The sequence below is a fragment of the Thalia democratica genome, chromosome 5, assembly GCF_965202585.1.
Source record: "Thalia democratica chromosome 5, ktThaDemo2.hap1.1, whole genome shotgun sequence".
NCBI lineage: Eukaryota > Metazoa > Chordata > Thaliacea > Salpida > Salpidae > Thalia > Thalia democratica.
Genome location: NC_139169.1, coordinates 18060209 through 18204387, shown reverse-complemented (window position 1 = coordinate 18204387; position 144179 = coordinate 18060209). Strand labels below are relative to the sequence as shown.

At 26.5% G+C, this 144179-nt stretch overlaps 1 protein-coding gene across 1 annotated transcript in view; it reads right to left on the bottom strand.

Moving 5' to 3' along the window:
- Nucleotides 1–140401: 140401 nt before the first annotated feature.
- The window catches only part of LOC145836302 (kelch-like protein 36), a 5151-nt gene continuing 1373 nt past the window's right edge, over nt 140402–144179 (bottom strand). Inside the window, exons 2-3 of the mRNA XM_082944116.1 lie at nt 141096–141161; nt 140402–140503 (exon numbers count right to left, since the gene is read on the bottom strand). Of these exons, the coding sequence (XP_082800242.1) occupies nt 140402–140503; nt 141096–141161 (168 nt within the window). The remainder of the gene's footprint in view (nt 140504–141095; nt 141162–144179) is intronic.

The window sequence follows — 144179 nt, the reverse complement described above, 5'->3', positions numbered from 1 at the left end:
AATAACCTCTCTGAGCAAACCAGAGTTTTAAAAACAAATTTAAAACTTATTCAGTTATCCTGTGTCATACTGAGATTTTAAAAAGTTACAAAGTATCCAGGATTATTCTTAATTTGTGGCAACCTTTTTAGTTACCTGAAATATCATAATTATAACAGAAAGGTTATTTGAAACATTTATTTTATGGCAAAAAAGGTTCTTAATGAAAATTATAAAATAGCCTTAAATTCAAAATAAAATACTTTTAAATTAACATGAACATTTTTTAAAATCCATATGTGTTTAAGTTTTAATAAGAATATCAAAATACCTTTAAGTACCTATATTTTTGCAAGTACAAAATAAAAAGTTTGGGAAACCCTGGTTTACATAAAGTATTTTTACTCTTGAAAAACTTTTTTTTGTGAACCATTGCATAATTAATTTTCTTATAGGCTTAAATTTACAATGAATTTGTTACAATTTAGTTGTTATAACTATAAAAGTAATCTATTTTTTAGAATAAGAGCTCTAAAGGTTAAGAGCAGGTAAGTATAACAAGACATTTTTATTCCAGAGTTAACTGTTTTATACTGCTAACAGTTTATAAATTTTATGTTTAAAGTTGTCTTATTATGGTTTAAAATAGTTGCTCCTACCACAAGGTTGCCATTTTTAAGGCATAATATAATATTTGATTTATGAAAACTAAATTAAGTGGTATTAATTTAGCCTGAGGTGTTTTCAATATGTACAATAATTAAAACAACTAAATAAATAAAAAGTTGAATATCTACTTCTGATCAAGTATGAACACCAAATAATTCAAAAAAGTAACCAAATTGTTACAATAAAAATATAAGAACTATGGAAACATAAATTTGAAGAAAAACATTTAAATCATAAAATAAAGCCTAATGCTTAAAAATTTTCCAAATTATCTTAAGTTTTGCAACAAATTATTAAAACAACTTGAGTTAGCCTGAGTTATTAAAAAATTTAATAATTTTAGACTTAAAGGACTTTATTTAAAGTTGTTATTAGAATATCTTATTTTTTAACAAAAAAAAACTCTACTTGATTAAAAAAACTAGACAGTAGAACAGCTTCTTGGTTTAATAAAATTTAAACATTTAAAATCTCAAAGGTAAAAAAAAACAAAGAAAAAAGTACAACATGTTAAAACAATTTTAAAAATCTGTTTTGGCTAACCACTATACAAACTTAAATTATATTCTGCAATTTAGTTTAAGTTTTCCTTTAAATAACTTTTAATAATTTATAAATTAACTGCAACAACATAGTTACCAAAGAACAAATAAAATTGTACTTTTAATGTGCTCCTAATACAGGGTTGCAATTTTTTAAATAGAAAACCAGCCAGCATTAATAACCAAAGCTTAGAACGAGTTACATTAATCTAGTAAGAGTTAGCTTGAACTTATGAAAAAGTTTGAATAAATATATTATAAGTCTTATACTTAAAAACTTCTGTTCATGAAGTATAAAGAAAACTAAATTGTAATTAAAGTTCACAAGGTCAAGGATCTTAGAAGAAACATAATGTTCAAGGAAAACAAATACTTAAAGTTATAAAACACAAATTTCATATAAAAATATCCAAACCAGCCTGAGTTTTTCAAAAATTTATCAAAAAATCCTGAGTTTTTCTAAACAAGCCTAAGTTACCTAAGATTTAAAAAAAATTGAATTATTCAAAGTAACTTAAAAGTAAGACAGTCTTTTTATCATTTATATGATTCTTTTTACCTTGTTTACATTTTTAAAGTCATTAATTAAAAAATAAATACTAGTAAATAAGCACAAGCTTTAACAAGTGTAAAAGTTAAAAGACAGTCAAGTATGTAGAGTATTTATTTCTCTCCTTTTTTAAGGGCGGTACATACATCAGTAAACAGTTCTATAGTGGCTCATACTACATGCATAAAAAGTAAAACATAAGTGAGACTAAAAGTACACTAACACAAAAATCTAAATATTAATATAATTTCTCTATTATTGAAGTTTATGTTATAAACTAGAAATGTGTAAAAACAACTTTTAAAAATATATTACCTTTAAGTTAATTGGCCCCAACAAAATATTTAAAAGTATTTTATTAAAAGCTAGTACAAAATTATTTTGTTATCTAAAGATATTTAGGATGTACTACCCCAGTTAAAGACTCAGACTTGAGACTCGCCTCTACTTTTAGTGATTTAAATGAACAAAATTTTAAAGTAAAAATAAAAACAGGGCAGAAAAAATAACATAACATGCTAAAAAATGTGAAAACCCTATTTAATACAGCTTATTTATAAATTCTATGTAATAAAAAAAATTTTCTACATATAAATTAAATATAAACAATAAATTAAGTAACGTGATACAACTTAAAGATAGATTAATCATAACTGAAACAAAACTAAATATCAAGATAGTGAATAGTTTACATCTTTAAATATTTGCTAATAGTGTTGTTTTTTATAGAAACCTTCTTTTATTAATTTTCACAGGTTTGATTTTCATTTAGGCTTTGATTTACTAAACATTTATTAAATTTTTATTGTTATAAAATTTAAGGAAAGTTATTTTTAAAAACAGTGCTCTACAGGTTAGGTGCAAGTAAGTTTAATATTTTTTATATCTAGAATCAATTGTTTTACTTTTTTAATAATTATAAGCTTTTGGTTAGAAATTGACTTGTTCTTATTTAAAACAAACGTTCATACTAGACTGTTGCCATTCTTTGAGGCAAAACAGAATACTTGATTTACTAAAACTAGACTGATGTTTATCAATCTAGCTTAAGTTGTCTTCAGTTTGTAAAATAATTTAAACAACTACACTGTCAAAAAGCTTTGAAAACTACTTTTTTTTAAGTAAAATTACTTATAAATACAAAACAATAAGCTAAGGTTTAAATAAAAACATAGCTCTAAGCAAAAGTGTCATAAAATAACTCAAGTGATTAATAAAAACATGTCTAAACTAATCTAAGATTTGAAATAAATATCAAATTGATATGTTCTTGAAAAAAAACTGTTACATATATTAAAGCTTTTGCTTTCTTACCACATTTTATCTGTTGAATGTTGAACTTATAGAAATTAATCATTATATGAGAAGTACTATTTCAATAATGACACTTTTGTCTCAACACAAGCTAGCTATTTAACATTTAAGTTTTATTTAATAATATTTTTCATAGGTTTACTATTGTGAATATTTTTCTTACATCTAAGACTTTATAACTAAAGTGGTTTTTTTTACATAATGTTTCCAAAGTCGTTTTTTACTATTTTAATATTTTTAAGTATTTATAATTTAAAATGACAATTTTTCAATTTTTTTTCTCATACTATTTTGATTAAGTTTATTACAAGTCTAAGCCTACTGAGTCTAGCTAAATTCTCAATTAAGCTTTAAGTCAATAATTGTAGCTATTTATATTGACATATGAAATTTTTATATGGAAACTATTAAAAATAAATAACTTGGAAACACTTATTTTTGTATACTAAGTAACAATGTTCTAAAAATAAACTTTTAAATGATGATAACTGAAATGAAAAAGAAATTGAATTAATTTTGCAAACTTTTTTCCAAATTGGCATTATCAAATTAGGTTTCAATTTTTTTGAGCGTGTTGTATTGATTTTACATTTAATTTATTTTTTTTTTAATTTTTTATTCTTTTAGTACACTAAAAACCAGATGTATTTCTACCAGGGGCGTGTTTTGACTGGATTCCTGTTTCCTGTGAACCCCCTGTAAAAAACAGAAAAGAAAAAAAAACATTCTTAAAATATCAGCAATATCGTTTATTGACTTTGTTTTGGTTATTTGATAAACTTTGAGTAATGAATGTTTAATTTATAACAATGACAGATTAAAAAGTTCCAGTAACAAAATTCTCGTTTTTGACCTGCTGAAATAGATTTTAAATAAAATTTTAATTACGACGTCATAATAGGAAAAAGTGTAAAAGTAGCTATTTTTCTAGGAAACTTTTTACTAAGATGCTCTAAGTTCCCATTATAACTTTTAATTAGGGTAAATAACTTTTGATTAAGTTTAGCTTTTGAACTAGTTATTACAATTTAACTTAAAAAATGTCCAATATAATCACTAAATTTTTATTTTACTTAGTTTGTTGTGTATAAGAATGTTGTGTGAATATTTTGTGTAGTGTTGTATAATAAAGTTGTGTTTGTACTAAAATATTTATATTATTTGTTTTTGTGTCAACCAACTGGGTTTAAACATTGAAAAGTTCAATTCAGAGAGTTTGAAAATTGTCATTAGACAACTACACCACCTGGAAATGTATTCTTTTATTATTTAATGGTACTTTAATATTTTTATTAAAGTTGTTTTATTTTTGTATATCTGTTGGCCACAAATTTTATCTTGATTTTAAAAAATTTTAACTCAATAAGACTTCAAAAATCATCATTAGAATCCCTGCACCATCAGGAAAATATTTAAATAAAATTTAAAGAGCATCCACCACTTTCGCGTCTAATCCTCGCTTCTTGATAAAGAAGTTTGGAGAAAGTATTCTCACCATTTCATCAATATGCTCTACGTGGGCTGAGGACTTAGCTGCCACGCACGGCTATGCTACCGGCTGTTTGAAAGTTAAAACCTCCGCACGAAACTGTGCACCAAATTATCAAACTGGACACTTTTCGACTGGCTGCAAGCCACCGGACTGCCCGAGTCGCCTTTGCAGAAGCTCTGGAACTCGCTCTCTGGAGTTTGTGTCGACAGACAATTTTTTTTTGTAATTGTCGTCGTTGAACGAGTTGTGCACAGAGGCGACCATCGACCAAAATAGTTTCTTCCCCTGCAAACCATTCATCTGCTGCGCTCTTCCATTCACCATCTCAACCCAAATTCCTGCAGCTCCAACCGATTATCGCTTTCAAAGTGGTTCAAAACGGCCGATTAGTTCTAATCACGCTACTTCCCTGTCGAGGTCTTCCACCTAATTTGTTCCCTGTAACCTTCGTAAAACCCCTTAGAATAAGCAAGTTTTCTGTGAGTGTCGTTGTTTTGTTTGTGGGCATACATGCTTCCCGCTATGATCTTGTACACGTCCACGAAACAGTTTTCAATTCCCAAGCAGTAGACGACGCTCGATACCAGCGCGTAATTGTCAGCTAAGCCAAATATTCCGTTTTGAACTCGGTTTCCCCAGACTTCGGCCCGCGTGGCGCTTCAGGTACGTGTGGCGTTCCTGGTTGAAATTTTTCTTTTCTCGTTCGTCCTTTCCCGACTTCTGAGTGAACATAAGTTGATAGTATATCAAAAGATATCAAAAGTAAAAAGCAGATTAGTTTGTACTTCCAACTGTTGTTAATCATGATGCTAAACAAATTTTTAGTTATTTTTTATTTCTAAATTATTATTTGACGTACAAACGATTTGTTTTTAACTTATAAAAATAGTGTGATTAAAAATAAAAAAATAAAAGCTATTACTTATAAGGCAAGTTTTTAAAATATTGTACACTTTTCTATTTAGACACATATATCAAAAAAACTGTTTTGTTTTAGTAACAACAATGTAAGACATAAGACAAGTATAGTAAAATTTCTAAAGTAGTGATTCGTAATTAGTGATGTACCGGACCCGGATCCGGAATTTTTTTTAAAATTAGAATCCGGCCGAAACCGGATCCGGACGTTTTTTTTTAAATTTGAGTCCGGCCGGATCCGGATATTAGACAAATATGGCAATATCCGGCCGGACCCGGATAGTGAGTCCGGTACATCACTAGTATAAACTAGCCTGAGTCAGAATGAGGTTTTTAAAAACTGAAAAAAAAGAACTTTAATCAAATAATAAGTAGAACAGCTAGTCACAAAGTTTACAAATTTAGGTGTTATTTACAATTAAAAATCTGAAATCAAGTTCTGAACAAAATACACTAGAAAGTTACAAAATATTGAAAACTGGATCAGCTCAAACTCGTTCAAAATCTAAAAGAAAAATAGCCTGAGTTTTAATAAAAAACTAAACTAGCATGAGGCAGTCTAAGATTTTCTAAAATCCCAAAAAATTTCAAACTAGCAGGGTTGCCACTGTTTACGTCATTAAAACTATCTAGAGTGAGTATAAACAAGCCTGAGTCAGAATGATATTTTAAAAACTGAAAAAATTACTTTAATCTTATAATCAGTGGAACAGCTAGCAAAGGTTGACAATTTGGTTGTAAAGTTGTGGACTGATTGTGGTACGCTTAACTTATTAGTACTACCAATCATATTTAAATTCTACCTTATTTAATTAATATCTAACAAATACTAAATTCTAACTGAGACTATTTTCTATAATCAGACACGACAGTTTTGAGTGATGAATCTTTTATATAAAACACAACAAGAAATACTAGCATATACAAAATTATTAATTACTTTGGTAACACTTTAAAAACTGGAAGCTCTTTAAATCTATATCAAAAGACTTAAAACAATAAACTAAAAATTAAATAAAACTTTTAGTAAACAGGAAACTGTAAAACTTTTAAAAATCTATTTAACTATAAACCTGGCTTAAATATTTAAACAATTAAACACCAGTTAAAGTATTCACTTTCAAAACAAAACACTACTTAAAATAAGCATTCACAAAAAATTTCAAGATATTTGTTGCTTCAAGCTGCACAACAAACTAACTAACTGCTTACATATAAACTGCCTGTCATGTTCTGATGTTTTGTTGCATCAGTATTTAGTTTGAAACATTTCGTCATATGATTTTTATTGGCTCGTACATTCAACCGAATTAACTCTAAATATTCTCTGAGCTCTACTTTAAACAATAAATAATGCAAGTATTCATTCCAAAGTTTTCAATTTTACAACATATGTAAAAAGTTGTATTTCTGAAATGTTTAAATCATAATTTTAATGTAAACAAATGTAAATTAGTCACGTGAACAAAATGAGCCAATCACGGTAGGTGTTTAGTTTTAACTGACGAAAATGACTCTTATTAATTTATGCAGGGCTTGATTTAGAAAAAATACTTTTCAGTATGCTCTTTTTTACTAACTAGATCCGGACATTTTTTTCAAATTAGAATCCGGCCGGATCCGGATATCAGACAAAAATGGCAATATCAAGCCGGACTCGGACCCGGATAGTGAGTCCGGTACATCACTATTCGTAATACGGTTTGGCTGCAAAAGCTGTATATGTGTGTACTTTTGTTCGGAACAAAGTACATAACAATACAATTCTAACAACCAAACCATGTTACGAAACTAAATAATAGCTAAGCAGAAACATTTGCACATTTAGAAATATATTTTCTAATATTGACAAAGTACGAAATGAGCAGTATTGACAAAGTACGCGAAAATTTTGTTTTTTATTTCTTTTTCCAAAGAGTCTGTCCGTGTGGCGCTTCAGGTAAACCTGGTAAGGAATTTCCCTTTCTATTGCGTCTTTTCTTGACTTGTGAGTGAACTTAATTGAAATTATTAGCAGAAAGAAGCAGCTTAGTTTCTACTTCCATGCCATGAGTGTTATTGATCGTTGGGCTAAATGAATTTTTAGACATTTCTTGAACTAAAATTACTATTTGACGTGACAAAAAAATTGTTTAAACTTATAAAAATTGTGTGATTAAAAATGAAACTATAACAGTTATTACTTTTTAGTCAGTTAAGAAAATTGTACACGTTAAAACTTACACACATAAATCAAAGTAACAAAAAGATTGGTCATTTATTTCGATCATTAGGCCACAAGCCTTTAGTAGACTAAGACCTATGTCTGATGATCGAATTGGTATGATATTACTTTTTGATAACTTGAGCTAGTCTCACGACATACAAAAGTCCAAGCTTCGGCTCTGTAGACTGTCTTTATTTCAAAAGACTGTTTGATGTCACTGTTTTCAAAAATAAAAGTTTAGATAAACCAGGAGATGGCGCAAACTCTAGATTCCCCCCTTGGAACCTCGTGTAAGAACACATAAATTCTCTGAACGGGTAATTGTATAAATTTAAAGTTTGTAATGACATTAGTGAAAATAATGTAATGAAAATTTTGTTCAAGATTTTATCAGCATATAAAGTAAACTTCGTAAAGGTTTAAACAGACAGGGAGCTAATTTTTCTTTATCTCACCCCACATATGAATGGACCAGAAAGACTCGTGAGGCCCGTTGGTTTGTAAAATTAACTTAGAGTTAATTTTTTATAAAGTTTATAAAAGTAGACTATTAAGAAGAACAAACGAAATAAACACGGCCGACTAGTTATAGTATTATTGAAGGAATAATTTGTTTTTATTGGCCTCTTTTGAATTTATCATTGCCTACGCATAAACTATATTTGCACAGAAGCTAAAATCATTGTTCAACTTAAATTTTTCAATTTATATTGGTAATAGTTTGGTATGATTTTAAACTAATTATTTTTTTATTTTAAAACAAATCGTGAAACAAACTACAATCTAGAACTTTTATAGTAAAAAAAGTTTTATTAATTTCTACAAGTTATTTGTATTTGTTATTAAATTTCAGTAATTATACTAAAGTTTGTTGATAAAATTTGAATAATTTGTTTTGAGTTTAAACATAAATTGTTTAGTGAAATATAAACTTCAAAAACAATTGGCATGCCGTTTACTTAAAAAAATTCAAATGGAAAAAAAAATAAATTGGTGCTAATCTAAAAAAAAATTTTCTTGTCAGTAAAATGCTGCCTAAATAATATTTTTTTAATGAATTATTCGTCATTTTATTTACTACTTATTTTAAAATTAAAACTTTTCAAAACATCGTGGCCCGATAATAGTCTTTTATAGTGAATTTGGTTGTTCCTCATAAGATATCGACGACACTGCTCTGTATAGACAAGAGAGTGATAAATAACTACTGCACTTGTCTTTTTATTTGTAAACATCAAATAGAAAAATATAATTGAATTCTAATAACAGCTAAAAATATGCAGACAAAACAGTAACCGCCATTGGTTAATTAAATTGAAAAGTTCTTATCAAACATACTGGATCTTATTGCCAGTTTTTTTGTATGATTAGATTCATTACGTTACGAATTAAGTTATTTGTAACTTTAGTTTAAATAATTTATTTTCTCTAAAGTGGTTTTCACTAGTTTCTTGATTTTATGGTATATTTTTATTGTTGAATAAAAAGAATATCAATATAAATAAATCCAATTTAGGGATAATTTCTAGTATAAGTTTGCAACGATGATGGCTATAGCTAATGTAATGCAGAGTAAAAATTAGCAACCCGCCAACATAAAGAATATTTAAACAGGGTCTAGCTTGAAAGAAATATAACCTGCAAGCTTTTAAACCTGGCCTGCTAACTAAACTTTGAAACTTATTTTTAAAATTATAAAAGTTTGAATAAAGATAAAAAAACAAGCTTAAGTAAAACTTGTAAGAAATTTAAAGTTTATGTTAAATATAAAAGGAATGGTCACCTAAAATTATAATTTGTTGCAGAACAATTAAGTAATTTTTGTGAATGCAACTTAAAAGCTTTAGAATATACACAAATTAATTTTTTCACACCTGGCTCGCCGACTAAAATCGTTGCCTATCCCTTATTTACAGCATAGTTTTAATATTGTCGCAATTTGTACTATTAATATCAATTATTACGTCCCTTTTCAAGAAGTTACTTATTTATTTAAATTAACTTACTTTCTATAGATCAAGTTTTAAAGATGTATATTAAAATTAAGATAAAAATAAAAACTTAATCTATAGAAAATAATTTATTTTAATATAAAAAAAGTAAATTCTTGAATAGCAAGCTATATACTAAAATTAACAAAAAAATGTTTACTACTAAATGAAAAGTTAACTATACTAAACGATACACTAGAGTTTTACAAAAGCTTATATTTCTAAGCGCCAAGAGTAATAGAAACAATTGACGTTAAGACACAACTAAAAATTACTTATTTTAGAAATGTATTATTAATCTATTTTAACACTCTAGAAACTCTGGTGCTATTATTTCTTTATACTATTTTTATAATAATATGGGCATTTTTTCAGGTTGGAATTTGAAGGACTATAAAAAATTACTTTTCTTATAGTAAATTCGATGGCTAGTTTATTTTTTTATAAGTTTGAGGATTATTTACACACACTTAGATACAATTAAAAAAGTAATTTTTTTCAATTTTATATAGAAAAAACAAACGAAACAAAAAAAAAGAAAGTAAAGGAAAATACACATAGTAAATTAAAACAATATGTGTAGGATATAGTAATAAAATAAAATTTAAGGTGTTCATTTTAACTATTAAATTTATATTTTTTAGATAAAAGTTTTTTTTATAGATAAAGCCTATTAAAACAAAATTAGTTGAGTTTTACACTAACAACTTTATTGAAAACAAGAAAAATATTGTTAGTCAATCGCTTAAGTTTGTATATAGTTAACAAAGATATTAAACTTGTTAAAACTGTACAAGCTTTTGTTTAGAGCTAGAAAAATTTAAACTTTTTTATTAACAACATGGAACTAAAAATATTATCAGATAACATATAACTAGCAGATTCTTATAATAAAAGCAGAAATTATAAAGTTTCCGAGCAAGAAAAAATTACAAAGTTGTAAAATGAGAACTGGTCATTAAATGTTTGAGCAAGCAAGTTCAGCCAGTTTTAAAGGCAAACTCGGACCTCTTCTTCATTCATCTTTTTCAATGTCGTATATCTCAACTTCATCTGTTAGAGTGTCGTAATCTAAACTACCTCCAATCACATACAAACTTGAATTTACAACGCAGCATCCGAAATTACATCGTGGAATATTCATTAAAGAAACAAAACTAAACTGATTGGTTTCGCTTGAATAAACTTCAACCGACGACAAAATACGCTCTCTTTTAACGCAACCAACAATTAAGAGTTTTTTGTCGTAAGCAACAGTGCTATGTCCAGATCCTTCAGTTAGGAGCCTCAAATTGCTTGTTTTCCATTTGTTTTGTATAATATCGAATGTTTCTAAAGTGTCCAGCCATGTATCTGTGTCATTAAAACCGCCAATAGCCCAGATTTTTCCTTGAAAATAAGTCAATGTGAATTCGCATCTTTTAGTGTTCATACTTGAAACTTCAGTCCATTCACAAGTTTCAAAACTGTAGACTTCGCATTTGTCTAAGGTTTCGCTTTCTTCTCGATACCCTCCGCCGACAAAAACACATTCTGCAAAAGAACACATTCCAAAGCTTAGCCGTTTGTTGTGCATGAAAGGAAACGTTTTAGTAGCTAACTCCTCGTTAAGAGATACGGTCTCATTTTCAACTGATTCAACGTAGTCTGATCCATTGTATCCGCCTATCAAATACAATTGATCTCCTTTTATTAAGGACTGATGTTCACTTCTACGTGTACCCATAGTTTTAAATTGATCCCATTTACCAATGTTTGTGTCCATTTTCAAAACACAGTTTTCGTGAGTTGTTTCATCTGATTTTCCTCCGCTACTGTATATATAATTTTTAACTTCATTGTTTTCTGCACCTAAAAAATAAAAATAAGTACACAACAGTTAAGCAAGTTTTTATAACGTTATTACAATAAAAAGAAAACGTCGACAATAGTAATCAGTGCAGGGTTTGATTTGTCGTAAAATAAACTATAAATTAGTAAAATATTAAGCAAAATCTTTTTGCAATGAAAACGAAATCTGCGTCTACTGAGAGATTTGGTTTTATGATTAAAGCTTTAAATTGCTTTAAAATAACTACGTATACAATATATAAGTAAAGTAATATAAAGATGTAAAACGTGTAGTAATAATAAAAAAAAGTACCTTTAATTAAATAGCAGTTTGTTCTTTGAACATCATTAATGTTATCATTTTCCTTTTTGCTTGCATTTCTTGATAAACTTTTAATATTACTTTTTATCCGTTTTGTTGTTTTTAGATCAGCAATTAGATCATTGTTTTCAGACTTCAACTTTTCGTAATCTTTTTTCAAGCACTCCGCTTTGTTCTGAGCCTGTCTTAGCAAATTTTCCAAAAATTCAAGGCATTTAGTTATTTCTTTGTTGTTTTCTTGCAATGCCTTGTTTTCAACTTCAAGTTTGACAGACTTCCTCAATATTAAATCACTCATTTTTTCATCGATTACGTGTAGTTCTTTCATATTGTTTTCAACTTTATTTAATGACTCTTCATGAAGTAAATTTTTATTTAAACATATATTTATGTTGTAATCTAAAGCTTTCTTATTTCCACTAAAAACCTCATTTATTTTTTCATTGTCAATCCCTTCAAAATATTTCGATTTCAAAGATAAAATTAATACATAAAAAAAAAGTAAGAATTCTATGTTGAGAACTATTTCTAATTGACACAATTCGAAACTTAGATTTTTATAAAAGTTTTAAAACAAAAACTACTAATCTACAGGACACGCTAGTTAATAAAGAATTTGAATTTTATTATTCATAATCCTCTGTTTTCAGAAGTTCTTTAATTAAATTGCAATAGGTTATAAACAATAAGATATTTCAAAGTAACTTCGGCTAAATTTCGGTTAAATGAGTATTTAAAGTATAAAATTTTAGTTTAATTATTGTAAAAATATACTTTAATTATCATTAATAATAATACATATGAGACATAAATAAAGATATATTAATGATACATTTAGGGTTATGCGATCAAGTTTACTTTTAATTTTGATTAATTAGTTTTTAAAGCTATTACAAAATAAAAATGTTTACAAAATTGTCAGTTTATTAGTAAAAGTGTTTAAAACTGTAGATTTAAGTGCTTAATAGTTTTTTTTAAGCTTATGTATCATCAGTGGTTGTTTTGCTATGAATTTAATGATAATATCTTTTTAAAAAGACTTAACATTTTAATAATTTCAAATTTTCATCTGGACTTTATTACAATTTGAAGATCAGTCTGGATCCTGATTCTATTTAAAACTGTAAGTTCAACATTAACAATCAAATTATTTAAACAATAGCAAATAAACAAACCTTTACTAATTACTGCTTCAATATTGTTAATAGCATCTTCACAAATATTTACATCAATTTCATTTTCTTTAACCTCTAAACTATCCTCTTCAATAATTTCTTCTTTTTCATTAAACAATCTTCTTATATCAGCAATCAACTCACCCTTTGTTAATTTTAGCTTACTGATTTTTTCATGCAAGTTTTTAATTTCTTTCTGGAAACCTCTTAATAACACCTTACACAAGCTGTAGCCTTTACAGTTGATTTTGTAAGTTTCCTTTAGACGGGTATTTTCTTTATCTAACTTCCTAATGATTTTTACCATGGTCATTCTTTTGTTTCTTTCATACTCAACAACTTTATCAAAGAAGCTCAAAGTATCATTTGAACAATCACTGTGGTCAAGTTCTTTATTCACATTATAATGAACTTTAACTATATTTTCTTCCTGTAAATCTTGTCTACAAATTGGACATGTCTTATTCTCACCTTTTATTACGTTTGATATGCAGCCTTTGTGAAAGATATGACCACACGGTGTGACAGATACTTCTGTGTCTACTTTGAATAATCTATCCATGCATATACAGCATTCGTACTCCATTATTACTTTTAATTTTAATATTATAAAACTTTAAAATCTGTTTGAAATGATAAATAGAGACTTTTAAGTTTACATTTTAAGTTTTAATAATACTAAAATGAAAGAACCGTGTGAAAATTTTGACAATTTTATAAAAAAAAATAAAACAAATTAGTTTCGTTAAATATTATAAAAAAAACTTCCAATATCATATTTGTCGTCAAAACCTTAAGTATAGTTTGCTTCATAGTTTAAAGCTCCTTTGAAGTAATGTAAAAAAATGCCTAGTTTTTTAAAAATATTATAAACTCTGTTTATGTCCTTAGATGTTTAATGGTAAAATGCTCTGCAAGATGGTTGTTAGACTAGTATGCATATAATGTATTTTATTGTGCAAAGAAGTTTTTAATAATTTTTGTTTATCTTATTCTACTATAAAACAGAAATCAGAACAAATATTAAATATGTAATTAGCTAGTAATTTATACATTAAGCCAGTGATCTTTAAGCTAATCAGAATCTGTGTACACCAAACAGCAAACCATATATTTGGTCCCCAATATACTATTTTAAAAAGCGCCGCAAGTGGTAGGACTACGTAAACACTTTTATTAATATATTTCATTTTAAAAAGATATTTTTGAAGCTTTATGTTAATGAGACATTTTTTCATGGAACCCACTAGCGGCGCTAATATATCATTACTAAGTTTATATTTACATGAAAACCTTTTGATAACACAAGCTGAAATTTAATATTTCATTTTAAATTTAATGAACCTTTTTATTTGGTTTACCTTAATTTCACAATGATTTTTTAGTTACATGGCTTAGTCTACATACTTATTAATTGAGCACATGTCCGCAATCGCCACAAATTCCCGAGTACAGTATTCTTAAAATATTTTATTTAATATTAACTACATACGTAAACTAATTCTTTATCTTTTACTTTGTGAGTATTATCTTCTTTACAAATGATATTAAACAAATATAAAAATTAGAACAAAAAAAAACGAATTCAAAACAGCTAAATTCAAAATAATGTATATCTTTATATCTCTGTACAGTTGATGCTGAAAATTTTCTTTCATAAGCTGAACTTTTGCATTTCAAAATAAGTTCAGGGTTGTAACTGATTGTCACTTTTTTCTGGTAAAAAATAAAAACTGAGATTTTAACTATAATTTCTTATGAAGTTTGTTAAAAATAAGTATGTACTGTCTTTAAGATTTTAACTTGGCTTAGTAATTTAGTTTAGAGTTTGTCACTCTTTTAAGTGAAAAATCAATCCTGATTGACCAAAAACAAGTTTGTAAATCTTTAAGTTAATTTGAACTAGAAAAATATAAACATGTTGCCCATTAACTTAATAAAAAATTAACAAAGGTTAAATTAATCTAAAATTAATTAACTCAACAAATAATTAATAGAAAAATAGTCTAACATTCAGAAAAATATCAACCTAGTCTAAATTTTTCAATAATATTCGAACAAATATGTGTCAGCATAAGATTTTCAAAAAAAAATTCCTGTGCTTAAGTCTCTAAACCTTTGAAATAGCATTAAAGTTTTTCTGAGTAGTTGGAGTGTGTGAAAACTCTGTTTTTCAAATAACTAAGTTGCATTATTGCTTTCTAGTCTAGTTTATTTAATATCAATAATTATGCTGACTTTTAAGATTGGTACTGTAAAAGTAAACTGAGAGATCTAGTAATTAACGAATGTAAAATACAAAAAAAAAGTTAAATAGACTACTAATAGTTTGAAATAAAGATAAATCAAGTATGCACCAAACAATTTTTTATTATCATTTAGTTAAACATTTAAAGTAAAAATTGTTAATAAAGTTTGACAGGGTTGTAATTATTTTAGTCAAAACTGTTCTGATTGATTAGAAACTGTCTTGAATGACTTTCAACTGACCTGTAGTCAATCAGGGATCTATTTATTTCTTTAATTTAAAACTTTCCAAAGGCAACAAAAATCAAGATTTTCAACAAAAGTTATCAATAAGTAATAAACAATTCAATTTTTATCAACTATATCTCAAATAAAAGGTAGAGAAAAACCGATCTGTAATCTCAAAACTATATTAAGATAAAAAACTATCTGAGCCAGCGGAGTTTAGAAAAAAAAACAATTCTTGAGTCATCCTGTGTCACAATGAGATTTTGAAAAGTTACAAATTATCCAGGATTATTCTAAGTTTGTGGCAACATTTTTAGTTACCTGAAAAATCATAGTTATAATTATCAGATTATTTGAAATATTTATTTTAAGGCAAAAAGGGTTGTTAACTAAAATTAAAAAAAACCTTAAGTTCAGTATAAAAATTGTAAACTAACATGAACATTAAAAAAAAATTTGTTTAAGTCTTTATTACAATATCAAAATACCTTTTAACTACCTTTTTTTGTAATTACATAATGAAAACACTGAAAAAGATATTAATTAACAGTTTTTTTAAAGCTTAAGTAATGTGAAACAACTGAGGAACTGTAATATATTTTAAAACATTTAAAACGTTAAATTAATATTTTAGTTTGGAATAATTTAGGGATGGGCAACGTTTTTCTATCAACAGGCCAAATCCGGAAAAATTTAGTCTTTTGCGGGGCGGAGCACTTTGAATTAGTGATTTACTAGATCCAGTATCTGGATCTAGCCGAATAATGACTATTTAGATCGAAATCCGACTGAAAACTAACTTTAAGTCGAGATACGGATCCCGTCGGATTCTAATATAAATAAAAATTTCGGATCCAGCCGTAATCTAATTTTATAGAGACAGTTGATCACTTTTTGAAAGCCTTCAAATTCAAAAAAAAACTGAAACCTAACAATATAAGATGTAGATCAAGATATGTCAGATGTTTCAATAATGTCTATAATTAGAATTGACATTGTAATTGACAAAGGTACGTATGTAGAATATCGTACTTAAAAAAATATTTTACTCGGGGTAATTTTACAACAAGATATTCTTTTTAAGTTAGAACAACAACAAAGTATTAGGACAAAATGGTGTATTTATTAGTACACATTAACTTATTAAAATATTTTTGAAGTCAAATTCTTACAGTCTTGCTTTGTTGTAATATTAACCCTTTGCGGGCCTGTAGATTCGCTTGCGGGCCGATCATTTTTATTTGCGTGCCGGATCACATAAAAGTTTGAAAATCGGTCGGGGGCCGGTCATTTTCACTCTGCGTGCCGGATCCGGCCAGCGGGCTGTACGTTGCTCACCCCTAGTCTAATAAAAACAGAAAGAAATAACTTAATGTTTCACTAACACTAGATTTTTAATTCTTAATGAAAAATTATATATTAATAAAACACAAAAATGACTTTTTATCTTTTTTAAAAGTTTTTGTGAAACATGAAGTTACATCATCTTTTAAATCTTTTAAATTTATAAATATTAAATTAAAATTATTAAAATTGCTGCCTTTATATATTTCATAAATAAAAGAACTTAGATCTCTAGTTGGCAGTTCAATTATAATTGTTAAGTTTGCTTTTCTTAAAACTAAAACAAAATCAGCCTGAGTAACAAGTATAAGCAGGGTTGTTACTCTTTAAGTCAAAACACTATCCTGCGCCTTAAATTTTTAATTATTTATAAAAAATATTTGAAATAAATGATCTTTAAAATAAGAAATTTTAGTTATTCAACAAAATTGAAATTTAAGAAAAAACATATAATTGAAGCTACAACAAATATATTACATTCAATGAAATAAAAAGCATTAAAATAAGGTTCAAAATTTTTTAAACTATCCTGAGAATTTAAAATGATATATACTGTCCTGAGTTATACTAAGTGTGTGTGACTCTGCATGATTTTCATTACGATTAAAAAAAAAAATCAAAAAAAAAATCATACTTTAAAAAAAAAATGTTGACCTAATGTATTAAGAAATTTAAAAGAAATTCCAAAACTAGACTACTTTTTGCAAGAAAAAAAACTTAGTAAAACTGTATTTTTAAGAAAAGTTTAACTAGGCTGAGTGTGTGACAACTCTAAATCATACTAATACCTTAAACTGGTATCTAAAAGGTTTTCAACATTTTAGAGCGAAAATCTTTGTTGAGAGTAAAAAAAATCTATCCGAGTTACATCAAATTATTCTAGTCATCCTAATCAATGAGAGAAAATTAAAAAAATAATTATAAGACAAATTAAAACGCGAAAATAAACAGTAGTCTTTTTTTGCTAGAACAACAGATTAAAATAAGTAAAAAATAAAGATAATTTTCAAGAACAAAGTTTTAAAAATTTAAAAATAATAAACTTAAGTAGCTAAAAATCTATTAAAAAGCATACCTCATTAGCCTGAGATTTACAAAAGAACCCAAGAATATGATGAGCCAGCCTGATTTTTTCGAAAAACCTTTACAAAACACAAACTAGCCTCAGTATGTGGCAACTCTGTATTAACTAAAACCTATTATTTCTATATACTTTATATGCACTATTTAATCATATGAAAGCTTTAAATATAAACTATAAGTTTAATAAAAAAAATAATTAAATTAACTTGAGAGGTTTTTTTGTAAAAAATTTTTTATACAAAAACAAAGAGCACAAATTTTTTTGTCATTTTTCTCTCAAAAAAAAATATTCTTTAAATAGTTTAAAATATTTTTTGTTTTAAAATTTAAAATATAATGGAAAATAAAAATAGTTTAAAAACAAAGTAAAAGGTTTCTTTTCACAAATGCAAAAAAAATTGAATCTTCTGGTAGCTTCATTAAGTAAAAAACATAACTTAAATGAATCTTTGACCATAAAAGCTTGGATTTAAATACAGACCTTTCTTAACAATAAAGATCACTTACAATTGAATACAAAAAAACATTTTGCATTGCTACTAATTTATATTTTTGTTGTAGTGGAAGTGGTCACTAGTTTTGTACAAATTTCTTCCAGGTTTTAATTTGAGGTGTAGATAAATGTATTCTGTAGTGTAAAAAATACTACTAAACTTCTTTAAAGATTTTAAAAATAAATAAATCTCTCATAATATAAAACTTAACATATAGAATTGTGTAAAAAATCCATATTTTATGATGTTTTTCATCTAATATTTCAAAAATTTTATGTTTTTCAACAAATATTTAGATTTAAGATTTTCCAAGTAACATGGCTCTCTTGTTTAAAGACAAATGAATTTAAGTATAAGCTTGTCTAAATAGTTTAATAGCTTAAGTTTAAATATAATTTTAGTTTATTTTCTGTGATATTGGTATAAAATTAACTGTTAAAAAACTTTAGTTCAGTTTTTAGAGTATGTTTTGTAACTATTTCTGAAAATATTATTATGTGCAATATTTAGACAGAAAAAAAACATTCAACTTTTACATGTAGTTTAAGTTATATGTAGTGTATCTAAGAGACATACACTAGCATAGTTACTATTTTTAATCTAATTACCTTAAAAAATTACCAAAGATCAATCACTTGTTTAATATATTTATCTTGATTTGTAACGTTTCCGCTAAGCTAGAAGTTCATTTATAAGGGTTTTGAAATTTAAACTAGTTTCTGAGATAAAGTCAGTTGAAGCCAAAGAGTACAATAGGTTTCCTATGGGAGGCGCAAACTAAAAGGCAAAAAAAACTATATCACTAAAGTCTCTCTCCTTCTACGTTTTTTAAATACTTACTTAAAACTTAAGGAAATGTCCTTGCAACTAAAACTTCAAATTACAATTTTCCAGATAAAAAGACCATCCTGTTGTTTGTAAAATGTCAAAATTTTAACAAACAAAAATTTTAGCTGTTCAGTATTTATGTATCGTTTTAATATTATCTAAAACTAAAAAATATTTAAATCAACTTAGAATGTTCTCTAAAAATTAAAGTTTCATAGCCATTTAAATACAAAAACTTTTCTTAAACATTTAACTTTACTTAAAAAACAAACATATAACCTGTTTTAGAAAAGTCCATGTTGTAATACTGAAATATGTAATGAATGTATAAATATAGTTATAATTTTGGGTCACAAAAATAATAATCAAATTAATTGAATTTAATAATTTTTATAGACAAAAATGTAGTCTTTATAATAATGAAAACATTTAGATTTTAAATAAAGTTTCTAAAGTTGAACTTTAATGTATTTTACCTCATTTTTAGCTATTTAAAAACATTTAGCTTTGTTTCAACGCAAATTTGCAAAATTTTAAATACTGATAAGTTTTATGTAAAAATTTACAAAAAACTGCGTATTTTTATTTAATTTTATTTTAATTGATATTTGTAATACGATATTTTAAAATAGTTCAGAACCTTAAACTGTTAAGAAAAATAATTTAAACAAGAAGATTATACTATATATTTAACATAACTGTATGTTACTATATAACAAAATATAAAATGTGAGCAGAAATCTGTTTAAATATAACCCAATTGATTATTTATGATATTATAAAGCAAAATTTAAATCATGAGAAAAAAGTTCTTAATAATATTTTGATGCATCTCAAAATGTTGTATTACTAAGGTTTAGTACTTTACACAGGGTTGCTACTCTTTGGGCCAAAAAACTGTCCTGAGTGACCATAAACTGTCTTGAGACATACAGAGTCTTTTTAAATCCTCATTTTTTTATCAAAATCAATAAAATCAAGTTGCAAAAAAAATGTTTATGAACTAACCAAACAATGAAACTAAATTTCATTAAAAACTAGTAAAAAACTGTTCTGAGATGTTGAGAAATCTTAAAACTGTCATAAGTGTTTTATTTAAAAAAACTAACTTGGGTCATTCTGATTTTAAAAAAATATTAAACTATTTTAATTTATAATTATATTTCAAAAATTTCAAATTTTCTTTATTTTTCCTAAGCGTGTGGCAGCCCTGTATAAAGACAACAACAATTTTTAATTATTAATGAAATCATTAATTATTATACAGACTTTTATTTAATACATTAACTAATAGTAAAAATATATACATAGTTGTTTTATCCTAATCAATACAGAATAATTTTAGCTGTTTAACTTTTAAAGGAAAGAAACATGTTGTTTTACAACTACTGAAAATGAATGATAAAATGATAAACCTTTGATAAAATAACCTTATTTCCCCTTAGTTTTGTCCTTCCATAATGGACCTATTGAACTCTCCAAATCTGTGCTCTAATTTATCAAACTAATTTTAAACTTTGTATTTTTAAGCCAACTACTAGCTATGTAAAAGTATTGAAAGCAGATAAACTTGTGAAGAAAAGAACCTTAACCTTTTGATTAATCATTTTAAGAGTTAGTAGTGTTAACAAAGTTTTGATAGATGTAGTTTAATTAAAAAACATTTTTCTATTAAATGGTTTTTGCAAACTATAGACTTTTGCTTATGTTAGTTTATATCAAAGCAAAATAGTGTTGCCTGATGGCCTAGGGGTCTTAATGACGGCTTTAAATACTCTCTGAGTTGAACTTAGCAAGATTGAAACCATTGGCTGAAATATAAAAAAAATGTAGTATTTAAATTAACTGTAAAAGAAAATTTTCAAAAGTGTTTATTTATGAATTGAAACAGAAATGTACAAATATGTGTGCTGATAATATATATTATGAAAGAGAGAAAAAACTGTGAAACCTCACACTTATGGTCAATGGATGGGTGAGGGAAAAACCTTTGAGTCATTGAGCCTCACATTGAGGGATGCAATTCTAAGACTGCTTCTAATTGGCTAATATTTTACTTATTTTTATTAAGTTTTAGGTAATGGATCTTTTTTATTTGGTTTATTTTTATATACTTGGGTAAAGAGGGTTAGGGATAAGGGTGAAAATTAAAAAAAAAAATGGTGAGATGGGTTAAAGGTAAGGGTATAGATGTTCTTAATGTTCTGCTGATTTATCATTTGATCATGGTTGCCACTGATCAAGCTTAGAAAAATTTCTTGACTTTTCCTGACTTTTTACCAAAATTTTCCTGACTTTTCTAAATCAGTTTTACTTATATAAATTGTTCACTTAGTTTAAAAAAACACTACCTAATTTATTTAATATAAAATCTTAAATTGAAAATCAATTCAAAAAGAATATATTTAAGTAACTGTAAAAAAAAGACATAAAAAAGTAAACTATATGTCTGTTGTTTAAAATATTTCATATCATTTAGTACAAAATTTGTAACAAATAAATATACTCTTATTTACTTTAAAAACTTAAGTTACTCTACAAAAATACAAACAATAAGTAAACTTAATCTCGGCATATACCTCTCTTATAACTTAATTTATAAATTTAAACAGCTCTGAAAAAATTATAAAGAGGTAAAGTATTCACATTAACTTGTTACATAAAATACTAAACTAACTGCCTAGTTATAAAGAACACAATTATTTAAACAAAAACACTTTGATTCTAAAACTATGCTAGATAAACTTTTGTGTATATATCACAGTTTCACTATGGAAGTGTCCTTGCTACAGATCATAAATACTAAAATGCTTACAAAACCTGCTTGTTCAAGTAGGGTACTTGTTCAATATGTTAATAGAAAATTTTTGCAGTTTTATAAAGGATATTTTACTAACTTAGACCAGGTAAAGGCATGGAAAAAAAAGTAAATATTTTTGTAAGTTTCTAGGAAAATTTTGGAAATTTTTTCTGATTTTAAACGACTTTTAATTAATTTTTACCATTTGAAGGCTTTGAAAAACAAGGAATTTTGTAAATTTAAACTGACAAAATGTGAGTTTTTTAAAATTTTATCAAATTTCCTGACTTTTTTTCAAAACCCCCCATTTTTCCTCACTTTTGTCATTTTTTAAAATTTTTCCTGATCATCTGACTTTTCCTGACCGAGTGGCAACCCTGTTTGATTTGAGCTTTAGGATTTTTCTACACTATGTGGTTTTAAATGTTGAGATTTTAACCTTGTGGGTGTTTGCAAAAAAACGTGTTACCAGTGGTTTTTTCAATAAAGGATTAGGATTATTTTTTTATTTTTAATTTGGTTAGTTAATAGCTCTACTTTTTTTCTTTATAGATAGATTTAATTTTAATTTTTTTAATTAAAATGTAAAATTTTTAATTGATAAGTTAAAAGATAAGGCAGGTGGGATAATGCGTGATGAGCTCAAACTCACTTGATCTTCAGAAAACTTCTATAGTTGCAGAGGGGAGAGTGAGTTCTTCTTATGTTATTCTACCTTTAAAAAAAATACCTCATTTGCTATAACAATATAATGAATGAAGACATTTCCAAAATCTTACAACTACAACCAACATTCTGAGCTGTTTTAATAAAAGCAGTAAATATTTAGCAAAAAAATACTATTATAGATTATTATAAAAATGTTTTTTCTTCAATTTATTTTTCCCAATTTAATAACCAAAAATATCAATTAAAAACCTAATAAATATAAAAAGAGTTATTTAAAAAGGCAGTTTTATAAAATAACAATAAAGCTGTGTATTAAATTAGTAAAACTGTTTTATATTACTATTTATTTATTTAAAAAAGCAAAGTTTATTATTTTTTTTTAATATTATACACATGGCTTGTGTCTTCTGCTGAAATTAATACTATTTGTTCAATGTTCAAAACTAAAAAAGTCAGAGAAAAATTTTGTAGATGCCTAACTAGGAAAAAGATGTAATAAGAATATACAAATAAACTTTTAAACTTATTTTTTAAACTATAATATAAATTTTAAATAAAAGATAAAAAAAATCACTAGTTATAATACTTATGAGTGTTTGAATTATTTAAATTTGTGAAAGTTTAAAATATTACCAACTTAATTATATTAATTTGTTTTAGATCTTATGAAAAATACCAAAAAAAAAAACATTATTTGTTATAACAAGTAAAAAAATGTGTCAAACCAAAACATTTAAACGAATAACACTTATGCTTCCAAAAAGTTTGAACAGCGTGTAATGGTGTTGAGAACAAACTATATCTCATAGTGACGATAAGCGTACTGTCAAAAACTGTTCGTGCTTAAAAATTTAAGTTAAATTAAACTAACATTTACTCAGTACTCAGATTTATTTCTTTAAACAATTTTGCAACCCAGTTCGCAGAAAATAATGAGTAGTTTAACCGTTGTATATCTTTAATGGTCCTTAAAATTTATGTTTTTTGAAACAGTCTATATCTAAAATAAATATTCTTATTAAAAAAAAAACAAAAAAACGACGTTAGTATAAAATAGATGCTTGTAAATATATTCTTATTGTAGGCTATTTTCTATTCTATGTCTGAAAAAATTTAAATCTCAAAGCTTCTTACTTTCATTTTACTCACTGTTGTTTAAATTTGTTGTTTGAAATTAAATCATTTTGTTTTCTGCAAGCATGTTAAAAAGACTTTATGAAGACAACCCAATTAAATAAAGTTAGCTGTTATTTGGGTTACAAAGCACTTATACTATATAGATGAAGTATTTGTAAACTGTATATATGTCCTGTCTCTTACTTAAGACATGTTATGAAATATATTAAAAAAAAAACTGTAAATAGGAATTTATAAGTATGAATATTTACTAAATAATTAAAGCTTGAGGTTTTACTAAACATATTTGTTAGTTAGATGAAGTGAATCATGAAAAAATCTTAATTCATTTTTGGAAAATGTTTAATTAATTAATTCAGGGTTACTACTTTACCTGGATTCCTTGAAAAACCTGGAATTTGACAATTTAGACAAAAAGAACCTGGAATTTAGGAAATTTTGAAAAAAAACTTGAAAACACCTTGAATTATGAACAAAAATTACTTAAAAACTTGGAAAAACCTGAAATTATAAAAATATTCTTATGTTCAGTAGTAAAATTTCATTTGACTCAAAAAATCTATCATATAAAAAAAAGTTTACATCAAAAAACATATTTATTGTAGCTCAACAGTATCTTTCCAATGTTCTTATACCCTTTAACACAGTTTCTTACCTTAACCTTAATTTTGAAATAAAAAAAGACCCAAAATTTTGTACTTTTAAAAACTTGGAAGAAACTTGGAAAACCTGGAATTTTTTTTTTAAAAACAAGTGGCAACCTTGTTAATTTCATTGTGCACATCTTTTACTTTATCACCTATTTATCTACTAAAATCCTGACTTTATACAGCCTACTTCTTATTCTTTTTCCTTGCTTCCTTTCTTAATACAACTTTTTTTTTACAGTACACTTATAACAATTTACCTAAACTAATTACTAAAGTTAAGGATAAAAGTATGATAAATGCTTAGAAGTGAAAATATTTTTAATAATGAAATGTAAAATAGTGTTTATGTTATGCTATTAAATGTATTTTTTAAAATACTTAGTAAGCAGTTGATACAGGTACTTGATATTTAGAAATTATCAGAAACTAATTATCAAAAATTAATAACCTTTTATGTTAAATATAAGTTTTGTGTAACCAATAATTGAAACACCAGGTTAAATTAATAAAAAAGAAATGTTAGAAAGGAGTTGTATATCAGACAACTTATTTATACTTACATAGATTTTAGTAGAGGAAAAAAAAGTTTGCTTAGGAAATATTTGATTCTTTTTTTATTACTTAAAACTTAAAGGTATCAAAACTCTGCCAAGCTAATCAAACTTTTAAAAGTTTCTATCAGAAATTGATGTAAATATTTATACCTGTATATTAAATTTTTTTTTATTATGTGTTTGTCTAAGAATCTTTACTAAGACTTTGACCCTTATGCATTATTGTTTATGAAACAATTTCTGTCTTTTAGCTTTGTATCAGATCCTTATTGAAATAACTTTTTCATTCATTTCTGAAACATACAGGCTTCAATTAATTATATAAATATGCTCTGTTATGGTTAATACACGGTCAGAAAAATTTAAATAAACCTGTTTTCAGAATGTATTTTTAGTTAGCTTTCACATCTTTAAAATATTATTTTCATCACAACTTAAGTTTTTTCCTTAAAAATTGATCTGTTCTTTTACTTATATTTTAAGTATATATTACCACTTTTGTTTTTACTTCTTCTAAAATAGATTTAATCCATACTCAAACTTCTTCTTGCCTCAAAAAGCTGGTAACTAAACTTTTCTAAAAAAGCTAACAGTTACAGGGTTGCCAAAAAACTTGAAAACCTTGAATAACCTGGAATTTGACAATTTAAGCTAAAATCCTGGAATTTGAGAAATTTTGTAAAAAAACCTTTTAAAAACTGGAATCTTAAACAGTTTTTACATGATTAATAGAAAAATTTTGATTTGACGCAAGAAGTCTAACATAAAGATATTATCGTTTTTTCATTATCAAAATTTTTTTCAGTAATAAACCTAGTTGAAGTAGCTTTACAGTATCTTTGCAATGTTTTTAACTATATAACACAGTTTTTTACCTTAAAATTAACTTTAAACTAATAACAGACCCAAAATTTTTACTTCTAAAAACCTGGAGAAAATTTATTATAAACATATGGTAACCCTGTAATTATAGTTTGTTAATTAAGTTTGTAGAAAGTTTAAAGTAGTTGACACTTTGACACTAGTTTGCTCAAAAAAAAAAAAACAAATAAGATAATATTTCAAATAAAATGAGAAAAAATAAAGACATTTAAGTAAAAAATAATTAAAATATACGTAAATAAAAAAAAAATTAAGTTGTTTTTAAATATATATCTATATTGATCTAAATACTGTCTATAAATAAAAACTATCAGGATTGCCACACACTCATGACAACTCAGGCCAGTTTATATTTTTTTTTTTGAAATAATTAAGATAGTTGTAGATTTCTTTAAATTTCAAACCTATTTTCTAAATTTTGAATGAGATTTAGAAGATAAAGTTTTAATATGTTGTAATATTATAAACAATTTTGCTAAAAAATTTGATTTTTTTTTTATTTCAAAAAGTTTATTTTTAAAGAATTTGAAAAGTTCCAGACTACTCAGAACAGTTTTTAGTCACTCTGGAAAGTTTTTTTTACGCTACCAGTGGCAACCCTGTGTGTAGTTATATTTAAGTACTAAAAAGTTTTTATAGTTTCTAACATTTTGTGTCTCTGAACAATTTATGTGATAAAAATAAAGGATTTAATATTTTTTAGTTCAGTTTACTACTTCATTATATATTAAAATGTAATAACTGCTGGAAAAATAATTATAATTTGTTAAATTATTATTTTTCATTAGTTATCACATTAGTGTTGTTATTCAAACTTAGCAAAAAATGTCCTCCAACATTCAAAAATTTTGCAGTTTGGGTGAAGGCAAAAACAGTGAAAAAAAATTAAATGAAAACCTTAACTTTTAATGAGGGTCGTTAATGTATGAAAAAAATTTGTTGACAATTAGCAACAAATTGTACATATTTCTTTTTTAGTAAACACAACAAGGTGGCTAACAAAAATTAAATGCTTTTCTCATTTGCTACGACTGTATTGCCAAACACTCAGGATAATTTGAAGACATTTGAAAATCTTAGGTGACTCAAAACAGTAAAAGTGTTATTAAAAATCAGACTGACTCAGGTTTTGTAATTGTATAGTTTTGTAAACTTAGATAGTGTTTGTAAAATAATTCAGGATATATTTGAAAATATTTAAAAATAAGGTTTAGTTGATTTAGTTCTTTTTTTTGTTCTTTTATAACAAATTTTGTTGAAGAACTTATTTTTAATTAGTTTTTAAATGTGATACTTTTTTTAAGGACTTGAAAAAACTCAACAGTATAAGTTTACTTATAAAGGTTTTGTTAATTTAAAAACTATTTTGACTTAAAGAGTGGCATGTCTATTTTGAATGTATGTGAACAAAATTTTATCTTATTCTGCAGTTCTAATTTAAAAGTATCTAAGTAAAATCACTTTTAAATGCAATCTTTAGCAAAAAGATTTAATTTAAATACGTGTAATTACTTTTATTATTATAATTAAAGCAGTTCAAGAATTGCCATTCACTCAAGCTTCCTTTTTAGCTATTTTCGAATGCTTTAAAAATTTAGACCAACTCAAGCTAGTTCAACTTACTAAAAATATTTAATGAAATCAGGCTGACTTTGTCTTTTAAAAGTTTTTATATAAAGTTCAGGCTTATACGGACTTTGTAATAGTTTAAGGTATTTTGATTGATTTTAGTTTTTGCTCTTACTATTTTTGCTTAACTTTCTCATAAAAGCTTGCTTGTTTATGTAATTTGTTTAAAGTCACTTAAAGTTTTGGCTTAAAAGACTCAGTAGGTAAAACTGAAAGATTTATATGCCCACTGTTAAAATTTTTAAAACTGAAAGTCTCAATATTACAAAAATAAAGGATAAAATCATGAAAAAATGAAAAACTTTTGACTTCATGCTTTTTAGTGGCATGTTGTTCAGTGGTCTACTGGTAAATTAAATCTGTGCAAACCAGTCTCGATTTGTTTGGTTGACAAACCTTTAGTTTAAAGTTAACAGCAACCTAGCTTTAAAATAAACTTTCAAAAGTATTTTGTTGGATAATTTTTATAAAACATTCTTAACTTCTAAAAACTATCAAAATGACTTCTTAAAGACTATCAAAATGACAACTATGGTAAGCGCAACATTGCAGTGATATTTCTCCGCAGTTAAGTTGACCACAAAACTGAGTTTGACAAGCAGTTGAGAATGATTACTGGTCGGAGTTTGAAAGACTGCAAAGTCCAAAAGTGGGAAGATAATTGTGAAACTGAAGCTACAGGATACGAAAATCCTCTGTAAGTAAGGAACGTAGATATTTTAGATGGTATAAGGTACAGGTCTCCCGTGTTAAAAACAAGCTGCAATTGCTTTATTTGTATCATATTTTTACTGAACAAGAACTAGGAAGACCAACCATTAGTGTTGAAGCAAGAACAAGTTTAATTAGTAGAGTAAATTTTGGATGTTTTGCAGGAGAAGACATGCTTTTGGTCTACGGTCAAATACTTGTACTACTCGTTCAACGACAAGAATGCCGACAAAAACACCAGTTTCGAGTTGCAGAACTCCTGTAAACTCGGACGGTCCGGTGGCTTACAGGCGGTCGAAAAGTGTCTATTTCGATAACTTGGTGAACGGTTTCGTGCGGAGGTATCCACTGAAAGATGCGACTTCGTGAACTCCATGGTCTTCATGTATATAATCGTTGTAAACTAAACTAGTTTCTGATTAAACACAGATGATAGGTCTCCCAAACTCTTGTTCAGTACAAACTTGATGACTATATAGCAACTGCATAGCACTCTGGTTTTCATAAGAGAACTGCACCTATTATCATCTAAGATACTTAGTTTGCTTACTTTCAGAGGATTCTCGTATTCTGTAGTTTCAGTTTCACAATCATCTTCCCATCTAAACACTTTGCAGTCTTTCACACTGCGACCAGTAATCATTCTCAACGGCTTGTCAAACTCAGCTTGGAAATCAACTTCACCGAGGAGAATTACCAACGCAATGTTGTGTTTATCATACTTGTCATTGAGCTTTTGATTGCCTTCGTGTTGGCACAAATTACTTGAAACTTTTACCTTCAAGCTGTCTATGTGGTGCAACCCGGTTTTGAAGTTAAGACTTTCAAAATCTTTCTGGTCTTTTTGGAAATTGAACGGTCCTTCTGTGTGCTCCAACAGTTAACTATCAACGCAACTCGATGTGGTTGAAACCCATCTTTTGCTGAGGGTGGCGCCTTGGCAAGCTATAGTATAATCTTTTTTGTTGCTGAAATAAGGAGCGCGATAATGAGTGTCCTCCACTCTCGCGTCCGATCCTTGTTGCTTAATAAACAAGTTTGGAGAAACTGTTCTCACATTTTCATCAATATGCTTTACTCGGGCCAAGAGCTTAGCTGCCACGCACGGCTGTCCAATGCTACCGGTAGTTTGAAATTTAAAACCTCCGCATGAAACTGTGCACCAAACTATCGAACTGATCACTTTTCGACTTCCTGCAAGCCACCGGACCGCCCGAGTCGCCTTTGCAGGAGCTCTGGAACTCGAAACTGGAGTTTATGTCGGCAGACAATTTTTTGTAATTGTTGTAGTTGAATAAGTTGTACACGTAACAGAGGCGACCATCGACCACAATCATGTCTTCCCTTGCAAAACATCCGACCTGTCTTACTGCTCCGTTCACCATCCGCACCCAAAGTCCTGCAGTTTTAACCGATTAACAATTTTAAAAGGGCTCAGAACTTCCAGTTGGATCAAATTACGCTACTTCCTTGTCGAGGTGGAACCCAAGTCCTACCTTTCTTCCCCCCACATTTGCTTCCTGTCCCTGTAACCTTCGTAAAACCCCCTAAAACAATCAAACATTCTGGTAGTGTCTTGTTTTGTTTTGGGGCATGTATGCTCCCCGCTGTGATCCTTTACACGTCCACAAAAGTGTTTTCAATTCCCAACTAGTGGGCAGCGCTCAACACCCAGCGCGTAATTGTCAGTTAAACAAAGTATTTCGTGTTTGAACTCGGTTTTCACAGACTTATGCCTATGTAGCTTTTGAGGTACACCTGGTAGACAACTTCCTTTTCTCGTGCGTCCTTTCTTGACTTGTGAGTAAACGCAAGTAGAAAATATCAACAGAAAGGAGCAGCTTAATTTGTATATACAACTGTTGGTAATCATGATGCTAAATATATTTTTAGTTATTTAGATGAACCGGTGATTTAGATTAAAATCATAACAGCTATTGCTTTTGTTGCAAACTTTTATAAAAATTGTAACATTACAATTAACACACATAAAACAAAGAAAGTAATTTCGTTTAAATTACAACAACGTTAGACATAACACAATGATAGTAAAATTTCTAAAGTAGTGATTCGTAATATGGTTTTTAGATTTGTATTTAATGTACTTCCGTTTAGATTCCTAATTTTTGTTCGCTAGAGAACTATATATCGAAAACACTTCAAAAAAAAAATAATAAGATAATTAGAAACATTTGCATACTTTGAAAACATATTTTTGTATATTGACAAAATACAAGATGAAGAAAAAACTGTTGAAGTACTAAGACGATTTAGAAAACTAACAAAATATCAATTTATTACAGTAACATAATAACAAATCAAAACAAAATACATTATTTTGAATGTTTTAATCAACGCTAATTTCAGACTAAAAAAGTTATTTGCATTTAAAATGAAACTTTCTGTGTAGTTAAAACCAAATGAAATTAATATTAATTAAAATAAAAACTGCAGCCGGCGATAATTTTAATAACAGAAGTTTAGCACTTGAGGACCTGTTTATTTCCGACCTCTGATCTAAACAAATTTATAAATGTTATCCTTTATTGGTCAGACTAATACTCAGAGTACTCCGGAATAGTTTTAATTTTTATTTTATCAGGCATTATTTCATTACTTTTTTTTCCTTGATTTTTATGTTTTTAAAGTGTCTTTTGAAGTATTTCAGTTTTTAGACAAATATAAACTGATAAATAATAGTTTTTAAATTTTTGGCTTATACTATATCATATTGAATTATATTATAAGTTCAAACTAACTCAGGCTAGATATATAACTCAGCTTAGTTTTTGATCATTCAGGCTGGCTGTTTTGTTATCAAGAATGTCATCCATGTATTGGAAGCCCCTTTAAATTTGAGATGGGTCAAACACGAACGAAAATACTTTTGAACAATGATCAAATATGCACAAACAGTCGATTTTTAGGGAGTAAAAAATAATAATAATAAACCGACCAAAGGTAAAAGTTACACTTATGGGTAACAGTTTAAATAATAGAAAATTAAATTTAAATAAGAAAAATTAAACAAAAATAAGATCAAGGGTAAGGGTTTGGAGTAACAGTAATGGTAAAAAAAAATTTAAATAGTATTTACAAGAAAAGTATAACCAGCCTAGGGTAAAGGTTAGGGGTAACAGTAATTGTTTATTATAATAATTTAAAAGAAAATTAAACCAGTTCAAAACTTTCTTCATTAATAAAAAAGTCACTTCTCGCAAAAGTTACTTGTGCAAGCGTGACGCCGTGCAAAAGTGGCTTCTAGCAAAAGTGTTTAAAATTATATTTTAAACATGCAACTTTAAATTCACACTACCTATCATGACATTTTAAATTTATAAACTGATTATATCAAAGCAAGTTCTTTCACTTAATTTATTTGTTTTAAATTTTTTTTTTCTTTTAAGTTTACTAAGATCCAGAGGTGCTCTACTCTTTAAACTTATTTTTAAATTAAGTAGCAAAAATTTCACTTGTTAAAAATAGTGCATTTTAACAATAATTTTTAGTTAATTATTTGAAATAAAAGAAAATAATTAAATAAAAGTAAAGGTTTTAAATTTTATGGCTAACCAAGGCTTGTTTGATATTTATTTCAAAACTTAGATAACTTAAAATATGTTTTTATATATACATGAATTGTTTTATGACACTTTTGCTAAGAACTATTTTTCATTAAAACCTTTGGTTATTGTTTGGTATTTCAATGTAATTTTAGTTAATAATAGTAGTTTTTCAAGCTTTTTTACGGTATATTTATTTAAAATATTTTACAAGCTGAAGATAACTCAGGCTTGTTTGATAAACATCAGTATGATTCTTTGTCAATCAAGTATTCTGTTTTACTTGAAAGAATGGCAACAGTGTAGTATAAACAGTTATTTCAACCAACTTTTATTTCAATAAACATATATTAAACTTTCATTTTAAGCTTTGGTTTTTCAAGCTGGCTGTTTTTTCTCAAAAAATGACAACCCTGTATTAGGACCACCTTAAAAGTACATGTACTTAACCTTTTAATCTAAGTTAACTATGTTGTCAAATGAATTTATAAATCATTAAAACTTATTAAAATGAAAACGTGTACTACTTTGCCAAATATTTATTTTTTAAGTTTGTATAGTAAATAACCAAAACAGGTTTTTACACTTGTTTTCACATGCTTTACTTTTGTATTTATTTATTTATTTATTTTTCTTTGGTTTTTGTTTCTAAAGTTTACTTAAACCATGAGGCTTTTCTACTGTCTAGCCTTATTATATCAAGAAGAACTTTTTTTGTTAAATATTTTTTTTTTTTATAACAACTTTAAATTAAGTAATATAAATCTAAAATTATTAAACTTTTTTACACTTCAGGCTAATTCAGGTTTCTTTAATAGTTTGTTGCGAAACTTAAGTAAATTTGGATACTTTTTTAAACATCAGGTCTTATTTTATATTTTTTTTTTATATTTTATGTTGTTGTATTTTTTTACTTTTATAATTTAGTCACTATTATTAACTTTTCAGTAATTATACTTGGTCAGTAGAAATTTTTTAAACTTTTTGATAATACAGATGTTTTAATTATTTTACAACATGGAAAAAAAAAACTAAGACTAAGTTAATGAAACTCAGTTTAGTTTTCGTAAATCAATAATTCATTTTGACTTAAATAATAGCAACTCTGTGGTAGGCAACTCTTTTAAACCTGTAACAAGACAATTTTAAAAAGAGTTTATAAATTTCTAAATGTAAATAAAACACTTTATCTAGAAGTATAATTGTCATTTTTATTTACTTGCTCTTAACCTTAAAACTCTTATTGTAAAAAATAAATTACTTTAGCCTATATGAAAAATAAATATGCAATGATTGACAAAAAAAAATACATTTTTAAACCAGGGTTTCCCAAACAATGACCCTCTCCGACAAGATTTCTCTTAAAACTACCATTGAAAACACCTAAGGCCCTTTTTTATGTTCTTCGTCATCAAATCCCGAACATCTAGTGTAAATATCTAATTATGGCCTTTTGGCTCTTCCTTTTACAGTTTGTGGTCCCCTAGATTTACTAAAATTCTATCATAATAACTAGTTTAAGTTTCAGAACTACTTTTGAACCGCTTAAAACCTGTATTTTTTCTCTTCATCTTAAACACCAGAATATCTTGTGTAAATTTCAAATTATGACCTCATGGCTATCTTGTGGCCCTTTACAGCTCATACCCAACCCTAGATTATGATTTCTCTCTTTGCTGCTTATGGCCGCCTAACTTTCTGTAATGGTTAAAAGAGAGCCACTTGGCCCACTTTAGAAAATCCTTATGTAAACTAATTAAGAAGATTCACTATTTTCTACCCTAAAATTTCAATTTTGTTTGAATAATGTAAAATGTTATCTAAAAGTTGTAGAACTACACTTGTTTATTTGTTGAAATAGAAATGCAGAAAATTTCTTGTTAATTTTGTATAAAGCATTTATTAGTCAGCTTTATCAAAATAGTATATCACAGGGTTTTTACCATGTTATATAGTTAAATTCATTTATAAATAAAAAAAAGCTAAAAATATTTTTTTAAGACTCATGGTATGAAAAAAACTTTTCATTATGGGTTATTTTTTTTTATTTGTTTAAAGTTTTTATTCATTTAGTTAGTTCATTAAAAATAAAAGGCTCCTGTCTCTGTTTTTAGGTTAGTTGGTACATCTTATTTATTTTAAAATAACTAAGTAACTTTGTACTAGCTTTTAACATAAAACTTTTAAAAATACTCAAGTGTTTAAACATTTATAATAATTTAATCAAACAAGTTCAACAAAAAAAAATTAATTGGCCAAATTCTAATTAAAAAACTTTAAACAAGTTAAAAGCTTTAAAACAAAATTTAAACATAGTTAACTTCATTTGTAGATTATAACTTATAGATAAAAAAATTAAAACTTTAATTTTCAGTTTGGAAAACAAAAATTTCACAATTTAAAATTAAAATGTGACTATGAAAAGTTTACTGGTTTTAGTATTGACAGTGATTTAATATATACAAAATCAAAAACAATTTAAAACACTCCTATTAAATGTCTATTTTAAGACAACATTGCAACTTTATTATACTAATGTTGCGATCAAGTAGATTAAATGAAATAGTCAATTTTTTTTAGTTCAGTTAAAATAACTTGATTAAACTTAAAAATTATATACGCTAAAATATAACCTAATTTTTAATTAGTATATATTATAAATACATAAAATTGTTCCTAATTTAAATTTTACAAATAACTATTTTTCATGATTGTAAACTAATAAATACATAGTTAATTTAAAGTAAAACTGTTATACCAATGTTCTTTAAAAATTCTGCAGAATCTTAAATTTGTAATTAACACAAACATTTTCAGACGAAAATTTTATGGGAATTAGTTAGTAGCTTCTTTACAAAATCAGGGTCTTAAAATATTGTTTTAAATTAATTATCACATTCTAAAGTATTAATTAAGACTAGTTCCACCTCTTTTTAATTAGTGTACAGCACAAAAGTGAAAGTTATTTCTGCTTGCATTGAAAATCTAATCTTTGTTACTGAACATGGTTGTTTACATTGTTAATTTTAACATTTAAAATTTAATAATATAGCACAATCAAATATGTGAAATAAGTTACTGTTTTGTTAAACAACTATATAATTGAACAGTTAAGATTTTTTCTTCATTTTGACAGCGTAGCACAGGTTCTCTTTGAGTTTTATGAACAGAGAAGGTGTCCAAAATGAGCGACACTTATGCATGAAGGGTCAAAAATGCACGAAGACGCTATTGTACAAAGACACTTGCACGGTTGAAAATTTTTCAAGTTTATTTTTATTAATTTTAATTAATCATTATTATTTCTACTATTATCCCTAACCTTTAACCTAAGTCGGTAATGTGTTTTTATTTTTTCATAACTTATTTTATATGATTCTTTTTGTTTTCTAGTTTTTTTTTTATTGAAAAAGTCTTTAAGTTTATTTTTTTAGTCACTGTTACCTCTAACTCTTACTTTTAGTCAATATCTTGTTTTTATTTTTTCATAACTTATTTTATATGATTCTTTTCATTTTCTAGTTTTTTTATTAAAATAATTAATAAGATTTTTTTTGTCACTGTTACCTCTAACCCTTACTTTCAGTCAGTAACTTTTTTTTTTCTTTTATGATTTTAATTAGTTTTTTTACCGTTTTTTTTTCTCATTTAACTTTTTACCATTACTTTTACCTCTAACCTACTGTTGGAAACACAAAACTTTTAGGGCACACGAAACTCACGAAATTTTTAGATAACACAAAAAATATTTTAGACTTATTACTGTATTTAATAATTATAGCAACTTAGTTTAATGTTTTAGTTAAATCTAGCCCTAGTGTTTAATTTAGCTTTTAGTTTATTGTCCATTTTACTCTTATGATCTATTTCAGTATTAAATTATTAATATCATTCTTTATATAAATAATGCATTGAAGTCACAACCTACAGCTGAAAAATGGAAATGTGCAAAATCCATTGAGAAAGAAGCTGTCATTCAGCTACTATCATGATTTACCACCAAATTAATAGGTTATTGTTTTCTGATTAACTATGAATATTACAGGGTTGCAAGTTTACCTGGAAAAACATTGAATTTGAAATTTTAGGCAAAAAAAAAAATCACATTAAATACTAACAATTTTGACATGTTCAGTAGTAGAATTTGATTTGATTTAAGAAATATATAATATAAATTTAAAAAATTTGTCGTCATTAATTTTTTTTTTATTAAAAACAAAATTATAAGTTTTACAGTATGTTTTTAATGTTTTTTATGCTTTTTAACACAGTTTCTTACCTTAAACATAACTTTAAACTAAAAACAGACCTAAAAAAGTGTACTTTTTTAAACCTGGAAGAAATTTGGGTAACCTTTAAAAAATTTTTTTTAAACGAGTAGCAACCCTGATATTAGTAATTTATAGTATTTCGCTTAATGTAGAAAGTTTTGTTTTTTCATCAAAATTGTTATTATTACCTACTTTTTAAATTACAAAATTGTTCATATAAGGTTGTTCACTTGATAATGATGTTGTTAGTTAAGTAATACTTAAAGTTTAAAACTATTTTTTATATTTACAGAAAAAATTAAGAGCATTTATTTAATAAAAAAATACTTTAATTGAGATAAAAACAATTAAAATATGGTAAAAACTTTCTTTAAATAGATACATGGTAGTAGCGGTGAAAACATTTTAGTAACAATTTTAAGTTTTTAATAATTGAAATTGTACAATTTTTATATTATTATATATCAATAATTAGATAGTGCATACAAACTCTATAAAAATTATAGGGCAGGGGTCAGCAAACTGCGGCCCGCGGGCCAAATGTGGCTCTCGAAGCATAAATCTGTAGCCCGCGAGCAAGTTATTATTTTGAATGGAATGCGGCCCTCGAAAGAAAATTTTTCGGCCCGCGAGCATGTAAATGTGACCTGCTGAGCAAAAATGTTTTTAAAGCAATTTTTTACCTGATATTTGGTTTAGTTTGTTTAATCTCGTTTTAGCCCCTCTATAATATTTTAAAAGAATTAAAACACTTTACTACTTTAGCTTAAAAATGTAAAAAAGACAGATTAGCATTCCATCACGGTTTTTTCTCAGTTTTATAATGGTTTCTTCTTAAAACAGCAAGTTATTATATGAAAAAACAGTGTTAAGAGTGCTTGGTTTTAGTGAATTACTTATATAATACGTATTTAGTAAATATACTACATGCAAATGTTTTCCATTTTGTACAGAAGTAATGAAAAGTAATTAACTACGATGTCATTTATTTACAGTTTAGGTATTTTATTTTAGTTTTTTATTCAATAGTCTATTTTATAGATGTTTTTTTTACTAAATGTAATATTTGAGAGAGCATAAAAACAGTTAAAATTACATAGTGATAAGAAATAAAGTTTTATTTATTTTAGTATTGACAAGTTTAGATTTTAGAAGTTTTCTGTGCACTTTAAATAAATTTCTATGCACACAAATGTACGAAGATGCTCATGTTTATAGCCACTTTTATTAAACAACTAAGTTAGATTAGGTTTAGTATATGCATAACTTTCTACGATTTTTGTTTCTACATGTAACATCTAATTGTGTACAACTTGATTGTAAACAATATATAAGAAATAAATTAAAATAGTTTTTGTCTGGTGTATATTTTCATTTTACAAACAATTTTTTTTTTGGCAAATTAAGTTGATTTTTAAGCGTTGCATAAAGATATACACAGTTGCTGTTTTTTGGAAATACCTATTTAATAAAACTAGATTTGGGTATGGTAAATTTATTAAGTTTGTACATTGTTAACCAAAATAGTTCAAATTAAAGCAAATAAACAACTAAACATTGCAAAACACTCACACTATGACTATTTGAAGACTTCAAATCTTAGGCCAATTTATCATTTTTTAGTTTTGGATTGAATTGCCTTTTGTAAATTAAAATATCAGGCTAGTTTTTTGTCACTCAAGCTGATTTTTTTGCTTTTTAGAGTGGCAAATTAAACTAATGATGTATGCTTTGTTCGATGTACAGTGTTTGTTTTCATTGTAATATATGTTAAATTTAAAATCTTGCAGCTAATATAATTTAAAATAGAAGTTTTTTAATTGTATACACATAAGTGTGAACAATCAGTGTTGCTAAAAACTCGAAACCTGGAAAAGCCTGAAATTTGACAGTTTATGCTTAAAAAATCTAGAAAAACCTTGAATTTGAGAATTTTTTTTAAAAACCTTAAATTTTAAACATTTTATACATGTAAATAATTGAATTTTCGTTTTGACACATAAAATCTACTAAACAAATATTTTTTTATCAAAAAACACATCTAAAGTAGCTAATCAGTATTTTAAATATTGTTATATTACAACTATTTTACTTTTAACTTTATTTTATACTGATAATAGAAGTAAAAAATTGTACTTTCAAAAACTTTATATTGGTGCATCGCACCTTTGCTTTTAAAATATCTTTGCCTATTGTTGTGCTTTGCATTTAACTAAACCTAGAAACTTTTCTAAAATGTCAAAGTTAGTAAAAACACCTCTTGAAGAACGTAGGTATTCTAGTAAAATCTAGAACTAAATGAACAATTGTTGTTGTATCAGTACTCTCATCTTAACAGATTGATTAAAGTCCTAATTTGATTTATGCGGCTTTATAATCTTCAGGCATTTCCTAAACACGACTTATCTTTGTCATTTAATAAATTAACAAAAATATTTTGCTACCGCCAACACTAATTCTTTAAAAAAGTTTGAAATTCTAAAGGGTAACTTCTTAAAAGTTATTAGTTTTGCTACTTTATAATTTACCTTAAAAAAATTTACTGATCAGTCTGTAGTTACTGAAAATAATCATGTGCTTTGTTGGAACTGACTTAAGCTTTTTTTTTTTGTTTCTCCGAAAACTCCTAACTAACGTTTTTTAATTCTTGTAGCTCGTTTTATATTTCACATTTACTCTTTTTAGATGCAATATTTTTATTGCAGAAAAAAAAAGCTATAATGCTTCAAAAAATTTTCTTACTTACTTAAATGGCTTAATATAATTTTATATTTTTCTTAAATATTTAAGAAACTTGATTGTCTATTCAAGCTGACTTATAATGATTTTTTTGCTTTGTATTTTAATTACTGTTTATAAACTTTGTTATTTCTTTATTTTCTGAACTTTATTTTAAACAGCGTTGCGAAACACACAGACTATTTAAAAAAATTTGAAAAACTCACACTATTTTAAACCTATTAAATATATATTTTTTCTAAACTCAGGTGTGTTAAAGCATCTATTTCAAACACTTTTAATAAATTTTCGAAATCTTAGAACATTTTTTATGTCTGTAGTGTAGCTCACTAATTGTATTTTTTTGTCTTCTTAAAAATTGTGTATTTTTTATAATGATAATATTTTAGTTAGGGATTTAACCTTGATTAACAGCAAATTTTTAAATTTTTAAATTTTTTAGCTTTAATAAATATAAGCTGGTTTGAGGTAACTCAGACATTTTTTGAATTTAAAGTGGCGACCATAAAAAAAACTAATTAATTCCTAATAATGTATTTTATTAAAGTATTTGACGATTAATTATGTTAAAGAATTTGTTTTAGCTTTTCTATAATACAATTAGGTATTAGTTTTATTGAGTTAACTAACTACTGATTTTTTTTAAAGAGTGAACCGTAAAAATTTTAGACGCAAAAAATAATTTTTAAATATTAATATCTTTAAAATATGAAAAAGAGGTTCATAGTATAAAAATATTTAAAAGTGTCCCAAAATGTTTTCAAGCTTGGTTTTTATAGATAGTTAGGTTGTAAGTAAATTAAAAAAAAAACGATAAGTTTAGCTTGTTAAGTGTTTAAGAAAGTTAGTATTTTATTAAAACTTAAGTATATTAGTCAATGTAAATCTATTCCAATATGTATTTATAGTTTAAATTTAAACTATGAGTAGCTAAATTTCATTGAAAAATAATAAAGTAATTAAAAGTATAAATTTTCTGTAGAATGACTAAAACTAAAACCAAAATATCATTCAATTGTCACTAAAACTAAAACTGCGGCCTGCGAAGATTTTTGGAAATTGAAGTTTGGCCCGCGAGCACCAACTGCCTGCCGACCCCTGTTATAGGGTTTAGTTAATACTTAGTTGCCACATACTGAGGCTAGTTTGAGTTTTATAAAGGTTTTTTGAAAAAAATCAGGCTGGCTTATTATATTCTGGGGATCTTTGTAAATCTCAGGCTAATTAGCTATGTTTTTAATAGATTTCTAGTTACTTTAATTTATTAGTTTTAAGATTTGAAAAGTTAGCTCTTGAAAAATATCTTTATTTTCTACCTGTTTTGTTCTGTTGTTCTAACAAAAAAAATTAACTGTTTAATTCGTATTTTAATTTGTCTTATAAGTTCTTTTTTCATTAATATATATTAACTAGGATGATTAGAGTAATTTGATGTAACTCAGGATAGATTTTTTTTACACTAAACAAAGATTTTTACTCTAAAAAGTTGCAAACCTTTTAATAACCAGTTTAAGTATCAGTATCATTTAGAGTTGTCAAACACTCAGCCTAGTTAAACTGTTCTTAAAAATACAGTCCTACTAGGCATTTTTTCTTGCAAAAGGTAGTCTAGTTCTAGAATTTCTGTCAAATTTCTGAATAAATTATTTCAAATTTTTTTTTGAACAGTGTGAATTTTTTTAGATCATATTTTTTTAATCATAATGTTACTTCAAGAATACTGCTACATACTTTTTAGCTTTTGCTTTCTCTTTTCTATTTTAAACTTAAGTTGACTCAAACTGGTTTGTTGTAACTCTCGCAAAGTGACACATACTTAGAATAACTCAGAACAGTACAAATTCCTTAAAGTTTCAAGGATAGTTTGAAAAAAATTGAATCTTATTTCAATGTTTTTTCTTTCATGGAATGTAGTTTCTTTGTTATAGTTTGAATTTTATGTTTTTTTCGTTAAAGTTCCTATTTTTTTTTAGATATTTTAAATTTTTTATTTTAAAGTTTATTTATTTCACATATTTATTTATGATTTTTCATAAAAAACTAAAAACATTTAAGACTCATGATAGATTTTTGACTCAAAGAGTAACAACCCTGCTTATACTTGTTACTCAGGCTGATTTTGTTTTAGTTTTAACAAAAGGAAACTTAACAATTATTATTGAACTGCTTACTAGAGATTTAATTTTTTTATTTAAAAAATATATACATGCAGTAATTTCAATAGTTTAGTTAGAATATTTATAGCATGGGATTTAAAAGATGATGTAACTTTATGATTAACAAACACTTTAAAAAAGTTTTTTTGTGTTTTGTTAATTTAGAATTTTACATACAGTTAAACGTTTAGTATTTGTGAAATATTACGTTATTTTTTCTGTTTTAGTTAGACTCAAGTAAAAAATCAGTTTGACGTTTTAAATTTTTATTTAGGGTTCTTTAGATTTTTTGCAATACTTCAGCTGTGAAAAACTGTTAATTGATATCCCTTTTAGTGTTTTTATATTATAATTACAAAAATAAAGGTAGTTAAAAGGTATTTTGATATTCTTATCAAAACTTAAACAAAAATGGATTTTTTTAAATGTTCATGTTAGTTTACAATTTTATTTCTAAAGCTAAGGCTACATTTTTATTTAAATTAACGACTCTTTTTGTCTTAAAATAAATGTTTCAAATAATCTGTTTCTTATAACTATGATATTTAAGGTAATTAACAAGATTGCCACAAATTTAGAATTTTCCTGGTTTTTTAATATAATAACTTTTCAAAATCTCAGTATGACACAAAACTCAATTATTTTTTTCTAAACTCCGGCTGGCTCAGATAGTTTTTTTTATCTCAATATAGTTTTAAAATTTCAGGTCAGTTTTTTCTACCTTTAAAGTGAGATATAATTGATTTAGTTTCAAAATTTTTTACTTTGTGGTAATTTTTGTTGAAGAGCTTGAATTAGCTTGCCTTTGAAAAGCATAAAATTACAAAAAAAAAAATCCTGGGTGACTGCAGTTCAGTTCAAAATTATTCAATACAGTTTCTAATTATACAGATCAGTTTTGACTAAAAAATTTACAACAATGTGAAACTTTATTAACAACATTTACTTCCAATGTTTGACTTAAAAATTTAAAACAAATTCTTTGATGTTAGTATAATTAGGTTTATTTTTATTTCAAATTATTAATAGTCATTTTAACTGATCTAACTTCTTTTATTAAACTAAGTTAAAATCAAAAGTTAACACAATATCAAGTATTAAATGTTTACAGTAAAATATTTGATTTACTGTATAATACCAATCTTAATAGTCAGCACAACTATTGATATTTTTTGATATTGATTAAACTAGATTATAAAGCAAAAATGATTTTTAGCTGTTTAAAAAACAGAGTTTTCATACACTCAAAATACTCGGAATAACTTTAATGCTATTTTAAAAGTTTGGAGACTTAGGCATAGGAATTTATTTGAAAAACTTATGATGACACATGTTTGTTTGATTATTTATTGAAAAATTCAGACTAGATTGATAATGTTCTGAATGTTAGACTATTTTTTATGTAGATTTTTTTTGATTAGTTGATGTTAGAATCATTTAAGCTTTGTTAATTTGTTATTAAGTTTTTAGCAAACATAAATATATTTCTTCTTATTTAGACTAGCTTAGAGAATTACAAACTGGTTTTTGGTCAATTAAGATTGTTTTTATAATTGAAAGAGTGACAAACTCAAAACTAAATTACTAAGCTATGCTAAAATCTTAAAATACAGTACTTATTTTTAACTAACTTCATAAGAAAATATAGTTAAAATTTAAGTTTTTAGTTTTTTACCAGAAAGAAGTAACAATCAAATACAACCCTTAAATTTTCTTGAAATGCATAAATTCAGTCTATGAAAGAAAAAAATTCAGCATCAAATGTACAGAGATAAAAATATATACATTATTTTGAATTTAGCTGTTTTTAATTCGTTTTTATTGTTCTTATTTTTCTATTTGCTTAATATCATTTGTAATAAGATAATACTCACAAAGTAAAAGATAAAGAATTAGTTTAAGTATGTATTTAATATTAATAAACTTTTTTTAGAATACTGTACTCAGGATTTTGTAGTGATTGCGGATATGTGCTCAATTAATAAGTATGTAAGACAAAGCCATATAACTAAAAAATCATTGTGAAAATAAGGTAAACCAAATAAAAAGGTTCTTTAAAACTAAGATGAAATATTAAATTTCAGCTTGTGTTATTAAAAAGTTTTCATGTAAATATAAACTTAGTAATGATATATTAGCGCCGCTAGTGGGTTCCATGAAAACATATCTCATTTAAATAAAGCTTCAAGAATATCTTTTTAAAATGAAATATACTAATAAAAGTGTTTACGTAGTCCTACCATTAGCGGCGCATTTTAAAATAGTATCTTGAGAACCCAATTTATGTTTTGCAATCTGGTGTACACAGATTCTGATTAGCTTGAAGATTCATGGCTTAATGAATTCACTAGCTAAGTACATTTTTAATATTTGAAGTGATTAAGTTTTTATAGTAAAACAAGAAAATCAAAAGTTATTAAAAACTTCTTTGCACAATAAAGTACATTCTATGCATACTAGTCTTACAACCATCTTGCAGAGCATTTTACTATTAAACACCTAGAGAAATAAGCAGATTCTAAAGTATTTTTAAAAAACTAGGCTTTTTTTTACATAATTCAAAGAAAAGTACAGCTTAAAGCTATGAAGCAAACTAAACTAGACTTAAGGTTTTGACTTAAAATATGATATTGAGAGATTTTTTATAAAGTTTAACAAAATTAATTTGTCTTATATTTTTTAAATAAAATTGTCAAAATTTTCATACGTTTCTTTCATTTTAGTATTATTATTACTTAAAAAGTAAACTTGAAAGTATTTAATAATCATTTTAAACAGATTTTAAAGTTTTAAAATATTAAAATTAAAAGTAATAATGGAGTACGAATGTTGTTTATGCCTGGATAGGTTATTTAAAGTAGACACAGAAGTATCTGTCACACCGTGTGGTCATACCTTTCACAAAGACTGCATATCAAACGTAATAAAAGGTGAGAATAAGAAATGTCCAATTTGTAGACAAGATTTACAGGAAGAAAAAATAGTTAAAGTTCACTTTAATGTGAATAAAGAACTTGACTACAGTGATTGTTCAAATGATACTTTGAGCTTCTTTGATAAAGTTGTTGAGTATGAAGCAAACAAAAGGATGACAATGGTAAAAATCATTAAGAAGTTAGATAAAGAAAATACCCGTCTAAAGGAAACTTACAAAACCAACTGTAAAGGCTACAGCTTGTGTAAAGTGTTCTTGAGAGGTTTCCAGAAAGAAATTAAAAACTTGAATGAAAAAATCAGTAAGTTAAACTTAACAAAGGGTGGGTTGAAAAGGAAAAGAAGATTGCTTAATGAAAACAAAGTAACTATTGAAGAGCAAAAGTTAGAAGTTAAAGAAAACGAAATCGATGTAAATACTTGTGAAGATGCTATCAACAATATTAAAGCAGTAATAAGTAAAGGTTTGTTTATTTGCTATTGTTTAAATAGCTTAATTATTTATGTTGAACTTATAGTTTTAAGTATAACCAGCATCCATACGGATCTTTTATTTATAATAAGGTACAGATAAATAAGTTTGAAATTGTCAAAGTTTAAAACTCTATGTTGTGAGATATTATCATTAAATCAAATGCAAAACAACCTCTGATAATACATATATCAAAGAAAACTATAAATCACTTTAAGTTTACAGTTTTAGATACTTCTACAAATAAAGTTGACAATCTTCTCATTATTTTTAAAGCTTTAAAAAATTAGTTAAAAAAATAAAAATTAATTTTTTTTGCATGACCCTAAATGTATGATTAATATATCTTTATTTATATCTTATATACCTTATTATTATTACTGATTATTAAAATATGTTTATACAGTCGTTTTGCATGAAAAATGAATATTTGTTTTATCTTATAAATTTTAATGCTTTTTTTCTATTTTTAAGACTACTAACTTAAAAATTCTTTGTTTAACACTCTGTAACAAATTTTATGAAGTCATAATCATATTACTTGTTTAATTTGTTAATAAATTAAAAACTTATATTTATAATCACGTACTAAGATTTCGTTTTATAGGTGCACTACTTATTTAGTTCTGACAATTAGTAATTTGACAATTTTTGTTACAAAAACTAATTCTAATTCTTCAGATTTAGTAATTTTTTTTTTCAATACTGTTGTTAAATTATTTATTATTGTATTTTTGAAAACTAAAAAAAGAAATCGATATGTAATTTTGAAATGTTTTTTTTTTAAATTTTCTCTTCTTTTTTAGTTATACTATACTACTACTATAGTCTTTTTAGTTATGCCTACATACGAATATTGTTTTATATCATATTTTTTGAGATGTATCGCCTTGTTTTTAATTATAAATTTAGATTTTAAACGCATATTTAACCGAAAATAGCCTAAGATACTTTAAATTACCTTAATTGTTTTCAACCAGTTGAAATTTATTTAAACAATACCTGGAAACTGTCGATTCTTAATTTAAAATATCCAAAGTTTATTTTTGTTAGCGAGTCTTGAAATTCAGTAGTTATTGATTAGAAATCGTTATAAAAAAAAAATATTAGTTTTGTTGAGTAGAAATAGTTCTCAGTATAAAAATTTTAAATTAATTTTGTTATGGTTTTTAGTTTCATATTATCTTTAAAATCGGAATTTTTTGAAGGGACTGACAATGAAAAAGTAAATGAAGTTTTAAGTGGAAATAAGAAAGCTTTAGATTGCAACATGAAAATATGGTTGAATAAAAATTTACTTCATGAAGGGCTTTTAAATAAAGTTGAAAATAAAATAAAAGAACTACACGTAATCGATGAAAAAATGAATGATTTAATATTGAGGAAAACTGTCGAACTAGAAATTGAAAACAAGGCATTGCAAGAAAACAACAAAGTGATAACTAAATACCTGGAAATTTTGGAAAATTTTCTCAGACAGGCTCAAAACAAAGCGGAGTGCTTGAAAAAAGATTACAAAAATTTGAAGTCAGAAAATAACGATCTGTTGGCTGATCTAAAGGCTACAAAACGTATAAAAACTAACATTAAAAGGTCAACAAAAAATGCAAGAGAAAAGCAAAATGATAACATAAATAATGTTCAAAGCACGAACTGCTATTCAACTAAAGGTACATTTATTTTTTTTAATTTTAATATTACTACAAGTTTTACAACTTTATACTATTTATTTATATATTTTATACGTAGTTCTTTTATTGAAATTTAAAGCTTTAATCATAAAACCAAAGCTCTCAGTAAACACAGATTTCATTTTTATACAAAAATATTTTGCCTGATTTTTTACTAATATATAGTTTATTTTACGGCAAATCAAACCCTGCTTTGATTATTATTACCGATGTTTTCTTTTTACTGTAATAATGTTATAAAAACTTGATTAACTGTTGTATACTTATTTTTTTTTTTATAGGGGCAGAAACCAATGAAATTGAAAGTTATATATACATTAGCGGAGGAAAAAATGATGAAAAAACCCACGAAAACTGCGTTTTGAAAATGGACACAAACATTGGAAAATGGGATCATTTTAAAACTATGGGTACACGTAGAAGTGAACATCAATCCATTATAAAAGGAGATCAAATGTATTTGATAGGCGGATATAATAGATCAGACTACGTTGATTCCGCTGAAAATGAAACCATATCTCTTAACGAGGAATTAGCTACCAAAACGTTTCCCTTTATGCACAACAAACGGCTAAGCTTTGGTATGTGTTCTTTAGCAGAATGTGTTTTTGTCGGAGGAGGATATAAAAACTCTTCTGAAGATTTAGACAAATGCGAAGTCTCAGTTTTGAAACTTGTGAATGGACTGAAGTATCTAGTATGAACACTAAACGAAGCGAATTCACTCTGACTTATTTTCAAGGAAAAGTCTGGGCTATTGGCGGTTATAACCACTCAAATGACACATATACATGGCTGAACACAATAGAAACATTCGATATTACAAAAAACAAATGGAAAACAAGCAATTTGAGGCTCCTAACTGAACGATCTGGACATAGCACTGTTGCTTATCACAGAAAACTCTTTGTTGTTGGTGGTGATATAAAAGACTCATTTTTAGCTTCTGTTGAAGTTTATTCAAGCGAAACCAATCAGTTTAGTTTTGTTGCTTCAATGAATATCCCACGATGTTATTTTGGATGCTGCGTTGTAAATTCAAGTTTGTATGTGATTGGAGGTATTTTAGATTACGACACTCTAACAGATGAAGTTGAGATATACGACATTGAAAAAGATGAATGGAAAAGAGGTCCGAGTTTGCCTTTAAAATTGGCTGAATTTGGTTGCTCAAACACTTAATGACCAGTTCTCATTTTACAACTCTGTAATTTTTTCTTGCTCTGAAACTTTAAAATTTCTGCTCATATTTTAAGAATCTGCTAGTTATATGATATCTAATAATATTTTTAGTTCCATGTTGTTAATAAAAAAGTTTAAGTTTGTCTAGCTATAAATAAAAGCCTGTATAGTTTTAGCAAGTATAATATCTTTGTTAAGTATATACTAACTTAAGTGATTGACTCACAATATTTTTCTTGTTTTCAATAAAGTTGTTAGTGTAAAACTCAACTATTTTTGTTTTAAAAGGCTTTATCTATACAAAAAACTTTTATCTTAAAAAAAAAATTAGTTTTAACAAAATATAATTTTAATAGTTAAAATGAACACCTTAAGTTTTATTTTATTACTATATCCTACTGATATTGTTTTAATTTACTATATGTATTTTCCTTTACTTTCTCTTTTGTTTTGTTTGTTTCTTCAATATAAAAAAAAATGCTTTTTTAATCGTATCTAAGTATGTGTAAATGATCGTAATAAAAATAAACTAGCCATCGAATTTACTATAAGGAAAGTAATTTTTTATAGTCCTTTTAACTTCAAGCTGAAAAATGCCCATATTATTATAAAAATAGTATAAAGAAATAATTGCACAAGAGTTTCCATAGTGTTAAAATAGATTAATAAAACATTTCTAAATTAAGTAATTTTTAGTTATGTCTTAACTGCAATTGTTTTTATTACTCTTGGTGCTTAAAAATATTAGCTTGTGTAAAACTCTAATGTATTGTTTAGTTTAATTATTTTAGTTAATTTAGTATAATTATCTTTTCTTTTAGTAGTAAACATTTTGTTGTTAATTTTAGTATATAGCTTACTGTTCAAGAATTTACTCTTTTATTTTAAAATAAATTATTTTCTATAGATTAAGTTGTCATTTTTTGTTATTTTTAATATATAGCTTGAAAACTTTAATCTGGTTTCTTGTTTCCTATGCAACCCCTGATAATGCTGGAATAAACAAAATGAAAATGCGATAAACAATTGTTTTTATTAAAAATATTTTACTAGAAGTTCATAAAATTTAATCAAACTCTTTTAATATTAAGTAAATTTTAGTTAATATTCTAAAGAACTATATCAAAAATGACGCATGTTTCTAATTTTTTTTTGGAAAAATATCGAAAAATAAAGAAAAATTATCATCAAAATCAGTTAATCGAATGAGTTTTAAAAAAAATTTCTAAAACATTTTACACCTCGAAAGTCTTAATTTTATAATAATGTTAAAAGTAGCAATCTACAGAATCCAAAAATCTTGGATTCGGCCGGATACGAATCCGAGTCTTATTGTTATATTAGGGTTCGGTCGAATCCGAATCTGAATCTTAATTTTGGAATTTGGATTAGGCCGAATCCGAGTCCAAACCAAAATATTTTAACAATTTGAATCCTAAAGATACAAGGTGCTTGTAATGTAAATACAATACAAGTTTATAAATAAATACATTTTTATTAAAGAATTGTTTATAAATGAAGTTTAAACAATATTTAATTAAATAAACAAGTTAATAAAAAAATACATTTTTATTCAAGAATTGTTTAGTTTAACAGCGAACAAAAAAACGAATATCTTTCTTAAAAAAACCAACCTACATACAAAAGATCTTAGTTTCAATATTTTGATATCCATGCAAGCAACATTAACAATTTACTTTTATTTTAGTTATGCAAAATTAATAAATCATCGACTTAAATTAATGCCTAAATCAGAAAACAAATGACAAACAAGGTTAAAAAATTGTACGTTTAACTTAAGAGTTAATTTTTATTGTGACCGTAAACGAATTAGAACATAAACTATTGCAAGTGTTCATATATATTCAAAAAAGCAATTGAAAATAAAATGGAGCCGTAATAAATTGAAATGTTATAACAACTATGGTAAAGGCCTAAAAATTTATAGAAATTAAATGATAATAAATTTAAGATTGAAATTAAAATTTTAATAAAAAATTTTCTAAATTTCACTGAGGATTACACTTTTACCAATAAAAAAAGTAAATTTAAATTAACTTTTTTTGGATAAATAAAACGAACTACAATTGCAAAAGACGTCTTTTTTATGCAAACAGATCAAAATTGCACGAGGGGACTAAATTGCACGAAGATAAAAATGCAACAGTAACCTTCGTAAAACTTCCTAGAATAAGCAAATCTTCTGAAAGTTTCGAGGTATTTCGCCCTCATTTGTTTCCTAACCCTGTAACCTTCGTAAAATCCCCTAGTAGGAGATTTCTTTTTCTCCCATTCTCGTGTGTCGCTTCTTTTCTTAATTTTATAAAAAACACAAGTTGTAGACATCAACAGAAAAAAGCAGCTTAGTTTGTGCTTCCAACTGTTGTTTATAGTGATTATATAATAATTTTCGTCATTTTTTGATACCAAAATTACTATAAAACATAACAAACAAAATGTTTTTAACTTATAAAAATTATGTGATTAAAAATAAAAACATAACAGCTATTACTTTTATGGCAAGATTTTATATAAATTGTGCCCATATTAATTTAAACACATAAATCAAAGCTTTATTTTGATTTAATAGTAACAATGTAAGACATAACACAAGTATAGTGGAATTTATAAAGTAATGGTTCGTAATTAAATTTGATTGTTAGAATTGTATTTTTATGTACTTTTGTTTAAATCACTATTTTTTGTTCGCTGAGGACTAAATATCGAAAACAGACCAGAAAAATTTTAAGATAAGCAGAAACATTTAAAGATTTTGAAAATATACTTTTGTATATTGATAAAATACAAGATGAAAAAAAAAACTGTTGACGTACTTAGAAGATATATAAAACTAATAAAATATAATTTTGCTGCAATTAGATTATGACAAATCAAAATAAAAAAACTGAACCCTTAAAAAATGAAAAAAACTTAAAAAGTTTTAAAATAACATCAATTTATTTTTGCGTTAAATTTTGTTTTGCTTTTCCTTTTTTAGTTTAAGAATAACAGAAAATATCAATTAAAATAGGGTAGAATAATATTTTAGAAGTAATATTTTGTTTCTTTATGCTTATTTAACTTGTATACATTTACAAAACCCTAAATTTTGTAGTGAAAATATTTTTTAAATCTATTAAATTTTTAGAAAATAAGATTTTAAATCATCTTTTTGAAACTATAAACACTATTTTTTTCAATGCACTGTAATATAATTAGTTTTATTTTATTTAGCTTTATGTTTTTTTTTCTTTTATTATTGCATCATATAAAAATGCTATTTCAGCATTATAATTTTCTAGTTCTGACTTTTATCCTTAATGCAATAATTTAATTAAGGTATGTTGGAGATAAATGCGATCTAAAACATTCAAAACACCGAGGGAAAGGGAAAACCATACTTTATGAGACCGAAGTAGAAAAAGAGAAAAAACCCAAATTCTATTTATTTTATTAGTTGTTTTGTTACATCACATTGTTTGTAGTCGTTCTATTGGTATTTATTTTCCTTAACATCCTTTTTTAAACACAAAGCGCATAGCCTGTTTCTGTAAATAGCTGACAGGTTATTATTTTCAAAAATGAGTAGGTAGTCAAACAATTAAACATGTTATTTTATTTATTAAAAACGTTTTTTAGATAATGATAGACATTTTATTACTTTTACTAGAATAAAAGTGTTTTAGTCAGGGCTAACTTCAGACTATAAAAGTTATTTGTATTTAAAAAACACTTTCTATGTAACTAAAACCAAACAAAATTAATAATTGAATAAAACTAAAACTGCAGCCGGCGATAGTTTTAATCCTTTAAGTTTAGCAGTTATTGGTAACACCTTTTCAGAGTCTTTACCTGTTTTCAGTGGAGTGCCTCAAGGAGGGGTAATTGGCCAACTTTTATTTATAATTTATATCAATGATATAGCTTTAGAAGTAGATGTTGATAGCAACATAAATCTCTTTGCAGACGATACAAAAATTTTTTGCCATTCTAACACAATTCTACAAAAATCTTTAGATAAAATTTGTAATTGGCTAAAAGAAAGAAAACTAGTTTTTAATCCTAGTAAATGTCAGGTTCTAAACATTCAAAAAAATACATCTAGTATCACTTCTGAATTTAGAATAAACAACATAAGGTTACCTTCAACTAAATTGTTTAAAGATCTGGGAATTTTTATTGCTGAAAACCTAAAATGGAACCATCATATCAATTACGTTTATCAAATTGCATCAACTATTTCGTTTCAAGTTTTAAAGAGTTTTAAATCTACAGATATAAACATTCTAAAAAAAATTTATCTCGTTTACATTCGTCCTAAGTTAGAATACAACACACCAATATGGTCTCCATACTTGAAGAAAGATATTAACCATTTTGAATCCATTCAAAGAAAATATACAAGAACAGTCTTCAACCGTTGCAACAATTCATACACATCTCATTTTGATAGACTCTCAAAACTTCGTATTAAGTCTTTAGAGTATAGAAGGATTGAGTTTGACTTAATTACTTTTTTCAAACTAATTAATAGTGAAACTACAAATAATTTACAGTCTATTTTTGAACCTCATAAATGTACTTATTTAATGAGAGGTAACAACAGAAAATTTACATGCAGACATAATTTCAATAATAATGTTTGGCATAATTCTTTTTTTATCGTTCAGTTGAATTATGGAACAAGCTTCCAGACGAATTAGTTTCTTGTTAAAAAGTTTAGCATTTTCGCTTAAGGTTAAAAAAGTTTGATTTAAATAAATACTTCGTCAGCAAAATTCATAAGTATTTTTTTTCCTTCATTTACCACTGGTTGTATTTGTCTAATTTGGTTTAACCTATAGCTTTATTTTATTAGCGGCGCCTTTCCTCTGTGTATAACAAAACCTGTTCCTTAATACATAGTTAATTGGCCTGTTAAAGTGCTTGGGGTCTTTTGTTTTTAAATTTTGTTTATAGTCAGTGTTCTCAACATTTATCAGCTACTACAAAAGTCCAACAAAAGCTGAGTTATCTGAGTATTAAAGATTTGAAAGTAAATATGAAGCAGGCTCTCCTAACGAAAGTGAAACACGTTGTTCAAATAAAAGCGGTTATAGTTATACGAATAAAAGTAAAACAACTTGTATGGATAAAATTTAAACCAGTTACTCAAATGGCGGCTGAACCAGTTGTTCAAAAACTGTGAAGCCAATTGTTCGAATGAAAGTGAAACCATTTTTGGAGTGAAACCATTTGTTCGGGTGAAGTTGAAGTAGGATATTGTTGTTCTCTTTTCGGAAGCACCGGAATTATAAAATTTATGTTATAATTTTAGTGTTTTTATGTTAATTTTAAATTTTAATTAGTAAAACTCAGTTTTTTTTTTTTTTAATTTTTAATGTACAATTTTGGTTTATTTTTGTCTTTTTGTTGTATGTCTTTCTGTATAAGTGGCCTAGGTTTTGATGCCTGGGTCCTTCGTATGACAATAAACTTACAACAATAAAAAACTAAAACTGCAGCCAGCGTTAGTTTTAATACTTGAAGTTTAGCACTTTGGGACCTGTTTATTTCCGACCTTTGAACTGGAAATATGAATAATTTTTATCCTTTATTGATCAAATTTATATTAAACGCTAATTATTTATTAAATATGAACATATATATGCACAATTATTTTACTTTTCTACGCTTATCTTTTACATTATAGTTTAGCAATAGAAATTTTTGCTAACTCAAACAAAAGTTTTTAATTTGAACTACTTAAGAACCTTTAATACTTTAAATATAATATTGTGATAAAAATACCAATTTTATATGTAGAATCAGAAAATTTTGGCGTAAAATTTTGAAAATATTTTAACATAAAGTGAGTACGACCTAAATCAAGCAGTTGTAAATATTGTTTCTTAACGTCAAGAGCGCCTGACCTAGAAATGATAAAGTTAAAAACAGTTTTAACTTTTTAACGATAGATTTAATAGATTTTCATATATATTGACTTTGTTTTGGAAAATAATTAGGAAAAAATCACGAATAAAATGATTAGTAGTTCCATGGCAAGTATGGTATATAATAGAAATGACATACTTAACACAAGCCCTAGTCTTTTTATTATGTTTTAATAACTTATAACATAACGAAATAAAGTGTCTGCAGTGAACTCTGTAGCTAGAATCACATCTTTAATATAGAAAACTTATTTAAATTAGTTGTATTGAAACCAGTGGGTGTTGGTGACCAAACATCAAAAGATTAATTTACTCTAGAACATTAAAGTTTAAGGCTTAATCTTAGTGTTACTTTATTATTGGGATTTGACATAGTTATAACTTTACCCTAGACTAAGTATAACTAGATATCAATATATACTACTATAAATAGCCAGGACAAAAATTAAGTGGGTTTCTCTATTAAACGAACTTCAATGAGTACAAAATCAATTGTTAGAACTACAAGAAATATTAAATATGTAAATTGTATAATGAAATACTGTATATTAACCACTATAAAAAGCTAAATAATATTTTAAGAAATTCTCAAAATTAAATGCAAAACAAAAGGTTAAAAGCTTCAAAAACTATATAAGTATGTCACTCATGTGAAAACTGCTTTATATTATAAACTGTAAAAAGTGCTTTAAGTAAATCACTTGTTGATATCAAAGGAGCTATAAAATGTACAGTAAGAGATTTTCAAAACTTTCTTTATGTAACAATATTTAAATCTAAGAAATACAATTATAAATATATATACTAAAACTTATAAAACAACTCAATACCAATATTCAAGTGTCAATCTTGTAAAAATTCTCTGCAGCATTCTGTCAGCACAGTTCAATCTGTCGTATCACCTTATCAGCTTGTGACAAAAAACATTAAATGAATCGTTGCATCATGCAGTTTTGATAATACGCCTTAAAAGAGAAATGCACTCTCATTCTCTTTATTCTCTTTCTCACTTTTTGTTTCATCATACTTTGCCCGGGCAAGAATTATAAGTGCTCTTAATGAATCTTAATTTTCTTTTAAAAACAAAACGGTTTTCAAGTAAAACTTAGAACAGCTTTACAGTTTTTTCAAACATCTTGTTTTATTGTATATATATATTATAAGCATAAAGAAAATAACTAAATAATTAAAGTATAGTTTGGATTGGAACGGGTCACTTTTGCACGAGGGGACACTTTTGCACTAGGGTCACTTATGCACGAAGGGTCACTTTTGCACGAGGGGACACTATTGCACGGCGAATCTATTGCACGAGCGTCACTTTAGCACGAGGGGACACTTTTGCACGGTGTCACTTTTGCACGCAGCGTCACTTTTGCACGAGGGGACACTTTTGCACGGCGACTCTTTTGCACGAGCGTCACTTTTGCACGAAGGGACACTTTTGCAGAATTTGCATAAATTCAAGTATTTGTGGATTTTTTATTTAAAATCTACTGTTATTGTCAAAATTAATAGATATTTTATTTAAAAACTAAAAGTTTTGTTAATATGACATTTAATACTTTTGGTTGATAATTAAAAGTAACATATTAATAATTTTGTATTAGCGAACAACTATTTTACTGAATAAATTTTAAGAATAAATAATTATTTGTTCAACTTAGATTCTTTTTATTTATATTGATAATAGTTTGGTATGATTTTAAACTAAATGCTTTTTTAGCTTAAAACCAATTAACTAATTAAAATCTAGAACTTTTAAGGTAAAAATTTTTTTATTAATTTCTACAAAACATTTGTATTTGTCTTTTAGTTTCAGTAAACATACTAAAGTTTGTTGATAAAATTTGAATAATTTGTTTTGAGTTTAAACATAAATTGCTTGGTAAAATATGACCCTCAGAAACAATTGGCATGCCGTTTACTTTAAAAAATTCAAATAAAAAAAAGAAATTGGTGCTAATTTATAATAAAAAAAACCTCCTTGTCAGTAAACTGCTGCCTAATTAATGTTTATTTTATTTACTATTCGCTATTGTATTTATTATTTATTTAAAATTTTATTAAACAACTGTGGCTCGCAAACAGCCTTTTAAGTGAATTTGGTTGTTCCTCATAAAATGTCGCTGACCCTGCTCTGTATAGACAAGAGAGTGATAAATAACTACTGCACTTGTCTTTTCTTTATAAATATTAAATAGAAAAGTAAAATCAAACTTTAATAACAGATAAAAATATGCAGACAAAACAGTAACCGCCATTAGATAATTAAATTGAAAAGTTCTTATCAAACATACTGGATCTTTTTGCCGGTTTTTTGTATAAATAGATTTATTACGTTACGAATTAAATTATTTGCAGCTTTAATTTAAAAATCTTATTTTCTATAAAGTATTTTTCACCAATTTTTTAGTTTTATTGTATTGATTTTATGATATTTTTTCATTGTTAAATAATAAGATTATCAATATAAACAAATCCAATTTAGCGATTATTTCTAGTGTAAGTTTGCAACGATGATGGCTATAATTAAAAAATGTAGAACAAAAATTAGCAACCCGCCAACATCTAGAATATTTAAACAGGATCAGCTTAAAAGAAGTATAACTGCGGCCCGCAGGCTTGTAAACCTGGCCCTCTAAACCAAATTTTCAACCTAATTGTAAAAGTTGTGAATGTTCAAATAAAGAGAAAAAAAACAAGCTTAAGTAAAACTTGTAAGAAATTTAAAGTTTGTATTAATTATAAAAAAGAATAGTCACCTAAAATTATTAATTGTCGCTGAATAATTGAGTAATTTTCGTGAATGCAGCTTAAACGCTTTAGATTATACACAAATTAATTTTTTAACACCTGGCTCGCCGACTAAAATCGTTGCCCACCCCTTGTATACAGCATAGTTAACATTGTCGCAATTTGTACTATTAATATGAATCATTACGTTCCTTTTCAAGAATTTACTGTTTTATTATATAATAACTTACTTTCTATAGATAGAGTTTTCAAGCTATATATTAAAATTAACAAAAAAAAAAAACTTAATATACAGAAAATAAGTTATTTTAAAATAACATAGTAAATTCTTGAATAGCAAGCTATATACTAAAATTAACAAAAAAATGTTAACTACTAATTGAAAGGTAAATATACTTAACTATACACTAGAGTTTTACATAAGCTTATATTTTTAAGCGCCAAGAGTAATAAAAACAATAGCAGTTAAGACATAACTAAAAATTACTCAATTTAGAAAGGTTTATCAATCTATCTTAAAACTTTGGAAACTCTTGTGCACTTAATTCTTTATACTATTTTTATAATAATCTGGGCATTTTTCAGCTTGGAGTTTAAAAGACTATAAAAAATTACTTTTTTATAGTAAATTCGATGGCTAGTTTATTTTTTACTAGGATTATTTACACATACTTAGATACAACTAAAAATGTAATTTTTTTTTTAATTTTATATAGAAAAAACAAACGAAACGAAAAAAAAACAAAGTAAAGAAAAATACACATAGTAAATCAAAATAATATGTGTAGAATATAGTAATAAAATAAAACTTAACGTGTTCATTTTAACTATTGAATTTATATTTTGTTAAAAATAAATTTTTTTATCAAGATAAAAGTTATTTGTATAGATCAGGGTTTCCCAAAGTGGGCGAAGTGATATATACTTAGGGGGCCATGAGCAGCAAAGGGGTAAGAGGGGGGGCCATGAGCAGTAAAGGAGCCACAGGGGGGCCATGCGGCCATAACTTGAAATTTACACTAGATATTCTTGAGTTGCAGATGAAGAGCAAAAAAAAAAGGTCTTATGTGTACTTTATCGTAGTTTATGAGTAATCTATATGTTGAAGGGGGACCATTACTTTACTTTTTTAAACTCTTTAAAGGGGACCATAAGCAAAAAAGTTTGGGAAACCCTGGTATAGATAAAGCCTATTAAAACAAAAGTAGTTGAGTTTTACACTAACAACTTTATTAAAAACTAGAAAAATATTGTGAATCAATCACTTAAGTTTGTATATAGTTAACAAAGATATTATACTTGTTAAAACTGTACAAGCTTTTGTTTAGAGGTAGAAAAATTTAAACTCTTTTATTATCTACATGGAACTAAAAATATTATTAGATGACATATAACTAGTAGATTCTTTTAACATAAGCAGAAATTATAAAGTTTCAGAGCAAGAAAAAATTATAGAGTTGTAAAATGAGAACTGGTCATTAAGTGTTTGAACAAGCAAAATCAGTCAATTTTAAAGGTAAACTCGGACCTCTTCTCCATTCATCTTTTTCAATGTCGTATATCTCAACTTCATCTGTTAGAGTTTCGTAATCTATATTACCTCCAATCACATACAAACTTGAATTTACAACGCAGCATCCAAAAATATAGCGTGGAATATTCATTGAAGCAACAAAACTAAACTGATTGGTTTCGCTTGAATAAACTTCAACAGAAGCTAAAAATGAGTCTTTTTTATCGCCACCAACAACAAAGAGTTTTTTGTCGTAAGCAACAGTGCTATGTCCAGATCGTTCAGTTAGGAGCCTCAAATTGCTTGTTTTCCATTTGTTTTTTGTAATATCGAATGTTTCTATTGTTTCCAGCCATGTATATGTGTCATTTGAGATTTTAACTCCGCCAATAGCCCATACTTTTCCTTGAAAATAAGTCAGAGTAAATTCGTGTCTTTTAGTGTTCATACTAGAAACTTCAGTCCATTCACCAGTTTCAAAACTGTAGACTTCGCATTTGTCTAAATCTTCAGAAGAGTTTTGATATCCTCCTCCGACAAAAACACATTCTGCTAAAGAACACATTCCAAAGCTTAGCCGTTTGTTGTGCATGAAAGGAAACGTTTTTGCAGCTAATTCATCGCTGAGAGAAACAGTCTCATTTTCAGCTGAATCAACATATTTTGATCCATTATATCCGCCTATCAAATACATTTGATCTCCTTTTATAATGGATTGATGTTCACTTCTACGTGTACCCATAGTTTTAAAATGATTCCATTTACCAATGCTTGTTTCCATTTTCGAAACACAGTTTTCGTGATTTTTTTCATCATTTTTTCCTCCGCTAATGTATATATAACTTTCAATTTCATTGGTTTCTGCACCTAGAAAATAAAAAGATAAGTATACAACAGTTAATCTAGTCTTTATAACGTTATTAAAATAAAAAGAAGACATCGTTAATAGTAAACAAAGCAAGGTTTGATTTGCCGTAAAATAAACTACATATTAGTAAAAAATCAGGCAAAATATTTTTGTATAAAAATGAAATCTGTGTCTACTGAGAGCTTTGGTTTTATGATTAAAGCTTTAAATTGTAATAAAAGAACTAAGTACAAAATACATAAATAAAGTGTTATTTAGTTGTAAAACGTGTAGTAATAATAAAAAAAAAAAAAAAAGTACCTTTAGTTGAATAGCAGTTTGTTTTTTGAACATCATTAATGTTATTATTTTGCTTTTCGCTTGCATTTCTTGATGACCATTTAATATTAGTTTTTATTCGTTTTGTAGTTTTTAAATCAGCCAACAGATCGTTATTTTCGGACTTCAAATTTTTGTAATCTTTTTTCAAGCACTCCGCTTTGTTCTGAGCCTGTCTGAGCGAATTTTCCAAAATTTCAAGGTATTTAGTTATTTTTTTGTTGTTTTCTTGCAACGCTTTGTTTTCAACTTCTAGTTCGACAGACTTCTTCAATATTAAATCACTCATTTTTTCATCGTTTACGTGTAGTTCTTTCATATTGTTTTCAACTTTATTTAAAAACCCTTCATAAAGTAGATTTTTATTTAAACATATGTTCATGTTGTAATCTATAGCTTTCTCATTTCCACTAAAAACTTCATTTACTTTTTCATTATGAATATCTTCAAAAAATTAGAATTTTAAAGCTAAAATAAAAACAATTACTACAACAAAATAAATTTAAGAATTCTATGTTAAGAATTATTTCTACTTGACACAACTCAAAATTAATTTCTTTTTTAACGTTTTAAAACAAAAAATGCTGATCTATAGGACATGCTAATTAAAAAAGAATTTTATTTTTAAAACTGATAAACGACTGTTTCCAGATTTTGTTTAATTAAGTTGCAATCAGTTAAGAATAGTTAAGATATTTTAAAGTAACTTAGGCTAAATTTTGGTTAAAAGAGTATTCAAAGTCTAAAATTTTTTGTTAAATTAATGTAAAAATTTGTTTTATAATAAGTCATAATAGTATATATAAGACACAAAGAAAGATATATTTATGTTACATACAGGGTTATGCGAATAAGTTTATTTTTAATTTATTATTATCTTCATTTAAAGCTTTATCAACAATTATAAAATTTTAAGAAAATTATCAATTTTATTAGTAAAAGTGTTTGAAACTGTAGATTTTAAGTGCTTTAAAGTTTTTTTTGAGCTTATGTATTATCAGTCGTTATTTTGTAAAGAATTTAATGATAATATCGTTTTATATAGACCTTAAAACTTTAATACTTTCAGACTTATTCATCTACACTTTATTATAAATTGAAGATCTGTCTGGATCCTGATTCTATTTAAAACTATAAGTTCAAAATATAAGATTGAGTTATTTATACATTAGCAAAAAAACAAACCTTTACTAATTATTGCTTCAATATTGTTGATAGCATCTTCACAAGTATTTGCATCAATTTCATTTTCATTAACCTTTGACTTTTCCTCATCAAAAATTTCTTCTTTTTCATTAAACAATCTTCTTATGTCAGCAACCAACCCACCATTTGTTATTTGTAGCTTACTGATTTTTTCATGCAAGTTTTTAATTTCTTTCTGGAAACCTCTAAAGAACACCTTACACGACCTGTAGCCTTTACAGTTGGTTTTGTAAGTTTCCTTTAGACTGGTATTTTCTTTATCTAACTTCTTAATGATTCTTACCATGGTCATCCTTTTGTTTTCTTCATACTAAACAACTTTATCAAAGAAGCTCAAAGTATCATTTGAACAATCACTGTAGTCAAGTTCTTTATTCACATTAAAGTGAACTTTAACTATCGTTTCTTCCTGTAATTCTTGTCTACAAATTGGACATGTCTTATTCTCACCTTTTATTACGTTTGATATGCAGCCTTTGTGAAAGGTATGACCACACGGTGTGACAGATACTTCTGTGTCTACTTTGAATAATCTATCCAAGCATATACAACATTCGTACTCCATTATTACTTTTAATCTTAATATTTTAAAACTTTAAAATCTGTTTAAAATAATTATTAAATACTTTCAAGTTTACTTTTTAAGTTTTAATAATACTAAAATGAAAAAAACCTATAAAAATGTTAACGATTTTATTTAAAAAATATAAAACAAAATAATTTTGTTAAATTTCATAACAAAACTCTCAATATCATATTTTAAGTCAAAACCTTAAGTCTAGTCTAGTTTGCTTCATAGCTTAAAGCTGTACTTTTCTTTGAAGTAATGTAAAAAAATGGCTAGTTTTTAAAAAATACTTTAGAATATGCTTATTTCTCAAGGTGTTTAATAGTAAAATGCTCTGCAAGATGGTTGTAATACTAAGATGCATAAAATGTATTTTATTGTGCAAAGAAGTTAAAATAACTTTTATTTTTCTTATTTTTCTATAAAAATTTAGTCAGAACAAATATTTAAAATGTACTTAGCTAGTGATATATATATTAAGCCAGTGATCTTCAAGCTAATCAGAATCTGTGTACACAAAACTGCAAAACATAAATTGGGTCCCCAATAAACTATTTTAAAAAGCGCCGCTAGTGGTAGGAGTACGTAAACACTTTTATTATTATATTTCTTTTTAAAAGATACTTTTGAAGCTTTATGTTAATGAGATATGTTTTCATGGAACCCACTAGCGGCGCTAATATATCATTACTAAGTTTATATTTACATGAAAAACTTTTGATAACACTATCTGAAATTTAATATTTCATCTTAGTTTTAAAGAACCTTTTTATTTAGTTTACCTTATTTTTACAGTGATATCTTAGTTATATGGCTTTGTCTTAAATACTTATTAATTGAGCACATATCCGCAATCACTACAAAATTCCCAGTACAGTATTCTAAAAAAAGTTTAATAATATTAAATACATACTTAAACTAATTCTTTACATTTTACTTTGTGAGTATTATCTTATTACAAACTATATTCAACAAATAAAAGAATGAGAACAAAAAAAACGAATTAAAAACAGCTAAATTTAAAATAATGTATATATTTTTATCTTTGTACATTTGATGCCGAAATCTTTTCTTTTATAGACTGAATTTCTGCATTTCAAGAAAAATTCAGGGTTGTAATTGATTGTCACTTTTTTCTGGAAAAAACTGAAAACTTAAATTTTAACTATATTTTCTTATGAAGTTAGTTACAAATAGGTACTGTATTTTATGATTCAAGCCTGGCTTAGTAATTTAGTTTTGAGTTTGTCACTCTTCAAGTATAAAAAAATCTTAATTGACCAAAAACCAGTTTGTAATTCTTCAAGCTAGTCTTAATAAGAAGAAATATATTTATGTTTGCTAAAAACTTAATAACAAATTGATAAAACTTAAATGAAACTAACATCAATTGAAAAAATAGTCAATATAAAAAATAGTCTAACATTCAGAAAAATATCAATCTAGTCTGAATTTTTCAATAAATGGTCAATCAAACATGTGTTAGCATAAGTTTTTCAAATAAATTCCTGTGCCAAAGTCTCTAAACTTTTAAAATAGCATAAAAGTTATTTCGAGTAGTTTGAGTGTATGAAAACGCTGTTTTTTAAACAGCTAAATGTCATTTTTGCTTTATAATCTAGTTTAATCAATATCAAAAAATACCAATAATTGTGCTGACTATTAAGATTGGTATTATACAGTAGATCAAATATTTTACTGTAAACATTTAAAACTTGATATTTTGTTAACTTTTGATTTTAGCTTAGTTTGTAAAAGAAGTTAGATCACTTATAATTACTATTAATAATTTGAAATTAAAATAAACCTAGTTATACTAACACCAAAGAATTTGTTTTAAGTTAGATAAATATGAGAAATCTAGAAATTAAAAAATGAAGAATGCAAAAAAAAAAGTTAAAATGACAATCAAATAATTAAAAATAGAAAAAAGTCTAGTTGAACCAATACCAAAGAAGTTTTATTTTATTATTAAGTAAAACATTGAAAGTAAATGTTGTTAATAAAGTTTTACAGGGTTGTAATCTTTTTAGTCAAAACTGATCTGTATGATTAGAAACTGTCTTGAATGATTTTGAACTGAACTGCAGTCACCCAGGATTTTTCTTTTTAATTTAAACTTTTCAAAAGCAATATCAAGCTCTTCAACAAAAATTACCACAAAGTAAAAAATATTGAAACTAAATCAACTATATCTCACTTTATAGGTAGAAAAAACTACCTGAAATTTAGAAACTATATTGAGATAAAAAAACTATCTGAGCCAGCCGGAGTTTAGAAAACAAATTTAAGATTTCTTGAGTTATCATGTGTTATACTGAGATTTTCAAAAGTTACAAAGTTATAAATCCAGGTTTATTCTGAATTTGTGGCAATCTTGTTAGTTACCTTAAATATCATAGTTATAAGAAACAGATTATTTGAAACATTTATTTTAAGGCAAAAAGTGTTGTTAATTTAAATAAAAATGTAGCCTTTGCTTTAAAAATAAAATTGTAAACTAACATGAACATTTTTAAAAATCGTTTTATGTTTAAGTTTTGATAAGAATATCAAAATACCTTTTACCTACCTTTATTTTTGTAATTATATAACAAAAAAACACTAAAAGGGATATCAATTAACAGTTTTTAGAAGGTTTTGTATTGCAAAACAACTATAGAACCCTTAAGAAAAACTTAAAACGTTAAACTGATTTTTTACTTGAGTCTAACTAAAACAAAAATAATAACGTAATATTTCACAAATACTAAACGTTTAACTGTATGTAAAATTATATATTAGTGATGTACCGGAATCACTATCGAGGTCCGGATCCGGCCGGATACTGTTATTTTTGTCTGATATCCGGAACCGGCCGGATTCTAATTTGAAAAAAAAGTCCGGATCCGGGGCCGGTACATCACTATTATATATTAACAAAACACAAAAAAACTTTTCAGCCTTTTTTAAAGTGTTTGTTAAATATAAAGTTACATAATCTTTCAAGTCACATACTATAAATCTCTTAATTAAAATATTGAAATTACTGCATTTGTATATTTTTTAAATGATAAAATTAGACCTCTAGTAAGCAGTTCAATAATAATTGTTAAGTTTGCTTTTGTTAAAACTAAAACAAAATCAGCCTGAGTAACAAATATAGGCAGGGTTGTTACTCTTTGAGTCAAAAATCTATCATAAGCCTTAATTTTTTTTAGTTATTTATAAAAAAATCATAAATAAATATTTGAAATAAATGAACTTTGAAATAAAAAATTAAAAATATCTGAATAAATAGGAACTTCATTGAAAAAAACATAAAATTTAAACTATAAAGAAGAAATAACATTCCATGAAAGAAAAAACATTGAAATAAGATTCAATTTTTTTTTAACTATCCTTGAAACTTTAAAGGCATTTATACTGTTCTGATTTATTCTAAGTGTGTGTCACTCTGCGAGAGTTACAACAAACTAGTTTGAGTCAACTTAAGTTTAAAATAGAAAAGAGAAAGCAAAAGCGAAAAAGTATGTAGCAGTATTCTTAAAGTAACATTATGATTAAAAAATAAGATCTAAAAACACTTATACTGTTCAAAAAAAATTTGACATAATTTATTCAGAAATTTAATAGAAATTCCAGAACTAGACTACTTATCGCAAGAAAAAAATGCCTAGTAAGACTGTATTTTTAAGAAAAGTTTAACTAGGCTGAGTGTTTAACAACTCTAAAAGATACTGATACTTAAACTGGTTATTAAAAGGTTCGCAACTTTTTAGAGTAAAAATCTTTGTTTAGAGTAAAAAAATCTATCCTGAGTTACATCAAATTACTCTAATCATCCTGATTAAAATAAATAAATGAAAAAAGAATATATAAGACAAATTAAAACACGAAAATAAACAGTTAATTTTTTTTTGTTAGAACAACAGAACAAAACAGGTAGAAAATAAAGATAATTTTCAAGAACTAAGTTTTCAAATCTTAAAACTAATAAATTAAAGTAACTAGAAATCTATTAAAAACATAGCTAATTAGCCTAAGATTTAGAAAAAGAACCCCATAATAATTTTTCAAAAAACCTTTATAAAAATCAAACTAGCCTCAGTATGTGGCAACTAAGTATTAACTAAACCCATAATTTTTGAAGAATTTGTATGCACTATCTAATTATTGATATATAATAATTGTATAATTTGTATTATTAAAAACTTAAAATTTATTGACCATTACTACCATGTATCTATTTGAAAATTTTTTTTACCATACTTTAATTGTTTTTATCTCAATTAAAGTATTTTTTTATTAAATAAATGTTCTTAATTTTTTCTGTAAATATAGAAAATAGTTTTAAACTTTAATTATTACTTAACTAATAACATCATTATCAAGTGGACAACCTTATATGAACATTTTTGTAATTAAAAAAGTAGGTAATAATAATAATTTTGATGAATAAAACAAAAGTTTCCACATTAAGCGAAATGCTATAAATTACTAATATCAGGGTTGCTACTCGTTTAAATTTTTTTTTTACAGGTTATCCAATTTTCTTCCAGGTTTAAAAAAGTACACTTTTTCAGGTCTATTTTTAGTTCAAAGTTATGTTTAAGGTAAGAAACTGTGTTAAAAAGCATAAAAAACATTGAAAACATACGGTAAAACTTATAATTTTGTTTTTTAATATTAAAAAAACTTGATGACAACAAATTTTTTAAATTTATATTATAAATTTTTTAAATAAAATCAAATTCTATTACTGAACATGTCAAAATTGTTAGTATTTAATGTTTTTTCTTTTTTTTTTCCTAAATTGTCAAATTCCAGGTTTTTCCAGGTAAACTGACAACCCTGTAATATTCATAGTAAATCAGAAAACAATAACCTATTAATTTGGTGGTAAATCATGATATTAGCTTGATGACAGCTTCTTCCACATAAGTCAATGGACTTTGCAAATTTCCATTTTTCAGCTGTAGGTTGTGTTTTCAATGCATTATCTATATAAAGAATGATGTCCATAAATTAATACTGAAATAGATCATGAGAGTAAAATGGACAATAAACTAAAAAGCTAAATTAAACACCAGGGCTAGATTCAACTTTAACATTAAACTAAGTTGCTTTATTTAAATAAATACAGTAATAAGACTAAAATCTTTTTTGTGTTATCTAAAAATTTCGTGAGTTTCGTGTGCCCTGAAAGTTTTGTGTTCCCAACAGTAGGTTAGAGGTAAAAGTACTGGTAAAAAATTAAAAGAGAAAAAAAAAGGAAATAAAATAATTAAAATCATAAAAGAAAAAAAAGTTACTGACTGAAAGTAAGGGTTAGAGGTAACAGTGACAAAAAAATCTTATAATTATTCTAATAAAAAAACTAGAAAATGAAAATAGTCATATAAAATTAGTTATGTAATAATAAAAACACATTACCGACTTAGGTTAAGGGTTAGGGATAACTGTAATAATAATGATGATTAATAAAAAAAACTTGAAACATTTTCAACCGTGCAAAGTGTCTTTGTACGGTAGCGTCTTCGTGCATACTTGACCCTTCGTGCATAAGTGTCGCTCATTTTTGACATCTACTCTGTTCATACAACTCAAAAAGAACCTGTGCTACGCTTTCAAAATGAAGAAAAAATCTTAGCTGTTCAATTATATAGTTGTTTAAGAAAAAAAGTAACTTATTTCACATATTTGATTGTGCTATATTACTAAATTTTAAATGTTAAAGTTAACAATGTAAACAACTATATTCAGTAACACAGATTAGACTTCCAATGCAAGCAGAAATAACTTTCACTTTTGTGCTGTTCACTAATTACAAAGAGGTGGAACTAGTCTTAATTAATACTTTAGAATGTGATAATAAATTTAAAACAAAATTTTAAGACCCTGATTTTACAAGGAAGCTACTAACTAATTCCCATAAAATTTTCATCTGAAAATGTTTGTGTTAATTACAAATTTAAGATTCTGCATAATTTTTAAAGAACATTGGTATAACAGTTTTACTTTAAATAAAATATATATTTACTAGTTAACAATCATCAAAAATAACTAATTGTAAAGTTTTAATTAGGAACAACTTTATGTATTTATAGTATATAATAATTGAAATTTAGGTTATATTTAAGCATATAATATTTTTAGGTTTAATCAAGTTAATTTAAATAAACTAAAAAAATTGACTACTTCATTTAATCTACTTGACTGCGACATTAGTATAATAAAGTAGTCTAAAAATTGATATTAAACAGGATTATTTTAAATTGTTTTTGATTTTGAATATATTTAATCACTATCAATACTAAAACCAGTAAACTTTTCATAGTCACATTTTATTTTAAATTGTGAAATTGTTATTTTCCAACCTGAAAATTCAATTTATATTTTCATATCTGTAAGCTATAATCTACTAATAAAGTTAACTATGGTTTTAAAGTTTGTTTTAAAGCTTTTAACTTGTTTGAATTTTTTATTTAGATTTCAGCCAATAACTTTTTTTTAGTAAAACTTGTTTGATTAAATTAGATATAAATGTTTAAAAACTTTCGTAGACACTTAAGTATTTGTAAAAGTTTTTTGTTAAAAACTAGAACATATGTACTTTATTTTTTAAAATAAATAAGATGTGCTACCTAACCTAAAAACAGAGACAGGAGCCTTATATTTTTAATGAACTAAATAAATAAAAAGTTGTGAAAAATATGTAAATAAAATTATCGATAATAAAATGGTTTTTCATACCTCAGGTCCTAAAAAAATACTTTGAGCTTTTTTTTTCGGTTGTTTAATAAACTATACTATATAACATGGTAAAAACCTTTTGAAATGCTATTTTAATAAAGCTGACTAATAAATGCTTTATACAAAAATAAACAAGAAATTTTCTGCATTTTTCTTTCATTAAATAAACAAGTGAATTTATACAATTTTAGATAACATTTAACATTATTGAAATAAAGTAAAGTTGAAATTTTAGGGTAGGAAATAGTGAATCTTCTTAATTAGTTTACATAAGGATTTTCTAAAGTGGGCCAATTGGCTCTCTTCGGGGCCATTAAAGAAAGTTAGGCGGCCATAAGCAGCAAAGGGAGGAATTCATAACCTAGGGTTGGGTATGAGCTGTAAAGGGGCCACAGGATAGCCAAAAGGTCATAATTAGATATTTACACTAGATGTTCTGGATTTGATGACTGAGAACATAAAAAAGGCCTTAGGTGTCTTCAATGGTAGTTTTAAGAGAAATCTTGTCGGAGAGGGCCATTGTTTGGGAAACCCTGGTTTAAAAATGGCTTTTATTTAAAACTTTTATTTCGTCAATCATTGCATATTTAATTTTCATATAGGCTAAAGTAATTTATTTTTTACAATAAGAGTTTTAAGGTTAAGAGCAAGTAAATATAAAAAGACAATTTTACTTCTAGATTAAGTGTTTTATTTACATTTAGAAATTTATAAACTCTTTTTTAAATTGTCTTGTTATGGCTCAAAAGAGTTGCCTATCACTGAGTTGCTATTATTTAAGTCAAAATGAATTATTAATTTACAAAAACTAAACTGAGTTTTATTAACTTAGCTTTAGTTTTTTTTTTTTCATTTCGTAAAATAGTTAAAACATCTGTAATACCAAAAAATTTAAAAAACTACTACTGACCAAGTATGATTATTAAATAATTAAAAATAATGACTAAATTATAAAAGTAAAAAATACAAGAACATGTAAAAAAAATTCAAATAAAAAAATTAAATTATAGAATAAGACCTGCCTGATGTTTAAAAAAGTATTCAAGTTACTTAAGTTTCGCTCAAACTATTAAACAAACCTGAATTAGCCTGAATTGTAAATGAATTTAACAATTTTAGATTTAAATTACTTAATTTAAAGTTGTTATAAAAATAATTAATATTTAACAAAAAAAGTTCTACTTGATATAAAAAGGCTAGACAGTAGAAAAGCCCCATGGTTTAAGTAAACTTTAAAAACAAAAACCAAAGAATAAAAATAAATACAAAAGTAAAACATGTGAAAACAAGTGTAAAAACCTGTTTTGGTTAACTACTATACAAACTTAAAAAATAAATATTTGGCAAAGTAGTACACATTTTCATTTTAATAAGTTTTAATGATTTATAAACTGATTGCAACAATATAGTTAACTTAGAATAAAAGGTTAAGTACATGTACTTTTAAGTTGGTCCTAATACAGGGTTGTCATTTTTTTTAAAATAGCCAGCTTGAAAAACCAAAGCTTAAAATGAAAGTTTAATATATGTTGTTTGAAATAAAAGTTGGTTGAAATAACTGTTTATACTATACTGTTGCCATTTTTTAAAGTAAAACAGAATACTTGATTGACAAAAAATTAGACTGATGTTTATCAATCAAGCCTGAGTTATCTTCAGCTTGTAAAATAATTTAAATAATTATACTGTAAAAAAGCTTGAAAAACTACTATTATTTAACTAAAATTACATAGAAATACAAAACAATAACCTAAGGTTTTAATAAAACACAGTTCTTAGCAAAAGTGTCATAAAACAATTCATGTAGTTATAAAAACATATTTTAAGTAATCTAAGTTTTTAAATAAATATCAAACAAGCCTTGGTTAGCCATAAAATTTAAAAACTTTACTTTTCTATTCAAATAATTTACTAAAAATTATTGTTAAAATGCACTATTTTTAACAAGAGAAATTTTTGCTACTTTATTTAAAAATAAGTTTAAAGAGTAAAAGCACCTCTGGATCTTAGTAAACTTATAGAAAAAAACATTAAAAAAATAAATTAAGTGAAAGAATTTGATTTGACATAATCAGTTTATAAATTTGAAAAGTTATGAAAGGTAGTGTGAATTTAAAGTTGCATGTTTAAAAAATAATTTTAAGCACTTTTGCTAGAAGCCACTTTTGCACGGCGTCACACTTGCCCGAGTAACTTTTGCTAGAAGTTACTTTTTTATTCATGAAGAAACTTTCGAACTGATTTAATTTTTTATTAAATTATTATAATATAATTACTGTTACCCCTGACCTTTACCCTAGGCCGGTTATATTTTTTCGTGTAGTTATATTTTTTAAATTATTTTTTACTTTTACTGTTACCCCAAACCCTTACCCTTGGTCTTCTTTTTTGTTAAATTTTTTAGATTTAAATTTAATTTCTTTGTTACTTAAACTGTTACTAATAAGTGTAACTCTTACCTTTGTTCGGTTTATTTTTTTTTTACTCCCTAAAAATTGACACTTTGTGCATATTCGAACATCGTACAAAAAGGTCTTTGTTCATGTTTGACCCATCTCAATTTTAAAGGGGCTTCCAATACAGAAATGACATTGTTGATGACAAAACAGCCAGCCTGAATGATCAAAAACTAGGCTGAGTTATATATATAGTCTGAGTTAGTTTGAACTTATAATTTAATTCAATATGATTTAGTTTAAGCCAAAAAATTAAAAACTATTTTTTATCAGTTTATATTTGTCTAAAAACCGAAATATTTAAAAAGGCACTTTAAAAAAATAATAATCAAGGAAAAAAAAAGTATTGAAATAATTCCCGATAAAATAAAAATTAAAACTATTTTGGAGTACTCCGAGTATTTTGAATTTAAGGCAACGTTTTCAAAGTTTTTTGCGGAATTGCCACATATCAAGCTTAGAAAATTTTCCTGACTTTTTACTGACAATTTCCTGGCTAAATTATGCTACAAAAAAAACTAAATTAACTACATAATTCTTATATCATTTATTATAAATTTTTTCCATAAATAATTAGTATTTAATAATATACTCTTACAAGTTTTACAAACTTCATTAACTCTACAAAATAATACAAAAAAATAAAACTTAACCATGTCCTGTATTGAAAATATTTCTTATATCATTTAGAAATAGTCCTTAAAACTAAAAAAATCACAAATGTATTTATACTCTTACGCACAGTAAAAACTTAAGAGTAGGTATAAAAATAAATAATATACATCTATTATAAATGATATTTCCTCCATTTGTTTTTTAAATTATCTCTAATATACAAAAATTAACAATACAGTCTGTTTTTACTCAATTTTCTTATTACAGTTTGTTGAACAACATAATATACATTCAAGTTTTTTGGTTTTGGGAACTGGTGCACGAAAAAACCTTTCGGTTATCGAGTTGCATATCATGGATACCTTTTAAAGTCTTGTCCAGGACAATTAAAATTTAGATAACTTTCAAAAACTACAATGAGATAAAGTATACACATAAACTTGTTAAATGGAATACTAAACGAAGTGCTTAAATAGAAAGAACTTGAGGATTTATTTAAACAAAAAACACTTTTATTCTAAAATCCTGCAAGATAAGCCTTTTGTGTTTCTATTTCAATTTCACTATAGGAGTGTCCTTGCCAAAAATCATCAATACTAAAAAGCTTACAAAAACTGCTTATTTAAATTAAGGTAGTTGTTCGATATGTTAATAAGAAAATATTGCAGTTTCCTAAAGGATATTTATAAACTTTTACAGATGAAGGCATTGGAAATTAAGTAGTTTTGTAAATTTTTAAGAAACCATTTTTAGTCTGACTTTAATTATTTACAAATGTTTTACAAAATGAAAAATTTAAAAAGTAAGGGATTTCTTAAACTTTCAACTGAGAAAATCTGACATTTTTCAAATTTTATCAAGTTTAATAAATTTTCAAATTTGTGTTCAAAAACTGCCATTTTTTCCTGACTTATGTCATTTTTTTAGTTTTTCCCTACTTTCCTGATCTTGAGGCAACCCTTTTTATAGTTCTTCATATTGTTTAAGGTCAAGATACAAAATTAAAAAAACTGATAACTAAGCACAAGATTTTACATATGTAAAAATTATACTAAATTTTTTCAGTTGATAACCTAAGATCTTTTACTTTTATATAAGGTAGCAAAATACCAGCGAACAAGTCTAAAACCACCTATGCACATATCATTAAGTATGAAAAGTTAAAAAAGCTAAAAGTCAACTAAAACAAAATTCTAAATTTTTATTTATTTTCACTGGTTTTCAAATTATGATATAAACTAAAAATCCGTTTAAACAAACGATGTTTTATTTTTATTTTTAAGTTGAGTAGACATTTGTATCTCTTAAAAAAGTGTTTTTTTTTCTAAAGCTGTTACAGCAATACTCATAAACAAGATGTGCTTAAAATACCAAAACAGTAATCACGCCTCTAGTTTTTAGTAAACTAAATAAACTAAATCTTAAAACACAAAAATGAAAACAAAGCATTATCAGCCGTATATAAAAATGATTATTGCTGCATTGTTGTTTTTTTAATTAAAAAACTGAATTGTTTAAACAAATAACCTTTTTTAAAATAACATAATTAGATAAACAATATAAATTAAAAATAAACAATTTTTATTGGAATTCAAGCGATGTTTAAAGTTTTGTTGTATTTTTAAAATTTAAATTATCTTTTTACAAACAACAAACTTAAAATATTTTGTAAAATATTGAAACTTTGTTATTTAAAGATGACTTACTACAATTATAAAAAGATGGATTCTGAACTCATAATAAACGTTTGTTAATTTTAAAATTAAAATGTATGCTTGGTCAATTTTTGGATAAATGAACATTGCCACAGTAGCATTCATTATTGGTACTAAAGAACGCCATGAGTTTCATTCAAAGTGTACTTTAATTATTTAGCTGTTATACTTTATATTTAAAATATATATATACATTATAAACAAGAAGTTTAAAAAAACGACTGAGTTAAAATAAGTTTCTTAAATTAAAGCTGTGATTCTAGCTGCAGAGTGCACTTTATTTCTTTATGTTAAAAGTTAATATAACGTGTAAAAGAGACTTGGGCCTGTGTTAAATTGATCATGTATATTGTATATCATACTTGCTATGCAACTACTAATCACTCTATTCTTGTTTTTTTTTCTAATTATTTTCCAAAGCAAAGTTATTATAAATGAAGATTAATTAAATCTATCTTTAAGAAACTCAAACTGCTTTTTACCTTAACTTTTCTCGGTCAGGCGCTTGAAGTTTAAAAAAATATTTACAACTGCTAGATTTAGGTCATACATACGTTATTTAAAATTATTTTCTAAATGTTAACGCCAAGAAGTTAATTATGTGATATTACATATTATATTGGACTGTTTAATAGTGTTTAGGGTTTTTAAGTAGTTCAATTTAAAAACTTTTGTAATAGTTGCATAGATATAGCAAAAAACTTCTATTAATAAATTGTAATGTAAAAGATAATCGTAGAAAACTAAAAGCAATTGAACATAGATATGGTCTATTTAAAAAATACTAGTTTTAATCAACTTTAATTTCATTTGGTTTTAGTTACAAAGAAAGTGTCTTTTTAAATACAAATAGCTTTTATAGTCTGAAATTAGCATTGATTAAAACACTCAAAGTAATGTAGTTATTTTAATTTGTTATAATCTTACTGTAATAAAATATTATTTTGTTAGTATCTAAATCGTCTTAGTACGTCAACAGTTTTTTTTGATCATCTTTTATTTTGTCAATATACAAAAATATGTTATCAAAGTATGCAAATGTTTCTGATTATCTTTTTTTTTTTGAAGTGTTTTCGATATTTAGTCCGCAGCGAACAAAAATAAGGAATTCAAACAAAAGTACATACAATTCAATTCTAACAATCAAACTGTATTACGAATCATTACTTTAGAAATTTCAATATACTTGTGTTATGTCTTACATTGTTGTTATTTAAACTAATCAGTTTTCATTGATTTATGCGTGTAAACTGTAATGTGTACAACTTTTATAAAAACTTGCCCTAAAAGTGATAGCTGTTATGTTTTTATTTTTTATCACACAATTTTTATAGATTTAAAACTATTTTTTGTTACGTCAAATAGTAATTTTGGTACAAAAAAATTACTAAAAGTTTATTTAGCATCATGATTTACAGCAGTTGGAAATACAAATTAAGCTGTTTATCTCTGTTTATATTTTTAATTTATATTCACTCAGATATCAAGAAAAGACGCGACGCACGAGAATGGAAGAAAAGGAAACCTACTACAAGGAGCTTTTACGAAGGCTACAGGGACAGGAAAAAATGTAGGTGGAAAACAGGTCGGACTTGAACTCCATCTCGACAGGGAAATAGCGTGGTTGGATCCAATCGACGGTTTTAAGCCTTTTTGAAAGAGATAATCGGTTGAAACTGCAAAACTTCGTTCTAGGAATTGTCAACGAAGTAGCAAGTGAAGTCGGATGTTTTGTAAGAGAAAACATGTGTGTCATCTACGATATTGCTTCTGTGGTCGACACGTTCAACTACGACAATTACGAAAAGTTTTTCTACCGACACAAACTCTTTCGAGTTCCAGAGCTCCTGCAAAGGCGTCTTGGGCAGTCTGGTGACTTGCAGGCAGTCGAAAAGTGTCCAATTCGATAATTTAATATAACAAACTTTGGCCGATAATTTGGTTAAAGGGGTTGTTTCGTATGGAGGTATCCACTGAAAAATGCGACTCCGTAAATTCCATGGTATGTAGGTAATCTTTGTAAATTAAATAATTCATGCTTTAACACTCATGGTAGGTGTCCCAAGTTCTAGTTCAGTACAAACTTGATGACCATAAAGCAACTTAACAGCAGTTGGGTTTAACAAGAGAGAGCTGCACCTTTTATCATCTAAGATACCTACTTTGCTTACTTGCAGAGGATTTTCGTCTTCTGTAGTTTCAGTTTCACAATCATCTTCCCATCTAAACACTTTGCAGTCTTTTAAACTGCGAACAGTAATCATTCTCAACGGCTTGTCAGACTCAGCTAAAAAATCAACTTCACCGAGAAGAAATATTAACGCAACGATGTGCTTATCATGCTTGTTATTTTGATAGTAATCTTGTTGGCAGAAATCATTAAAAATTTTACTGCAAGCTACCCCTGTGGTGCAACCCGGCTTTGTTCAAGATCTTTCCGGTCTTCTTGGAAATTGAACAGTCCTTCTGTGTGCTGCAAAGGAAAATTGTTAAAGCAACTCACTGCAGTTGGAACCCATCTTTTGCTGAGGATGGCGCCTAGGCAAGCTATAACATAATGTTTTTTATTGCTGAAATAAGGAGCGTGATAAAGAGCATCCCCCACTCTTGCATCCAATCCTCGCTTCTTAATAAACAAGTTTGGAGAAACTGTTCTCGCATTTTCATCAATCTGCTCTACGTGGGCCGAGGGCTTAGTTGCCACGCACGGCTGTCCAATGCTACCGGTAGTTTGAAATTTAAAACCTCCGCATGAAACTGTGCACCAAATTATCGAAGTGAATATTTTTCGACTGCCTGCAAGCCACCGGACCGCCCGAGTCGCCTTTGCAGGAGATCTGGAACTCGAAACTGAAGTTTTGTCGGCAGACAGTTTTTGTGATTGTCGTATTTGAACAAGTTGTGCACAGAGGCGACCATCGACTAAAATAATTTCTTCCCCTGCAAAACATTCATCTGCTGCGCTCTTCCGTTCACCATCTCAACCCGAGTTCCTGCAGCTTCAACCGATTATCAATTTTAAAGTGGTTAAACGGCCGATTTGATCCAATCACGTTACTTCCCTGTCGAGGTCTTCCACCTAATTTGTTTGCTGTCCCTGTAGCCTTCGTAAAACCCCGTAGAGAAAGCAAACATTCTGTGAGTGTCGTTGTTTTGTTTGTGGACATGTTTTGGGTATACATGCTTCCCGCTGTGAACTTGTACACGTCCACGAAACAGTTTCCAATTTCTAAGCAGTAGACGGCGCTCAATACCAGCGCGTAATTGTCATCTAAGCAAAATATTTCTTGTTTGAACTCAGTTTCCCCAGACTTCTGCCCGTGTGGCGCTTCAGGTCATATGTAATATTGGACAAATGTTAGGAAGTTTCCTTTTCTCGTGCGTCCTTACTTGACTTGTGAGTGAACACAAGTTGAAAATATCAACATAAAAAAGTAGTTTAGTTTGTAATTTAAAGCGTGTTGTTTATCATGATGCTAAATAAACTTATAGCATTTTTTTATACCAAAATTACTATTTGACGTAGCATAAGGTTTGTTTTTAAACCTATATAAATTGTGTGATTAAATATAAAAATATAACAGCTATCACTTTTAAGGCAAGTTTTTATAAAAATTGTACACTTTTCTATTTACACACATAAATCAAAAACACATTGTTGTTTAAATAACAGCAATTTAAGACATAAGACAAGTACAGTAAAATTTTTAAAGTATTTATTTGTTATACGGTTTGGCTGTTAAAATTGTATTTGTGTGTACTTTTGTTTAGATTCCTAATTTTTCTTTATTGAGGACTAAATATCAAAAACACCTAAAACAAAAGTACATAATAATACAATTCTAGCAACCAAACCATATTACGAAGCTAAGTAATAGCTAAGCAGAAACATTTGCACATTTGAAAATATCTTTTTTAAAATTGACAAAATACCAAGTGAGTAGTATTGACAAAGTACGCAAAATTTTGTTTTTTATTTCGTTTTACAAAGAGTCTGTCAGTTTGGCGCTTCAGGTAAACCTGGTAAGGAATTTCCCTTTCTATTGCGTCTTTTCTTGACTTGTGAGTGAACTTTATTAAATTATTTGCAGAAAGAAGCAGCTTAGTTCCTACTTCCATGCCATGCGTGTTATTAATCGTTGAGCTAAATGAATTTTTAGACATTTTTTGTACAAAAATTACTATTTTACGTGACAATAATGCTTTAACTTATAAAAATTATGTGATTAAAAATTAAACCATAACAGCTATTACTTTTTAGTCAGTTAAGAAAACTGTACACGTTAAAACTTACACACATAAATCAATGTAACAAAAAGATTGGTCATTTCTATTCGATCATCAGATCACAAGTCTTTGGTAGACTGAGACCTATGTCTGATGATGGAATTGGTATGATAAAACTTTTTGATAACTTGAGCTATTTTCACGGCATACAAAAGTCCAAGATTCGGCTTTGTAGACTGTCTTTATTTCAAAAGACTGTCTGATGTCACTCTTTTAAAAAAAAAAGTTTGGAGAAACCAGGAGATGGCGCAAACTCTAGATACCTCCCTTGGAACCTTGTGTAAGATCACATACATGCTCTAAATGAGTAATTTGAGAAACTTAAATTTATAATGGCATTAGTTAAAACAATGTAATGAAAAATTTCCGTTTCAAGATTTTATCAGCTTATAAAGTAAACTTCTTAAAGGCTTAAACAGACAGGGAGCTAATTTTTCTTCATATCAGCCCACATATGAATGGACGAGAAAGACTCATGAGGTCCGTTGGTTTGTAAAGTTAACTTAGAATTAGCTGTTTATAAAATTTATAAAAGTAAACTATTAAGGATAACAAAAGAAATAAAAACGGCCGACTAGTTATAATATTATTCAAGGAAAAACTGGTTTTTATTTGCCTCTTTTGAATTTATTATTGCTTATACATAAACTATATCTGCACATAAGCTAAAATCAGTGTTCAAAATAAATGTTATTTACTTATTTTGATATTAGTTTGGTATGATTTTATACTAAATATTTTTTAGTTTAAAACAAATCGTGAAACTTAACAAAATCTAGAACTTTTATAATAAAAAAAAGTTTAATAAATTTATACAAACTATTTGTATTTGTTTTTTAATTTCAGTAAATATACTAAAGTTTGTTGATAAAATTTAAATAATTTGTTTGAGTGTAAACATAAACTGTTTTGTGAAATATAACCTTCAAAAACAATTGGCATGCCGTTTAATCAAAGAAAATTCAAATGAAAATAAGAAATTAATGCTAATTTATATTAAAAAAAAAACCTTCTTGTCAGTAAACTGCTGCCTATTTAATATTTATTTAATTAATTATTCGCTATTGTATTTATTACTTATTTTAAAATAAAAACTTTTCAAAACACCTGTCGCCCACAAATAGCGTTTTATAGTGAATTTGTTTGTTCCTCATGAAACTTTGCTGATCCTACTCTGTATAGACAAGAGATTGATAAATAACTACTGCACTTGTCTTTTTTTTGTAAACATCAAATAGAAAACTAAAATTAAATTTTAATAACAGCTAAAAATATGCAGACATAACAGTAACCACCATTGGTCAATTCAATGAAAAGTTCTTATCAAACATACTGGATCTTTTTGCCAGTTTATTGTATGAATAGATTCATTACGTTACGAGTTGAGTTATTTTCAGCTTTAATTTAAATATATTATTATCTCTAAAGTAATTTTCAACAATTTCTTGATTTTATTGTATATTTTTATTGTTTAATGAAAATAGTATCAATATAAATAAATCCAATTTAGCAACAATTTCGAATGTATTTTTGCAACGATGATGGCTATAACTAAAAAATGCAAAGCGAAAATCACCAACCCGCCAACATCTAGAACATTTAAATAGGATCCATCTTAAAAGAGATATAACTGCGGCCCGCAAGCTTGTAAATCTGGCCCGCTAAACCAAATTTCAAACTACTTGTAAATATTGTGAATGTTCGAATAAAGAGAAAAAAATAAGCTTAAGTAAAACCTGTAAGAAATTTAAAGTTTATATTATATATGAAAAAGAATGCTCACCTAAAATTATTTTTTGTCACTGAATAACTGAGTAATTTTCGTGAATGCAACTTAAACGCTTTAGAATATACACAAAATAATTTTTTCACACCTGGCTCGCCGACTAAAATCGTTGCCACCCCCTTGTATACAGGATAGTTTTAACATTGTCGCAAATCGTACTATTAATATCAATCATTACGTTCCTTTTCAAGAAGTTACTGATTTATTATATAATAACTTGCTTTCTATAGATAGAGTTTTCAAGCTATATATTAAAATTAACAAAAAAATAAAAACTTAGTATATGAATTTAAGTTATTTCAAAATAAAATAGTAAATTCTTGAATCGCAAGCTATATACTAAAATTAACAAAAAAATGTTTACTATTAAAAGAAAAGATAATTATACTAAACAATACATTAGAGTTTTACATAAGCTTATATTTTTAAGCGCCAAGAGTAATAAAAACTTTTGCAGTTAAGACATAACTAAAAATTACTTAATTTAGAAATGTTTTATTAATCTATTTTAACACTCTGGAAACTCTTGTGCAATTATTTCTTTATACTATTTTTATAATAATATGGGCATTTTTTCAACTTGGAATTTAAAGGACTATAAAAGATTACTTTTATTATAGTAAATTCGATGGCTAGTTTATTTTTTATTAGGATTAATTACACATACTTGGATATAATTAAATAAAAAAATTTTTTTTTTTTTATATAGAAAAAACAAACAAAACAAAAAAAAAAGAAAATAAAGGAAAATATAGTGAACACATAGTAAATTATAACAATATGTGTAGGATATAGTAATAAAAAAAAACTTAAGGTGTTCATTTTAACTATTAAATGGATATTTTGTTAAAAAAGATAAAAGTTTTTTGTATAGATGAGTTTTACACTAACAACTTTATTGAAAACAAGAAAAATATTTTGAGTCAATCACTTAAGTTTGTATATAGTTAACAAAGATATTATACTTGTTAAAATTGTACAAGCTTTTGTTTAGAGCTAGACAAATTTAAACTTTTTTATTAACAACATGGAACTAAAAATATTTCTAGATAACCTATAACTAGCAGATTCTTATAATATGAGCAAAAATTATAAAGTTTCAGAGCAAGATAAAATTATAGAGTTGTAAAATGAGAACTGGTCATTAAGTGTTTGAGCAAGCAAAATCAGCCAATTTTAAAGGCAAACTCGGACCTCTTCTCCATTCATCTCTTTCAATGTCGTATATCTCAACTTCATCTGTAGGAGTGTCTAAATCTAAACTACCTCCAATCACGTATAAACTAGAATTTACAACGCAGCATCCAAAATAACATCGTGAAATATCCATTGAAGCAACAAAACTAAATTGATTGGTTTCGCTTGAATAAACTTCAACCGAAGCTAAAAATGAGTCTTCGTTTTCGCCACCAACAACAAAGAGTTTTTTGTCGTAAGCAACAGTGCTATGTCCAGACCGTTCAGTTAGGAGCCTCAAATTGCTTGTTTTCCATTTGTTTTTTGTAATATCGAATGTCTCTATACTGTCCAGCCATGTATCTGTGTCATTTGACTTGTTAAAACCGCCAATAGCCCAGATTTTTCCTAGAAAATAAGTCAGAGTAAATTCGCTTCTTTTAGTGTTCATACTAGAAACTTCAGTCCATTCACCAGTTTCAAAACTGTAGATTTCGCATTTGTCTATATCTTCAGAAGAGTTTTTATATCCTCCTCCGACAAAAACACATTCTGCTAAAGAACACATTCCAAAGCTTAGCCGTTTGTTGTGCATAAAGGGAAAGGTTTTTGCAGCTAATTCATCGCTGAGAGAAACGGTCTCATTTTCAGCTGAATCAACATATTTTGATCCATTATACCCGCCTATCAAATACATTTGATCTCCTTTTATAATGGATTGATGTTCACTTCTACGTGTACCCAAAGTTTTAAAATGATTCCATTTACCCATGTTTGTGTCCATTTTCAAAACACAGTTTTCGTGAGTTTTTTCATCATTATTTCCTCCGCTAATGTATATATAACTTTCAATTTCATTGGTTTCTGCACCTAGAAAATAAAAATTAAGTATAAAACAGTTAAGCAAGTCTTTACAACATTATTACAATAAAAAGAAGACATTGGCAGTAGTAATCAAAGCAGGGTTTGATCAGCCGTAAAATAAACTATATATTAGTAAAAAATCAAGCAAAATATTTTTGTATAAAAATGAAATCTGTGTCTACTGAGAGCTTTGGTTTTATGATCAAAGCTTTAAATTGCAACAAAAGAAGTACGTATACAATATATAAGTAAAGTAATATAAAGTTGTAAAACGTGTAGTAATAACAAAGAAAAAAAAAATTTACCTTTAGTTAAATAGCAGTTTGTACTCTGAACATCATTAATGTTATAATTTTCTTTATCGCTTGCATTTCTTGATAACTTTTTAATATTAGTTTTTATCCGTTTTGTAGCCTTTAGATCAGCCAACAGATCACTATTTTCAGACTTCAAATTTTCGTAATCTTTTTTCAAGCATTCCGCTTTGTTTTGAGCCTGTCTTAGTAAATTTTCCAAAATTTCAAGGTATTTAGTTATTTCTTTGTTGTTTTCTTGCAATGCCTTGTTTTCAACTTCAAGTTCGACAGATCTCATCAATATTAAATCATTTATTTTTTCATCGATTACGTGTAGTTCTTTCATATTGTTTTCAACTTTGTTTAAAAGCCCTTCATGCAGTAATTCTTTATTTAAACATATGTTCATGTTGTAATCTAAAGCTTTGTCGTTTTCACTAAAAACTTCATTTACTTTTTCATTATCGATACCTTTAAAAAATTACAATTTTAAAGCTAAAATAAAACTAAATAACATAAAAAAATAAATTTGAGAATTTTATATTGAGAATTATTTCTACTTGACACAACTCGAAATTAATTTCTTTTTTAAAGTTTTAAAACAAAAAAGGCTGATCTATAGGACACGCTAATTAAAATAGAATTTGAATTTCAAATTCATAATCGTCTGTTTTCAGAAGTTGTTTAATTAAGTTGCAATCAGTTAAGAATAGTTAAGATATTTTAAAGTAACTTAAGCTAAACTTCGGTTAAAAGAGTATTCAAAGTCTAAAATTTTTTGTTAAATTAATGTAAAAATTTGTTTTAATAATCAGTATTAATAGTATATATAAGACACAAATAAAGATATATTTATGTTACATACAAGGTTATGCGAATAAGTTTATTTTTAATTTCTAATTAGTTAAAGCTTTTACAACAATAAGAAAGTGTTAACAATATTGTCAATTTTATTAGTAAAAGTGTTTGAAACTGTAGATTTTAAGTGCTTCATAGTTTTTTTTGAGCTTATGTATTATCAATTGTTATTTTGCATATAATTTAAAGATAATATCGTTTTATATAGACCTAAAAACTTTAATACTTTCACACTTATTTATCTGGACTTTATTATAAATTGAAGATCCGTCTTGATCCTGATTCTATTTAAAACTATAAGTTTAACATAAACAATCAAGTTATTCAAACAATAACAAATTAACAAACCTTTACTAATTACTGCATCAATATTGTTGATAGCATCTTCACAAGTATTTACATTAGTTTCGTTTTTTTTAACCTCTGACTTTTCCTCTTCAATAATTTCTTCTTTTTCATTAAACAATCTTCTTATCTCAGCAATCAACCCACCCTTTGTTAATTTTAGCTTACTGATTTTTTCATGCAAGTTTTTAATTTCTTTCTGGAAACCTCTCAATAAAACTTTACACAAGCTGTAGCCTTTACAGTTTGTTTTGTAAGTTTCCTTTAGACGGGTATTTTCTTTATCTAACTTTTTAATGATTTTTACCATGGTCATCCTTTTGTTTGCTTCATACTCAACAACTTTATCAAAGAAGCTCAATCACTGTAGTCAAGTTCTTTATTCACATTAAAGTGGACTTTAACTATTTTTTCTTCCTGTAAATCTTGTCTACAAATTGGACATGTCTTATTCTCACCTTTTATTACGTTTGATATGCAGCCTTTGTGAAAGGTATGACCACACGGTGTGACAGAAACTTCTGTGTCTACTTTTAATAATCTATCCAAGCATATACAGCATTCGTACTCCATTTTTACTTTTAGTTTTAATATTATAAAACTTTAAAATCTGTTTGTAATGATAAATAGATACTTTTAAGTTTACTTTTCAAATTTTAATTATACTAAAATTAAACCGTATGAAAATTTTGACAATTTAATTAAAAAAATAAAAACAAATTAGTTTTGTTAAATATTATAAAAAAGACTTCCAATATCATAATTTAAGTCAAAACCTTAAGTCTAGTCTAGTTTGCTTCATAGTTTAAAGCTGTACTTTTCTTTGAATTAAGATAAAAAAATGCCTAGTTTTATAAAAATATTATAAACTCTGTTTATTTCACTAGGTGTTTAATGGTAAAATGCTCTGCAAGATGGTTGTAAGACTAGTATGCATATAATGTATTTTATTGTGCAAAGAAGTTTTTCAAAACTTTTGTTTTTCTTATTTTACTATAAAACGGAAATCAGAACAAATACAAAATATGTAATTAGCTAGTGATATATACATTAAGCCACTGATGATGAAGTTTGTTACAAAAAAGTACTGTATTTTAAGATTTTATCTGGGCTTAGTAATTTAGTTTAGAGTTTGTCACTCTTTTAAGTAAAAATCTATTTTGATTTCCAAAAACCAGTTTGTAATTCTTTAAGCTAGTTTAAACTAAAAAATATAATTATGTTGGCAAAAAACTTAATAACAAATTAATAAATGTTAAATCAATCTAACGTCAATTAACTCAACAAATAATCAATAGCAAAAATAGTCTAACATTTAGTAAAAAAATTTAACAAGTCTAATTTTTTCAATAAATAATCAAACAAACATGTGTCAGCATAAGTTTTTCAAAAAAAATTACTGTGCCTAAGTCTCCAAAGTTTAAAAATAGCATTAAAGATTTCCTGAGTAGTTTGAGTGTATGAAAATTCTGTTTTTTAAACAACTAAGTTTCATTATTGCTTTCTAATCTAGTGTAATTAATATCAATAAATATCAATAATTGTGCTAACTATTATGATCGGTTTCATACATTAAATCAGGATATCTTACTGTAAATATATAAAACTTGATAATGTGTTGATTTTTGATTTTAGCTTAGTTTAATAAAATAAGTTAGAAGAAAATCAGAAGTCTAGTAATTAAAAAATTTAGAATACAAAAAAAAGTTTTAAATTGTCAATCTAATAATTTTAAATAATAATAAATCTAGTTGTACTATCACCAAGGAAAAATGTTTTATATTATTAAGACAAACATCGAAAGTAAAGTTTGTTAATAAAGTTTGACAGTGTTGTAATCCTTTTAGTCGAAACTGTTCTGATTGATTAGAAATTGTCTTGAATGACTTTGAACTGAGCTGTAGTCACCCAGGATTCTTTTTGTTTCTTCAATTTAAAATTTTACAAAGGCAAGAAAAACCAAGCTCTTCAACAAAAATCACCAAAAAGTAATAAAATATTGAAACTAAACCAATTATATCTCAATTAAAAGGTAGAAAAAAACTGACCTAAAATCTCAAAACTATATTGAGATAAAATAACTATTTGAGCAAAGTAGAGTTTTGAAAACAAATTTAAAACTTATTCAGTTATCCTGTGTCATACTGAGATATTAAAAAGTTGCAAAGTATCCAGGATTATTCTGAATTCGTGGCAAACTTTTTAGTTACCTGAAAATTCATAATTATAACAAACAGATTATTTTAAACATTTATTTTAAGGCAAAAAATGTTGTTAACTAAATTAAAAATATAGCCTTCAATTAAAAGTAAATATTTTTAAACTAGCATGAACATTTTTTAAAATCCATATGTGTTTAAGTTTAATAAGAATATCAAAATACCTTTAAGTACCTATATTTTTGCAAGTACAAAATAAAAAGTTTGGGAAACCCTGTTTTACATTTAGTATTTTTTCTCTTGAAGACCTTTTTTTTTGTGAATCATCGCAGAATTAATTTTCATATAGGCTTAAATTTACAATGAATTTATTACAATTTAGTTGTTATAACTCTTAAAGTAATTTATTTTATACAATAAGAGCTCTAAAGGTTAAGAGCAGGTAAGTATAAAAGGACATTTTTATTCCAGAGTTAACTGTTTTATACTACTAACAATTTATAAACTCTATGTTTAAAATTGTCTTATTATGGTTTAAAATAGTTGCTCCTACCATAAGATTGCCATTTTTTTAGGCAAAGTAGAATATTTAATTCACAAAAACTTAATTAAGTGTTATTAATTTAGCCTGAGTTTTTTTCAGTTTTTACAATAATTTAAACGACTAAATAAATAAATAGTTTGAATATCTACTTATAGTCAAGTATGAATACCAAATAAATCAAAAAAGTAACCAAATTGTTACAATAAGAAATATAAGAATTATAAAAGCATAAATTTCAAGAAAAACATTTTAATCATAAAATAAAGCCTGATGTTTAAAAATTTTTCCAAATTATCTTAAGTTTTGCAACAAATTATTAAAAAAACTTGAGTTAGCCTGAATTAAAAAAAAATTAATAATTTTAGCCTTAAAGCACTTTATTTAAAGTTGTTAGTAAAATGTCTTAATTTTTGACAAAGAAAAAACTCTACTTGATTAAAAAAACTAGACAGTAGTACAGCCTCTTGATTTAATATGATTTGAACATTTAAAACCAACAAATAAAAAAATAAATAAAAACGTACATCATTTGAAAACAAGTGTAAGAACCTGTTTTGGTTAGCCACTATACAAACTCAAAAAATATTTTCAATTTAGTTTAAGTATACTTTTTTTTAACTTTTATTAATTTATAAATTTACTGCAACAACATAGTTAACATAGAACAAAAAGTTAGTTACATGTACTTTTAAGTTGCTCCTAATACAGGGTTGCAGATTTTCAAGTAAAAAACATCCAGCATGAATAACCAAAGCTTAGAATGAGTTACATCAATCTAGTAAGAGTTAGCTTGAGCTTATGAGAAAGTTTGAATAAATATATTACAAGTCTAAAACTTAATCTGTTTATGAAGTATAAAAAATATTAAATAGTAATTAAGATCACAAGATCAAGGATCTTTAAAGAAACATAATGTTCAAGGTAAACAAATACTTAAAGCATAAACAAAAAAATTATATAAAAATATCCAAACCAGCCTGAGTTTTTCAAAAAATTTATCAAAAAATTCTGATTTGGTGGAAACAAGCTCAGTTACCCTAGATTTTTTTTAATTTTAAGCTAATTTGAACTGTCTAAAGTAACTTATAAGTAAGATAATTTCTAATCATTTAAATGATTCTTCATACCCTGTTTAGATTTTAAAGTCAATAATCTAAAAAACAAAACTAGTAAGTAAGCACAAGCTTTAACAAGTGTAAAATTTAGAAAACTTTATATAAAACTTTGTTCCTTTCCTTTTTTAAGGGCGGCACATACATCAGTAAACAGTTCTACAGTGGCTTATACTAGATGCATAAAAAGTAAAACCTAAGTGAGACTAAAAGTGTACTAAAACAAAATTCTAAACATTAATATAATTTCTCTATTATTCAAGTTATGTTATAAACTAGAAATGTAAAAACCATTTTTTAAATTATATTACCTTTAAGTTAATTTGCCCCTACAAAATATTTATAAGTATTTTATCAAAAACTAAAACTAAAGTACTTTGTTATCTAAAAATATTTAGGATATACCATCCCACTTAAAGACCCAGACTTGAGACACGCCTCTACTTTTAGTGTACTAAGTGAATAAAAACTTAAAAATTAAAATGAAATTAGGGCAGAAAAAATAATATAACATGCTAACAAATGTGAAAAAATTGTTTAATACAGCTAATTTACAAATTCTTTATAATAAAATAAATTAACTACATATAAATTATTTATAAACAAATAATTAAGTACAGTGATACAATTTGAAGATAAAATTATTCATTACTGAAACAAAACTAAATATAAAGGTAGTGAATAGTTAACATCTTTAACTAATTGCTAATAGTGTTGTTTTTTATAGAAACCTTCTTTTATGAATTTTCACAGGTCTGATTTTCATTTAGGCTTTGATTTACTAAACTTTTATTAAATTTTTATTGTTATAGCTTTTGAAGAGAGTTATTTTTACAAACAGTGCTCTACAGGTTAGGTGCAAGTAAGTTTAATATTTTATTATATCTAGAATTATTTTTTTTATACTTTTAATAATTCATAAGCTCTTTGTTAAAAACTGTCTTGTTCTTATTTAAAATAAACATTCATACTACACTGTTGCCATTCTTTAGGGCATAAAAGAATACTTTATTTATTGATGTTTATCAATCTAGCTTTAGTTGTCTTCAGTTTGTAAAATAATTTAAACAACTACATGTCAATAGGCTTTAAAAGCTACTTTTATTCAAGTAAAATTACTTATAAGTACAAAACAATAAACAAAGGTTTAAATAAAAACATAGCTCTAAACAAAAGTGTCATAAAATAACTCAATTGATTTAAAAAAACATATATAAACTAATCTATGATTTGAAACAAATATTAAACTGATAGTTCTTAAAAAATATTATTAGATATATTAAAGCTTTCGCATTCAAACCAAATTTTGTCTGTTGAATGTTGAACTTATAGTAATTAAACATTATATGAGAAATACTATTTCAATAATGACACTTTTGTCTCAACACAAGCTAGCTAGTATTATTTAAACATTCAAGTCTTGTTTGATAATATTTTTCTTATGTCTAAAACTTAATAACTAAATTGTTTTTTTTTTACATAATGTTTCCAAAGTCTGTTTTCACTATTTTAGTATTTTTAACTATTTATACTTTAAAATGACAATTTTTCAAATTTTTGTCTCATACTATTTTATTTAAGTTTATTACAAGTCCAAGCCTACTCAGTCTAGCAAGATTTTCAATTAAGCTTTTAGTCAATAAGTGCAGCTGTTTTTATTGACATATGACATTTTTATATAACAACTCTTAAAAGGAAATAACTCGAAAACACTTATTTTTGTATACTAATTAACAATGTTTTAATAATAAACTTTTAAATAATGATAACTGAAATAGAAAAGAGTTTGCATTAATTTTACAAACTTTTTCCGACTTTTAAATTGGCAATATCAAAGCAGGTTTTAATTTTTTTAAGCATTTAGTATTTTTTTTACACTTACTTTTATTTTATTTCAAGTTTTTATTTTGTAATACACTTAAAACCAGAGGTATATCTACCAGCGGCGTGTTTTGACTGCCTACTTCCTGTGTACCCCCTAAAAAAAAGAAAAAATAAACAAAGATTCTTAGAATATCACTAAGACGTTGTTAATTGACTTTGTTTCGGTTATTTAATAAACTTTGAATAATGAATGTTGAATTTATAACAATGACAGATTAAAAAGTTGCAGTAACAAAAAATACTCATTTTTGCCCATCTAAAATAGAATTTAAATAAAATTATAATCGTGACGTCATAATAGGTAAAAGTTTAAAAGTAGCATTTTTTTCTTGGAAACTTTTTACTAAGATGCTGTTAGTTCCCATTATAATTTTTATTTAGTGTAAATAAATTTTGATTAAGTGTATTGTTTTTGAACTAGTAAGTACAATTTTACTTAAAAAATGTCCAACATAATCACTAAAACTTTATTTTGCTTGGTTTATTGTATATTATGATGTTGTGTTTGAACTTGAACTTATATATTATATGTTTTGGGTCATATCTTAGACAAAAATAGTTGTGATTAAAAAAATGTAAACCATTTAAACATTAATAATTAAGTGTAACAAAAAACACTAATTAACTTAATGTACACTTAAAATAAAATATATTTTCTATTTTGCTACAGTTACCATTAGATAATTGAAAGTTTTTTAAATTTACAATCAGATATATTTGTATATATAATTAAAATATTAGAAATTAGAAAAAAAAATCCTTGAGAATATTAAAGTTCAAAAAATACATATAAATTATATTTTTTGGCTAAAACATCCGTGAGAGAAAAAACTCCAAAAAAAACAGTTTTTTTCTAAGACGTCCCACTCAAAAATTCAAACCCTAATCCAATGAATTATTTTAAGTTAAAAACGCAAAGGAGCATTTTCAAGAATTAAAAAACAAGATATGAAAATAATTGAATCTAAAATTTGAACATTTTTTGAAAATTGCATAAAATTCTAATCGAGCTAATTTAACGTTCGTTTTTTATACTACTATAAATGGTTGTAACATAAAAATTGCAAAGAAATTAGTTTTTTATGCAACGAAAAGAAAGCACTTGAAAAAACTAATGACCTATGATTAACTTTTAGCAATCCCAAAACTTAGTTGCCAGATTTCTAAGAAAACCTCTTGACCAAGAAAATTTTAATTAGAACAAGCAAACAAATTTTTTATTTCTAGAATTCTGAAGACCCTGCCCTAAAGTATCTTTTTAACTTTAAGTGTAAACCCTTTATATATATCTAGAATGAGGAAAATACATTTAAAGTCAGTCTGAGCTTAAAAAAGCTAAGTCAGGAGTTTTTTTCAATATATTTTTATTATACTCTATTCCCTAACCTGCCTTAATTAAATTGGTCAAAACAAAGCACAAAATTTAAATTAATGAAATTGAAAATAACATGAAAAAAAAACTTCTTTTCATGCTGACTCGGTTTTTTTAGCTCAGACTGACCTTTCAGAATAGTAGAAATTGCATGACAAGTTTGAGAAATATTTAGAACATGATTGTAAAATTATCATGTTTTATTACAATTTAATAGTTAATATGACATAATCAGCTAATACAGGGATCAGCAAACTGCGGAATGCGGATCAAATTCAGCCCTTAAAGACAAACATTGCGGCCGTAATATACTTTTCAACTAAAGACATACTTTTTTTAAACAATACAAAAAGTACTTTTATGGTGAAACTTACAACTATCCTCTTAAAAACTAATCACTTTTTCTTGTTATATTTTTGATTTTAATAGTAATTTTCAAACTGTTTTTTTCCTTAAATGTTTGAGTAAGACATTCTTTTCTAGTTTTTTAAAAGTATTTGTTATGGTTATCTGTCTATTTTTATTACTAAAATTTTTATAAAAATATCATTGTTTAAATTGTTTATCATAAAATTACCTAATATAGATTTGTATATAATAAACAAGCATTAGCTTGAAAATAGTTTTTTACACTCTTTTTATACTCTAGTTGATCACAATTAACTTAGAAAATCTAAAGCTTAAGTATTTTATTTATTTTTTATAATGATTTGATTAGTTTTTTTCTTTAATTTTCTGTTTTCATATGTTACACTAATTTCAACTTAAACTTAAATGTATCTTATATGTTTTGGTTTTAAGAAAACAAATGAAGAAATTTCAACTACTAACTATCAAGAGTTTATTTTTCAAACTAAGTTTCGTTCAAAAACCTCGTCAGTGCTTAAATAAATCTAAAAAGATATGTGTCAATCTTGTAAAATATCATTTAAACAATTAAATCAAAATAAACTAGTTTTTACTCTAAGTTTTTACTTGTAAAACAAAACAAATTAAAATAATAAGATTGAGTTTAAGAAGTTTTTACTTAGTTAAGTGTATCTTTTTAAATAATTATATCAAATAAATACAATCATACTAAAGTATGCCTTAACCAAGGTTTAGTTTTATTGAAAATAAAATTTAGTTGTCTATTGACTTTTGAAATATATAAAAGTGTTTTCATAGATCATGCACGTGCTAAAATCTATATACACTTAGAAAATACATAATACTATTTCAGTTTTATGTTGTCACAATTTCTTAAGAACGTCAATCAAGTTTAGTAACATATATCAGTTATAAGTTTAAGTTTATAAAAGAATTAAAAACCTTTAAACAGGTATTAACAAATCAATACTATGTTTAAAAAAGAAATGCGGCTTTGAGCTAGTTTTTACAAAAATATCAAAAATAATTGTAGGTGTAAGCAAAGCGAAATTATACTATTAAATATTAAATTAAATAGGTCAATGTGAGGTTCTTAACAGTTCTGATAAATAGTATCAATAGTGTTCAAAAAAAAGTTTGTATTATCTATCTTCTTTACCAAGCATAGTTATTGCGACAAGGTTGATGGTTCCCACCTAAAGTGTTCATGCTCCTTACATCCTTCTTAGATTGAAGCACTTTAGCTCCTGGTGGGGGTTCGATCCTCCTCGGGGGTACATATACACGAGGCGTTGAAAGTTTCGGCATACAACTTTTCGGTCTCTTATTACCAGGAGTGATTTTTTTACCATTCCTATGCAAAGGATTTTTCGCAGGTAGGGGAGGTAATGTGTGGAAGCTAGATTCAGGTTTAGTAATTTTCTTAAATGCGGTGACTTCATACCCAGCTACTTGTTTTGGTTTGACCGCCTGACTCGAAGCTCTGTTTCCATTTTTGTTGCATTGAGCTGTTTTTGTTTGTTTTGCTTTAGACCCAGCTGCTTGTATTGGTTTGGCCGCCTGACTCGAAGCTGTGTTTCCATTTTTGTTGCATTGAGCTGTTTTTGTTTGTTTTGCTTTAGACCCAGCTACTTGTATTGGTTTGACCGCCTGATTATTTTTATTTCCAGGGTATTTACTACCAAATGTTTTTCTTCCATCTTCTTTCGGTCTGACCTTTTGACTGCCCCTGGTGTTTCCACCACCAAACATATTTTTAAACGAAGGCTTTGCGCTTTCCAGAACTGGAAAGTCATTAGGATTTTTTGAAGGTTGAACATTTGGCTTATTTACCCATTTCTGATTTAGTGAGAGTTGAGGTTTAGGAGTATTTGTTTCTTGGTTTAATCCAGGATAATTTTGTGTACTGTTAATTTCAGGAACTGGGGCAGGAGTTTCATTATGCTCTGGTCTCTGATTTCTCATGTTGCGTCTTCTTGGAGCTTCTAATTGAATCATTCTTTCTTCTCTCTGTTTTTGTTTACTCATACTATCCTTGTGGTATTTCAAGTTGTGAACTTGCAAGTCAAATTGCGATGCAAAGGCATTAGTGAACTTATCATCTTTACAGCTGGCTTTTTCACATACAAAATGATTTCTCTTGAAATGCTCACGAAGATCTTCATATTTTATAAAGTAGTAGTTGCTCTCTTCACTAGCTTCAATATCATCTTGTCTGTCGCAAATGTGACAAAAGAAGTGATCTTTACGCCGATGTTTGTACAAATGATCCTTGTCATAAAAGCGATGCCAATATAAGTGGCACTGAGGATGTCCCTTATGAGATGTGTTTTTACCTTCACCTACACTTTTGTGGATGCCTAGTTCTTTATTGGTGTAATAACTGAACTCACTGTAGAATTGGTGATCATGGGTTAAACACAAGCCACAATATTTTAGTCGGCGAGCCAGGTGTGGAAAAATTAATTTTTGTACATTCTAAAGCGTTTAAGTTGCATTCACAAAAATTACTCAATTATTCAGCGACAAATAATAATTTTAGGTGACCATTCTTTTTTATATATAATATAAACTTTAAATTTCTTACAAGTTTTACTTAAGCTTGTTTTTTTCTCTTTATTTGAACATTCACAATTTTTACAATTAGTTTGAAAATTTGGTTTGGAGGGCCAGATTTACAAGCTTGCGGACCGCAGTTATATCTCTTTCAAGCTGATCCTTGTTTAAATATTCTAGATGTTGGCGGGTTGCTAGTTTTTGCTCTGCATTTTTTAATTATAGCCATCATCGTTGCAAACTTACACTAGAAATTATTGCTAAATTTGATTTGTTTATATTGATAGTCTTTTTATTTAATAATGAAAAAATATCATAAAATCAATACAATAAAACTAAAAAATTGTCGGAAAATACTTTAGAGAAAATAAGATATTCAAATTAAAGCTGCAAATAATTTAACTCGTAACGTAATGAATCTATTTATACAAAAACCGGCAAAAAGATCCAGTATGTTTGATAAGAACTTTTCAATTTAATTAACTAATGGTGGTTACTGTTTTGTCTGCATATTTTTAGCTGTTATTAAAGTTCGATTTTACTTTTCTTTTTGATATTTATAAAGCAAAGGCAAGTGCAGTAGTTATTTATCACTCTCTTGTCTATACAGAGCAGGGTCAGCGACATTTTATGAGAAACAACCAAATTCACTTAAAAGGCTGTTTGCGAGCCACAGCTGTTTAATAAAATTTTAAATAAATAATAAATACAATAGCGAATAGTAAATAAAATAAACATTAATTAGGCAGCAGTTTACTGACAAGGAGGTTTTTTTTATTATAAATTAGCACCAATTTCTTTATTTTATTTGAACTTTTTAAAAGTAAACGGCATGCCAATTGTTTCTGAGGGTCATAATTTACCAAACAATTTATTTTTAAACTTAAAACCAATTATTCAAATATTATCAACAAACTTTAGTATGTTTACTGAAACTAAAAGACAAATACAAATATTTTGTAGAAATTTATAAAAAAAATTTTACTATAAAAGTTCTAGATTTTAATTAGTTAATTGGTTTAAAACTAAAAAAGCATTTAGTTTAAAATAATACCAAACTATTATCAATATAAATAAAAAGAATCTAAGTTGAAAAAATAATTATTTATTCTTAAAATTTATTCAGTAAAATAGTTGTTCGCTAATACAAAATTATTAATATGCTACTTTTAATTATTAACCAAAAGTATTAAATGTCATATTAACAAAACTTTTAGTTTTTAAATAAAATATCTATTAATTTTGACAATAACAGTAAATTTTAAATAAAAAATCCACAAATATTTGAATTTATGCAAAATATGCAAAAGTGTCCCCTCGTGCAAAAGTGTCCCCTCGTGCTAAAGTGACGCTCGTGCAATAGATTCGCCGTGCAAAAGTGTCCCCTCGTCTATAAGTTTACGTGTCCAGGTGATCTGAACAACCAGTACATTGGTGAGACAGAAAGACAACTTTTCGTCAGAATTAAAGAACATGTGACTCCAACCAACAGTGCGGTGTTTAAACATATCGAAAATTGTGTATTTTGTACTAATTGTAAAAATATTTATGATTGTTTCAAAGTTATTAAAACGTGCACTTCGTATAATGAATTATTATCTTCAGAAGCTTTACTAATTAAAAAACTGCAGCCAAATTTGAATAATCAGCTTGGTCCTGATAAAGGATCAAGAGTAACTATTAATGTTTTTAAATAATCCATTTTGTCTTAATTGTTTATAAAAATCCATTTTTGTTAATTACTTGTCGTTTTAATTAGTTGTGTTTTTACAAATGATATAGTTTCACTCAATTTATTTTGTGTTAGTTTAACTAGTGAGTGTTTAGTATTTTGATAAGGGAATTTGGACATTCCGAAAGCGCTTAAGTTTTTAATAAAGTTTATAATTAAAAAATTTGTTTGTCTTGTAGTTAAATGGTACTTAATTACATTAAAAGGTCTAAATATATCTGAATTATTGAAATTATGTCTGCATGTAAATTTTCTGTTGTTACCTCTTAGTAAATAAGTACATTTATGAGGTTCAAAAATAGACTGTAAATTAATTGTAGTTTCACTATTAATTAGTTTGAAAAAAGTAATTAAGTCAAACTCAATCCTTCTATACTCTAAAGACTTAATACAAAGTTTTGAGAGTCTATCAAAATGAGATGTGTATGAAATGTTGCAACGGTTGAAGACTTTTCTTGTATATTTTTTTTGAATAGATTCAAGATGGTTAATATCTTTCTTCAAGTATGGAGACCATATTGGTGTGTTGTATTCTAACTTAGGACGAATGTAAACGAGATAAGTTTTTTTTAGAATGTTTGTATCTGTAGATTTAAAACTCTTTAAAACTTGAAAAGAAATAGTTGATGCAATTTGATAAACGTAATTGATATGATGGTTCCATTTTAGGTTTTCAGCAATAAAAATTCCCAGATCTTTAAACACTTTAGTTGAAGGTAACCTTATGTTGCTTATTCTAAATTCAGAAGTGATACTAGATGTATTTTTTTGAATGTTTAGAACCTGACATTTACCAGGATTAAAAACTAGTTTTCTTTCTTTTAGCCAATGATAAATTTTATCTAAAGATTTTTGTAGAATTGTGTTAGAATGGCTAAAAATTTTTGTATCGTCTGCAAAGAGATTTATGTTGCTATCAACATCTACTTCTAATGCTATATCATTGATATAAATTATAAATAAAAGTTGGCCAATTACCCCTCCTTGAGGCACTCCACTAAAAACAGGTAAAGACTCTGAAAAGGTGTTACCAATAACTGCTAAACTTAGAGGATTAAAACTATCGCCGGCTGCAGTTTTAGTTTTATTCAATTATTAATTTTGTTTGGTTTTAGTTACATAGAAAGTGTTTTTTAAATACAAATAACTTTTATAGTCTGAAGTTAGCCCTGACTAAAACACTTTTATTCTAGTAAAATCTAATAAAATGTCTATCATTATCTAAAAAACGTTTTTAATAAATAAAATAACATGTTTAATTGTTTGACTACCTACTCATTTTTGAAAACAATAACCTGTCAGCTATTTACAGAAACAGGCTATGCGCTTTGTGTTTAAAAAAGGATGTTAAGGAAAATAAATACCAATAGAACGACTACAAACAATGTGATGTAACAAAACAACTAATAAAATAAATAGAATTTGGGTTTTTTCTCTTTTTCTACTTCGGTCTCATAAAGTATGGTTTTCCCTTTCCCTCGGTGTTTTGAATGTTTTAGATCGCATTTATCTCCAACATACCTTAATTAAATTATTGCATTCAGGATAAAAATCAGAACTAGAAAATTATAATGCTGAAATAGCATTTTTATATGATGCAATAATAAAAGAAGAAAAAAACATAAAACAAAATAAAATAAAATTAGTTTTATTGCAGTACATTGAAAATAAAAAATGTTTATAGTTTCAAAAAGATGATTGAAAATCTTATTTTCTAAAAATTTAATAGATTTAAAAAGTATTTTCACTACAAAATTTGTGGTTTTATAAATGTATACAAGTTTTAAATGCATAAAGAAACAAAATATTACTTCTAAAATATTATTCTACCCTATTTTAATTGATCTTTTCTGTTATTCTTAAACTAAAAAAGGAAAAGAAGCACAAAATTTAACGCAAAAATAAATTGACGTTTATTTTAAACTTTTTAAGTTTTTTTTCATTTTTTAAGGGTTCAGTTTTTTTATTTTGATTTGTCATAATCTTATTGTAGAAAAATTATATTTTGTTAGTTTTATATATCGTCTAAGTACGTCAACAGTTTTTTTTTCATCTTGTACTTTATCAATATACAAAAGTATATTTTCAAAACCTTCAAATGTTTCTGCTTATCTTAAAATTTTTCTGGACTGTTTTCGATATTTAGTCCTCAGCGAACAAAAAATAGTGATCCAAACAAAAGTACATAAAAATACAATTCTAAAAATCAAACTTAATTTCGAATCATTACTTTATAAATTCCACAATGTGTTATGTCTTACATTGTTATCATTTAAACAAAACAATTTTCTTTGATCTATGTGTTTAAATTAATATGGGCACAATTTATATAAAATCTTGCCATAAAAGTGATAGCTGTTATGCTTTTTATTTTCAATCACATAACTTTTATAAGTTAAAAACATTTTGTTTGTTATGTTTTATAGTAATTTTGGTATAAAAAAATGACGAAAATTATTATATCATCACGATAAACAACAGTTGGAAGTACAAACTAAGCTGCTTTTTTCTGTTGATATTTACAACTTGTGTATCTTATCTATAAAAAATAAGAAAAGAAGATAGGCACGAGAATGGGAGAAAAAGTAATCTCCTACTAGATATATTACGAAGGTTACAGAGACAGGAAACAAATGAGGGCGAAATACCTCGAAACTTTCAGAATATTTGCTTATTCTAGGAAGTTTTACAAAGGTTACAGTTTCATTATTATCTTCGTGCAATTTAGTCCTCTCGTGCAATTTTGATCTGTTTGCATAAAAAAGACGTCTTTTGCAATTGTAGTTTGTTTCATTTTTTAAAACAAAGTTAACTCAAATTTACTTTTTTTATTAATAAAAATGTAATCCTAAGTGAAATTAAAAAAATTATTTTATTAAAATTTTAATTTCAATCTTAAATTTATTACAATTTAATTTCTATCCTTTTTTATGCCTTTACCATAGTTGTTATAACATTTCATTTATTACGGCTCAATTTTATTTTTAATTTATTTTTTGAATATATATGAACACTTGCAAAAGTTTATGTTCTTATTCGTTTATGGTCACAATAAAAATTAACTCTTAAGTTAAACGTAAAATGTTTTAACCTTCTTTGTCATTTGTTCCTTGTTTTAGGCATTAATTTAAGTCGATGATTTATTAATTTTGCATAACTAAAATTAAAGTAAATTGTTAATGTTGCTTGCATGGATATCAAAATATTGAAACTAAAATCTTTTGTATGTAGGTTGGTTTTTTTTAAGAAATATATTCGTTTTTTTGTTCGCTGTTAAACTAAACAATTCTTTAATAAAAATGTATTTATTTATAAACTTGTATTGTATTTACATTACAAGCAGCTTGAATCTTTAGGATTCAAATTGTTAAAATATTTTGGTTTGGACTCGGATTCGGATTCGGCCTAATCAAAATTCCAAAATTAAGATTCAGATTCGGATTCGGCCGAATCCTAATTTAACAATAAGACTCGGATTCGTATCCAGCCGAATCCAAGATTTTTGGATTCTGTAGATTGCTACTTTTAACATTAGTATAAAATGAAGACTTTCGAGGTGTAAAATGACTTAAAATTTTTTTAAAAACTCATTCGATTGACTGATTTTGATGATAATTTTTCTTTATTTTTCATTATTTTTACAAAAAAGAAAAGAAATATGAGTCATTATTGATATAGTTCTTTAGAATATTAACTAAAATTTACTTGATATTAAAAAAATTTAATTAAATTTTATGAACTTTGAGTAAAATATTTTTAATGAAAACAATTTTTATCGCATTTTTATTTTGTATATTCCAGTATTATCAGGAAACAAGAAGCCAGTCAAAACACGCCCCTAGGCTGAAAATGTTTTTAGGAATTATTTTAAGTCAAACTAAATTTATACACGTCTAAATCAAGTTTTAATTAAAAATTATTCTTTAGTGCAAAACTTGCAGAGGACATAAAATATGTTTAACATAGTTCTTAAAAAAATCTTCTTATATGTAAACTTTTTAAAAATTTTAAAAATATTTTAAAACAAAGAAAAAAGAGCCAGGTAGCAGACGTGAGTTTAAAAGGTAAGAAATGCGAACAACAGTATTTTCTATACTTATGTATCAAAAAATCGACTGCTTTATTTCAAAAGACTGTCTGATGTCACTGTTAAAAAAAAAGTTTAGATAAACCATGAGATGGCGCAAACTCTAGATATCTCCCTTTTAACCTTGTGTAAGATCACATACATGCTCTGAATGAGTAATTTAAGAAACTTAAGTTTATAATGACATTAGTGAAATGATGTAATAAAAAATTTTCGTTTCAAGATTTTATCAGCTTATAAAGTAAACTTCGTAAAGGTTTAAGACAGACAGGGAAATAATTTTTCTTCATGACACCCCACATTTGAATGGACAAGAAAAACTCATGAGGTCCGATGGTTTGTAAAGTTAACCTAGAATTAGCTGTTTACAACGTTTATAAAAGTAAACTATTAAGGATAACAAACGAAATAAAAACAGCCGACTAGTCATAGTATTATTGCAGGGGTCGGCAGGCAGTTGGTGCTCGCGGGCCAAACTTCAAGTTTTCAAAGTCTTCGCGGGCCGCAGTTTTAGTTTTAGTGACATTTGAATAATATTTTGCTTTTAGTCTTACTAGAAAATGTTTTACTTTTATTCACTTTGATATTTCAAATTACTTTTACATATGCAGGAATGTCTATTTAAATTATAAAGACTTTATAGAATAAAATTTACATTGACTTATGTACTTAAGTCTTAATAAACTATGTACTTTCTTAAAGACTAAAAGATTAAACTTAATATTTTGTAATTTTACATATTACCTAACTCTGTATAAAAATTCGGGCTTAAAAATATTTTAGATGTCACTTTTATGCCTTGTTTGTACTATTAACCCTTTATTCATATTTCTAAAAATTTTTATTAGAAAAAAAATTGCGTTTAAAATAGTTTACACTCTTTAAAAAATTCAGTAACTAATTAACTAAATAAATCTAATACCTATTTGTTATTTAAAAATTTCAAACAAATTTTTAATGTGGTTAACTCTCAAATACTTTAATAAAAACCTTATTAGTAATTAACTAGTAATACCACTTTAACAGAAAATGTCTAAGTTATATCAAACCAGCCAAGTCAATCAAAAATTGAAAAAGCATAAAACTTAGTGTTAATTAAGCTTAAATACCTAACTGAAATATCATCATTATAAAAAAGTACACAATATGTAAGAAGACAAGAAAGAAAAATATAATTAGTAAACTACATTACGGTTGTAAAAACTATTCTAAGAATTCAAAGTGTTTAAAATAAAAGTTTCACACACACCTGAGTCTTAAAAAAATGTCTTAAACAGGGTTAACCTAGTCTGTATTCTTCAAACTTTTAAACTAGCTTGCTTCTTTGGCAACCCTGTTTAAAGGAAAGTTCACAAAATATAGAAATAACGAAGTTTATTAACAGTGAATTAAATATAAATCAAAAAAAAGTATTATAAGTCAGTTTCAATGGACAATTACGGTTTATTAAACACTTTTAACAAAAGTATAAAAGCTTATTAAGCCTTTAATGAAGAAGAATAACTAACTTTTTATTAAGAATTATAGCAATTCTTTATCTGCAATACAAATCTTGCATTTGAAAAGAGTAAATGTGAAATGTAAGACGAGCTATAAGCAATAAAAACGTTATTTAGGAGTTATTGCAATAAACCAAAAAAAAAAACAAATCGCTTAAGTCAGTTCCAACAAAGCACACGATTATCTTCAGTACCTACAGACTGATTGAAGAAAAAGTTAAGGCAAGTTATAAAGTAGCAAAACAAATTACTAAAAAAAAGATACCGTTTAGAATTTTAAATTTTCTTACAGAATTTATGTTGACGGTAGTATAAGATTTTTGTTTGTTTCTTTACTGACAACAAAATTCGTGTTTAAGAAATGCCTGAAGATTATAAAGCAGCATGAATCAAATTAGGACTTTAATCAATCTGTTAAGATGAGAGCACTGATAAAACATATATTGTTATAGGAGAATTTTTATTTGAGTTGTTATTATTAATTTTAAAATTTTAGAAGAAGCACAGCAATAGGTAAATAGATTTTAAAAGCAAAGTAGCAATGCATTTATATAAAGTTTGTGAAAGTACAAATTTTTTCTTCTGTTTTCAGTATGAAATTAAACTAAAGATAAAAAATCTTTTAAACATAATATCAATTTTAAAAAGATGCTTTTAAGCTACTTTAAATGTGGTTTTTAATAAAAATATTTATATGGTAAATTTTAGTTTCAAATCAAAATTTCATTACTTTACATGTTAAAATTGTTTGAAATTCCAGGTTTTTCAAAAATTCTCATGTTCAAACTTTTTTCAGATTATCTAAGTATAAATTTTCAGATTCCAAGATTTACCGGGACTCAAGTTTTTAGCAACACTGATTATTCACACTTATAAACAGTAGTATAAACAGTATTTCAAATTGTATCAGCTGCAAGATTTAAAATTTAACATATATTTTAATTCAAACCAACACTGTGTATTGACCAAAACATACATCATAAATATAATTTGCCACTCTTTAAAGAAAAAAAGCCAGCCTTAGTGACAAAAAACTAGCCTGATATTTTCGTATACAAAAAGCAATTCAAGTAAATAACTGAAAAAATGACTAAATTGGCCTGAGATTTAAAGTCTTCAAATGGTCATAACCTGAGTTTGTAGCAATGTTTAGTTATTTATAAAATTGAATTTGAACTTATTTGTTTCACAATGTACAAACTTAATAAATTTACCATCCTTGAATCTAGCTTGTATTAAATTGGTAGTTTCAAAAAACAGCAATTGTTTATTTTACTATCAATGCATAAAAATTAACTTCATTTGCCTAAAAACATTGTTTGAAACATAAAAATGTGTACATAACAAAAACTATTTTAATTTATGTCATATATATTGTTTTAAATGTTTCTGAACACACTTAGAAATTACATTTAGATACAATAATGTTAGAAATTTATGCATAAACTAAACTTAATCTAACTTAAGCAGTAAATAAAAAGTGGTTTAAAATATGAGCATCTTTGTACACTTGTGTGCATTGGAATTAATTTTAAGTAAAAAAACTGCTAAAAAATCGAAACGTGTTAAAACCAAAATCAAATAAATCTTATTGCTTATTATTATGTTATATTAAATGTATTTGTGTACACTTAAATATAATACTTAGTAGTAATACATCTATAAAAGAAACTTAGGTATAAAATACATTTAAAATGAATACCTAAACTGTAAAGAAATGCTATTTTATTTAAATACTGTGCATTACTTTTGTGCAAAATGAAAAACATTTGCATTTGGTTTATTTACTAAGTAGCTATTATATAACTGTCTTACTAAATCTAAGCACTCTTTACACTCTTTTTTCAAATAATTACTTGCTGTTGTAAGAAGAAAGCTATTATGAAAATGAGAAAATACCCTGTTAGAAAGCTAATCTGTTTTTTTCACATTTTTAAGCTAATACAGTAAAGTCTTTTTATTATTTAAAACTTTTATACATGAACTTAAAACGAAATAAAACAAAACCTATTTACCAGTAAAAATTTAACTTAAAACACATTGTTGCTCAGCGGGCCACATTAACATGCTCGCGGGCCACAAAAATTTCTTTCGCGGGCCGCATTCCATTCAAAAAAAAACGTGCTCGCGGGCCGCAGATTTACCCTTCGAGGGCCGCAATTGGCCCGCGGGCCGCAGTTTGCTGACCCCTGTATTATTGAAAAAAAAAACTGGTTTTCATTGGCCTCTTTTGAATTTTTCATAAGTTTCTACAAAGTATTTGTATTTGTTATTAAATTTCAATAAATATACTAAAGTTTGTTGATAAAACTTGAATAATTTGTTTTGAGTTTAAACATAAAATGTTTGGTAAAGTATGACCCTCACAAACAATTGGCATGCAGTTTACGTTAAAAAATTCAAATGAAAATAAAAAGAAATTGGTGCTAATTTATAATAAAAGAAAACCTTCTTGTCAGTAAACTTCTGCCTAATTAATTTTTATTTTATGAATTATTTGCTATTGTATTTATAACTTATTTTAAAATTAAAACTTTTCAAAACATCTGTGGCCCGCGAATAGCGTTTTATAGTGAATTTGGTTGCTACTCATGAAAGTTTGCTGATCTGCTCTGTATAGACAAGAGATTGATAAAAAACTACTGCACTTGTCTTTTTTTATCAACATTAAATAGAAAGGTAAAATTATATTTTGTTAACAGCTTAAAATATGCAGACAAAACAGTAACCACCATTGGTTGATTTAATTGGAAAGTTCTTATCAAACATACTGGATCTTTTTGCCAGTTTATTGTATGAATAGATTCATTACGTTACGAATTAAGCTATTTGTAGCTTTAATTTAAATAACTTATTTTCTCTAAAATAATTTTCACCAATTACTTGATTTTATTGTATACTTTTATTTTTTAATAAAAAAAGTATTAACATAAACAAATCCGATTTAGCTATAATTTTTAGTGTAAGTTTGCAACGATGATGGCTATTATTAAAAAATGTAGAGCAAAAATTAGCAACCCGCCAACATCTAGAATATCTAAATAGTTTCCAGCTTGAAAGAAATATAAGTGCGGCCCGCAAGCTTGTAAATCTGGCCCGCTAAACCGAATTTTCAAACTAATTGTAAAAATTGTGAATATTCAAATAAAGAGAAAAAAACAAGCTTAAGTAAAACCTGTAAGAAATTTAAAGTTTGTATTATATATAACAAAGAATGGTCACCTAAAATTATCATTTGTCGCTGAATAACTGAGTAAATTTCGTGAATGCAACTAAAACGCTTTAAAACATTAAAAAATTATTTTTTTCACACCTGGCTCGCCGACTAAAATCGTTGCCTACCCCTTGGATACAGCATAGATTTAACATTGTCGCAATTTGTACTATTAATATCAATCATTAGGTTCTTATTCAAGAAGTTACTGTTTTATTATATAATAACTTACTTTCTATAGATCAAGTTTTCAAGCTATATATTAAAATTAACAAAAAATAAAAAATTAATCTATAGAAAATAACTTATTTTAAAATAAAAGAGTAAATTCTTGAATAGCAAGCTACATACTTAAATAAACAACAAAATGTTTACTACTAAAAGAAAAGATATTTATACTAAACAATACATTGGAGTTTTACATAAGCTTATATTTTTAAGCGTCAGAGTAATAAAAACAATTGCAGTTAAGACATAACCAAAAATTACTTAATTTAGAAATGTTTTATTAATCTATTTTAACACTCTGGAAAATCCTTGTGAAACTATTTCTTTATACTATTTTTATAATAATATGGGCATTTTTTCAGCTTGTAGTTTAAAGGAATATGAAAAATTACTTTTTTTATAGTAAATTCGATGGCTAGGTTTTTTTTTGGAACTATTTACACATACTAACATACAATTAAAAAAGTATTTTTTTTTAAATTTTATATAGAAAAAACAACTAAAAAACAAAAAAAAAAGAAAGTAAAGGAAAATACACATAGTAAATTAAAACAATATGTGTAGGATATAGTAATAAAATAAAACTTAAGGTGTTCATTTTAACTATTAAATTTATATTTTGTTAAAAATAATTTTTTTTTTAAGATAAAAGTTTTTTGTATAGATAAAGTCTATTAAAACAAAAATAGTTGAGTTTTACACTAACAACTTTATTGAAAACAAGAAAAATATTGTTAGTCAACCACTTAAGTTTGTATATAGTTAACAAAGATATTAAACTTGTTAAAACTGTACAAGCTTTTGTTTAGAGCTAGAAAAGTTTAAACTTTTTTACTAACAACATGGAACTAAAAATATTATTGGATAACATATAACTAGCAGATTCTTATAATAAGAGCAGAAATTATAAAGTTTCAGAGCAAGAAAAAATTACAGAGTTGTAAAATGATACCTGGTCATTAAGTGTTTAAGCAAGCAAATTCAGCCAATTTTAAAGGCAAACTCGGACCTCTTTTCCATTCATCTTTTTCAATGTCGTATATCTCAACTTCATCAGTAGCAGTGTCGTAATCTAAACTACCTCCAATCACATACAAACTGGAATTTACAACGCAGCATCCGAAAACATAGCGTGGAATATTCATTGAAGCAACAAAACTAAACTGATTGGTTTCGCTTAAATAAACTTCAACAGAAGCTAAAAATGAGTCTTCGTTTTCGCCACCAATAACAAAAAGTTTTTTATCGTAAGCAACAGTGCTATGTCCAGATCGTTCAGTTTGCTTGTTTTCCATTTGTTTTTTGTAATATCGAATGTTTCTATTGTTTCCAGCCATGTATATGTGTCATTTGAGATTTTAACTCCGCCAATAGCCCATATTTTTTCTTGAAAATAAGTTAGAGTGAATTCGCATCTTTTAGTGTTCATACTAGAAACTTCAGTCCATTCACAAGTTTCAAAACTGTAGACTTCGCATTTGTCTATGGTTTCGCTTTCTTCTCGATACCCTCCGCCGACAAAAGCACATTCTGCTAAAGAACACATTCCAAAGCTTAGCCGTTTGTTGTGCATGAAAGGAATCGTTTTGGTAGCTAATTCCTCGTTAAGAGATACGGTCTCATTTTCAGCTGAATCAACGTAGTCTGATCTATTTTATCCGCCTATCAAATACAATTGATCTCCTTTTAGTAAGGATTGATGTTCACTTCTACGTGTACCCATAGTTTTAAAATGATTCCATTTACCCATGTTTGTGTCCATTTTCAAAACACAGTTTTCGTAAGTTGTCTCATCTGTTTTTCCTCCGCTAATGTATATATAATTTTCAACTTCATTGTTTTCTGCACCTAAAAAATAAAATGAAGTATAGAACAGTTAAGCAAGTTTTGATAACGTTATTACAATAAAAAGAAAACATCGGTAATAGTAATCAAAACAGGGTTTGATTTGCCGTAAAATAATCTATATATTAGTAAAATATCAGGCAAAATGTTTTTGTAATGAAAACGAAATTTTGTTATGAGCTACTGAGAGCTTTGGTTTTATTAATAAATTTTTAAATTGCAATAAAAGAACTACATATACAATATATAAATTAAGTATTTTAAAGTTGTAAAACGTAAAGTAATAATAAAAAAAATATATATGTACTTTTAATTGAATAGCAGTTTGTGCTCTGAACATCACTAATGTTATCATTTTGCTTTTCTCTTGCATTTCTTGATAAACTTTTAATATTAGTTTTTATCCGTTTTGTTGTTTTTAGATCAGCAAACAGATCATTTTTTCAGACTTCAACTTTTCGTAATCTTTTTTCAAGAACTCTGCTTTGTTCTGAGCCTGTCTTAGCGAATTTTCCAAAATTTCAAGGTATTTAGTTATTTCTTTGTTGTTTTCTTGCAACGCCTTGTTTTCAACTTCAAGTTCGACAGACTTCCTCAATATTAAATCACTCATTTTTTCATCGATTACGTGTAGTTCTTTCATATTGTTTTCAACTTTATTTAATGATTCTTCATGAAGTAAATTTTTATTTAAACATATATTTATGTTGTAATCTACAGCTTTCTTATTTCCACTAAAAACCTCATTTAATTTTTCATTGTCAATCCCTTCAAAATATTTCGATTTTAACGATAAAATTAATACATAAAAAAAAAGTAAGAATTCTATGTTGAGAATTATTTCTAATTGACACAATTCGAAATTTAGATTTTTATAAAAGTTTTAAAACAAAAACTACTAATCTACAGGACACGCTAGTTAATAAAGAGTTTGAACTTTGTTATTCATAATCCTCTGTTTTCAGAAGTTCTTTAATTAAATTGCAATAGGTTATAAACAATTAAGATATTTCAAAGTAACTTAGGCTAAATTTCGGTTATATTAGTATTTAAAGTATAAAACTCTAGTTAAATTATTGTAAAAATATACTTTAATTATCATTAATAATAATACATATAAGACATAAATAAAGATATATTAATGATACATTTAGGGTTATGCGATCAAGTTTACTTTTAATTTATTTAATTAGTTTTCAAAGCTATTACAAAATAAAAATGTTAACAAAATTGTCAGTTTATTAGTAAAAGTGTTTAAAACTGTAGATTTAAGTGCTTAATAGTTTTTTTTAAGCTTATGCATCATCAGTGGTTGTTTTGCTATGAATTTAATGATATTTTCTTTTTAAAAATACTTAACATTTTCATACTTTGAAATTTTCATCTGGACTTTATTACAATTTGAAGATCTGTCTGGATCCTGATTCTATTTAAAACTATAAGTTCTATATTAACAATCAATTTATTTAAACAATAGCAAATAAACAAACCTTTACTAATTATTGCTTCAATATTGTTGATAGCATCTTCACAAGTATTTACACCAATTTCATTTTCTTTAACCTCTGACTTTTCCTCTTCAATAATTTCTTCTTTTTCATTAAACAATCTTCTTATCTCAGCAATCAACCCGATCTTTGTTAATTTTAGCTCACTGATTTTTTCATTCAAGTTTTTAATTTCTTTTTGGAAACCTCTCAATAACACCTTACACAAGCTGTAGCCTTTACAGTTGGTTTTGTAAGTTTCCTTTAGACGGGTATTTTTTTTATCTAACTTCTTAATGATTTTTACCATGGTCATCCTTTTGTTTGCTTCATACTCAACAACTTTATCAAAGAAGCTCAAAGTATCATTTGAACAATCACTGTGGTCAAGTTCTTTATTCATATTATAATGAACTTTAACTATATTTTCTTCCTGTAAATCTTGTCTACAAATTGGACATGTCTTATTCTCACCTTTTATTACGTTTGATATGCAGCCTTTGTGAAAGGTATGACCACACGGTGTGACAGATACTTCTGTGTCTACTTTGAATAATCTATCCAGACATATACAACATTCGTACTCCATTATTACTTTTAATTTTAATATTATAAAACTTTAAAATCTGTTTGAAATGATAAATAGATACTTTTAAGTTTACATTTTAAGTTTTAATAATTCTAAAATGTAAGAACCGTGTGAAAATTTTGACAATTTTATAAAAAAAATAAAACAAATTAGTTTCGTTAAATATTAAAAAAAAAAATTTCCAATATCATATTTGTCGTCAAAACCTTAAGTATAGTTTGCTTCATAGTTTAAAGCTCCTTTGAATTAAGGTAAAAAATGCCTAGTTTTAAAAAAATATTATAAACTCTGTTTATGTCCCTAAATGTTTAATGGTAAAATGCTCTGCAAGATGGTTGTACGACTAGTATGCATATAATGTATTTTATTGTGCAAAGAAGTTTTTAATAATTTTTGTTTATCTTATTCTACTATAAAACAGAAATCAGAACAAATATCAAATATGTAATTAGCTAGTGATTTATACATTAAGCCAGTGATCTTCAAGCTAATCAGAATCTGTGTACACCAAACTGCAAAACAAAAATTTGGTCCCCAAGATACTATTTCAAAAAGCGCCGCTAGCGGTAGGACTACGTAAATACTTTTATCAGTATATTTCTTTTTAAAAAAATATTTTTAAAGCTTTATGATAATGAGATATGTTTTCATGGAACCCACTAGCGGCGCTAATATATCATTACTAAGTTTATATTTACTGAAAACCTTTTTATAACACAAGCTGAAGTTTAATATTCCATCTTAGTTTTAATTAACAATTTTATTTGGTTTATCTTTTTTTCACAATGATATTTTAGTTATATGGCTTAGTCTTATATACTTATTGATTAAGCACATATCTGCAACCACCACAAAATCCCCAGTACAGTATCTTAAACTATTTTATTTAATGTTAACTACATACTTAAACTAATTCTTTATATTTTACTTTGTGAGTATTATATTCTTTACAAATGATATTAATCTAGTATAAAAATGAGAACAAAAAAAAAAATCGAATTAAAAACAGCTAAATTCAAAATAATGTATATCTTTTTATCTCTGTACATTTGATGCTGAAATTTTTTCTTTCATAGACTGAATTTTTGCATTTCAAAATAAGTTCAGGTTTGTAACTGATTGTCACATTTTCTGGTAAAGTAATAAAAACTGAAATTTTAACTATATTTTCTTATAAAGTTTGTTACAAATAAGTATGTACTGTATTTTAAGATTTTAACTTGGCTTAGTAATTTAATTTAGAGTTTGTCACTCTTTTAAGTGAAAAATTAATCCTGATTGACCAAAAACCAGTTTGTAATTCTTTAAGCTAGTTTAAACTGGAATAATATAAACATGTTGGCCAAAAACTTAATAACAAACTAATAAACGTTAAACTAATCTAACATAAATTAACTCAACAAATAATCAATAGAAAAAATAGTCTAACATTCAGCAAAATATCAACCTAGTCTAAAATTTTCAATTATATTCAAAAAAAATATGTGTCTGCATAAGTTTTTCAAAAAAATATACTGTGCATAAGTCTCCAAACTTTGAAAATAGCATTAAAGTTATCCTGAATAATTTGACTGTGTGAAAACTCTGTTTCTTAAACAAATAAGTTTCATTATTGCTTTCTAATCTAGTATAGTTAATATCAACAAATATCAATAATTGTGCTGACGATTAAGATTGGTATTATACAGTAAATCAGGATATCTTACTGTAAATATTTAAAACTTGATAATGTGTTGATTTTTGATTTTAGCTTAGTTTAACAAAAGAAGTTAAAGAAAATCAGAAATCTAGTAATTAAAAATTTAGAATACAAAAAAAAAATAAAAATGAAAAGCTAATAATTTAAAATAATAATAAATCTAGTTGTATCACCGAAGAAAAATGTTTTCATTATTAAGTCAAACATTGAAAGTAGTAATTGTTAATAAATTAGACAGTGTTGTAATCCTTTTAGTCAAAACTGTTCCGATCGATGAGAAACTGTCTTGAATGACTTTGAACTGACCTGTTGTCACCTAGGATTATTTTTCTTTCTTCAATTTAAAATTTTTCAAAGGCAAGAAAAACCAAGCTCTTCAACAAAAAATACCACAAAGTCATAAAATATTAAAGCTAAACCAATTATATGTTAATTAAAAGGTAGACAAAACTGACCTGAAATCTCAAAACTATATTGAGATTTAAAAAAAAATCTCAACAAAACAGCAGTGGAGAGCCAACATCAATGAAATTATACGTATTTTAGTTTCCTGAAATATCATAGTTATAACAGACAGATTGTTTAAAACATTTGTTTTAAGTCAAAAAAGGTTGTTAATCAAAATTAGAAATTGCCTTAAATTCAAAATAAAAAATTCTAAACTAACATGAACATTTGAAAAAATCTTTATGTGTTTATTTATTAATAAGAATATCAAAATACCACTAAGTTCCTTTAATTTCGCAATTACAAAATAAAAAACACTGAAGAAAATATCAATTAAAAGTTTTTTTTAAAGCTAAAGTTATGTAAACAACTAAAGAACTGAAAAATATTTTGAAACATTCAAAACGTTAAAATAATTTTTTTTAAAGTCCAAATAAAATAGAAAAATAACGAAATATTTCACAAATACAAGTTTTTTACTTGTACATGTAATTTATAAGCAAACAAAACACAAAAGAAACTTTTTAGTCTTTTTTAGGAGTGTTTGTTAAACATAAAGTTACTTCTTGTTCTAAATCACATACTACAAATATCATAATAAAATTATTGAAGTTGCTGCCTTTATATATTTTATATATAAAAGAATTTAGATCTCTAAATGGCAGTTCAGAAATAATTCTTAAGTTTCTTTTCTTAAAACTAAAACATAATCAGCCTGAGTAACAAGTATAAGCAGGGTTGTCAACAGTTGTTAGCAGGTTGTTAGCAGGACAGTCAAAACACTATCCTCAGCCTCAAATTTTTAGTTATTTATAAAAAAATCATAAATAAATACTTGAAATAAATAAACTTAAAAATAAGAAATTCATGTTGTTCAAAAAATTAGAATTTTAACCAAAAAAACATAAAATTAAAGCTATAAAAAAGAAATTACATGAAAAAAAACATTGAAATAAGGTTCAAAAAATTTTGAAACTATTCTGAGAATTTTAAAGGATTTATACTGTCCTGAGTTATTCTAAGTGTGTATGACTCTGCATGATTTACAACAAACTATTGTTGCTCAGCTTAAGTTTAAAATAGAAAAGAGAAAGCAAAAGTTAGAAAGTATGTACTAGTATATTTAAAGTATCATTATGATAAAAAAAAACATTAAAAAAAAATCATACTGTTCAAAAAAATTTGACCTAATGTATTAAGAAATTTAAAAGAAATTCCAAAACTAGACTACTTTTCGAGAAAAAAAAAGCTTAGTAAGAGTGTATTTTTAAGAAAAGTTTAACTAGGCAGAGTATGTGACAACTCTGAATCATACTGATACCTTAAACTAGTTATTAAAAGGTTTTCAATGTTTTAGAGCAAAAATCATTTTTGAGAGTAAAAAAAAATATATCCCGAGTTACATCAAATTACTCTAGTCATCCTAATTAATGAAAGAAAATTAAAAAACTAATTATAAGACAAATTAAAACTCGAAAATAAACAATTGTCTTTTTTTGTTAGAACAACAGATCAAAATAGGTAGAAAAAAAAGATAATTTTCAAGATCAAAGTTTTAAAATCTTAAAATTAATAAATTTAAGTAGCTAGAAATCTATTAAAAAGCATACCTAATTAGCCTGAGATTTACAAAAGAATCCCAGAATATAATGAACCAGCCTGATTTTTTCAAATACCTTTTATAAAATTCGAGCTAGCCTCAGTGTGTGGCAATTCTGTATTAACTGAAGCCTATAATTTCTATATATTTTGTATGCACTATTTAATTATATAAAAGCTTTAAGTATAAACTGTAAGTTACATAAATAAAATAAAACAAATTAATTTTAGAAGTTTTTTGTAAAAAGTAACATAACATAACACATAGAGCACAACTTTTTTTGTCAATTTTCTACGAAACTAAAAAAAACTTTTTTTGAGCTAGTCTGTAAACTTTAGGGAAACATTCTTTAAATAGTGTAAAACATTTTTAGTTTTAAAATTTTAAATATAATGGAAAATAAAAATATGTAAAATACAAAGTAAAAGGTTTGTTTTCACAAAAGCAAAAAAAATTGAATCTTCTAGTAACCTCATTTAGAAAAAAACATAACTTCAATTAATCTTTGACCATGGAAGTTTGGAATTTTAATACAGACCTTTCTTAACAATAAAGATCACTTACCATTGAATACAAAAAGACTTTTTGCATTGCTACTAATTTATATTTTTATTGTAGTGGAAGTGGTCACTAGTTTTGTACAAATTTCTTTTAGGTTTTAAATTGAGGTGTAGTTAAATGTATTCTGTAGAATAAAAAATACTACTTAACTTCTTTAAAGGTTTTAAAACTAAATAAATCTCTATAGTATAAAACTTTACACATAGAATTGTTACAAAAATCCATATTTTATGATGTTTTTCATCTAAGATTTCAAAATTTTTATGTTTTTGAACAAGTATTTAGATTTAAGATTTTCCAAGTAACATGGCTATCTTGTTTTAAAACAAATGAATTTAAATATAAGCTTGTCTAAATAGTTTTATAGCTTAAGTTTAAATATATTTTATTTTATTTTCTGTGAAATTGGTATAAAATTAACTGTTAAAAAACTTTAGTTCAGTTTTCAGAATATGTTTTATAAATGTTTTTGAAAATATTGTTATGTGTAATATTTAGACAAAAAAAAAATTCAACTTTTTTGTTTAGTTTAAGTTATATGTAGTGTATCAAAGAGATATATATTAGCATAGTTACTATTTTTAATCTAATTACCTTAAAAAATTACTTAAGATCAATCATATATTTAATAATTTTATCTTGACTTGTAACGTTTCCGCTAAGCTAGAAGTTCATTTTTAAGGATTTTGAAATTCAAACTAGTTTCTGAGATAAAGTAGGTTAAAGCAAAAGAGTACAATAGGTTTCCTATGGGAGGGAGACGCAAACTAAAGAAAAAAAGACTATATCACTAAAATCTCTCTCTTTCTACGTTTTTGAAATACTTACTTAAAACTTCAAGGAAATGTCCTTGCAACTGAATTTTCAAATTACAGTTTTCCAGATAAAAAGGCCATCCTGTTGTTTGCAAAATCTCAAAATTTTAACAAACAAAAATGTTAGATGTTCAGTATTTATGTATACTTTTAATATTATTAAAAAAAAAAAATTTTTAATCAACTTGAAATGTTCTCTAAAATTTTAAGTTTCATAGCCTCTCTTAATAATGTAATATTTTTTAAAAACATTTAATTTTACTTAAAAAACATAGGTATAACCTGCTTTAGAAAAGTCCATGTTGTAATTTTGAAATATGTAATGAATGTATAAATATAGGTATACTTTTGAGTCACAAAATAATATATATATATAATGAACTTATATATAAATGAAATATATAAATATATATAGTATATATAAATGAAATATATAATATTTAAGTTAATTGAATTTAATAATTTTTATAGACGAAAATACAGTCTTTACAATAATGAAAACATTTAGATTTTGAATGAAGTTTCTAAAGTTGAACTTGAGTGTATGTTACAACATTTTTAGCTATTTAAAAATAATTAGCTTTGTGTCAATGCAAATTTGCAAAATTTTAAACATAATAAGTTTTATGTAAAAATTTACATAAGACTGTGTATTTTTATTTAATTTTAATTTTAACAGATATTTGTAATACGGTATTTTCAAACTATTTCAGAATCTCAAACCATTAAAAATAATCAATCTTTAAACAAAAAGAACATACTATATATTTAATATAACTATATGTTATTATTTAACAAAATATAAAATGTGAGCAGAAATCTGTTTTAATATAACCCAATTGATTATTTATGATCTTATAGAGCAAAATTTAATTTAAGAGAAAATAATTCTTAATAATATTTTGACCAAATTCAAAATGTTGCATTACTAAGGTTTAATACTTTAAACAGGGTTGCTACTCTTTGGGCCAAAAAACTGTCCTGAATGACCGTAAACTGTCTTGAGTCATACAGAGTCTTTTCAAATCCTCATTTTTTTAATCAAAATCAATAAAAATCAACTTGCTTAACAAAAATGGTTATGAACTAACCAACCAATGAAACTAAATCTCACTAAAAATTAGTAATAAACTGTCCTGAGATGTTGAGAAATTTTGAAACTGCCATGAGTTTTTCTATATAAAAATAACTAACTTGGGTCATCCTGAGTTTTAAAAAAAAATATACTACTTTGAGTAATACTTATATTTTCAAAAATTTCAAACTTTCATTAGCTTTCCTAAGCATGTGGCAACCCTGTATAAAGACAACAACAAATTTTAATCGTTAATGAAATCATTAATTATGATACAGGCTTTTATTTAATACATTAACTAGTAGTACAAATATTTACATAGTTGTTTGATCCTAATCAATACAAAATAATTTTAGCTGTTTAACATTTTAAAAAAGAAACATGTACTCACAACTACTGTAAATGGAAGATAAAATGATAAACTTATGATACGATAATCTTTGTTTCCCCCTAGTTTTGTCCTTCCAAAATGGACCTATTGAACTCTCCAAATCTGCGCTCTTATTTATCAAAACTAAATTTAAACTTTGTATTTTTAAACCAACTACTAGCTAAGTAAAGGTCTTAAAAGCAGATAAACTTGTGAAGAAAAGAGCCATAAATTTTTGGTTAAATCATTTTAAGTATAAGTAGTGTCAACTAAGTTTTGATAGTTGTAGTTTAATTTAAAAAACATTTGTCTATAAAATGGTTTTTGCAAACTATAGACTTTTGCTTATGTAAGTTTATAGCAAAGCTAAATAGCCTTGCCTGATGCTGTAGGGGTCCTAATGACGGCTTTAAAAACTCTCTGAGTTGAACTTAGCAAGATTGAAACCATTGAATGAAACATAAAAAAATTGTAGTAATTAAAAAAACTTTTAAAAGAAAGTTTCCAGAAGTGTTTATTTATAAATTGAAGCAGAAATGAATCAATCTGTACGCTGATAAGATATATCTTGAAAGAGAGAAAAAATGTGTGAAACCTCACACTTATGGTCAATGGATTGATGTGGAGAAAAACCTTGGAGTCATTGAGCCTCACACCATATATATTGTAAACAGATTCTGAGGGATGCAGTTCTAAGATTGCTTCTGATTGGCTAATATTTTACTTATTTTTTTTCAAGTTTTAGGTAATGAATCTTTTTTATTTGGTTTATTTTTATATGCTTGGGTAAAGTGGGTTATGGATAAGGGTGAAGATTAAAAAAAATTGGTGATATGGGTTAGAGGTAAGGACTAAGGGTAAAGATGTTCTGAAAGTTCTGCTGATTTATCATTTGGTTTGAGCTTCATGATTTTTCCACACTATGTGGTTTGTAATGTTGAGATTTTAACCTTTTGAGTGTTGGCCAAACGACGTGTCACCAGGGTTTTTTTCAATAAAAGGTTAGTATTGTTTTTTTTTATTTTTTATTTGGTTAGTTTAAAGCTCTACTTTTTTTGTTTATTGATAGATTTAGTTTTATTTTTTTAATTAAAAGGTAAAATTTTTAATTGATAGGTTAAAAGATAGGGCAGGTGGGATAATATGTGATGAGCTCAAACTCACTTGATCTTCAGAAAACTTTTATAGTTGCAGAGGGGAGAGTGAGTTCTTACTCGTCATTTGCTATAACAATATTATGAATGAAGACATTTCCAAAACCTTACAACTAAAACCAACATTCTGAGATGTAGTATTAAAGTAGTAAAAATATAGAAATAAACTTAAGATTACTATAAAAACGTTTTTTCTTCAATTTATTTTTCCCATTTTAATAACAAAAATATCAATTAAAAACCTAATAAATATAAAAACAGTTATTCAAAAAGGCAGCTTTAAAAAATAAAAATAAAGCTGTGTATGAAGTTAGTAAATAAATTTTCATATTATGTATTTATTTATTAAAAAAAGCAAAGTTTGTTTTTTTTTATCAATATTCTACAAATGGCTTGTGTCTGCTGCCGAAAGTAATACTATTTTTTCAATGTTCAAAACTAAAAAAGTCAGAGAAAATTTTTGTAGATGCCCAACTAGGAAAAAGATGTAATAAGAATATACAAATAAACTTTAAAACTTATTTTTTAAATTATAATATAAATTTTAAATGAACGATAAAGAAATTTTTGACTAATTATAATTCTTATGAGTGTTTGAACTATTAAATTTTGTAAAAGTTTAAAATGTTAACACCTTAAAAATTTTAATTTGTTTTAGATCTTCTGAAAAATACTAAAAAAAAGCTCTATGTGTTATAACAAGTAAAAAAAATGTGTCAAAAAACAAATAGCACTTATCTTTTAAAAAGTTTAAACAGCGTGTGTTGGTGCGGATAACAAACTATATGTCATAGTGACGATAAGCGTAATTTGAAAAAAAATGTTCGTGCTTTAAAATTTAAGTTATATCAAACAAACATTTATTCAGTATTCAGATTTATTGCTTTTAACAATTTTGCAACCCAGCTCGCAGAAAATAAATAAATAGATTATAAAATACTTTTTATAATTCGTTGTATATGGTCATGATATAATGGTCCTTAAAGCTTATGTTTTTTTGAAACAGTCAATATCTAAAATAAATTATCTTACTTAAAAAAAAGAGCAAAAAACGCCTTTAGTATAAAATAGATGCTTGTAAATATATTTTTATTGTATGCTATTTTCTATTCTATGTCTAAAAAAATTTAAATCTCAAAGCTACTTACTTTCATTTTACTCACTGTAGCTTAAATTTGTTTTTTAAAATTAAACCATTTTGTTTTCTGCAAGCATGTAAAAAAGTTTTTTGAAGACAACCCAATTAAATAAAGTTAGCTGTCATTTTGGTTACAAAACACTTTAACTGTATAGATGAAGTATATGTAAACTGTATATATGTCCTGTCTCTTACTGAAAACATGTTATGAAATATATTTGATAAATTTTGTAAATAGGAATTTATTAGTATGATTAATTATTAAAAAAATTAATCTAGAGGTTTTACTAAATATGTTTGTTTTTTTTTATCTAGATGAAATGAATCGTGAAAAAATCTTAATTCATTTTTTAAAAATATCTCATTAATTCAGGGTTACTAAATTTCCTTGAATCCTGGAATTTGACAATTTAGGCACAAAGAACCTGGAATTGTAACAATTTTCTCATGTTCAGTAGTAAAATTTCAATTTGACTCAAAAAATCTATCATATTAGAAAAAAAATTCCATTAAAAAACATATTTAAATTAGCTCAACAGTATCTTTTTAAAGTTTTTATACTGTTTAACACAGTTTCTTACCTTACACTTAACTTTAAACTAAGTTTAGACCCAAAAATGTGTACTTTTAAAAACCTGGAAGAAATTTTGAAAACCTTGAAACTTTTTTTTAAAACAAGTGACAACCCTCTAATTATAATTTGTCGGTTAAGTTTGAAGAAAGTCGAAAATAGTTGACATTTGACACTAGTAAGCTCAAAAAAAACCAAATCAGATAATATTTCAAGTTAAATGAGAAAAAACGAAGATATTTAAGTAAAAAATAATTAAAAGTTAAGTAAATAAAAAAATTGAGTTGATTTTTAATATATATCTATACTGATCTAAATACTGTCTATAAATAAAAACTATCAGGGTTGCCACACACTCATGACAACTCAGGCCAGTTTATATATTATTTTTTTGAAATAATCAAGATAGCTGTAGATTCCTTAAAATTTCAAACCTATTTTCTAAATTTTGAATGAGATTTAGAAGATAAAGTTTTAATATGTTGTAATTTTATAAACAATATTTCTAAAAAATTTGATTTTTATTGATTTTAAAAAGTTATTAAAAAGTTTATTTTTAAAGAATTTTAAAAGTTCCAGACTACTCAGAACAGTTTTTTGTCACTCTGGAATTTTTTTTTACTTTATCAGTGGCAACCCTGTGTGTAGTTATATTTTAAGTACAGTAAAGTTTTTATAGTTTCTAAGATTTTGTGTCTCTGAACAATTTATGTGATAAAAATAAAGGACTTAATATATTTTATTTCAGTTTATAACTTCATTATATATTATAATATGATAACTGTTGAAAAATTATTATAATTTGTTAAATTATTATTTTTCAACAGTTATCTCATTAATGTTGTTTAAATTTGGCAAAAAATGTCCTCAAACTTTCAAAAATTTTGCAGTTTGGTTGAAGGCAAAAATAGTGAAAAAAGGATAAATGAAAAACTTGAACTTTGAGTGAGGGTTGTTAATTTATGAAAAAAATTTGTTGACAATTAGCAATAAATTGTACATATTTCTGTTTTAGTAAACACATCAAGGTGGCCCACAAAAACTAAATGCTTTTCTCATTTGCTATGACTGTATTGCCAAACACTCAGGATAATTTGAAGACATTTGAAAACCTTGGGTGACTCAAAAAAGTAAAAGAGTTTTATTAAAAATCAGAAGAACTCAGGTTTTGTTATTGTATAGTTTTGTAAACTTAGATAGCGTTAAAATATTAAAAAAATTCAGGAAATATTTAAACATATCTAAAAATAAGGTTTAGTTGATTTAGTTACAATATTTTGTTCTTTTGTAACCAATTTTGATGAAAAACTTATTTACAATTTTTAAAAGTTAAAATTTTTTTAAGGATTTGAAAAAACTCAACATGTTTAAAGACAGTATAAGTTTACTTAGGAAAGTTTTTGGTCACTTAATTTTTTTTTTTGACTTAAAAAGTGGCATGCCTATTATGAATGTATGTGAGCAAAATTTGATCTTGTTCTGCAGTTTTAATTTGAAAGTAACGAAGTAAATACCTAAATAATTGAATAACAGGTAAAATCACTTTTAAATGCAATCTTCAGCAAAAAGATTTAATTTAAATATTTGCAATTTTACTTTTATTACTATAAATAAAGCAGTTCAAAAATTGCCATTCACTCAGGCTTCCCTTAAAGCTATTTTCGAATACTTGAAAAATTTAGACCAACTCAAGCTAGTAGAACTTATTAAAAATATTTAATAAAATCAGACTGACTTTGTCTTTTAAAAGTTTTTTTATAAAGTTCATGCTTGTACGGACTTTGTAATAATTTGATGTATTTTAGCTTGATTAGTTTCAGTGGTTGCTCTTACTTTTTTTGCGTAACTTTCTCATAAAAGCTTGCTTGTTTATGTAATTAGTTTTAAGTCACTTAAAGTTTTGGCTTAAAAGACTCAGTAGGTAAAACTAAAAGATTTGTATGCCCACTGTTAAAAAGGCTCTTCTATTTTCAAAACTGAAAACTTCAATAATACAAAAACAGAGGATGAAATCATGAAAAAATGGAAAACTTTTGACTTCATGCTTTTTAGTGACATGTAGTTCAGTGGGCTTCAAGGTAATTGAAATCTGTGCAAACTAGTCTAGATTTGTTTGGTTGACAAACTTTTAGGTTTAAGTTAACAGCAAATTAGCTTTGAAATAAAATTTCAAAAATTTTTGTTGGATAATTTTTATAATAGTTTCTTGACTTCTTAAACTATAATGTATTTTAGTATCATATCGTTTTTCTGTAAACAAATATTTTCAGTTTTTATTTTGCTTTTACCTTTTTCAAGACGATACACTACTTAAAATGCTTAATTTTAAAGCTAATCATAAATGTTTTTGAAAAGAAAAATTATAAAAATATTTCACAAGCTAGTACATATAAAGCAACTCTGATCTATGGCATTCGTTAGAAGAAAACAGTTGATTGCAATAGTATCTGCATAAATTTGATAACTCTAAATTCAAATTTATTTTTTGAATATGCTTGCATGTGTGCTTTTTATGTATATAATAACAAGACGTTTATTTAAACAACAAATCTCTCCATAAAGTCTTAGTTCTACTGTATGAATAAATAGAACTTATTATTGTTTAATGAAACTAGGAAAGTTGTAGTTATAATATTATTAAAGTCTTTTAAATTACTTATCTAGAATATCTTTTAAATATTCAAAATAAATGACATTTTTAATCGTAAACAAAACAAACAATTATTTTCAATATTTTACCAGAAAATTTTGTAGTAATTATAAATGACCGACTGTAAAACCTTAAGCAGAGCTGGAGATAACACCTCTACTAGTCATGAGCAATATGAAAAAAGCTCTAAAACTTTGGAGATATTGCTGGACGCCCGCGTAATGATCACGAAGCAATTCAAGGGTTTGAAAGAGATGGCTTCAGCAGAAAAACTCACGTAGAAAGTAAAACAGAAGATGTAAATCAACATCAGGCTGATTTTGATGAATCTGACAACACCTGTGTTATATGCAGTGATGAAATACAACAGTACGCCATTTCTAAATGCAATCACACACTTTGCATGAAGTGTTCAATGAAGATGCGTCTACTTTCGAAAGAGTACAGTTGTCCAATTTGTAAGGCTGAGCTCGATAAAGTTATAATATCTGATAAACTGCTACATTTTTCTAGCTTTACAAACACAAGACTGTTAAATTTGTTAGAACAAGGCTGTTCTAAGAAGTACGAAAAAGCAGCTTACTTTTTTACTTCAGAAAGACTGTAAGAACTGTTCAATAAAGTACTAGCTCCAAGGTGTCCTATTTGTGTTGACAGGCCTGCTGACAAAATAATTAGCGAAACCAAACAACACATGAGAGAACAACATAATGTACAATATTGTGGCTTGTGTTTAACCCATGATCACCAATTCTACAGTAAGTTCAGTTATTATACCGATAAACAACTAAACATCCACAAATGTGTAGGTGAAGGTAAAAACACATCTCATAAGGGACATCCTCAGTGCCATTTATGTTGGCATCGCTTTTATGACAAAGATCATTTGTACAAACATCGGCGTAAGGATCACTTCTTTTGTCACATTTGTGACAGACGAGATGATATTGAAGCTATAGAGGGCAACTACTACTTTATAAAATATGAAGATCTTCGCACGCACTTCGAGGAAAACCATTTTGTATGTGAAAAAGACAGCTGTAAATATGATAAATTCACTAATGCTTTTGCATCGCAATTTGACTTGCAAGTTCACAACCTGAAATACTACAAGGGTAGTATGAGTAAACAAAAACAGAGAGAAGAAAGAATGATTCAATTAGAAGCTCCAAGAAGGCGCTACACGAGAAATCAGAGACCAGAACATAATGATACTCCTGCACCAGTTCCTGAAATTAACAGTACACAAAATTATCCTTGATTAAACCAAGAAACAAACACTCATAAACCTCAACTCCCACTAAATCCGAAAAGGGTTAATAAGCCTGATGTTTCATCTTCAACAGATCAAATTGACTTTCCAGATCTGGAAAGCGCAAAGCCTTTGTTTGAAAATATGTTTAGTGGTGGAAACTCCAGGTGGAGTCAAACGGTCAAACCGAAAGAAGATCGAAGAAAAACAGTTGGTAGTAAATACCCTGGAAATAAAAATAATCAGGCGGCCAAACCAGTACAAGCACAAGGTCTAAAGCAAAACAAACTAAAACAGCTCAATGCAACAACAATGGAAACCCACCTTTCAATCAGGCTGCTATACCAAAACGAGCAGCAGGGTCTAACGTAAAACAAACAAAAACAGCTCAATGTAACAACCCTGGAAACACACGTTACAGTCAGGCGACAAAACCATCACAAGCGTCTCAAGTTATCGCATCAAAGAATTTTTTTGAACCTGAATCTAGCTTCCCCACATTACCTCCCCCACCTGCGAAAAATCCTTTGCATAGGAATGGTATAAGTTTCACTCCTGGTAATAAAAGGCCGACAAGTTGTTTACAAAAACCTTCAACGCCTCGTGTATATGTACCCCAGAGGAGGATCGAACCCCCACCAGGAGCTAAAGTGCTTCAATCTAAAAAGGATGTAAGAAGCATGAACACTTTAGGTTTGAACCACCAACCTTGTCGCAAAACAATGCTTGGTAAAGGAGATAGATAATACAAACTTTTTTTTAAATACTAATGAATTTATTTATTAGAACTGTTAAGAACCTCTCATTGACCTATTTAATTTTAATATTTGAAAGTATAATTTCTCATTCCTTACACCTCCAATTATTTGATATTTTTTGTTAAAACTAGCTCAAAGCCGCATTTCTTATTTTTAACATACTATGATTAGTTAATACCAATTTCAAAGGTTTTAAATTCTTATATAAACTTAATTTTATGACTGATATATGTTACTAAACTTGATTGAAGTTCTTAATAAACTGTGACAATATAGAACTGAAATAGTATTATGTATTTTCTAAGTGTATAAAGATTTTAGTATGCGCATGATCTTTGAAAACATTTTTATTTATTTTAAAAGCCAATAGACAACTAAATGTTATTTTCAATAAAACTAAACCTTGATTAAGGCATATTTTGATATGATTGAATTTATTTTGATATTGTTATTTAAGAAGATATTTAACTAAATTAAACTTAAACTTAAATTCAATCTTTGGTTTTTAAGTAAAAAATGAATTTTTTTTTAATTTTATTGTTTAAATACTATTTTCCATGACTGTCACACATATTTTTAGATTTTTTTAAGCACTGACGAGATCTTTGACCGAAACTTATTTTTAAAAATAATTTTTTGAAAGAATAAATTAATTATTTCTCCTCCAATAGTTGAGATCACTTTATTTGTTTTCTTAAAAACAAAACATATAAGATACATTTAAGTTAAACTTGAAATAGTATAACATATGCAAACTGAAAATTAAAGAAAAAGGCCAAATTTAAACCATCATTAAAAATGAAGCTTTAAGTTTTTGAAGTTATTAAAGATCAATTGATGTAAAAAGAGTGAAAAAAAAAATTTACAAGCTAATACTTGATTATTATATACATATGTATATCAGGTAGTTTTATGATGAACGATCGAACAATGATTATTTTTATAAAATTTTTAGTAATAAAAATAAGCAGATAACCATAACAAACACTTTTAAAAAACTCTGAAAGAATGTCTTGCTCAATCATTTAAGGAAAAAAAAAAACAGTTTTAAAAGTACTATTAAAGCCAAATATATAACAATAAAAAGTGATTAGCTTTAGAGGATAGTTGTAAGTTTCACCGTAAAAGTAATTTTTGTATTGTTTAAAAAAAGTATGTTTTTAGTTGAAAAGTATATTACGGCCGCAATGTTTGTCTTTGAGGGCTGAATTTGACCCGCATTCCGCAATTTGCTGATCCCTGTATTAGCTGATTATGTCATATTAACTATTAAATTGTAATAAAACATGATAATTTCACAATCACATTCTAAATATTCCTCAAACTTGTCATGCAAGAACTACTATTCTGAAAGGTCAGTCTGAGCTGAAAAAACCTAGTCAGCATTAAAAGAATTTTTTTTCATGTTATTTTTAGTTTTACATATAAGTTTTATGCTTTGTTTTGACCAATTTAATTAAGGCAGGTTAGGAAAAGAGTATAATAAAAAATATTGAAAAAAATTCCTGACTCAGTTTTTTTAAGCTCAGACGGACTTTAAAATGTACTTATCATTCTAAATATGTATAAAGTATTTACTTTTCAAGTTAAAAACATACTAGAAATAAACAATTTCTTAAATTCTTTATATAATTTCATAAATAGAATTCAAATATTTTTACTACTTTAAAAAGAAAATATTTCTAGCTTTTGAATTTTTTTGATACTTAACTGTACATTAAATTAAATCTTATTAGGAAACAAGGAATTATTGCAAAACAATAAACAATTTGCATTAAAATTACAAGTATTATGATGTAGGACTCAAACTTAGATTTAACTACTTACTTAAATAGGCTTACTGTTAATATGCTTTTATTTGATTGTAGAAATGTTGTTTGCTAAGATTCTTTCAAAATGTTTAAGGTAAAAATTTGTATGGATATAATTAAGTAGTAATTTGTGGAAACTTATTAAATAAAAATCTGTGTTTATTTTTAGTTTTAACGATAACAGTTTTTACTTTACAAAGTATTGAGAACTGTTAACTAAAGTTTAACACTAAATCATAAATATATATAGTTATTTTAATACCTATGAACTAAAAAAGCAATTTAGATGATTAAGAGAGTTGATGTAAAGTGTTGTGTTTACCTTAAAGACCGTTTCACTAGTTTTAAAAAGTAAATTCAATAGTTTTTCAGATTATTTTTATCAGTTTATTAATAAAACAAAACACACGATTCAGAAATAGTTTTTTACAGGCACAAGAAAAGAAATATTAAAAATTTTTGCAAACACCCTGGAATGGTTTAAACTTAAAAACAACTTTCAAAACAACAGTGAAAAACACTTTTATTTAATGCTAACTTTTGATTAATTATATTTTGGAAATCTAGATAACAAATGTTACAAAGAGTACGTATGTATTCTAAGTCAAATTTGATTTTTGTCTCTACATGGGACTTTTTAATAATACAAGCTTGAATTTTTTATTTGAGTTTAACTAAGAAGTAGTTGTTAAACAACAATTTATAAAACTATTTAGTTCATATTGTCAGGTATACAAGAGTACGAAATACCAAACTACAGCTAACAATTTCAGAAATCGTTTACATATTTTCGTCTCAACTGTTAACCAATATGGCGGTTTGGAGTAAAAAATGAAAAAAAAAATCGTTTTTTTTGTTCGTTTCCAGCGCTTAAATAAAACTTAAAACGTATTTTGATTAGCGCTTCTAGATAGTCTACCTTCAAAATAAAAAGTACTATCCCTGTACCTAATTGTCAATATTCCGTTTTGGTTGACACTGAATTTTGGATGATTTTATTTTACGTTAACATAAAAAGTTGGAAAGCATCTTTTAATATAGTGAATAATTAGTAATTTTATGTAAATAAGTTAATGTAATTTTTTAAATCTCTAGTGGTTACTGAGCCCGCCTTATAGAGTTTAATAAAAGTGCATTGAAAAAATATGTATAAATATAGTGGGCAGGTGTCAAAAATGCATGAAGGTAACACTTTTGCACGAAGGGAAATTTTTGCACGAAGATTACTTTTGCACGGGTTGACATTACTTTCACTAATCTTTTTTTAAGTAACTTTGTTGGTTTCAATTTTCATTTATTTAATTATTACTACCACTGTTAGCCTTAACCCTTTTCCTCGGTCAGTTATTGTTTTTTCTTGCTTTTTTTTTTACTAATTAAAATTTTATTTATTCTTTTATATTCTAGTGTTTTTATATTAACTTTATTAATACTTTTAAAATTTTTCCTATCACTGTTACCATTAATCCTTACCCTCGGTCGGTATCTTTTTTATTTTCTTTTTTTTTATTGGTCTATAAAACCAATTTCAAATTTTCAATTTATCAATAATAATTCAATTTTTATTAAATTCTATTATTATTTTTTGTTTTGTTTACAATTTATTTTAAATCTCTTGCATAAATGACCCTTGTTGCAAAAGTGTCTTCGTGTATATTTGACCGGTTCACAATTATTTCTAGTTGTTCTCTAATACAAATAACATTAACATGCTAGTGTTAAATATTAACCGAAAGTGCTAAATTTCATATTAACAAAACTTTTAGTTTTTATTTTGGTGCAAAATTTCATGCCGAATTTTTAAATTTCAAACAGCCGTGCGTGGCAGCTAAGCTCTCGGCCTACGTATAACGGATTGATTAAAAAGTGAAGAAAATTTCTCCAAACTAGATTATTAAGAAGCAAGGATCGGACGCGAGAGTGGGGGACCCTCTTTATTGCGCTCCTTATTTCAACAACATACAGCAACAAACAAGATTATATTATAACTTGTCATGGCGCCATCCTCAGCAAAAGATGGGTTCAAACCACATCTAGTTACTTTAACAACTATTTTTCCAACATATGATAAGTATAACATTGCGTTGATAACTCTCCGCGATGAATTTTATTTCAAAGCTGAGTTTGTCAAGCCGTTGAGATGATTATTGGTCGCAATGTGAAAGACTGCAAAGTTTTTAAATTGGAAGATAATTGTGAAACTGAACTAAAAAGTACGAAAATCCAATGCAAGCAAAGTAGGTATCTCAGGTGATAAAAGGTGCAGCTCTTTCATGAAAATCAAAGTGTTATGCAGTTGCTTTATAATCATCATGTTTCTACTGAAAAAAAAAACTAAAAAGATCAACCATTTGTGTTTAAGCAAGAACAAGTTTAATTTGTAGAGTAATTTCGGATGTTTTGCAGGAGAAGACATGCTTTTGGTCTACGGTCGACTACTTGTACTAATCGTTCAACGACAAAAAATCCGAGACAAACTCCAGTTTCGAATTTCAGAGCTCCTGTAAACTCGGACGGTCCGGTGGCTTACAGGCATTCGAAAAGTGTTCAGTTCGGTAACTTGGTGAACGGTTTCGTGCGGAGGTATCCATTTAAAGACGCGACTTCGTTAACTCCATGGTTTTCATGTATATAATCATTGTAAATTAAACTGGTTTCTGCTTCAACACTAATGGTCTACAAGATTCTTGTTCAGTAAAAACATGATGACCATAAAGCAACTTAATAGCACTTGGGTTTAACATGAGAGAGCTGCACCTTTTTTCATCTAAAATATCTACTTTCCTCACTTGCAGAGGATTTTCGTCTTCTGTAGTTTCAGTTTCACAATTATCTTTCCATCTAAACACTTTGCAGTCTTTCACACTGCGATCAGTAATCATTGTCAACGGCTTATCAAACTCAGCTTGGAAATCACCGAAAAGAAATATCATTGCAATGTTCTGCTTATCATACTTGTCATTTTGATAGTCTTCGTGTTGGCACAATCATTTGAAATTTCACCTGCAAGCTACCCCTGTGGTGCAACCCGGTTTTGTTCAAGATCTTTCGGGTCTTCTTAGAAATTGAACAGTACTTATAACAGTACTAGTACAAGCTATATTATAATATTTTGCTTTTTGTTGCTGAAATAAGGATCATGATGCAGAGGGTCCCCTCTCCCGCGTCGATCCTTTATGCTTAAAAATCAAGTTTGGAGAAACTGTCCTCACCTTCAGAAACATCATTTCTCATCATTTCATCAATCTGCTCTACGTGGGTCGAGGACTTAGCTGCCACGCACGGCTGTCCAATGCTACCGGTCGTTTGAAAGTTAAAACCTCCGCATGAAACTGTGCACCAAATTATCAAATTAGACACTTTTAGACTACCTGAAAGCCACCGGACCTCTCGAATCGTCTTTGCAGAAGCTCTGGAATTAGAAAATAAAGTTTGTGTCGGCAGAATTTTTTTGTAATTTTCGTTGTTGAACGAATTGTGCACAGAGGCGACCATTGACCAAAATAATTTCTTCCCCTGCAAAACATCCATTTTCTGCGCTCTTCCATTCATCACCTCAACCCGAAGTCCTGCAGTTCCAACCGATTATTACTTTCAAAGTGGTTCAAAACGGTCGACTAGTTCCAATCAAGCTACTTCCCTGTCGAGGTCTTCCACCTAGTTTGTTTTTTGTCCCTGTAACCTTCGTAACACCCCATCAAGTAAACAAGTTTTCTGCGAGTGTCGTTGTTTTGTTTGTGGGCATACATGCTTCCCGCTGTGAACTTGTACACGTCCTAGAAAATGTTTTCAATTGCCAAGCAGTAGACGACGCTCAATACCCAGCGCGTAATTGTCAGCTAAGCAAATATTTCGTGTTTAAACTCGGTTTCCCCAGACTTCTGCCCGCGGGCGCTTCAGGTACGTGTGGCGCTCATGGTAGGAAGTTTCCTTTCTCGTTCGTCCTTTTCCGACTTCTGAGTGAACATAAGTTGAAAATATTTCAAAATAAAAGAAGCAGATCTTTTTGTACTTCCAACTGTTGTTAATCATGAGGCTAAACAAATTTTTAGTTATTTTTTTGTATCAAAATTATTATTTGACGTAACAAACGATTTGTTTATACAGTAACTTCTCGGATATTTACGCACTCGTGACGTTACGCACTCTCGTTTAGTTACGCATTTCAGAATTCTATGAAATTCAGAAAATAAATTTTTTTATTTTTTTTAATATTGCACAAATTAGGTTTAGTGTATATTTTTAAATTAAAATATATGTTTTTGAATGCTAACACACCTCTCTATATTTTTAAACTTTGTAAATTTATGTTCCTTGACTAATTGATAAACATTTAGTTATACCTCAGTATATCAGAAATTTTGTTAACAATAAGAGATTAAATCAAAATTTTGAAATAAACATGACTGAGTTTAATAATGAAATAATAAGAGTTTAAAACACAAAGAAATAATACAGCAGTCTTGCCCTATATATTAATAAACACCATTTTATAACTGTAAAGAAATGCTTAATTATAAATTGAATTTGCTAAGTAGAATAGAATATAAATGTCACATATAAATAAAGATAAAGATAATTTCTACTTATTATTAAAATAGTAAAATTATTTCTACTCGTATTACTATTATTTTTTAGAAATTCAAATCCTTTTTTTAATATATGTATAGTTTTATCTGTTGTTTTCATATTTATAAATGAAGTAAACAAATAGTTAAAAAAGGGGAAAGTGCCCAGTCTGATTTTAACTAGAAGCAATATTAATAAACAGCCATTATAGTGAGTATATTTGGTTACTCTCGTTTCTTTACGATCTCTCATATCTTTACGCACTTTTTCTGTGGACACAATGTGCGTAAATAAGCGAGTGGTTACTGTAACTTATAAAAATAGTGTGATTAAAAATAAAAACATAGCAGCTATTACTTTTAAGGCAAGTTTTTATAAAAATTGTACATATTTCTATTTACACACATAAATCAAAAGAACTATTTTGTTTAAATAACAACAATGTAAGACATAAGACAAGTGTAGTAAAATTTCTAAAGTAGTGAGTCGTAAGATGTTTTGGTTGTTAGAATTTGATTTGTATGTACTTTTGTTCAGATTTCTAATTTTTCATTGCTGATGACTAAATTTGGTAGACTGAGATCTATGTCTAATGACTTTTTTATGCCGTGAGACTAGCTCAAATTATACAAAATTTTATCATACCAATTCGATCATTTGACATAGATCTCAGTCTACCAAAGGCTTGTGGTCTGATGATCGAATTAGTATGATAAAACTTTTTGAGAACTTGAGCTAGTCTCACGCCATACAAAAATCCAAGCTTCGGCTCTGTAGACTTTCTTTAATTTCAAAAGACTGTCTGATGTCAGTCTTTAAAAAAAAAGGTTTAAATAAACCATGAGATGGCGCAAACTCTAGATTCCCCCCTTGAAACCTCGTGTAAGGTCACATAAATGCTCTGAACGGGTAATTATATAAATTTAAAATTTGTAATGACATTAGTGAAAATCATGTAAAGAAAAGTTTTCGTTTCAAGATTTTATCAGCTTATAAAGTAAACTTCGTAAAGGTTTAAACAGACAAGGAGCTAATTTTTTTTCATATCACCACACATATGAAAGGACAAGAAAGACTGATGAAGTCCGTTGGTTTGTAAAGTTAACTTAGAATCAGCTGTTTATAACGTTTTTAAAAGTAAAATATTAAGGATAACAAACGAAATAAACACGGCCGACTAGTTATATTATTATTGAAGGAAAAACTGGTTTTTATTGGCCTCTTTTGAATTTATCATTGCCTACACATAAACTATATCTGCACATAAGCAAAAATCAGTGTTCACTTTAAATTCTTTTACTTTATATTGATAATAGTTAGGTATGATTTTAAACTAAATATTTTTTTAGATTAGTGATCTACCGGAATCGCATTAAAAAAACGTAGATAAGACTTGGTCTGCACAATTTTAACTATTTAGATTATATTACAAATTTAAAATTAAACATATATTTTATTCAGACCTGGGGTATGAGAACTACGTCCTATAGGCGGGGCTTAAAAGAAAACGCAGTTTTTTAGCTTAAAACAAATCGTGAAACTAATTAATTTCTAAAACTTTTATAGTTTAAATAGTTAAATAATTTTCTACAAGTTATTTGTATTTGTTATTTAATTTTAGTAAATATACTAAAGTTTGCTGATAAAATTTGAATAATTTACTTTGAGTTTAAACATAAATTGTTTGGTAAAATATGACCTTAAAAATAATTTGCATGCCGTTTACTTAAAAATATTAAATGAAAAAAAAGCAATTGGTGCTAATTGATAATGAAAAAAAACCTTCTTGTCAGTAAACTGCTGCCTAAATAATGTTTATTTTATTAGTTATTCGCAGTTGTATTTGACACTTATTTTAAAATTGAAACTTTTCAAAACATCGTGGCCCGCGAATAGCCTTTTAAGTAAATTCAGTTGTTCTTCATAAAATGTTGCTTACCCTTCAAAGTAAGGACAGAAGATTGATAAATTACTACTGCACTTGTCTTTTCTTTGTAAACATCAAATAGAAAAGTAAAATTAAATTTTAATAACAGCTAAAAATATGCAGACAAAACAGTAACCACCATTGGTTGATTTAACTGAATAGGTCTGATCAAACTTACTGGCTCCGTTGTTAGTTTTTATTGTATCAATGTAATTATTAAGTTTTGAATTTAGTTTATTGACCTTTAATTCAAATAACTTATTTACTGTAATATAAATTTTAACCACTCTCTTGCTTTTATTGCATATTTTATTGTTTGATAAAAATAGTATCAATATAAATAAATCCAATTTAGCAACAATTTCGAATGTATTTTTGCAACGATGATGGCTATAACTAAAAAATGCAAAACAAAAATTAGCAACCCGCCAACATTTAGAAGATTTATCCAACAATAGAATCCAGCTTGAAAGAAATATAAGTGCGGCCCGCAAGCTTGTGAATCTGGCCTGCTAAACCAAATTTTCAAACTAACTGTAAATATTTTGATAGTTCAAATAAAGAGAAAAAAAACAAGCTTAAGTAAAACTTGTAAAAAATTTAAAATTTAAATTTAGAAATAAAAAAGAATGGTCATCTAAAATTATCATTTGTCGCTGAATAACTGAGTAATTTTCGTGAATGCAACTTAAATGCTTTAGATTATACACAAATTAATTTTTTCACACCTAGCTCGCCGACTAAAATCGTTGCCAACCCCTTGTATACAGGATAGTTTTAACATTGTCGCAATTTGTACTATTAATATCAATCATTAAGTTCCTAATAAAGAAGTTACTGTTTTATTATAAAATAACTTACTTTCTATAGATCAAGTTTTCAAGCTATATATTAAAATTAACAAAAAATGAAAACTTAATCTATAGAAAATAATTTATTTTAAAATGAAAGAGTAATTTCTTGAATAGAAAGCTACATACTAAAATTAACAAAAAATGTTTACTACTAAAAGAAAAGATAATTATACTAAACAATACATTAGAGTTTTACATAAGCTTATATTTTTAACCGTCAGAGTAATAAAAACAATTGCAGTTAAGACATAACTGAAATTACTTAATTTAGAAATGTTTAATTAATCTATTTTAACACTCTAGAAACTCTTGTGCAATTATTTATTTATACTATTTTTATAATAATATGGGCATTTTTTCAGCTTGGAGTTTAAAGGACTATAAGTAAAGTAATTTTTTATTGAAAATTTATAATTTAGTATTTAGTAATAAGTATTTATATAAAAATTACTTTTCTTATAGTAAATTCGATGGTTAGTTTATTTTTTATTAGAACTATTTACACATACTTAGATACAATTAAAAAAGTAGTTTTTTTTATTTTATATAGAAAAAACAAACGAAACAAAAAAAAAAGAAAGTAAAGGAAAATACACATAGTAAATTAAAACAATATGTGTAGGATATAGTAATAAAATAAAACTTAAGGTGTTCATTTTAACTATTAAAATTATATTTCGTTAAAAATATTTATTTTTTTAAGATAAAAGTTTTTTGTATAGATAAAGCCTATTAAAACAGAAATAGTTAAGTTTTACACTAACAACTTTATTGAAAACAAGAAAAATATTGTGAGTCAATCACTTTAGTTTGTATATAGTTAACAAAAATATTATACTTGTTAAAACTATACAAGCTTTTATTTAGAGCTAGACAAACTTAAACTTTTTTATTAACAACATGGAACTAAAAATATTGTTATATATCATATAACTAGCTGATTCTTATAATATGAGCAGAAATTATAAAGTTTCAGAGCAATAATAAATTATAGAGTTGTAAAATGAGAACTGGTCGTTAAGTGTTTGAGCAAGCAAAATCAGCCAATTATAAAGGCAAACTCGGACCTCTTCTCCATTCATCTTTTTCAATGTCGTATATCTCAACTTCATCTGTTAGAGTGTCGTAATCTAAATTACCTCCAATCACATACAAACTTGAATTTACAAAGCAGCATCCAAAATAACATCGTGGGATATTCATTGAAGCAACAAAACTAAACTGATTGGTTTCGCTTGAATAAACTTCAACAGAAGCTAAAAATGAGTCTTTTTTATCGCCACCAACAACAAAGAGTTTTCTGTGGTAATCAACAGTGCTATGTCCAGATCGTTCAGTTAGGAGCCTCAAATTGCTTGTTTTCCATTTGTTTTTTGTAATATCGAATGTTTCTATTGTGTCCAGCCATGTATCTGTGTCATTTGAGTGGTTATAACTGCCAATAGCCCAGACTTTTCCTTGAAAATAAGTCAGAGTAAATTCGTTTCGTTTAGTGTTCATACTAGAAACTTCAGTCCATTCACAAGTTTCAAAACTGTAGACTTCGCATTTGTCTATATCTTCAGAAGAGTTTTTATATCCTCCTCCGACAAAAACACATTCTGCAAAAGAACACATTCCAAAGCTTAGCCGTTTGTTGTGCATGAAAGAAAACGTTTTGGTAGCTAATTCCTCGTTAAGAGATATGGTCTCATTTTCAGCGGAATCAACGTAGTCTGATCCATTATATCCGCCTATCAAATACATTTGATCTCCTTTTATTATGGATTGATGTTCACTTCTACGTGTATTCATAGTTTTAAAATGATTCCATTTACCCATGTTTGTGTCCATTTTCAAAACACAGTTTTCGTGATTTTTTTCATCATTTTTTCCTCCGCTAATGTATATGTAGCTTTTAATTTCATTGGTTTCTGCACCTAGAAAATAAAAATAAGTATACAACAGTTAAACAAGTTTTGATAACATTATTACAGTAAAAAGAAAACATCGGTAATAGTAATCAAAGCAGGGTTTGATTTGCCGTAAAATAAACTAAATATTAGTAAAAAATCAGGCAAAATATTTTTGTATAAAAATGAAGCCTGTGTCTACTGAGAGCTTTGGTTTGATGATTAAGCTTTAAATTGCAATAAAAGAACTACGTACACAATATATAAGTAAAGTAATATAAAGTTGTAAAAAATGTAGTATGTAATATTAAAATTAAAAAAAAATATATACCTTTAGTTGAATAGCAGTTTGTTATCTGAACATCATTAATGTTATCGTTTTGCTTTTCTCTTGCATTTCTTGATAACCTTTCAATATTAGTTTTTATCCGTTTTGTAGTTTTTAAATCAGCCAATAGATCATTATTTTCAGACTTCAAATTTTTGTAATCGTTTTTCAAGCACTCTGCTTTGTTTTGAGCCTGTCTGAGCGATTTTTCCAAAATTTCAAGGTATTTAGTTATTGCTTTGTTGTTTTCTTGCAACGCCTTGTTTTCAACTTCTAATTCAACAGATTTCATCAATATTAGATCACTTATTTTTTCATCGTTTACGTGTAGTACTTTCATATTGTTTTCAACTTTATTTAAAAGCCGTTCATGTAGTAAATTTTTGTTCAACCATATTTTCATGTTGTAATCTAAAGCTTTCTTATTTCCACTAAAAACTTCATTTACTTTTTCAATATAAATCCCTTCAAAAAATTCCGATTAACAAGATAATATAAAACTAAAAACCATAACAAAATTAATTTAAAATTTTATATTGAGAATTATTTTCTACTTGACACAACTCAAAATTAATTTTTTTTTAAGTTTTAAAACAAAAACTGCTGATCTAATATTTTGCTGATCTGATTTTTCTATAGGACACGCTAGTTAAAATAGAATTTAATTTTTTTAATTGATAATAGACTGTTTCCAGATGTTGTTTAATTAAGTTGCAATCGGTTAAGAACAGTTAAGATATTTTAAAGTGACTTAGGCTAAATTTCGGTTAAACGAGTATTCAAAGTCTAAAGATTTTTGTTAAATTACTCTAAAAATTTATTTTAGTAATCAACGATAATAATATATATCAGACATTAATAAAGATATATTAATGATACATTCAGGGTTATGTGAATAAGTTTACTTTTAATTTTTGTAATTTGTTTTAAAAGCTTTTACAACAATAAGAAAGTGTTAACAAAGTTGTCAATTTTATTAGTAAAAGTGTTTAAAACTGTAGATTTTAAGTGCATTATAGGTTTTTCAAGCTTATGTATTTTCAGTGGTTGTTTTGCACGAAATTTAATGATAGTATCTTTTTATATAGACTTAAAATTTTGAATACTTTCAAACTTATTCATCTGGACTTAATTATAAATTGAAGATCTGTTTTGATCCTGATTCTATATAAAACTATAAGTTTAACATAAATAATTAAGTTATTTAAACAATAACAAATAAACAAACCTTTACTAATTACTGCTTCGATATTGTTGATAGCAACCTCACAAGTATTTACATCAAAATCATTTTCTTTAACTTCTAACTTTTGTTCTTCAATAGATTCTTCTTTTTCATTAAGCAATCTTTTTTTCCTTTTCAACCCACCCTTTGTTAAGTTTAGCTTACTGATTTTTTTATTCAAGTTTTTAATTTCTTTCTGGAAACTTCTCAAGAACACCTTACACAAGCTGTAGCCTTTACAGTTGGTTTTGTAAGTTTCCTTTAGACGGGTATTTTCTTTATCTAACTTCTTGATGATTTTTACCATGGTCATCCTTTTGTCTGCTTCATACTCAACAACTTTATCAAAGAAGCTCAAAGTATCATTTGAACAATCACTATAGTCAAGTTCTTTATTCACATTAAAGTGAACTTTAACTATTTTTTCTTCCTGTAAATCTTGTCTACAAATTGGACATTTCTTATTCTCATCTTTTATTACGTTTGATATGCAGCCTTTGTGAAAGGTATGACCACACGGTGTGACAGATACTTCTGTGTCTACTTTGAATAACCTATCCAGGCATATACAACATTCGTACTCCATTAACACTTCTAATTATAATATTTTAAAGCTTTAAAATCTGTTTAAAATGTTTAACAAACACTTAAATCATTTTAAAGATACATCAAAGAAAGAAAAACTTATAAAATGTTTGAGAATTTTACAAAAGTATAAAACAAATTATTGTTGTTAATTAATATTTATACTACTCAAATATAACCTTTGCTACGCTGTCAAAATGAAGAAAAGTTTTGGCTGTTCAATTATACAGTAGTTTAACAAAAGAAAACTTATTTCACAGATTTGATTGTGCTATATCACTAAATTTTAAATGTTAAAATTAACAATGTAAACAACCATGTTCATTAACAACGATGAGACATTCAGTGCAAGCAGAAATAGGTTTCACTTTTGTGCTGTACACTAATTAAAAAGAATTGAAACTAGTCTTAATTAATATTTTAGAATGTGATAATAAATTTTAAACTATTTTTTAAGATCCTGATTTCATAAGAAAGCTACTAACTAATTTACTTAAAATTTTCCGCTGAAAATATTTGTGTTAATTACAAATTTAAGATTCTGCATAACTTTTAAAGAACATTGGTATTACAGTTTCACTTTAAATTAACTATAATGAAAAATAATTAATTGTAAGGTTTTAATTAAGAAAACTTTTATTTATTTATAACATTTACTAATTGAAAATTAGGATATATTTAAGCATATAATATTTTTAGGTTTAATCAAGTTATTATTAACTGAAATAAAGAAAAATGATTATTTCATTTAATCGACTTGACCGAGACATTAGTATAATAAAGTTGCAATGTTGCCTTAGAATCATAATTTAACAGGAGTGTTTTATTATTTTTTTTGATTTTAAATATATTTAATCACTATCAATACTAAAACCAGTAAACTTTACATAGTCACATTTTATTTTGAAATTGTGAAATTTTTATTTTCCAAACTGAAAATTTCAATTTCAATTTTTTATCTAAAAGTTATAATCTACTAATAAGGTTAACTATGCTTTTAAATTTTCTTTCAAAGCTTTTAAATTGTTTAAAATTTTTTATTTAGATTTCAGCCAATTACTATTTTTTGTAAAACTTGTTTGATTAAGTTATATATAAATGTTTAAAAACTTGAGTATTTTTAAAAGTTTTTGTTAAAAGCTAGTAACAAATTTACTTTGTTGTTTTAAAATAAATAAGATGTACCAACTAACTTAAAAACAGAGACAGGCACAGGAGCCTTTTGTTTTTAATGAACTAAATGAATAAAAACTTTAAAAAAATAAGATATAAAATAACCCATAATGAAAAGTTTTTTCATACCATGAGTCTTAGAAAAAATATTTTGAGCTTGTTTTGTTGATAAATAAACTATACTAAATAACATGGTAAAAACCCTGTGATATACTATTTTAATAAGGCTGACTAATAAATGCATTATACAAAAATAAACAAGAAATTTTCTGCATTTTACTTTCAACAAATAAACAAGTTTATACAACTTTTAGATAACATTTAACATTATTGATTTAAAGTTGAAATTTTAAAATAGGAAATAGTGAATCTTCCTAATTAGTTTACATAAGGATTTTCTAAAGTGGACTAAGTGGCTCTCTTGGGGGCCATTACAGAAAGTTAGGCGGCCATAAGCAGCAAAGGGAGGAAATCATAATCTAGGGTTGGGTATGAGCTGTAAAGGGGCCACAAGATAGCCATGAGGTCATAATTTGAAATTTACACTAGATAATCTGGTGTTTAAGATGAAGAGAAAAAATACAGGTTTTAAGCGGTTCAATAGTAGCTCTGAAACTTAAACTAGTTATAACGAGAGAATTTTAGTAAATCTAGGGGACCACAAACTGTAAAAGGAAGAGCAAAAAAAAAAGAGTAAATTAGATATTTACACTAGATGTTCTGGATTTGATGACGAAGAACATGAAAAAGGGCCTTAGGTGTTTTCAATGGTAGTTTTAAGAGAAATCGTGTCGGAGAGGGACATTGTTTGGGAAACCCTGGTTTAAAAATGACTTTTATTTTTTTTGTCAATCATTGTATATTTAATTCTATATAGGCTAAAGTAATTTATTTTTTACAATAAGAGCTTTAAGGTTAAGAGCGAAGAAATATAAAAAGACAATTTTACTTCTAGATTAAGTGTTTTATTACATTTAGAAATTTATAAACTCTTAGGTTTTTTTTTCCAAATTGTAAAATTATTGAAACATCTGTATTATCAAAAAGTTTAGAAAATTTCTACTGACCAAGTATGATTACTAAAAAAAAAATAGTGACTAAATTATAAAAGTAAAAAATACAAGAACATGTAAAAAAAAATTCAAATAAAAAAAATAAATTAAAAAACAATACCTGATGTTTAAAAAAGTATCCAAACTACTTAAGTTTTTCAACAAACTTTTAAACAAGCCTGAATTAGCCTGAAGTGTCAATAAATTTAATAATTTTAAATTTATATTACTTAATTTATAGTTGTTAAAAAAAAAACTAATATTTAACAAAAAAAGTTCTACTTGATATAATAAGGCTAGACAGTAGAAAAGCCTCATGGTTTAAGTATACTTTAGAAACAAAAACCAAAGAAAAATAAATAAATACAAAAGTAAAACATGTGAAAACATGTGTAAAAAACTGTTTTAGTTAAGTACTAACAAACTTAAAAAAAAAATATTTAGCAAAGTAGTACACGTTTTCATTTTAATAAGTTTTAATGATTTATAAACTCATTGCAACAACATAGTTAACTTAGAATATAAGGTTAAGTACATGTACTTTTAAAGTGGTCTTAATACAGGGTTGTCATTTTTTGAGCAAAAACAGCCAGCTTAAAAAACCAAAGCTTAACATGAAAGTTTAATATATGTTGGTTGAAATAACTGTTTATACTACACTGTTGCCAATCTTTCAAGTAAAACAAAATACTTGATTGACAAAAAATTAGACTGATGTTTATCAATCAAGCCTGAGTTATCTTCAGCTTGTAAAATAATTTAAATAACTATACTATAAAAAAGCTTGAAAAACTACTATTATTTAACTAAAATTACTTAGAAATGCAAAACGATAACCAAAGGTTTTAATAAAAACATAGTTCTTAGCAAAAGTGTCATAAAGCAATTCATGTATTTATAAAAACAAGTTTTAAGTAATTTAAGTTATGAAATAAATATCAAACAAGCCTTGGTTAGCCATAAGATTTAAAAACTTTACTTTTCTATTCAAATAATTTACTAAAAGTTATTATTAAGATGCACTGTTTTTAACGGGAAAATTTTTAGCTACCTTATTTAAAAATAAGTTTAAAGAGTAGAAGCACCTCTGGGTCTTAGTAAACTTAAAAAAAAAACATTAAAAAAAATAAATTAAGTGAAAGAACTTGCTTTGATATAATCAGTTTGTAAAGTTATGAAAGGTTGTGTGAATTTAAAGTTGCATGTTTAAAAATAATTTTAAGCACTTTTGCTAGAAGCCACTTTTGCACGGCGTCACGCTTGCACAAGTAACTTTTGCGAGAAGTGACATTGTTCTTAATAAAGAAACTTTTGAAATGGTTTAATTTTCTTTTTAATTATTATTATATACAATTACTATTACCCCTAACTTTTACCCTAGGCTGTTAATATTTTTCTTGTAAATATTATTTTCAATTTACTTGCTTTACTATTACTATTACTGTTACCCCAAACCCTTACCCTTGGTGTTCATTTTTGTTTAATTTTTTCTATTTAAACTTAATTTTCTATTATTTAAACTGTTTCCCATAAGTGTAACTTTTACCTTTGGTCGGTCTATTATTATTTTTTTACTCCCTAAAAATTGACTCTTTGTGCATATTTGAACATTGTTCAAAAGTATTTTCGTTCGTGTTTGACCCATCTCAAATTTAAAGGGGCTTCCAATACATGGATGACGTTCTTGATGACAAAACAGCCAGCCTGAATGATCAAAAACTAAGCTGAGTTATAAATCTAGCCTGAGTTAGTTTGAACTTATAATACAATTCAAAATGATTTAGTATAAGCCAAAAAATTAAAAACTATTTCTTATCAGTTTATATTTGTCTAAAAGCCGTATATTTAAAAAGGCACTTTAAAAACATAAAAATCAAGGAAAAAAATGTAATGAAATCTGATAAAATAAAAATTAAAACTATTCCGGAGTACTCTGAGTATGAGTCTGAGTTTGACCAATAAAGGATAACATTTATAATTTTTTCTTGATCACAGGTCGGAAATAAACAGGTCCTCAAGTGCTAAACTTCTGTTATTGAAAATATCGCCGGCTGCAGTTTTTATTTTAATTAATACTAATTTCATTCGGTTTTAACTACACAGAAAGTTAATTTTTAAATGTAAATTACTTTTTTAGTCTAAAATTAGCATTGATTAAAACAATCAAAATAATGTATTTTATTTTGATTTGTTATAATCTTACTGTAATAAATTAATATTTTGTTAGTTTCTAAATCGTCTTAGTACGTCAACAGTTTTTTTCATCATCTTATATTTTGTCAATATACAAAAACATGTTTTCAAAGTATGCAAATGTTTCTGATTATCTTATCATTTTTATGAAGTGTTTTAGGTATTTAGTCCTCAGCGAAGAAAAATTAGGAATCTAAACAAAAGTACATGCAAATATAATTCTTACAACCAAACCATATTACGAATCACTACTTTAGAAATTTTACTATAATTGTGTTATGTCTTACATTGTTGTAATTTAAACAAAACAGTTCTTCTGATTTATGTGTGTGAATTGCAATGTGTACAATTTAAAAACTTGCCTTAATATTAATAGCTGTTATGTTTTTATTTTTAGTCACAAAATTTTTATTAGTTGAAACCAATTTGTTTGTTACGTCAAATAATAATTTTGGTACAAAAAAAAAAACTAAAAGTTTATTTAGCATCATGATTTACTGCAGTTGGAAATACAAATTGAGCTGCTTATTTCTGTTGATATTTTTAATTTATATTCACTAGAAGTCAAGAAAAGACGCGACGCACGAGAATGGGAGAAAAGGAAACTCCTACAAGGAGCTTTTACGAAGGTCACAAGGATCGGAAACAAATGTTGGAAAAGAATTAAAAACATTTTCGTATAGAGGTCACGTATTAAGGTCACGGCGGGAAGCATGTATGCCCAAGAACAAAACAACGACACTCGCAGAAAGCTTGCTTACTCTAGGGGTTTTACGAAGGTTACAGGGACATGAAACAAACAAGTTGGAGGACCTTGACAGGGAAGTAGCGTAATTGGAACTAACAGGCCGTTTTGAACCACTTTTAAAGTGATGATCGGTTCGATCTGTAGGAATTCGGGTTGAAATGGTGAACGAAAGAGCGCAAAGATCAAGTGAAGCCGGATGTTTTGTAGGGGAAAACGATATCGCTTCTGTGTTGGACACGTTCAACTACCACATTTACGAAAAGTTTTTCTGCCGACACAAACTCCATTTTCGAATTCAAGAGCTCCTGCAAAGGCGACTCGGGCGGTCCGGTGGCTTGCAGGAAGTCGAAAAGTTATCAATTGGATAATTTGATTTAACAAATTTTGGCTGATAATTTGATGAACGGGGTTGTTTAGAATGGAGGAATCCACTGAAAAATGCGACTCCGTAAATTCCATGGTATGTAGGTAATATTTGTAAATTAAACTAGTTACTGCTTCAACACTGATGGTAGGTCTCCCAAGTTCTTGTTCAGTACAAACATGATGATCATAAAGCAACAGCATAGCACTTTTATTTTCATGAGAGAGCTGCACCTTTTTTCATCTAAGATACCTACTTTCATTACTTGCAGAGGACTATATGATATTAGTGTCATAAATAACTTTCCATATAAACACTTTGCATTCTTTCAAATTGCGACCAACAATCATTCTCAACGGCTTGACAAACTCAGCTTCGTAATCAATTTCATCGCAGAGAAATATCAACGCAATGTTGTGCTTATCATACTTGTCATTGAGCTTTTGGTAGTCTTTATTTTGGCACAATAGTTGTTAAAGTAATTCACTGCGGTTATTTTGCTGAGGATGGCGCCTTGGCAAGCTATAATACATCATAAACAACATTATAACCTTTTTGTTGCTGTACTTTGCTGAAATAAGGAGCGTGATAAAAAGCGTCCTCCACTCTCGCGTCGATCCTTTATGCTTAATAATCAAGTTTAGAGAAACTGTTCTCACCTTTTCATCAATCTGTTCTACGTGGGCCGACGGCTTAGCTGCCACGCACGGCTATGCTACCGGTAGTTTCAAATTTAAAACCTGCGCATGAAACTGTGCACTAAATTATCGAGCTGGCCACTTTTAGACTGCCTGCAAGCCAACGGACCTCCTGGGTCACCTTTGCAGGAGCTCTGGAACTCGAAAATGGAGTTTGTGTCGGCAGAAATTGTTTGTAACTGTCGTCGTTGAACGAGTTTAGCACAGAGGCGACCATCGACCAAAATAATTTCTACCCCTGCAAATCATTCATTAACTGAGCTCTTCCATTCATCATCTCAACCCGAATTCCTGCAGCTCCAACCGATTATCACTTTCAAAATGGTTCAAAACGGCCGATTAGTTCCAATCACGCTACTTCCCTGTCGAGGTCTTCCACCTAATTTGTTTCCTGTCCCTGTAACCTTCGTAATACCCCCTAAAGTAAGCAAATTTTCTGCGAGTGTCGTTGTTTGGTTTGTGAGCATACATGCTTCCCGCTGTGATCTGTACACGTCCACGAAAAATTTTCAGTTCCCAAGCAGTAGACGGCGCTCAATACCAGCGCGTAGTTGTCAGTTAAGCAAAGTATTTCGTGTTTGAACTCGGTTTCCACAGACTTCTGTTTGTGTGGCGCTTCAGGGACACCTGGTAGGTATGGCGTTCAACACCAGCGCGTAGTTGTCAGCTAAGTAAATATTTCTTGTCTGAACTCGGTTTCCCCAGACTTCTGCCCGTGTGGCGCTTCTCTTTTCTCGTTTTCCTTTTCTCGTGCGTCCTTTCCCGACTTCTGAGTGAACATAAGTTGTAAATATATCAAAAGAAAGAAGCAGATTAGTTTGTACTTTCAACTGTTGTTTATCATGATGCCAAATAAACTTAGAGCATTTTTTTATAACAAAATTATTATTTGACGTAACAAACGATTTTATCTTATAAAAATTGTGTGATTAAAAATAAAAACATAACAGCTATTACTTTAAAGCAAGTTTTTATCAAAATTGTACACTTTTCTATTTACACACATAAATCAAAAAAAAACTGTTCTGTTTAAATAACAACAATGTAAGACATAAGACAAGTATAGTAAAATTTCTAAAGTAGTGATTCGTAATACGGTTTGGTTGTTAGAATTGTATTTGTATGGACTTATGTTCGGATTTATAATTTTTCTTTACTGAGGACTAAATATCAAAAACACCTAAAACAAAAGTACATAATAATACAATTCTAAAAACCAAACCATATTACGAAGCTAAGTAATAGCTAAGCAGAAACATTTGGACATTTGAAAATATCTTTTCTATTATCTACAAAGTACGAAATGGGTAGTATTAACAAAGTACGCAAAAATTTTGTTTTTTAACTCGTTTTACAAATACTCTGTCTGTGTTGCGCTTCAGGTAAACCTGGTAAGGAATTTCCCTTTCAATCACGTCTTTTCTTGACTTGTGAGTGAAATTAATTGAACTTATTAGCGGAAAGAAGCAGCTTAGTTTCTACTTCCATGCCATGCGTGTTATTGATCTTTGGGCTGAATGAATTTTTAGACAATTTTTTTGAACCAAAAATACTATATGACGTGAAAAAAAATTGTTTTATCTTATAAAAATTGTGTGATTAAAAATAAAAGCATAATAGCTATTACTTTTTAGCCAGTTAAGAAAATTGTACACATTAAAATTTACATACATAAACTAAAGTAAAAAAAGATTGGTCATTTCTATTCAATCATCAGACAACAAGCCTTTGGTAGACTGATACCTATGTCTGATGATCGAATTGGTATGATAAAACTTTTGATAACTTGAGCTGGTCTAACGGCATACAAAAGTCCAAGCTTCGGCTTTGTAGACTGTCTTAATTTCAAAAGACTGTCTGATGACACTGTTTTCATAAAAAATTGGAGAAACTAGGAGATGGCGCAAACTCTAGATTCCCCCCTTGTAACCTCGTGTAAGATCTTATTAACGCTTTAAACGAGTAAATATATATATTAAAAATTCATAATGACATTAGTGAAAATAATGTAATGAAAAATTTCGTTTCAAGATTTTATCAGCATATAAAGTAAACTTCGTAAAGGTTTAAACAGACAGGGAGATATTTTCTACATATCAGCCCACATATGAATGGACAAGAAAGACTCATGCAGTACGTTGGTTTGTAAAGTTAACTTAGAATTAGCTATGTATAATGTTTATAAAAGTAAACTATTAAGGAGAACACACGAAATAAAAACGGCCGAATAGTTATATTATTATTGAAGGAAAAACTGGTTTTTATTGTCCTCTTTTGAATTTTTTATTGCCTATACATAAACTATATTTGCACAGAAGCTATAGTCAGTGTTCAACTTAGTATTTATTTATTTGATTTAATAATAGTTTGGTTTAAATTTAACTAAATATTTTTTAGTGATCTACCGGAATCGCATTTAAAAATGTAGATTTTTAAATGTAGATCAGACTTGATCTGCACAGTTTAAACTATTTAGATTATATTACAAATTTATACTAAAACTAAGATTTTGTGTAGACCAGGGGTATGAGAACAACGTTCTACAAGCGGGGTTCTAGCAGAAAGCTTATTTTTAAAATAAATTGTGAAATTAATTAAAATTTAGAACAATTTTATTTAAAAGTTTTATAAATTTCTACAAATTATTTGTACTTGTTATTTAATTCAAGTAAATTTAAAGCTTACTTAATAATATTTAAACTACAATTTTGTTATTGAGGATTTTTTTATTTGATTATTTAGTCCAATTTTATGAAAATATAATGGCCTGCAAAATCTTCTTGCAATATATATTTTTTCTTTTAAATGCGGTTTTTTATTTAAAAAAAGTGTCCACAATGATAAATAATAAAAATATTTATAGAAATTATAGTAGTATTTTTGATCTAATTTTCTTGATACGATTATTTGTGACGCAAAAAATAATTTCTTAGCTTAAAACCATAAAAACGTAGTATTAGTTAAGAACATAAACTACTAGCCTTAGTAAGTTGATAAACTAAAGGTTGTTGATAAAATTTGAATAATTGGTTTAATAAATGATTTTAAGTTTAAAAATAAATTGTTCGGTATAATATGACCCTTTGAAACTATTGGCATGCCGTTTACTTTAAAAAAAATCAAATGAAAAAAAGGAAGCTGTTGCAAGTTTATAATGATAAAAATAACTTGTTGTCAGTAAACTGCTGCCTAATTAATGTTTATTTTATTTACTATTCGTTATTGTGTTTATAACTAATTAAAAAATTAAAATTTTTCAAAACACCTGCGGCTCGCAAACAGCCTTTTAAGTGAATTTGGTTGTTCTTTTTAAAATGTCGCTGACCCTGCTCTGTATAGACAAGAGAGTGATAAATAACTACTGCACTTGTCTTTATTTTGTAAACATCAAATAGGAAAATAAAATTAAATTCTAATAACAGCTAAAAATATGCAGACAAAAAAGTAACCACCATTAGTTAATTAAATTGGAAAGTTCTTATCAAACATACTGGATCTTATTGCTAGTTTATTGCATGAATAGATTCATTACGCTACGAATTAAGTTATTTGCAGCTTTAATTTAAATAACTTAATTTCTCTAAAACAATTTTCACCAACTTCTTGATTTTATTGTATAATAAAAAGAATATTAACATTAACAAATCAATTTAACGATAATTTCTAGTGTAAGTTTGCAATGATGATTGCTTTAACTAAACAAAAACAGAGCGAAAATCACCAAACGGCCAACATCTAGAATATTTAAACAGTATCCAACTTAAAAGAGATATAACTGCGGCCCGAAAGCTTGTACATCTTGCCTGCTAATCAAAATTTTGAAACTTATTATTAATATTGTGAAAATCAAATAAAGATAAAGAACAAGCTTAATTAAAAATTGTAAGAAATTTTAAGTTTGTATTATATATAAAAAATAATGGTCATCTAAAATTATCATTTGTCGCTTAATAACTGAGTAATTTTCGTGAATGAAACTTGAACGCTTTGAAATATACTAGAATTAATTATTCCACACTTGGCTCGCCGACTAAAATCGTTGCCAACCCCTTATATACAGGATAGTTTTAACATTGTCGCAATTCGTACTATTAATATCAATCATTACGTTCCTATTCAAAAATTTACTGTTTTATTATATAAAAACTTGCTTTCTAAAGATAAAGTTTCAAATTTTTCTTAATTTTCGTTTATAGTATGTTTACTATTAAATGAAAAGATAGTTATACTAAATAATACACTGGAGTTTTACATAAACTATTTTTTAAGCACTAAGAGTAATAAAAATATTTGCAGTTAACATATAACCAAAATTACTTGATTTAAAATTTTTTATAAATCTTTTTTAACACTCTGTCAACTCTAGTGCAAATACTTCCTTATAATATTTTTATAATGACATGTGCATTTGTTCAACTTGGAATACAAAGCACTATAAGGAATTA